The sequence below is a fragment of the Sardina pilchardus genome, chromosome 1 (assembly GCF_963854185.1).
Source record: "Sardina pilchardus chromosome 1, fSarPil1.1, whole genome shotgun sequence".
NCBI lineage: Eukaryota > Metazoa > Chordata > Actinopteri > Clupeiformes > Clupeidae > Sardina > Sardina pilchardus.
This window is the reverse complement of record NC_084994.1, coordinates 3,680,168-3,824,346: the sequence shown is the minus strand read 5'-3', so window position 1 is coordinate 3,824,346 and position 144,179 is coordinate 3,680,168. Positions and strand designations below refer to the sequence as shown.

Genomic DNA, 144,179 nt, shown 5'->3' with positions numbered 1-144,179 from the left:
ACATTTGTTCTCTGCCAACAAAAGTTGGAAAAATGCATGCTTGGTGCTTAAACACAGGCTATGGGAGGTACTTGGTACAAGATGTACAATTTCCAAAGTAGCTCCCATGGCACACGCACACACCAACACACAGACGCACACGCACGCACGCACGCACGCACACACCAACACACACACAGGCCAAGATTTTGTTTTACTTTTATTTATTTTATCTTGCATGGCCTGCAGAAGTTTCTCTTCTGTGTTTGTTCTACAACAAAGTATTGGCCGAAATCTACAGGATTGCGCATTTGCACATTTGTTCTCTAACAAAAGTTGGGAAAATGCATGCTTGGTGCTTAAACTGTTATGAAACATGAAAAAAAGTTGATCTCTTCTGGGTTTGTCCCATAATAAAGTTTAGGCTACTTTGCAAATAAATGGTTGTTGTGTCTTTATTGAACAATCCATATTGAGTATGAACTTGAGCTATGCTGTCTGATTACATAATGCTCCATATACCTACACATTTGCTCAATGACCAGGATATTAATCAATATTTTTAATTTGTTGGGATACACAGCCTGGGAATAGTGAAAGACATTTGACTGTAGTCAGCCTATGGACTACTTCATCGGAGAGGGTGCTGCAGGGATGGAGGATCAATGGGGAGGGGGGAATGATGTGTTAGGTTTGTGTATTTTTGAGCTAAATCCTTGTAAATGCAAAGCAATATTATGTGACTGTAATGCTTTGCCAGCTGATCTGTGACTCACAAAGGAGTGAAGGGAAAACACTACTGCAGCATTTTTGTGTCCAAAATATTGTATTGTACAGTAGGCCTATCCTACAATCCACTGTCTTGTACAGAAACACCACACAGGCTGAGAGAAGGGCTCTACAACATGTTATAAAGTCTGCAGAGAGGATCATAAGAACAGAACTTCCCTCTATGGAAAACATGTATGCACAACGCTGCCAGAAGAGAGCAGAGAGAATCAAAGACTCCTTTCACCCAGCTCACTCTCTGTTCAGACACAAACACTGCACATACAACTTGTGACAAACCTGTAAACATGTGGAATATGGGAAAAGTGCAATACTACAAAGGGGAATAAGGGCAATATGCAATATCTTCTACTGTACTGTATATGGGACTACATGCAAGGCTAACAAGGGGAAAATGTGCAATACTTTGTCAGTGTAATGTGGAGATTATGTGCAATACTAGGGACAATGTGCAATATCTTGTGCAATACTATTAATGGGACAATGTGCAATATGAATCAGGTGCAATACTATTAGTGGGACAACTGTGCAGCAACAATATGACTGAGTAATATTCTAACAGTGGAATGTGGGGATCATGTGCAATATCAATATTATTATGGGAAAATGTTTATATCGTGTGCAATATGGAAATCCGGTGCAATATCAATGGGACAACTGTGCAATATATCTAAACTGCAATATGAGAAGTATGCACTTGTATCCACATGGGACAGGGTGCAATATCTTGGATGTGTGACACTTGCGTATTCAGTAGCATGGTGCTTATGCAGCGGTAACTTTATGAATATCGTTTTTTTCGTATCCAAATAATTGCATTAACTGTAGGCGTTGATGTGCAGTAATTCTGTATTATATTATAGGAAATACTGTCGTGATACTGCAGTACAATACATTTTTTTCGTAACGGATAATCTATTTAACAAGTAGGCCTACAATGCACTGCACAACCATTTTCAACTTCTTCTGCTGGATTGCGTTTAAACTTTACTAAGTTTGGTTCAATGCTAATGGAAAGCGGGCTGTGCCCTTACTTTGACATACATGTTAGACCGGATGTTAATAGTTCCTTGAAGAAGGAGAAGAAGAAAAGGGGGGTGTTTCCGACTTAGACAGAAACGCCTATTTATGATTCCGCAGACCGACGATATTCTATTTTGCGGTCGTTTGGTATGGAAAGCCAAAGCTGCCAGAAAACGGGGATATTTCCCCACGTTAGCTCAAGTATATCCGTGAAATACGCCCGAATTCTCAGTCTTTACGCCGCTTTTATCGCCGCTCTAAGAGGCACCGCCGTTAAAAGCGCCGTAATGCGCCGAAAATGCGCCGTTTTTAACGCCGTAGTGATGTTCTAAAGACCCGCGCGTATTTTACGCGCGTCGTGCGCATCATAAACACCGCGCGTAAAATACGGGCGATTTTAATTATGATAATGATATCCATCCTTCTTTTCTGGCAGCCAATGATTTTGAAGTGTTTGCGCCCAATGGCTGATCAAGACAGGTAGACCAAAACAGTTCAGTACAGATCACCAATGTGGCAAAGATGGCTCTAATTTAACTGCATTTGGCTGATATTTTAGGGGGAGAGAGGACAAGCACCCAGAAATGAACCTCATTGTTATTTTGAATCCCTATTTCATGCTTCGTTCATCTAAATACTTGGATTTTTTTTTTTTTTTTTTTTACGTTTTTAATTTCCCTTACGGTCTTATAACAGTTGGTCTCTTTTGTACCTGTGGATCAGATAGTGTAGTGGTTAGAGATCACGCCTAGTATACAGTGTTGCCTTTTGTGAAATGCAGGTTCGAATCCAGCGAAAGTTAACGACTTTTCTTCTCTTTCCCACATCCACCACGTTGCTACGTTGGTGTGCATTTGTTTGGATAGAAAGCAACTGACTTTGTCTTAACAAACAGAAGTTCGGTTTAGCTATTCATGGCGGAAGTCCTTTTGAACAAGGCATCAATAAAGTAGGCTATAGCCTATTCTATTATTTTCTATTCACACACGCACGCTGGCGAATTCGAACATTCTGAAACGCGCACATACGATGAAACATTGCACATTCTTCCACGAGTTAACAGCCAGCCTACAGCCTAGTAGGCCTATGCAGGGGACAGATAGATGGGGTGGGGGTGGGGAGGCAGTTAATTGTCCTCAATGATGCCTCGGTGATGTCTGTAGCCTAGCCCTATCTACCGCTCTGGCCTAGCCTAGACGAGTGTATGGGGGAGGGGGGATGATCGGTTTCAAATAGGCTGCAATGGATAGTGTTATGTATAGACCCCGAAGCCATTTGCTTTGAGAACGGCTGGCTGATGAAGTTGTTGGCTGGCTAGCTGGCTCAGCCAAAACCTTAATGCAGCTGCCACAGTTTTCATGACACACAATGTTATTGTATTGTTTTGGACAACGTTCTGCACGTCTCACTTCAATGTAGACTGCATGCGTTCATTGCGTTGTGAACAGCGCAGCAATCTCTGGAAAGGAAACGGTGGAAGTCGCAGCAGTAGCCTAATAGCCTATCACCTGTAAATCCATCTGTTCCAGAATATTTGGTTCATATCATCAATCTTTGGTTTTGGTGTTTGTGCAACCGGGCCCTGACGATTTAACAAAAGTCTGAGTAGCCCTACGTAGGAATTAGGAAAGTATGTACTGTAAGGTGAGATCAAAATCAGGCTACGTTGTTTGCTTCTTTCCCCCATGTCATTTTGTCGTCAACTCACTGTTAGTCCTGTGTATCGTAGCAACGAGCACAATACTAATGTGGTGTGTCCAGTGGGAAAATCTCATGCAGGCCTAGTTTCTAAGCCATCGTTTATTTTTTCGCGTGTCACTATGATATAATTATTTTTAGATGCAAAAAGTCTAACTGGCTTAGTCAAAGTTTGTCAGATGGCGGCTCAGAAAATGATTGGCTGGCGAAAATATTTTTCGTTAATGGTAGGCCTAAACAGTATTGTGATTCATCCGTTTATTTCAGATAGGTTGTTATTAAAAACTATTAACAAAAAATAATTGTTCATCGACGTTGAAAAACGGTCAGTAAATTCAATCGATATAAGATTCTGTATTTCGCTCCTGCCAAGATGTGAACCTGGGTCTCCACCGTCGCAGACAGGGGTGTTAACGTTGCGCCACTTGACATTGTACGTAAACTATGTTAGGATAGGTGTTTGACTTGACGTAACTCAGTCAGTCCAGCAAATATGTAAGAAAATGCTTATACATTAGTCTGAGCTTTAAAAGATAGCCTACAAATAGAAGATAAGATATACAACTATGAATGTACGTAGGCATACGCGCCCTACATACATAAATAGGCTACGACGAAATTATTTTTTACACATGTAGGCCTGTCGCAACGTTTTCAAAACAAACTCGCATTTTACCACTGTAAATCGCCTCCATAGACTATGCCATGTAAATGAAAAATAGTTATTAAAATAAAGCACATATATAATACATATTGCACATAAACGATATGTTTTATGGTAAAATATTATTCTCATGCCCGACTGACAGGAAATCCTTGCGACATCTGCTGTGAGAAAAGAGAATAGCAGCCTGGACAAGCATGGCCGAACGCGAGACAACATAGTTTTGTAATCACTGCGGTCAAATGACCGCAGCCCGGCAGTTCTAGGTATATCTAGGTCAAACCTACACGGCGCTTCTAGTAATACGCGTCAGCGGTCAAATGACCGGCGCTTGGCGCTTCTAGTGTTAAGAGTTGTTCTGTTTGCTTGGGACCAGCTTGTGAAACAGTATGATATGTGAGAAAAGATCATGGCATGCATAAAAAGTTTAGCTGCCTCTGTTGTTAAATATGGCCTTATGTGTCTAAAGTTAGCCAGATTATATCTGATGGTATTAGCCACCTTTTTGATATGCTTTTTAAAAGTTAAATTAGAATCTAAAATAATGCCAAGGTATTTAAAATCAGTCACAACCATGAGCTTTTCTCCTTCAATATAAACATCAGCCTGTGGTGCACTTGAGGATTTCTTGGAAAAGAACATCACATTAAAATGAATTTTTACAAAGTACAAAAAACATAATCTTTTTTTTATTTTATTTTGGTTTTTGAAATGGATATAGAGAAACAGATTTGTTTGGGTTTTAAATGGGGAAAAACAAATGAACAAATGATAAGCTTACGAATAAATAGTGTAAGAGTCCAAAATATGTAGATGTCGTGTTTAAAGTGCATAAGAAAGGAAGCAAGCAAGGTAGGTAAACACAAACACACACACACACACACACACACACACACACGGATGCATGCATACCTGTGTACACACATAACACAAACACACAGATGTACATATTCCATTATAAGTGTTATTTTGTGAAGGTTGATAAAGAAATGAGGGTGATCAGATCTAACCCTTCTAATACTCACCAGCTAGTTGCCCCCAGGATCCTGTTCACAGAGAGAGAGAGAGAGATTAAATATTCCTGGATCTGACTCAAGGAAGCAGACACACATTTATCAAACAAACTGAATAATGAGAAGCATCTCATCTCATTAATATTCCTGGATCTGACTCGGGGAAGCAGACACATATTTATCTCATGCACACTTGCACACGCACGCACACACACACACACACACACACACACACACACACACAGTGTTGGGAGTAACGAGTTACAAAAGTAATGTAATTACTGTAATGTATTGCTTTTTGCTGTAACGCAGTAATGTAAGGCATTCCAAAATCGAAATGGGTAATATTTTACTCGTTACAAAGGTCAGTAACGCAAGTTACATTGCAATTAAGTGGTGTTTTGATTTTATACAATCGCCACGCGAGATCAGTAGAGGAGAAACAATCCGCGCAAGTAAATGCCTAGAACATTTTTTTCTTACTTGTAAAAGATGGCTCAAGCTGAAGCAGGCTCGACGTCGGCTATGACATGTTCAAGATGGACATACTTTCATTACTTTCAGTTTGTTAGAGACAAAGATATGAGGATGGGACATACTAATTGCACTTTATGTGCGAAACCAAAAGATCTACCGCAATAGCACAAGTAATTTCACGAAACGTTTAGAGCACAGGTGTCAAACTCAAGGCCCGCGGGCCAGATGCGGCCCGCCACATCATTCCATATGGCCCGCGAGAGCTTTAAGGGTCTGATACAGTATGTGGCCCGCGAGAGCTTAAAAGGTCCGATACAGTTTTTGCGTATAGGCAATACACTGCAATACAATGCACGCATGTGAGACTGACAGGGAGGCAACATCAACCACCTTCCTCTATGATCAGTGCAACTGGCTACATCAGATGTGATAGCAACGTGTACGTGTGAAAACAAAATAGACCAGTATTCTAAACTATTTTAGCGAACGGAGCGCCTAAATTACGCGCTCGGTTTAGCCTGCCTGTGAATTGTTTGAAGTGCGTGTGCTTCTTTGAGAGGGGAATCGATGTAAGTTGTAAACTACGTGATAAGTTTACGTCTACGTTTAAAAGGCATGTATAATTGTGTGTAGTCCTATTATCCAAAAAATCCAGCTCCAAATCCTTGCTAATCGAGCAAGTGATTGTTTGGCCAAAAGCGAAAATAAGCCTATTCTGACCGAGAAGAGGTGCATTCATATCAGGCAAGCAGAGGTATGCTAGAAGTTTGTAGTAATCGCCCTGTTGCTTTGCATTTTTATTTCAGTTTAAAACGAACAACATAGAATCCACACAGCACCTTTCAACTTTAAAACTTCAAAGAAAAAGTCCACCGGGACCGTTCGCTTCTACTGTATGTGTATGGAACGGTGTAGGCTAGTGACGCATTTCATATGGATGCACTTTTTGACATAACAGTTAGCCTACTCGTTTGCATCACTTGCTAGATGTAAAACTGCATTTCGTTACTGGTATTTCACTCGTGCAATGACAGTAAAGTTGAATATACTCGAATCTAAAAACTCAGAAATATGAAAAAAAAAGAATCCATGGCATGATCTCTTCCTGACTGACCAGTGACCCTCATTGAAAAGTCAAACTGTATGGAACTGACAGTGGTGTTTTGTTTTTACAAAACATAACAATAATAAAAAAGAACATGTCATGCTGATACCTTTTGCTCTTCTCGATTTTAGAAGTTTTACCGATGCTAAAGATTTTGTGGCTGGTGCTACAAATCTTAGAAGTTACATCTGGCCCTTTGAGGGCAACCATTGGGCTGATGTGGCCCTCGGTGAAAATGAGTTTGACACCCCTGGTTTAGAGCGATACCAGGCTATTTACGTGAGTAAAAAGAAAGCAAACTGAGGACGAGAGGAGACTATACAAAGCAGCTAAATTATCCCGTTCCGCAATGCCACTTGAACCTCAAGAAGTAAGGAGACTTGTGGAAGAGTAGCCTATGGTTGAAGATATGCATCCGCTGTCAGCAGTGGAGTCTCCAGCTTTTAGCAAGACCCCCATCCAGACTAGCAATGACAAGGTAAGTGGGCACTGAAGGCTAGGTCCAAAGTTACCGTATCTCTAGTGCAATTTATCAGACTTTAACCCTTTGTCGGTTTCAAAAAATTCAAGCATAATAAGCTACATAAAAAAAAGAATGCTAATAATAATAATATATATATATATATATTCAAGTTTATATGAAAGTAACTCAAAAGTAATGCAGTAGTAGTGTAATGCTTTACAATTCAGAGACAGTAATATTGTAGTGTAACACATTACGTTGAAATTACAGTAACAAGTACAGTGGGTACGGGTTGAGAATGCACCTTCTCCCGCGGGACTCCCGAAGAGATCTCGCAGCCCGTCAAGCCGATTTTTTTCGAGGCTAAGGCAATGTACCCAAACAACCACCAGGTGGCAGAAAGTTTCATCCCGCATTTCAAAATGATGAAGACCGCATATCCGTCAATAGTCGACTCCTTAATCTCATTTAATTATTACAATGAAGGTGATGACTGGCGAAATTATTCAAACGACGTTTCAATGAACCATTGTTGAAATGAATGAAAATGGTTATAGAAAATCGCCTACAGCCTAACGCCGACACAGCTGATTCTTTGATTGATTCTAAGCTGTTTTGATGTAGGGGATGGGTAGCCTAAACTGGCGCGCTACAAACATGTTACCAATCAAATGTAATATTAGTAGGACTAGCCTACTTAGACACTTTAGTCATAGGCAACGTTGCCATGTTAATTTGGGCTAGAAGTGCTTGCTTGTGGTGGCGCTCCTGTCCGCTGCTTCTCCCGAATTGTGTGGCAAATTTGTCAGCAATCAGCTTAAATGTCAAATCATATTTATTTCTCTTTGTCGCCATGGTATTGGGGGAAACGCGGAGAAACGAGACGGTCAGTCCTCGTATTTTTTCTTCGCGTTTCGTTATAAGAAATATATAGGTAATAGTTAGTCTTCTTCCGTATTGAACAGATAGGCTACGGGACGCTCTTTGTTCCGTATTTTAAGGAACTACTCAATGCACACACTACAATGAAAAACACACAAAGAAATCGCTAAACATATAGCCTACAACCAAATGACACTTTAATGCAGCGTTTCTCAAACTATGGGCCGCGAAACGTGGAGACTGCTGCTGGTCCGCGAGACATGGAGTGAAATTAGGTCCGGTGATCTGGGGCCGGTTTCCCGAAGCCTTCTTAACGCTACGTAGTTCGTAACCTCTATCTTAAGCTCTACCTTAAGTACCTCACGCATTTCCCGAAACCTTCTTTCCTACGAATGTCTTTCGCACGTCGTTCGTTGGTAAGAGTGGTCTGGAGCACTCTCAGATCTCTCTTAGCTGCACCTTAGCAATGTTTCGACTCGCGACGCTAGTCGCCGCCACTGTACCCTACAACAATTTCCGTTACGCATGCAACTCATATGATACAAAATCACTATTTTGGTTCGCCAATGATTTTATGTAAGTATGCTAAATTAGAAAATAGTTTCTGGAAATGTTTTCATACAAATATGAAACGTGCACACATTTGAAAATAGTTAAAAGCGCTTTATTCTTTGCTTCCCCCCACCATCCTACAATGTTTAGGCCTAATGTGCGGGCTTGCTGTCATGTTTAATGTTAACCAAAGGCACACAATACTGAATGAGGATGTTGGTCAATCAGCTGTGATTAAAAAAAAAGTCTACATAGCCTATTTCAACTAGAAAAGCACAAACCTCCCCCAAGCAAACACGCCTCCTGCATCCAGACGGTGATACGAATCACTCACAAAATTAAATAGTTTCTTCCTTGGGTCATTTCAGATCTTCCCTGGAAATTTAATCGAAATCCATCTTTAACTTTTAGAGTTAGCCTATCTTGCAAACAAACGGACAAACAAACAAACAAACAAACTAGAAAAACACTCAGAGAGCGCAGACCTCTGCTTAACATGAAGCGTTCAAATCTTTTTATCCATGCGGGAAACAAACTAACACACCAACAAACAAACCCAGATGAAAACATAACCTACTTGGCGGACGTAGATCATTTAATTTCTAGACTACTTTTTTATCATTGTGTGCTAATAAGTTCATGCACGTTGAAGTTGCGTGAATGTTGTGGGGGCGATAGGCGTGAAATAAAAAATAGATTTCTGAGCAATCGATGTCACCTAATTCAGCACCTTCATGGTGGACAGTGCCTTATACGTCGGACGTAAGGACCTTTTCGTAAGAAGACTCCTAAGTGATAGTTCGGGAACCACGACTAGAAAGGTAAACAACTTTGGTAAGTTATACCTTTGGAGTCTTCGTAGCTCGCTAAGAGTGAACGTTATCGGGAAACCGGCCCCTGATAATTTGCTGCGCAATTGACCAAGCAACCGCGGACCGACAGAAAAAGAAAGCAAACGTTGCTGCTATCGGGAGGAAATGCTTGCTAATTTTATGTGTTTAAACATAGAGCCATACAATTAGGTGTGTCTGTTATTATGATAATTTTCGAGCATAACTGCTTGTCCATAGCTCAGTGACAGGTGTTAATAGCCTTGCCATAAGCACTGCTGTGGAATGCAGGTGCTTCTTTTATTATGCGGTTAGAGCATAAGCGCTTACTCATATAGACCAGGGGTCTTCAACCTTTTTCAGCCCAAGGACCCCTTGGCTGTGAGAGAGACTGAGCACGGACCCCCACACCTGGCACACCTCAAATCATGCCTATCATTTGAACCGTCAGTCATTAGTGCCTACATGCATGCACGTACGCGCACGCACACACACGAACGCACACATTCTAAACATAAGTTATTATTAACAGGGGGGTAACTGCTTTATACAACTCGTTTCTGATAATTCTTTACATAGTGTTGCATAAACTCGCCCTATAATAGAACTAGATGTACCGCAAAGCGATACACAATATGACCGCCGCTCAGTCCTGCACATTCTCTCCGCAAATATCAATCACGCTTGTGTTTCCATCGCCTACTCCATCCCTACTGCAACTTTTATGTATGTAAATGAGTGTGTGCATGTGTGCGCTTGCTTTTGTGTATGAGTGCTTCTCTGTCTAGTGTGAGTGTGTGTCTGCTTGTGTGTGTGTTTAATGTGTCTCTGAGTATATGTTCACTGTGTTCTCTGCCGTCACTGTCACTCCAATATCAGATAACACACACACACACACACTCACATGCGCGCGTGTGCACACACACACACACACACACACACACACACACAAACACACATACACAGGCACACACTCACACACACACACTCGCACACACACACACACACACACACACACACACACACACACACACATACACACACACACACAAACACACACACACAGGCACACCCAGAGAGAGAGAGAGAGAAAGAGAGAACACACACAGAATACACACAGATAACACAGACACAGAGAGAGAGAGAGAGAGAGAGAAAGAAAGAGAACACACACAGAACATGCACATACACACATATACACACATGCAAACACACAGATGGGCACACAGAAACGCACCCACACACTATAGTACATCACACACACACTCACTTCTCAGCTCCGGTGGTCTCACAAAATGTACTCAAAGATGTGTGTGTGCATATGTGTGTGTGTGTGTGTGTAGGTGTGTGTGTGTGTGTGTGTAAGGGTGTATGTGTGCATGCGTGTGGGCGTGTTTGTGCATGTGTTTGTATAATGTTTTATGTACATGTGTGTATGTAGTGGTGCGTGTGTGTGTAGGTATGTGTGTGTGTGTGTGTGTATTTATGTGTGTGTGTGTGTGTGTGTGTGTGTGTGTGTGTGTGTGTGTGTTCCTGCATGTTTGTTGCACCCAGAGCAACCATTCTCTTTTAAAACATATTTGGAAACTAGTTGATTGAAGGTTTCTAATGGTGTCACTTATATGTTTCTAGGACAAAAACTAGCAGAGATTGAGATGTTTGGAACAGTTTTTGAAATCCCCAGGGGGGGATTTAGACTCCAGATAATACCACCATCTACTGGCCGATGGGTATACAGTCCTGAATGTACACATAAATCCATTTATTTTATAGCCCCCCATGGATGAAATTCCACAAAACTTGGCTTACTCCCAGAGGGTGTCAGGTTAATCATACACATGAAATTTGGTGCAGTTCATAACATTTCATCTGAAGATATGGGCAATTAAAGCAATATTACATTGCATTTTCAATTTTTACGATGGGGGGGCAAATCACAAATGACTGGTTATAAGCTAAGTTGATGCAAGCTCTAGAGAACAACATACCATAAACATTTTGTCATCCTCGGTGCCACGGTTCAGGTAGTTATGTAGGAAAAACTGTCATTTTTGGGCTTCGGGCGGGGGCAGCGCGGGGGTGGAGTGACCCCCGGGGACGAAACGAAAATTTTCCATAGAACTCTACTGGGGCTACATGCCCACCAAGTTTCATGCGCTCCGGTGTTACGGTGTCCCGGGAATCGTTGACGAAAAATGACGGGAAAAAAGAATTAAAAAAAAAAAAAAAAAAAAAAAAACTTTGACAACAACTATATGACCGCTTCGCTAGCTACGCTAGCGGCGGTCATAATGAATGTCACAAGGGTCAACTAAGGTGGATATGTAAGGGATAATCAACGACGCACCGTGCGTTTCTAGGAAGGTCATAGGAAATAATGCACGTTTTAAGTGTTAATAAGGTCCCGACGCCGCAGGCATTATTGCAGTGCATTATTATGACCGCCGCTAGCGTTGCGGGAAAGAAAGGAGCATTCTCAACCCGTACCATCTGTAATACATAATTATGACCGCCGCTAGCATAGCTAGCGAAGCGGTCATATAGTTGTTGTCAAAGTTTTTTTTTTTTTTTTTTTTTTTTTTTTTCTTTTTTCCCGTCATTTTTCGTCAACGATTCCCGGGACACCGTAACACCGGAGCGCATGAAACTTGGTGGGCATGTAGCCCCAGTAGAGTTCTATGGAAAATTTTCGTTTCGTCCCCGGGGGTCACTCCACCCTCGCGCTGCCCCCGCCCGAAGCCCAAAAATGACAGTTTTTCCTACATAACTACCTGAACCGTGGCACCGAGGATGACAAAATGTTTATGGTATGTTGTTCTCTAGAGCTTGCATCAACTTAGCTTATAACCAGTCATTTGTGATTTGCCCCCCCATCGTAAAAATTGAAAATGCAATGTAATATTGCTTTAATTGCCCCTATCTTCAGATGAGATGTTATGAACTGCACCAAATTTCTTGTGTATGATTAACCTGACACCCTCTGGGAGTATGCCAAGTTTTGTGGAATTTCATCCATGGGGGGCTATAAAATAAATGGATTTATGTGTACATTCAGGACTGTATACCCATCGGCCAGTAGATGGTGGTATTATCTGGAGTCTAAATCCCCCCCTGGGGATTTCAAAAACTGTTCCAAACATCTCAATCTCTGCTAGTTTTTGTCCTAGAAACATATAAGTGACACCATTAATCAACTAGTTTCCAAATACGTTTTAAAAGAGAATGGTTGCTCTGGGTGCAACAAACATGCAGGAACACACACACGCATACCTACACACACACGCACCACTACATACACACATGTACATAAAACATTATACAAACACATGCACAAACACGCCCACATGCATGCACACATACACCCTTACACACACACACACACACACACACCTACACACACACACACACACACACATCTTTGAGTACATTTTGTGAGACCACCGGAGCTGAGAAGTGAGTGTGTGTGTGTGATGTAGCCTGTGTGTGTGGGTGCGTTTCTGTGTGCCCATCTGTGTGTTTGCATGTGTGTATATGTGTGTATGTGCATGTTCTGTGTGTGTTCTCTTTCTTTCTCTCTCTCTCTCTCTCTCTCTCTCTGTGTCTGTGTTATCTGTGTGTATTCTGTGTGTGTTCTCTCTTTCTCTCTCTCTCTCTCTGGGTGTGCCTGTGTGTATGTGTTTGTGTGTGTGTGTGTGTGTGTGTGTGTGTGTGTGTGTGTGCGCGAGTGTGTGTTTGTGTGCGTGTGTGAGTGTGTGCCTGTGTATGTGTGTTTGTGTGTGTGTGTGTGTGCACACACGCGCATGTGAGTGTGTGTGTGTGTGTGTGTGTGTGTGTGTGTTATCTGATATTGGAGTGACAGTGACGGCAGAGAACACAGTGAACATATACTCAGACACATTAAGCACACACACAAGCAGACACACACTCACACTAGACAGAGAAGCACTCATACACAAAAGCAAGCGCACACATGCACACACTCATTTACATACATAAAAGTTGCAGTAGGGATGGAGTAGGCGATGGAAACACATGCGTGATTGATATTTGCGGAGAGAATGTGCAGGACTGAGCGGCGGTCATATTGTGTATCGCTTTGCGGTACATCTAGTTTATTACGTTTTTGGAGTAACTTGCCCAACACTGCACACACACACACACACACACACACAGACAGACAGACAGACAGACAGACAGACAGACAGACAGACAGACAGACAGACAGACAGACAGACAGACAGACAGACAGACAGACAGACAGACAGACAGACACACACACACACACACACACACACACACACACACTTAATGGTTGAATAATGAGAAACATCTCATCATTAATCCTGGATTTGACTCAAGGAAGCAGACACAAACATGCTTATTTCTTGTGAATGGTTGAATGGTACTGACTCACCAAAATTAGTGAGTCTCACACAAAGATTAACAGGGACTAATGAGGACAACATACAATACAACACAATACAACATACAACAGGGACAAACAGCACTGGGAACACATACAATCGACCCTCCTAACAGAGTGGTCTGACCTTCCTACTGTAAGTAAAGGTTTGGGGACCACGGTTAGAGACTCAAATGTAGCATGTATTCATTTCCACACACACACACACACACACACACACACTCACAACACACACACACACACTCACAACACACACACACACACACACACACACAACACACACAACACACACAAACACACACACACACACACACTCACAACACACACACACACACACACACACACACAACACACACACACACACACACACACATACACACAACACACACACACACACACACACAGACACACACACACAGTGGGGAACTCACCCTTTAGCAGGACACAGACCATCGTACCAACCCACAGCCAGCCACTGAAGACCATGATCCAGCCTCTACTTGTGACCACTTACAGTTCCTACTGTCTGTGTTAGGGTTCTGTCTGTGTTAAGGTTATGCTCAGCCGCTCAGCTCTAACCAGTTCTGCCCTGAGGTTCTCTCTGTGCTTCACACGGTTCCTTCCCTGTTCTGTGGCGTTCTCTCCGTCTTATATATGGTTCTACAGCTGCTACATTTCAAGTCCACATCTTGCACCTCCTTCATTCACCTGTGACGTGTTGAATGTGTATGTGGGTGTGTGTGTGTGTGTGTATACAAACACCACACTGTACAAATGGACTGGTGTAGTGATGAAAACACCAACAATATCACTTTCTGTCTTTCTGTTTAAAGACTATTTCTAGTATTTTGATATTTTATATTTTATATTTTGTATTTGCCTTTTGATAATTCATTTATGTCCATCCCTTTGTATATGTATGTGTGTGCATGCTTGTGTGATAGGACATATGGTTGTTTGTCAGTGACTGCGTATGTTTGCCATTTGTGTGTGTGTGTGTGGGGGGGGGGGGTGTGGGTGTCTTGGAATGCATTTGTCGCTGCCTTTAATGTGTGATGATGTTCATATGATAACAATGACATCTGCATAAACACACACACACACACAAACACACACAGACAAACTCATTAGTCTAGCATCTTATTACTGGTGCCAGTAAGGAGGAGAATGAATCCTTTGATGTGGTAAGGTTCCACAAGACATGGAATTCCCGGAATGTCAAGGAGTTTTTTGTAAGTCTATTCGAGATATGGAAAGTGAAAGAGATCATATATGGGGCAATTCCATGGAAGATCAGAGCATTTTGATGTAGTTGTTTAAAGGTAACTTTATGTCAATGTTAAAGGGAACTTGGCAGCTATTTCAACATAATAAACCCATTTAGAAATCATGTGAATGATTAAATGATTTGTTCCTGTGAAAGTTGTGACTTTCCCAGCTCTTCCCCAGGCCGAAAACCAGCCTGGCAACATTGGGACTTAGCATTACCTGTAAGAGAAGCGAGGAACAGGAAACTCATTTTAAATCGTGTTTCTGATCTTGTAACATCCACATTGTTTTGCTGAACTTGTGCTACTTTTCAGCCTCGCTAACTTGTAAACAAAACCATATGCTTTATTGTTACTTTTTTCACAGCAAATAAGAAAAAGCATGCACACCTTCTCCAGCAGAGGGGGAATATAGTTAATCCTACCAAGGGGGGCTTTAAAGCAGACTGATCTGACCCTCCTAAAGAGCAGAGTGATATGACCTTCCTAAAGAGCAGAGTGATATGACCTTCCTAAAGAACAGAGTGGTATGACCTTCCTAAAAAACAGAGTGGTATGACCTTCCTAAAGAATAGAGTGATATGACCTTCCTAAAGAACAGAGTGGTATGACCTTCCTAAAGAATAGAGTGATATGACCTTCCTAAAGAACAGAGTGGTATGACCTTCCTAAAGAATAGAGTGATATGACCTTCCTAAAGAACAGAGTGGTATGACCTTCCTAACGAATAGAGTGATATGACCTTCCTAAAGAGATGGACAGAGTGGTATGACCTTCCTAAAGAGATGGACAGAGTGGTATGAACCTTCCTAAAGAACAGAGTGATATGACCTTCCCAAAGAACATAGTTATATGACCTTCCTAAAGAACAGAGTGATCTGACCTTCTGACCTTCCTAAAAAGAACAGAGTGATATGACCTTCCTAAAAAGAACAGAGTGATATGACCTTCCAAAAGAACTGAGTGATATGACCTTCATAAAGAACAGAGTGATATGACCTTCCTAAAGGGAAGAACAGAGTGATATGACCTTCCTAAAGAGATGAACAGAGTGATATGACCTTCCTAAAGGGAAGAACAGAGTGATATTCTATCAAGTAAAGCTCTGCTGCCTGACACAAGCTTTACCTATGTGAGTGAAGCATGGCACACAACATCTTGGCTAGACCATATTGTGACCACAACTGATGCTCATGCTTCTTTGGTGAATGTGGAGATATGCTATGAACCTCTGATCACATACCTATTGCTGCACTGTTAAACGTTGAGAATGTTCCCCTGCTGTCCAGAAATAATAATGCTGCTTCTTCAAGTAAACTAGATTGGTCAAAACTGAGCAGTGATGATATTGCTGGTTACTCCCTGCGAACAGACAGTCTTTTAAATAATATTGCACTGCCTCAAGAGGCTCTTTTGTGCTCTGATATGAACTGCAAGGACACACAACATGCTGATAATCTCTGTGCCATGTATGATGATATTGTGAAATGTCTCAATGCTTCTAGTGAACCTGTGTGTAAAAGTAAAAGTAAATCTAAATGTAAGATACCCAACATCAGACCTGGGTGGAATGAGTTTGTGGCTGAGCAGCACGCTGAGGCAAGAGAGGCCTTCAGACTCTGGTCTGAGGCTGGTAGGCCTAGACATGGGGTTTTGCTAGATTTGAAAAAACATACAAATGCTAAATTTAAATATGCACTACATTTTATTCAAATAAATTAAAACAGAATGAGAGCAGACTCGCTTGCCAGAAAACTACAGAACAACAACGCTAATGACTTTTGGAAGGAGGTTAGAGTAATGAATAACAACACCCTTACCCCTACCATCAGACATTGAAGGTATAAGTAGCCCAGAAAAAATAGCTGAGCTCTGGCGTGAGCACTACCATAACCTCTTTAATTGTGTTAAAAGTAACCCAGTTACAATCAATGCTGAACATAATGTCCCAGCAGACATGACAGTTAGGGCAGTAGATATTCTTGATGCCATTAGCATGTTGGATAACAACAAAGCCTGTGGCATGGACTGCATTACTGCAGAGCATCTAAAAAATGCAAGCCATAGGCTCTGTCCTTTACTTTCCATGTGTTTTAATGGCTGCTTGGTTCATGGTGTCCTGCCTAATACCATTATGTCGGTATTGCTAGTGCCTGTGCTTAAAGACAAGGCTGGTAAGCTTAACAGTGTTGACAATTATCAACCTATTGCATTAGCCAGTATCTTGTCTAAAGTACTGGAGAGAATACTTTTAATGAAACTAGAAATGTGTATTCTCACTAATGACAACCAGTTTGGGTTTAAAAGAAAGCATGGAACTGACATGTGTATATGCTCTTAAAGAGGTTGTATCCAGATACATTAGCCTGAACTCATCTGTATTTCTATGTTTTATTGATGCGTCAAAAGCATTTGATAGAATTAATCATGAAAAATAGTTTGTAAAACTGCTGGAAAGAGGTGCTCCCAATTTCTTAGTGAGAATATTAGTATTTTGGTATGCTCATCAGACATTCCAGGTTAAATGGGACAATGTTGTATCTGCTCCATTCTGTGTCAGTAACGGAGTGCGGCAAGGAGGAATCTTGTCACCTATTTTATTTAATGTTTACATGGACGACTTATCAAACCAGTTAAACAGACTTAATACAGGCTGTCTTGTGGGTAACATTATTGTTAATCATCTGATGTATGCTGATGACCTGGTCTTGCTCTGTCCATATAGTGCTGGGCTGCAGCAGATGCTAAAGGTGTGCTCCCAGTATGGTCTTGATCATGACATCAAGTATAATGCTAAGAAAAGCCATATAATGATAGTCAGAAGTGCTGAAGACAGGAAATCAACTTTCCCGACCTTTCACTTGTCAGACAGCCCTCTTGTTGTGTGCGAGGAGGTCAAATACCTAGGTCATGTCATATCTGATGACTGGGCAGACGACAAAGACCTCTACAGGCAGCGCTGTAAAATCTATTCTCAGGCTAACATGCTTATAAGGACGTTCTCTAGATGTGCTCTGACTCTGTGAAGTGCTCCCTATTCAGAACCCACATAACACCATTATATACTGCTCAATTGTGGTGTAGCTATAAGAAAACAAGTATGCAGAGGCTTAAGGTAGCATACAATGATGCAATGAGGTTGCTACTCTGTGTTCCTAGGTGGCATAGTGCCAGCCAATTATTTGTGTCCACCAGAGTGCCTACCTGTGAGGCACTCTTAAGGCAGTTGCTGTTTGGCTTTATGTGCCGCCTGGACAAGTCAGAGAACCAAGTTATAGAAGCCTTAGTCAACCCTCTGAAAAGCTGCTATAGATTCACTTCTAGGCTAAGAAGGCATTGGTGCAATTGTTTGTATGTCCTATAGGATAATATGTGATTTCTTATGCATTTTGTATCCCCTTTTATACTATTTATTATGTATGTGTACTGTGATATGGACCTGTGTCTGCAATAAAGCTTTATATATATGACCTCCCTATTGAACAGAGTGACATGACCTTCCTAAAGAGATGACCAGAGTGATCTCTGTAACATAGTGAACATAAACTGGTTGGGTCACAGCTTAAACTAGAAATGCAATTCCAGTGCATGCAAATGCAAAAAAAATTAGATATGGCTACTAAGGTGTAGCTAGGGTAAACATGGTGGTTGCATAGTTTAAAGAGAGTTGATAGTGTTAAGGTAGACATTTTAAAGCTTAAAGGGATAATCCGGAGTGAAATGCACTTTAGATCAATTTTTCGGACTATTGGGAGTACATACGTTGAGTTGACACCAAAATCATGTCATTCGGATGTATTTTGAGAATGTTCGAGTTCACCGTTTTTAGCCAAAACTCGTTAGCCTGGAAGTGACCGGGGCAAGTCCTTTCGCCGCTACAAAACGCTATTTTTATACCTCTTCTACTGTTCCAACCAACACTACACTTACGTGGTAGTGAGTAGAGGGTCCCTAAAGCCAAACCGAAGTATCCCCACGTCTTTATGTGGTCGGATAGAGAGTCCAGAATGAATTTAATCGAGTCCGTACCTTTCCGGAAATGTTATTAAAATGTTGTTAACGCGTTGCTAGCTGCACCAGTGACATTATTGTACAGTGGGATAAACTTGAGATCCCCACAAGTGCCTGTACAGTGGGGTAAACTTGAGATCCCCACAGGTGCCTGTACAGTGGGGTAAACTTGAGATCCCCACAGGTGCCTGTACAGTGGGGTAAACTTGAGATCCAGGTGCCTGTACAGTGGGATAAACTTGAGATCCCCACAGGTGCCTGTACAGTGGGGTACACTTGAGATCCCCACAGGTGCCTGTACAGTGGGGTAAACTTGAGATCCCCACAGGTGCCTGTACAGTGGGGTAAACTTGAGGTCCCCACAGGTGCCTGTACAGTGGGGTAAACTCGAGATCCCCACAGGTGCCTTGCTGATGATGACAGAAAAAATGAATAGATAGCACTGCGGCATTATGAAGTGCCTTTGCAATGGAGAGTCTCATTAACTATGTATTTCTGCCAGCAAGGGGCAAATCGGAATACCCAGCTGACATGTTGATGTCATCTCATCTGCATTGTCCATATTTTCATTTTCAATGGGTGTAGGAGCCACGATTATGTTTATTATTATAATACATTTTGATTATTATTGGATATTAGTAAGTAATATAATTTCATGGTTTATATTTGGGTTAATTAGGGCCCGAGCACCGAGGTGCGGCCACTGAAAGTGGCTGCACCGTAGGTGCAAGGCCCTATTGTTTTTGCTCAGATTATTATTATTATTATTATACTTCTATTCCTCTTACTCTTAACTTTTTCGCCCTTTTTCACCAACTTGACATGCACTAAAACTCTTGTAATTTGGCATGTAGATGTGGAATTGTTAACTGTACTTAGAGACAAAGGTTTGGCCTAGGGTGTGGCTCAGGGACTGTATAGCGCCACCTAGCGCGCCGTCTACTGTGGTTGACGCATACATTCACGGAAATGAACCAAATTTGGTGGACATGTGTGTTGTATTATTCTGAACAAGTTTTACATTTAAACTATATAGTGAATATTAAAAGAATTTGAATTATGTGAGATTTTCTGATTTTTGCACATCATGTATTTTGAAATACTTCTCCTAGACGGTTTATCGAAACTATGTCATTTCAGCAGTAAAATGATCTTGAGGGGTTGCCCAAGAGAAATTGCGACCAGATTTTTGAATTTCAAAAGTATATTGAAATGGCGAAGGTTTGAATCCAGGCGTCTTGTAAAAGAAACAGGAAGTTGGCGTTATAGGCAGAAAACAGTGACTAATTTGGATCAAATTAAGTGGAGTATTAGTTAGTGTGTTTGTAGTCACAGTCATATACAAGTTTTGATGTGGCATTAATTCTGTCACTCAATAGTGTATTAATGATCGTGGTTGACACATAGTTTTACCTAAAATATTATGAAGTGAGTTTACAAATATTAATACTCATATGAACCTATGCTGAAATTTTGGCGTTAGCCACATTAACAGAAAGTGAGTTATTCAGGTTTTCATATGACTATGGTCTCTCCTATCCGCTCCTTTCTGCCCGCGCGTGTTACACACAGAACTACTGTCTTAGCCCCATGACCCCCCTCTCTCCCAGCTGGATGTCTCTCTAACCTCCCCCGCTTGCTACACAGAGACTCAGACACAGACACAGACACACACACACACACACACACACACACACACACACACACACACACACACACACAGAGTCAAGAATGACAGTGTGATGCAAAGTAAAAGGTAAAGAAAAGATCATGTGTATGAAGATTTTACTCAGGTTAAGTCATTTTTGTGATTGAATTGGGGAGTGACTAAGTCAGACCCAAGTTCTAATCCTCGTAAAAATGCTTGGTTGGAATGGCATGTAATAACCAGAATACAGTAAAGTCATGTATTTTGAAACACTTAGACGGTTTATCGAATCAAACCAAGGGTTTATCGAATCATATCATATCAGCAGTAAAATGATCTTGAGGGGTTGCCCAAGAGAAATTGTGAAGTATATTGAAATGGTGAATGTTTGAATTGGGGTGTCTTTTAAGACACAAAAAGGCCGCAAGGGGCATTGATGGGCCCAAGCACCTGCGGTCCGTGACCCAAATGGGACTCCTGGTCACTCAATCACTCACTCACACACACACACACTCTCACTCACACACACACACTCTCCTCACTCACTCACTCACACACACACACACACAAACACACACACACACACACACACACACACACACACACACACACACACACACACACAACCTCTCACTGCTCTCCCAGCACCGCTGGTCAGTGTGTGATTCACCTCACTGTGTGTTCACTGTGTGCTGTGTGTGTTCACTAATTCGGTTAAATTGGGTTACATGCAGAGAAATTAATTTCTCTCACGGGATCAAAAAAGTGTATATTCTATTGATCCATTTGTCTCTACCCCCTCTCTCTCTCTCTCTCTCTCTCTCTCTCTCTCTCTCAGCTGCATTGTTCCCCCTCCCCCGTTCTTTCCACACAGACACACACACACACACACACACACACACACATATACACACACACTCTCTCTCCCTTCCTTGATCCACATGAAAATGAATGGCCAGATTTGCCATGAGTCGGTCAAGAATGACAGTGTGATGTAAAGTAAAAGGTAAAGAAAAAGTCATGTGTATGATGATTTTATTCAGGTTAAGTCATTTTTAGTGATTGAATTGGGGACTGACTAAGCCAGACCCAAGTTCTTATCCTCACAAAAATGCTTGGTTGGAATAGCATGTAATAACCAGAATACAGAAAAGTCAAACAATCATGACTTAGTTATGTTTTGTTTACATCAAGACACACACACACATTAAATACAGCAACAGGTTTTATGAATTCAATGATCTGAAGCAAAGATATTGATGTAAGCCTTACAGATGCATGATTTACAGTACACCAATCAACACACTGGTTATCTGGTGTTAGTGCTACCACTAGTCAGAGACAGAGCTCTGGCTTAGAGTGTGGCTTAGGGACTCTAGAGCCCACCTAGCGCATTGTCTGTTGTGGTTGACACATACATTCACGAAAATGAACCAAATTTGGTGGGCATGTGTGTTATTGCTTTAGCTATTCAGAGACAGCGATCTGGCCAAGGGTGTCTTAGGGACTGTATAACGCCACCTAGCGCATTGTCTGTTGTGTTTGACACACTTTCACGAAAATGAACCAAATTTGGTGGGCTTGTGCGTAATTGCTATCGATAGTCAGAGATAGAGCTCTGGCCTGGGGTGTGGCTTAGGGACTCTATAGCGCCACCTAGCGTGTTGTCTGTTGTGGTTGACACATACATTCAGGAAAAGTGACCAAATTTGATGGGCATGTGTGTTGCTCATGCACATGCCCACCAACACGCACATGTTGCTTTGTTAGATTCCGAAATGTCACATGTCTCCGCACCGCAGGTGCTCGGGCCCGCCATCGCCGCTTGCGGCTATATTTGGGTTTTGTATTTCGTTACTTTTGTGGTTTATTTTCATGACACGGTAATTGGGGGCGGTGACATCTAATTAGTTTATCAACAGGTGCACGGGAGGAAGTAGCTAGACACAGTGAGAGGGTGAGCTACTGGGAGGCCGTATTTTTGTTGACCGCTTATCGCTTATCGTTTATCGCTGTTACCACTGTTTTTTGCTGTTTACCTTGGACTATCTTTTTCAATAAACCGGTCAAACGTCTTGGATCTCAGCGGATATTTTTTGTGCAAGCGCGTCAGACAATCAGCTACATCCCATACCTTAGCCTGTCAGCGACTGCTTGGGCCTAGTCGCTACAATGGGCACTTTAAGTCAGGGCATTTGGCAGCACAATAATAACACGTTTGTAATTATTAGTATATAGGCCCAATATACAGTATATATTATTACCTATAGGCCCAAGTTTCATTTGCCATTTCAGTTGGCTTGCCTGAAGCTATTTGGATAATTAACACATGGGCTTTGAAAAACACAAAAGAACTATCGTTTAACTATTGCTAAACCCTGTCCATCCAACACAGATTGGCCAATAACAGCCCCATGCAGACATCTTCAGCCTTTGCATTGACCTCATTCACGCAATGGCCATGTGTAAGCCAAAAGGAGGCTATGGGTACACACCTCATTTAATTTGGAGGACTGAGGTACAGGGTCTCTCACAGGTTATGCGATATGTCATAATTGGGCTCCTTAATCATATACCATGGGCTATGTTGTTATTCTGATATCTTAATTGGGCTCTAGAAATCAAGATCCATGTATAAGATTTCTCCTTTCAGCCTGTCACTCAGCTGTCACACGTCTACACTGACATCTCGAACTTGTCCCTGCCCTGGTGCACAGTGGCTTTGTGTTTCAGAAAAACAACAATCATACCAGTGCCCAAGAAAAGTCGTGTTTCTTGCCCTTGGTCTCCATGGAGATGAAGTGCAGTGGTTGGACTGTGTGTGTGAGTGTGTGTGTGTGTGTGTGTGTGTGTGTGTGTGTGGTTTCATGAGGCTAAGCTACAGTACGTTTTGGTTTCCTGGCAGATGCTTTTGCATGGAGTCATGCCCAACGAAAACAATATAAACACAAAACACAAACAAAGATGAACAAATGCTCCCTGAAAATCACAAAACGATCATAAAAGTTCGAAACCTATAATCATGTCACCCACAAACAATGTGTGTGTGTGTGTGTGTGTGTGTGTGTGTGTGTGTGTGTGTGTGTGTGTGTGTGTGTGTGTGTGCATGTGTGTGTTGATATGTGTGCTTATGTGTGTGTCAAGCATGATTCATTGATAGTTGTATGTCTGTACAGAGAGTCTAATGAGAGTCTGGTGTTGTGAGTGCCATCTGGTGTTAGCATGTTAACAGGCATATTGGATGCTGATAATAGTACTAGCGCCATCTAGTGGTTAACTAGAGTAAAATACATACAAACTACAATGTCTACTTACACACTTACAATTAACTGAAACTCAACACAGATTTTGGCATCATCTAGTGGTAGAATTCTAAGATGCAATCTTACGTGAAGCTATGTGACTGGCAGTGCAGTTCTGGTTGTAGTTGGCTGCTAAGAAGGCGTTTCACTCAATCCTGCGCGTGTGTGTGTGTGTGTGTGTGTGTGTGTGTGTGTGTGTGTGTGTGTGTGTGTGTGTGTGTGTGTGTGTGTGTGTGTGTGTGTGTGTTTGTGTGTGTGTGTGTGTGTGTGTGTGTTTGTGTGACCATCAGGGCTTTTACCAGTTCTTTAAGGCAAGTATCACATCTTAACAATGACTTCATGCAGTTATTTTGGGCAGCTTTTTTGGAAAATTCCTTCAATCATTCTGTTTAAAGCAATGTGGATGGTTACTTTTCTCATTACAAACTAACCCTCATATGGAGGATTATTTGAGTGGCTTGAGTGCTCTTTTGCACTGCAACACTGACAGCTATTAGGTGCTCCCCACTGCCAACAGGCAAATTGAATAAGGGCACAAAGTATAATGGATGCTAAGAACAAACTTGCTAAAGGCTTCAGGATCTTGTGCTAGGCCTCTGCATGCTCTAATGAGTCTGTTAGAGCAGGGGTCTCTAACACAGAATGCCTATGACGTAGTCTGGCTATCACCATAATAAGCTTGATCATTTAAGATGATGACTGTATTTTCCATTGCACAAGAGGCATGATCAAGGGCACAGTTCAAATGACTCTGTACGCTTGGACAGTCCTTCAATCAGACCAACAATCTGGGTGCGCCTGGTGGATACTCGTACACACACACACACACACACACACACACACACACACACACACACACACACACACATACACTCACACAAAGACACTCACATACACACACAGTAGACAGGTAGGCATACGCACGTACACACACACCTGCACGCACACATGCACAAACTTACGCACACACACACACACACACACACACACACACACACATACACACACACACACACACACACACACACACACACACACACACACACACACACACGTACAGTATGCCCCCCCCCCCCACACACACACACACACCACACACACACTCCGTTCACACATACACAGGTATCTTGAAAAACAGAGACTTTTCCCTTTGTTTGTGCCTTTGGTTTACACACAAACAGCGATTTCGCCTCTGAATATGATTCTTTCTAAAAACTCCGGCATAAGTGGAGATTTAGGAAAACTCTCGTATTGCATATGAATGTAAATTGAGAAAAAAAACCTTTCAGCCAACATCACAGTATGTGGCAATAGCCTACTTGCATCTGCGCAAAAATGCGACCAATGTTTACATTTTCATTTGGCTATGGTGATCATGTATGCATTCAGAGTAGCAGTCGCAAAATATTTGTGCTTACTTTCTGTTTTTACATTTGCAAATACAGTTAAAATGAGAAATGAGAAGGAAGTGATTCATTGATGTTGTGGCTATTTTCAGAATTCTGATTGGCTAACGTGGGCTCGAGCTTCTTACTACAACCTACAGGTTTGGCATGCTCTTGACGGCATATAGATGTTAGTTTCAACGAAAACTTTTCTGAAAACTGACAAGAGCGCACAATGCTATTTTTGAAAACGGAGGGAAGGAAATATTATTTTATCAAAATATCTGTGTATGTTTGAATGTAGCTTCACAAGTGAACAAAAGGAGCATATACAAAACATTTTTCATCATGCAGAGTATACTGTAGGCAAAATAAGTAGCCACACAAACTGCAACTAGCCTACAACTGGTGTCCAGGCTTTCAAATGCGGATTTCTAATGTGTGGTAAAACATACTGTACGTTTATTACCCAGGATATATTACCCAGCTAAATCTAGCTTCTGTAATCTTTCAACCAAGGTTAGGAGTCATGTTGAATAGGGATGTGCCATACGGACACTCGCATATCACAGAATAGAAGTCACTTCACTACATTGAGCTATCAATCTTGCAGTCGCAATAAACAATGAATCCTAGACATTTTCCTGTTCCTAAATTCTATTTATGTAGGCTAATGTAGGCTATCTGTGAATGTACATGTAGCCTGCATAATGCAAAGAAATAGACTATGGTGCATTTCCATACTCACATGGATTCACACGCATTTCCATACTCAAAACATTGCAAGACGCTTACAATATAATTGCATAATTATATTGTAATTATAAACAACAACATGTATAATTATGAAGTAATATATATTTAGAATGATTCATGTTACAGGGGATCATATACATTCACTGAAGTGCAAATATTTTCAACCTACCCCGAAAATGTACATAACAGACTGGAAAGAATATAGCGAACATTAGTTCCTAAATCTGTAGGGTAGGGTCTCGTGTTTAGAATGGTAACAATGTATAGCAAGTGGAATCACACATTCCTCTGTTACACTTTGACAGCTTCCAAATGGTTTCGGTTTCGTTTTTTGTTTTCGCTCGTTTTATGCTTGCATTTTCTCTGCAGAGCTTCCCAGACAGCTTTAGCGTGTATATTTATACATGTACAGGTTATATTTAAATATATAAATTGCAAGCGTGGTTCTTCGTCTCAGATTTCCAGATGTAAACAAGGAGCGATCGTCTCCTGCAGAAAGTTGCATAGGGTCTCTTTAAAGGTTGAATGACGGATGTCTTCCTTACCCCTAGCACCTGAGCGGAAAAACCACGCATGCAAAACCCGGCGGTGGCACTGACAAACAGAAAGTCTCCTGCCTCAGGATCATGCTCATGAAAAGGCATACTGATCGATTGTTGTAAAATATACACGCTAAGCTGTAGGGGAAGCGTGAAATGAGCAAAAATGAAAAGCGAAAGTGAAACCGGCGATAAAATCACCAAACCTGCATAATTTCTCTTTAACTTTAGTACAGATTTATAAAGATTCATACACAAAATCTTGTCATGAATAAGATCAAGTAATATTACTTTCAGCAAGTCTACATCAAACATTAACATTTTGTGCGGGCAGACAGGTCATTTTTGACCAGCTGCGGTTGTGGTTTTCGTCTGTCGCCATTTGGTGATTCCCTCTAATGCATGACCGCTGTAATCTATCTGACATTCACATTCAGTGTTGTTAAGTCTTTCCTTTGGTTTGATTGATTGAGTTTGATTTGAATAATATATTCCACCCTCCCTAGCCTACAGCTGTTCCACAGGTGTGCCCTTCCTTCTTCCTCATGCCTCATAAAGCTGTCATGAGCACAGATATCACAATGAGAATGCCATAGCATGCCTTTCACATCAAAAGACGTAGAGTCCCTATTGTGTCGCCCTGCCAGTTCTTGCAAAAATAATGCTCTTTTGAGATTGTTTTTGCCTGTTTTTAATCCTTCACCTCCACAACAAAAGCATTTGCATTGTATACAGAGGAAATTAGTCAGGAGAATGTTGTTATTTACAATATCAAGGTAACATTATACTTAATAAAACCTACATTTTGATTTTGGGTACTTCAAGTAGCCCTCATTTCTGAAAATGTTGGAGATCTAGGACAGGCTTGCTGACATGACAGTGTTCCCAGTGCAGCACTGGTAGCATACCACCACGTATCCATGTGGTCCAATATCTGCTCATTATCTGCGCAGTAGGCCCAGTTTTTCATTAGGGCCCGAGCACCGAGGTGCGGCCGCTGTAGCAGCGGCTGCACCGTAGGTGCAAGGCCCTATTGTTTTTGCTCAGATTATTAGGGCCCGAGCACCGAGGTGCGGCCGCTGAAGCAGCGGCTGCACCGTAGGTGCAAGGCCCTATTGCTTCTGCTCAGATTATTAGGGCCCGAGCACCGAGGTGCGGCCACTGAAAGTGGCTGCACCGTAGGTGCAAGGCCCTATTGTTTTTGCTCAGATTATTATTATTATTATTATTATTATTATTCTTTCATCGTCTTACCCTGTGCGCCCTTTTTTCACCAACTTAGCATGCTCCAAAACTCTTGTATTTTGGCAGCTACATGTGGAGTTTATGTGGCTACTCAGTGACAGAGCTCTGGCCTAGGGTGTGGCTCAGGGACTCTATAGCGCCACCTATCGCGCTGTCTGCTGTGGTTGACACATGCATTCACGAAAATGGCCCAGATTTGGTGGGCATGTGTGTTCTATTAATCTGAACAACTCTTACATTTACACTCTATAGTAAATATTAGAAGAATTTGAGTTATGATTATGATTATGATTTTTGCACATCATGTATTTTGAAACACTTCTCCTAGACAGTTTATCGAAATCATGTCATTTCAGCAGTAAAATGATCTTGAGGGGTTGCCCAAGAGAAATTGCGAACAGATTTTTGAATTTCAAAAGTATATTGAAATGGCGAAGGTTTGAATTATGGCGACTTATTACGAAACAGGAAGTTGGTGTAATAAGCAGAAAAAAGGTTATAAATTGGATGTAATTTGGCAGCTACATGTGGAATTGCTTTTGCTAGTCAGGGACAGAGCTCTGGCCTAAGGTGTGGCTTCGGGACTCTACAGCGCCACCTAGTAGCATGTTATCCGTTGTGGTTGACACAAACATTCACGAAAATGAACCAAATTTGTTGGGCTTGTGTGTTATTGCTATGGCTTGTCAGAGGCAGAGCTTTGGCCTAGGGTGTGGCGTAGGGACTCTATAGCGCCACCTAGCACATTGTCTGTTGTGGTTGACACATACATTCACGAAAAATGAACCAAATTTGGTGGGCTTGTGTGTTATTGCTATCGCAAGTCAGAGACAGAGCTCTGGCCTAGGTTGTGGCTTAGGGACTCTATAGCGCCACCTAGTGTGTTACCTGTTGTGGTTGACATATACATTCACGAAAATGAATCAGATTTGGTGAGCTTGTGTGTAATTACTGCCACATGTCAGAAACAGAGCTCTAACCTAGGGTGTGGCTTAGGGACTCTATAGTGCCACCTAGCGCATTATCTGTTGTGGTTGATACATTCACGAAAATGAACCCGATTGGTGGGCATGTGTGTTATTGCTACTGCTAGTCAGGCATAGAGCTCTGGCCTAGGGTGTGGCTTAGGGACTCTATAGCACCACCTAGCACATTGTCTATTATGGTTGACACATTCACGAAAATTAATCACATTTGGTGGGCATGTGTGTTATTGTTACAGCTAGTCAGGGATAGAGCTCTGGCCTAGGGTGTGGCTTAGGGACTGTATAGCGCCACCTAGTGCATTGTCTGTTGTGGTTGACACAAACATTCACAAAAATGAACCAAATTTGGTGGGCTTGTGCGTTATTGCTATCGATAGTCAGAGATAGAGCTCTGGCCTAGGGTGTGGCTTAGGGACTCTATAGCGCCACCTAGCGTGTTGTCTGTTGTGGTTGACACATACATTCAAGAAAATTGACCAAATTTGGTGGGCATGTGTGTTGCTCATGCACATGCCCACCAATACGCACAAGTTGCTTTGTTAGATTCCGAAATGTCACAGGTCTCCGCACCGCAGGTGCTCGGGCCCGCCATCGCCGCTTGCGGCTATATTTATTATTATTATCGTGGAATTTTCTTACGTCCATGTTTCGCCTTTTTTCACCAACTTGGCATGCTCTAAAACTCATGGAATTTGGCAGATATATGTGGAATTGGTAACGCTACTCAAAGACAGAGCTCTGGCCACGGGTGTGGCTCAGGGACTCTATAGCGCCACCTAGCGCGCCTTCTATTGTGGTTGACACATACATTCACGGAAATGAACCAAATTTGGTGGACATGTGTGTTGTATGAATCTGAACAAGTTTTACATTTAAACTATATAGTGAATCTTAGAAGAATTTGAGTTATGATTATGATTATGATTTTTGCACATCACGTATTTTGAAACACTTCTCCTAGACGGTTTATCGAAATCATGTCATATAAGCACTAAAATGATCTTGAGGGGTTGCCCGAGAGGAATTGCGAACAGATTTTTGAATTTCAAAAGTATATTGAAATGGCGAAGGTTTGAATTATGGCGTTTAATTAAGAAACAGGAAGTTGGTGTTATAGGCAGAAAAAAGGTTATGAATTGGATGTAATTTGGCAGCTACATGTGGAATTGCCTCTGCTAGTCAGAGACAGAGCTCTGGCCTAAGGTTTGGGACTCTATAGCGCCACCTAGCAGCACGTTATCTGATGTGGTTGACACAAACATTCACGAAAATGAACCAAATTTGGTGGACTTGTGTGTTATTGCTATGGCTAGTCAGAGACAGAGCTTTGGCATAGGGCGTGGCGTAAGGACTCTATAGCGCCACCTAGCAGCACGTTATCTGTTGTGGTTGACACAAACATTCACGAAAATGAACCAAATTTGGTGGGCTTGTGTGTTATTGCTATGGCTAGTCAGAGGCAGAGCTTTGGCATAGGGTGTGGCGTAGGGACTCTACAGCGCCACCTAGTGCGTTGTCTGTTGTGGTTGACTTATACATTATTGAAAATTAACCAAATTTTGGTGGGCTTATTGCTACCGCTAGTCAGGGAAAGAGCTCTAGCCTCGGGTGTGGCTTAGGGACTCTATAGCGCCACCTAGCACATTGTCTGTTGTGGTTGACACATACATTCATGAAAATGGACCAAATTTGGTGGGCTTCTGTGTTATCGCTACCGCAAGTCAGAGACAGAGCTCTGGCCTAGGGTGTGCCTTAGGGACTCTGTAGCGCCACCCAGGGCATTTTCTGTTGTGCTTGACACACACATTAATGAAAATGAACCAAATTTGGTGGCTTGTGTGTTATTGTTATCGCTAGTCTGAGACAGAGCTTAGGGACTCTAAAGCGCCACATAGCGCATTGGCTGTTGTTGTTGACATAGACATTCACAAAATTGAACCAAATTTGGTGGGCTTGTGTGTTATTGCTGCCGCTAGTCAGAGACCGAGCTCTGGCCTAGGGTGTGGCTTAGGGACTTTATGGCCCCATATAGCGTGTTGTCTGTTGTGGCTCACACATACTTTCACAAAAATTAACCTAATTTGGTGGGCATGTGTCTTATTGCTACCGCTAGTCAGGGACAGAGCTCTGGCCTAGGGTGTGGCTAAGTTAGATTCCGGAATGTCACGGGTCCGGACCGCAGGTGCGAGGGCCCGCATCGCCGCTTGCGGCTATATTTAGGGCCCGAGCACCGAGGTGCGGCCGCTGTAGCAGCGGCTGCACCGTAGGTGCAAGGCCCTATTGTTTTTGCTCAGATTATTCTTATTATTCTTATTATTCTCTTTTCCTCTTAGCCCGTGCGGCCCTTTTTCACCAACTTGGCATGCTCCAAAACTCTTGTAATTTGGCAGCTACATGTGAAATTACAGTCGCTACTCAGAGACAGAGCTCTGGCCTAGGGTGTGGCTCAGGGACTCTATAGCGCCACCTACCGAGCTGTCTGTTGTGGTTGACACATACATGCACGAAAATAAACCAAATTTGGTGGGCATGTGTGTTTTATTAATCTAAACAACTTTTACATTTACACTCTATAGTAAATATTAGAAGAATTTGAGTTATGATTATCATTATGAATTTTGCACATCATGTATTTTGAAACACTTCTCCTAGACAATTTATCGAAATCATGTCATATAAGCACTAAAATGATCTTGAGGGGTTGCCCGAGAGGAATTGCGAACAGATTTTTGAATTTTTGAAGTATATTGAAATGGCGAAGGTTTGAATTATGGCGTTTTATTAAGAAACAGGAAGTTGGTGTTATAGGCAGAAAAAAGGTTATGAATTGGATGTAATTTGGCAGCTACATGTGGAATTGCTTCTGCTAGTCAGAGACAGGGCTCTGGCCTAAGGTGTGGCTTTGGGACTCTATAGCGCCACCTAGCAGCACGTTATCTGTTGTGGTTGACACAAACATTCACGAAAATGAACCAAATTTGGTGGACTTGTGTGTTATTGCTGTGGCTAGTCAGAGACAGAGCTTTGGCCTAGGGTGTGGCATAGGGACTCTATAGCGCCACCTAGCAGCACGTAATCTGTTGTGGTTGACACAAACATTCACGAAAATGAACCAAATTTGGTGGGCATGTGTGTTATTGCTATTGCTAGTCAGAGACAGAGCTCTAGCCAAGGGTGTGGCTTAGGGAATCTATAGCGCCACCTAGCAGCACGTTATCTGTTGTGGTTGACACAAACATTCACGAAAATGAACCAAATTTGGTGGGCTTGTGTGTTATTGCTATTGCTAGTCAGAGACAGAGCTCTAGCCAAGGGTGTGGCTTAGGGACTCTATAGCGCCACCTAGTAGCACGTTATCTGTTGTGGTTGACACAAACATTCACGAAAATGAAACAAATTTGGTGGACTTATGTGTTATTGCTATCGCTAGTCAGAGACAGAGCTTTGGCCTAGGGTGTGGCTTAGGGACTTTATAGCGCCACCTAGTGCATTGTCTGTTGTGGTTGAAACATACATTCACAAAAATGAACCAAATTTGGTGGGCACATGTGTTATTGCCATCGCTATTCAGATACAGAGCTCTGGCTGAGGGTGTTGCTTAGGGACTCTATAGCGCCACCTAGCATGTTAGCCGTTTTGGGTTGACATTTACATTCACAAAAAATTCACAAGCTTGTGTGTTATTACTGCCGCTAGTGAAAAACAGCTCTGGCCTAGGGTGTGGCTTAGGGACTCTATAGCGCCACCTAGCGCGTTGTCTGTTGTGGTTGACACATACATTCAAGAAAATTGACCAAATTTGGTGGCCATGTGTGTTGCTCATGCACATGCCCACCAACACGCCTCATGTTGCTTTGTTAGATTCCGAAATGTCACAGGTCTCCGCACCGCAGGTGCTCGGGCCCGCCATCGCCGCTTGCGGCTATATTTCTTATTATTATTCTCTTTTCCTCTTAGCCCGTGCGGCCCTTTTTCACCAACTTGGCATGCTCCAAAACTCTTGTAATTTGGCAGCTACATGTGAAATTACAGTCGCTACTCAGAGACAGAGCTCTGGCCTAGGGTGTGGCTCAGGGACTCTATAGCGCCACCTACCGAGCTGTCTGTTGTGGTTGACACATACATGCACGAAAATAAACCAAATTTGGTGGGCATGTGTGTTTTATTAATCTAAACAACTTTTACATTTACACTCTATAGTAAATATTAGAAGAATTTGAGTTATGATTATCATTATGAATTTTGCACATCATGTATTTTGAAACACTTCTCCTAGACGGTTTATCGAAATCATGTCATATAAGCACTAAAATGATCTTGAGGGGTTGCCCGAGAGGAATTGCGAACAGATTTTTGAATTTCAAAAGTATATTGAAATGGCGAAGGTTTGAATCTAGGTGTCTTATAAAAGAAACAAAAAGTTGGTGTTATAGGCAGAAAACAGTGACTAATTTGGATGAAATTTGATGGAGTATTAGTTAGTGTGTTTGTAGTGACAGTCATATACAAAGTTTTGAATTTGGTGTTGTTTGTGATTTTTAAAAGCGCATTAATGATTGTGGTGGATACAGTTTTAGCTAAAATATTTTGAAGCGAGTTGATGAATGATTATAATCATATCAAGCTATGCTGCAATTTTGATTTTAACCATGTTAACAGAAAGTGAGTTATTTTTAATTTCATATTTGCCCAATCACACAGCCCCTCCTCTCTGTCCTTCTCTGCCTCTCTCTCTGTTGCAACTAACAGACACACGCACGCACTCTGTCACCCCCCTTCTCGGGTCCTCCCTAACTAACACACACACATTGACACACGCGCGGCTTTCTAGAGACACAGAGACAGAGACAGACACACACACACACACACACACACACACACACACACACACACACACACACACACACACACACACACACACACACACACACACACACACACACACACACACACACACACACACACACACACACACACACACACACACACACACACACACACACACACACACACACACACACACACCATTGGGCAACCGTGGCCTACTGGTTAGGGCTTGGGGCTTGTAGCTGGAGGATTGCCGGTTCGATCCCTGACCAGTCCACAGCTGAAGTGCCCTTGAGCAAGGCACCTAACCCCTGACTGCTCCCTGAGCGCCGCTGGTTGGGCAGGCAGCTCACTGCTCTGAGTATAGTATATTAAAAAGTATACAAAAGTATATTGAAATGGCGAAGGTTTGAATCTAGGTGTCTTGTAAAAGAAACAGAAAGTTGGTGCTATAGGTAGAAAACAGTGACTAATTTGGATGAAATTTGATGCAGTATTAGTTAGTGTGTTTGTAGTGACAGTCATATGCAAAGTTTTGAATTTGGTGTTGTTTGTGTTTTTTAAAAGTGCATTAATAATTGTGGTGGACACAGTTTTAGCTAAAATATTTTGAAGCGAGTTGACGAATAATTATAATCATATCAACCTATGCTGCAATTTTGACATTTTGACTTTAGCCATGTTCACAGTAAGTGAGTATTAAGGTTTATTTGTGTTTGCATGTGTCTTATACTCCATCCATTTAGCTGAGCAGGAGTAGGTGCTCTCTCTCTCAGCTGCATGTCTCTCTCGTCCCCTGCTAATTCTCTACACAGACTCACAGACACTCTCTCACCCCTCCCCCGTCATTCTCTCTCTCTCTCACGCACGCACGCGCACACACACACACACACACACACACACACACACACACACACACACACACACACACACACACACACACACACACACACACACACACACACACACACACACACACACACACACACACACACACACACACACACACACACACACACACACACACACACACACACACACACACACACACACACACACACCCCCTCCCTCCCTCCCTCCTTCCCTCTGGGCAGCCGTGGCCTACTGGTTAGGGCTTGGGGCTTGTAACTGGAAGGTTGCCGGTTCAATCCCCAACCAGTTCACCACTAAAGTGCCCTTGAGCAAGGCACCTAACCCCTCCCTGCTCCCCCACCACCGCTGGTTGGGCAGGCAGCTCACTGCTCTGGGTCAGTGTGTGATTCACCTCACTGTGTGTTCACTGTGTGCTGTGTGTGTTCACTAATTTGGTTAAATTGGGTTACATGCAGAGAAATAAATTTCCCTCACGGGATCAAAAAAGTGTATATTCTATTCTATTGATCCATTTGTCTCTACCCCCTCTGTCTGTGTCTGTCTAGCGTTATTGCTATCGATAGTCAGAGATAGAGCTCTGGCCTAGGGTGTGGCTTAGGGACTCTATAGCGCTACCTAGCATATTGTCTGTTGTGGCTGACACATATATTCAGGAAAATTGACCAAATTTGGTGGGCATGTGTGTTGCTCATGCACATGCCCACCAACACTCACATGTTGCTTTGTTAGATTCCGAAATGTCACAGGTCTCCGCACCGCAGGTGCTCGGGCCCGCCATCGCCGCTTGCGGCTATATTTAGGGCCCGAGCACCGAGGTGCGGCCACTGAAAGTGGCTGCACCGTAGGTGCAAGGCCCTATTGTTTTTAGGGCCCGAGCACCGAGGTGCGGCCACTGAAAGTGGCTGCACCGTAGGTGCAAGGCCCTATTGTTTTTGCTCAGATTATTATTATTATTATTATTAGGGCCCGAGCACCGAGGTGCGGCCACTGAAAGTGGCTGCACCGTAGGTGCAAGGCCCTATTGTTTTTGCTCAGATTATTATAGTTTTTTCCGTCTTACCTGTTTTTTTTTTTACACCAACTTTACACCAACTAAAACTCTTGTAATTTGGCAGCCATTTGTAGAATTGCAATCGAAACTCAGAGACAGAGCTTTGGCCTAGGGTGTGGCTCAGGGACTCTATAGCGCCACCTAGCGCGCTGTCTGTTGTGGTTGACACATACATTCACGGAAATGAACCAAATTTGGTGGACATGTGTGTTGTATGAATCTGAACAAGTTTTACATTTAAACTACATAGTGCATCTTAGAAGAATTTGAGTTATGATTATGATTATGATTTTTGCACATCATGTATTTTGAAACACTTCTCCTAGACGGTTTATCGAAATCACGTCATATAAGCACTAAAATGATCTTGAGGGGTTGCCCGAGAGGAATTGCGACCAGATTTTTGAATTTTTGAAGTATATTGAAATGGCGAAGGTTTGAATTATGGCGTTTTATTAAGAAACAGGAAGTTGGTGTTATAGGCAGAAAAAAGGTTATGAAATGGATGTAATTTGGCAGCTACATGTGGAATTGCTTCTGCTAGTCAGAGACAGAGCTCTGGCCTAGGGTGTGGCTTTGGGACTCTATAGCGCCACCTAGCAGCACGTTATCTGTTGTGGTTGACACAAACATTCACGAAAATGAACCAAATTTGGTGGACTTGTGTGTTATTGCTACCGGTAGTCAAAGACAGAGCTTTGGCCTAGGGTGTGGCTTAGGGACTCTATGGCGCCACCTAGCGCATTGTCTGTTGTGGTTGACACGTACATTCACGAAAATTAACCAAATTTGATGGGCTTGTGTGTTATTCCTATTGCTAGTCAGAGACAGAGCTCTGGCCTAGGGTGTGGCTTAGGAACTCTATAGCGCCACCTAGAGCGTTGTTTGTTGTGGTTGACACAAACATTCACAAAAATGAACCAAATTTGGTGGGCTTGTGTGTTATTGCTGCCGCTAGTCAAAGACAGAGCTCTGGCCTCGGGTGTGGCTTAGGGACTCTATAGCGCCACCTAGCGCATTGTCTGTTGTGGTTGACACGTACATTCATGAAAATGAACAAAATTTGGTGGGCATGTATTTTGCTATAGCTATTCAGAGACAGAGCTCTGGCCGCGGGTGTGGCTTAGGCACTCTATAGCGCCACCTATCGCATTGTCTGTTGTGATTGATACATCCACGAAAATTAAAAACATTTGGTGGGCATGTGTGTTATTGCTATCGGTAGTCAAAGACAGAGCTTTGGCCTAAGGTGTGGCTTAGGGACTCTATGGCGCCACCTAGCGCATTGTCTGTTGTGGTTGACACGTACATTCACGAAAATTAACCAAATTTGATGGGCTTGTGTGTTATTGCTATGGCTAGTCAGAGACAGAGCTTTGGCCTAAGGTGTGGCTTCGGGACTCTATAGCGCCACCTATCGCATTGTCTGTTGTGGTTGATACATCCACGAAAATTAAAAACATTTGGTGGGCATGTGTGTTATTGCTATCGGTAGTCAAAGACAGAGCTTTGGCCTAAGGTGTGGCTTAGGGACTCTATGGCGCCACCTAGCGCATTGTCTGTTGTGGTTGACACGTACATTCACGAAAATTAACCAAATTTGATGGGCTTGTGTGTTATTGCTATGGCTAGTCAGAAACAGAGCTCTGGACTAGGGTGTGGCTTAGGGACTCTATAGCGCCACCTATCGCATTGTCTGTTGTGGTTGATACATCCACGAAAATTAAAAACATTTGGTGGGCATGTGTGTTATTGCTATCGGTAGTCAAAGACAGAGCTTTGGCCTAAGGTGTGGCTTAGGGACTCTATGCCGCCACCTAGCGCATTGTCTGTTGTGGTTGACACGTACATTCACGAAAATTAACCAAATTTGATGGGCTTGTGTGTTATTGCTATGGCTAGTCAGAGACAGAGCTTTGGCCTAAGGTGTGGCTTCGGGACTCTATAGCGCCACCTAGCAGCACGTTATCTGTTGTGGTTGACACAAACATTCACGAAAATGAACCAAATTTGGTGGACTTGTGTGTTATTGCTATGGCTAGTCAGAGACAGAGCTTTCGCCTAGGGTGTGACGTAGGGACTCTATAGCGCCACCTAGTGCGTGGTCTGTTGTGGTTGACACATACATTCACGAATATGAACCAAATTTGGTGGACTTGTGTGTTATTGCCATCGCTATTCAGAGACAGAGCTCTGGCTGAGGGTGTGGCTTAGGGACTCTATAGCGCCACCTAGCACATTGTCTGTTGTGGTTGACACATACATTGATGAAAATGAACCAAATTTGGTGGGCTTCTGTGTTATTGCTATCGCTAGTCAAAGACAGAGCTCTGGTCTAGGGTGTAGCTTAGGGATTCTATAGCGCCACCTAGTGCATAGTTTGTTGAGGTTGACACATACATTCACAAAAATGAACCAAATTTGGTGGGCTTGTGCGTCATTGCTATCGTTAGTCAGAGACAGAGCTCTGGCATAGGGTGCGGCTTAGGGACTCTATAGCGCCACATAGCGTGTTGTCTATTGTGATTGAAACATATATTCACAAAAAAAAACCAAATGTAGTGGGCATGTGTGTTGCTCATGCACATGGCCACCAACCCACACATGTTGCTTTGTTATATTCCGAAATGTCACACGTCCGCACCGCAGGTGCTCGGGCCCGCCATCGCCGCTTGCGGCTATATTTATTATTAGGGCCCGAGCACCGAGGTGCGGCCACTGAAAGTGGCTGCACCGTAGGTGCAAGGCCCTATTGTTTTTGCTCAGATTATTATTAGGGCCCGAGCACCGAGGTGCGGCCACTGAAGTGGCTGCACCGTAGGTGCAAGGCCCTATTGTTTTTGCTCAGATTATTCTTATTATTCTCTTTTCCTCTTATCCCGTGCGGCCGTTTCACCAACTTGGCATGCTCCAAAACTCTTGTAATTTGGCAGGCATATGTAGAATTGCATTTCATGCTCAGAGACAGAGCCCTGGCCTAGGGTGTGGCTCAGGGGGTCTATAGCGCCACCTACCGCGCTGTCTGTTGTGGTTGACACGTGCATGCACGAAAATGAACCAAATTTGGTATGCAGATGTGTTGTATGCATCTGAACAACTTTTACATTTACACTACATATTGAATCTTAAACAAATTTGAGTTATGATTATGATTATGATTTTTGCACATCATGTATTTTGAAACACTTCTCCTAGACGGTTTATCGAAATCATGTGATATGAGCAGTAAAAGGATCTTTAGGGGTTGCCCGAGAGGAATTGCGAACAGATTTTTTAATTTTCCAAGCATATCGAAATGGCGAAGGTTTGAATTATGGCGACTTATTAAAGAAACAGGAAGTTGGTGTTATAGGCAAAAAAAAGGTTATAAATAGGATGTAATTTGCCAGCTACATGTGGAATTGCTTCTGCTAGTTAGGGACAGAGCTCTGGCCTAAGGTGTGGCTTCGGGACTCTATAGCGCCACCTAGTAGCACATTTTGTGTTGTGGTTGACACATACATTCAAGAAAATGAACCAAATTTGGTGGACATATGTGTTATTGCTATCGCTAGTCAGAGACAGAGCTTTGGCCTAGGGTGTGGCTTAGGGACTCTATAGCGCCACCTAGTGCGTTGTCTGTTGTGGTTAAAACATACATTCACGAAAATGAACCAAATTTGGTGGGCAGATGTGTTATTGCCATCGCTATTCAGAGACAGAGCTCTGGCTGAGAGTGTGGCTTAAGGACTCTATAGCGCCACCTAGTGTGTTACCTGTTTTGGGTTGACATTTACATTCACGAAAATCAATCAAATTTGGTGGGCTTGTGTGTTATTGCTATTGCTAGTCAGAGACAGAGCTCTGGCCTAGGGTGTGGCTTAGGGACTCTATAGCCCCACCTAGCAGATTGTGTGTTGTGGTTGACACGTACATTCACGAAAATGAACCAAATTTGGTGGTTTTCTGTGTTATTGCTGCCGCTACTGAAAGATAGAGCTCTGGCCTAGGGTGTGGTTTAAGGACTCTATAGCGCCACCTAGCGTGTTGTCTGTTGTAGTTGACACATATATTTATGAAAATTAACCACATTTGGTGGGCATGTGTGTTATTGCTATTGCTAGTCAGGGACAGAGCTCTGGCCTAGGGTGTGGCTTAGGGGCCCTATAGCGCCACCTAGCGCATTGTGTATTGTGGTTGACTCATATATTCACGAAAATGAACCAAATTCAGTGGGCTTGTGTGTTATTGCTACCACTAGTCAGAGACAGAGCTATGGCCTAGAGTGTGGCTTAGGGACTCTAGCGCCACCTAGTGCATTGTCTGTTGTGGTTGACACATACATTCACCAAAATTAACCACATTTGGTGGGCATGTGTGTTATTGCTTTTTGTTATTCAAGGACAGAGCTCTGGCCTCGGGTGTGGTTTAGGGACTCCATAGCGCCACCTAGCGCATTGTCTGTTGTGGTTGACACATACATTCACGAAAATTAACCTAATTTGGTGGGCATGTGTGTTATTGCTATAGTTATTCAAGGACAGAGCTTTGGCCACGGGTGTGGCTTAGGGACTCCATAGCGCCACCTAGTGCATTGTCTGTTGTGGTTGACACATACATTCACCAAAATGAACCAAATTTGGTGGGCATGTGTGTTATTGCTATAGTTATTCAAGGACAGAGCTCTGGCCACGGGTGTGGCTTAGGGACTCTATAGCGCCACCTAGCGTGTTGTCTGTTGTGGTTGACACATACATTCAAGAAAATTGACCAAATTTGATGGGCATGTGTGTTGCTCATGCACATGCCCACCAACACGCACATGTTGCTTTGTTAGATTCCGAAATGTCACAGGTCTCTGCACCGCAGGTGCTCGGGCCCGCCATCGCCGCTTGCGGCTATATTTAGGGCCCGAGCACCGAGGTGCGGCCACTGAAAGTGGCTGCACCGTAGGTGCAAGGCCCTATTGTTTTTGCTCAGATTATTATTATTATTATTATTATTATTCTTTCATCGTCTTACCCTGTGCGCCCTTTTTTCACCAACTTAGCATGCTCCAAAACTCTTGTATTTTGGCAGCTACATGTGGAGTTAATGTGGCTACTCAGTGACAGAGCTCTGGCCTAGGGTGTGGCTCAGGGACTCTATAGCGCCACCTATCGCGCTGTCTGCTGTGGTTGACACATGCATTCACGAAAATGGCCCAGATTTGGTGGGCATGTGTGTTCTATTAATCTGAACAACTTTTACATTTACACTCTATAGTAAATATTAGAAGAATTTGAGTTATGATTATGATTATGATTTTTGCACATCATGTATTTTGAAACACTTCTCCTAGACAGTTTATCGAAATCATGTCATTTCAGTAGTAAAATGATCTTGAGGGGTTGCCCAAGAGAAAGTGCGAACAGATTTTTGAATTTCAAAAGTATATTGAAATGGCGAAGGTTTGAATTATGGCGACTTATTACGAAACAGGAAGTTGGTGCAATAAGCAGAAAAAAGGTTATAAATTGGATGTAATTTGGCAGCTACATGTGGAATTGCTTTTGCTAGTCAGGGACAGAGCTCTGGCCTAAGGTGTGGCTTCGGGACTCTACAGCGCCACCTAGTAGCACGTTATCCGTTGTGGTTGACACAAACATTCACGAAAATGAACCAAATTTGTTGGGCTTGTTTGTTATTGCTATGGCTTGTCAGAGGCAGAGCTTTGGCCTAGGGTGTGGCGTAGGGACTCTATAGCGCCACCTAGCACATTGTCTGTTGTGGTTGACACATACATTCACGAAAAATGAACCAAATTTGGTGGGCTTGTGTGTTATTGCTATCGCAAGTCAGAGACAGAGCTCTGGCCTAGGGTGTGGCTTAGGGACTCTATAGCGCCACTTAGTGTGTTACCTGTTGTGGTTGACATGTACATTCACGAAAATGAATCAAATTTGGTGAGCTTGTGTGTAATTACTGCCGCAAGTCAGAAACAGAGCTCTGACCTAAGGTGTGGCTTAGGGACTCTATAGCACCACCTAGCGCATTATCTGTTGTGGTTGATACATTCACGAAAATGAACCCGATTGGTGGGCATGTGTGTTATTGTTACAGCTAGTCAGGGATAGAGTTCTGGCCTAGGGTGTGGCTTAGGGACTGTATAGCGCCACCTAGTGCATTGTCTGTTGTGGTTGACACACACATTCACAAAAATGAACCAAATTTGGTGGGCTTGTGCGTTATTGCTATCGATAGTCAGAGATAGAGCTCTGGCCTAGGGTGTGGCTTAGGGACTCTATAGCGCCACCTAGCGTGTTGTCTGTTGTGGTTGACACATACATTCAAGAAAATTGACCAAATTTGGTGGGCATGTGTGTTGCTCATGCACATGCCCACCAACACGCACAAGTTGCTTTGTTAGATTCCGAAATATCACAGGTCTCCGCACCGCAGGTGCTCGGGCCCGCCATCGCCGCTTGCGGCTATATTTATTATTATTATACTTCTATTCCTCTTACCCTTAACTTTTTTGCCCTTTTTCACTAACTTGGCATGCTCTAAAACTCTTGAAATTTGGCAGCTAGCTGTAGAATTGATGCCTCTACTGAGAGACAGACCTCTGGCCTAGGGTGTGGCTCAGGGACTCTATAGCGCCACCTAGCGCGCTGTCTGTTGTTGTTGACACATACATTCACGGAATTGAACCAAATTTGGTGGACATGTGTGTTGTATGAATCTGAACAAGTTTTACATTTAAACTATATAGTAAATATTAAAAGAATTTGAATTATATGAGATTTTCTGATTTTTGCACATCATGCATTTTGAAATACTTCTCCTAGACGGATTATCGAAATTATGTCATTTCATCAGTAAAATGATCTTGAGGGGTTGCCCAAGAGAAATTGCGACCAGAATTTTGAATTTCAAAAGTATATCGAAATGGCGAAGGTTTGAACCTAGGTGTCTTATAAAAGGAACAAAAAGTTGGTGTTATAGGCAGAAAACAGTGACTAATTTGGATGAAATTTAATGGAGTATTAGTTAGTGTGTTTGTAGTGACAGTCATATACAAGTTTTGATGTTGTTCAATGTGGTGTTGATTGTGTCACTCAATAGCACATTAATGATCGTAGTTGACACATAGTTTCACCTAAAATATTTTGAAGCAAGTATACGAATAGTCATATTCATATCAACCTATGCTGTAATTTTGACTTTAACCATGTTGACAGAAAGTGAGTTATTTGTTTATCTCAAATTTGCCCATGGTGGGCTTTTTGCTATCGCCCCCCTCTCTGCCCTTCTTTGTCTGTCTCTCAGCTGGAGGTCTCTCTCCTTCCCCTCTCTCCTGCAGCTCACACACGCACGCACTCTCTTATTAGCACATACACATTGACACACGCGCGGCTACACACACACACACACACACACACACACACACACACACACACACACACACACACACACACACACACACACACACACACACACACACACACCCACCCACACACACACACACACACACACACACACACACACACACACACACACACACACACACACACACACACACACACACACCCACCCACCCTCCCTCCCTCCCTCCCTCCCTCCCTCCCTCCCTCCCTCCCTCTGGGCAGCTGTGGCCTACTGGTTAGGGCTTGGGGCTTGTAACTGGAGGGTTGCCTGTTCAATCCCCGACCAGTTCACCACTAAGGTGCCCTTGGGGAAGGCACCTAACCCCTCACTGCTCCCCCAGCACCGCTGGTTGGGCAGGCAGCTCACTGCTCTGGGTCAGTGTGTGATTCACCTCACTGTGTGTTCGCTGTGTGCTGTGTATGTTCACTAATTTGGTTAAATTGGGTTACATGCAGAGAAATGAATTTCCCTCACGGGATCAAAAAAGTATATATTCTATTCTATTGATCCATTTGTCTCCACCCCATCTGTCTGTGGGTCTCTCTCTCTCTCTCTCTCTCTCACAGCTGCATTGCTTCCCCTCCCCCGTTCTTTCCACACAGACAGACAGACAGACAGACAGACAGACAGACAGACAGACAGACAGACAGACACACACACACACACACACACACACACACACACACACACACACACACACACACACACACACACACACACACACACACACACACACACACACACACACACACACACACACACACACACACACACACACACACACACACACACACACACACACACACACACACACACACACACACACTCCCTCCTTCCCTCTGGGCAACCGTGGCCTACTGGTTAGGGGTTGGGGCTTGTAGCTGGAGGATTGCCGGTTCGATCCCTGACCAGTCCACAGCTGAAGTGCCCTTGAGCAAGGCACCTAACCCCTGACTGCTCCCTGAGTGCCGCTGGTTGGGCAGGCAGCTCACTGCTCTTATATAGTATATTAAATAAAAGTATACAAAAGTATATTGAAATGGCGAAGGTTTGAATCTAGGTGTCTTGTAAAAGAAACAAAAAGTTGGTGTTATAGGTAGAAAACAGTGACTAATTTGGATGAAATTTGATGGAGTATTAGTTAGTGTGTTTGTAGTGACAGTCATATGCAAAGTTTTGAATTTGGTGTTGTTTGTGTTTTTTGAAAGTGCATTAATGATTGTGGTGGACACAGCTTTATCTAAAATATTTTGAAGCGAGTTGACGAATAATTATAATCATATCAACCTATGCTGCAATTTTGAAATTTTGACTTTAGCCATGTTCACAGTAAGTGAGTATTTAGGTTTATTTGTGTTTGCATGTGTCATATACTCCATCCATTTAGCTGAGCAGGAGTAGGTGCTCTCTCTCTCAGCTGCATGTCTCTCTCGTCCCCTGCTAATTCTCTACACAGACTCACAGACACTCTCTCACCCCTCCCCCGTCATTCTCTCTCTCTTTCACGCACGCACGCGCGCGCGCACACAGACACACACAAACGCGCACACAAACGCGCACACACACACACACACACACACACACACACACACACACACACACACACACACACACACACACACACACACACACACACACACACACACTCCCTCCCTCCCTCCCTCTTTCCTCCCTCCCTCCTTCCCTCTGGGCAGCCGTGGCCTACTGGTTAGGGCTTGGGGCTTGTAACTGGAAGGTTGCCGGTTCAATCGCCAACCAGTCCACCACTAAAGTGCCCTTGAGCAAGGCACCTAACCCCTCACTGCTCCCCCAGCACCGCTGGTTGGGCAGGCAGCTCACTGCTCTGGGTCAGTGTGTGATTCACCTCACTGTGTGTTCACTGTGTGCTGTGTGTGTTCACTAATTTGGTTAAATTGGGTTACATGCAGAGAAATAAATTTCCCTCACGGGATCAAAAAAGTGTATATTCTATTCTATTGATCCATTTGTCTCTACCCCCTCTGTCTGTGTCTGTCTAGCGTTATTGCTATCGATAGTCAGAGATAGAGCTCTGGTCTAGGGTGTGGCTTAGGGACTCTATAGCGCTACCTAGCATATTGTCTGTTGTGGCTGACACATACATTCAGGAAAATTGACCAAATTTGGTGGGCATGTGTGTTGCTCATGCACATGCCCACCAACACGCACATGTTGCTTTGTTAGATTTCAAAATCTCACAGGTCTCCGCACCGCTGGTGCTCGGGCCCGCCATCGCCGCTTGCGGCTATATTTATTATTATACTTCTATTCCTCTTACTCTTAACTTTTTCGCCCTTTTTCACCAACTTGACATGCACTAAAACTCTTGTAATTTGGCATCTAGATGTGGAATTGTTAACTGTACTTAGAGACAAAGGTTTGGCCTAGGGTGTGGCTCAGGGACTGTATAGCGCCACCTAGCGCGCCGTCTACTGTGGTTGACGCATACATTCACGGAAATGAACCAAATTTGGTGGACATGTGTGTTGTATTATTCTGAACAAGTTTTACATTTAAACTATATAGTGAATCTTAGAAGAATTTGAATTATGTGAGATTGTCTGATTTTTGCACATCATGTATTTTGAAATACTTCTCCTAGACGGTTTATCGAAATTATGTCATTTAAGCACTAAAATGATCTTGAGGGGTTGCCTGAGAGGAATTGCGACCAGATTTTTGAATTTCAAAAGTATATTGAAATGGCGAAGGTTTGAATCTAGGTGTCTTATAAAAGAAACAAAAAGTTGGTGTTATAGGCAGAAAACAGTGACTAATTTGGATGAAATTTGATGGAGTATTAGTTAGTGTGTTTGTAGTGACAGTCATATACAAAGTTTTGAATTTGGTGTTGTTTGTGTTTTTTAAAAGCACATTAATGATTGTGGTGGATACAGTTTTAGCTAAAATATTTTGAAGCGAGTTGATGAATAATTATAATCATGTCAACCTATGCTGCAATTTTGATTTCAACCATGTTAACAGAAAGTGAGATATTTAGGTTTATTAGGTTTTTATAGGTCTCTGTTCCTAGCCGCGCATGGTCTTGCTCCCTCACTGTGGCTCACCCACTCTAGTCTGTTTCCCTCCCCCCACAGTTCTTCCCACCCCTCCCCTCTCTCCCAGCTGGATGTCTCTCTAACCTCCCCCGCTTTCCACACAGAGACTCAGACACAGACACAGACACAGACACACAGACACACACACACAGAGACACACACACACAAACACACACACACACACACACAGAGACACACACACACAGAGACACACACACACACAGACACACACACACACACACACACACACAAAGGTTTGAACCTAGGTGTCTTATAAAAGGAACAATAAGTTGGTGTTATAGGCAGAAAGCAGTGACTAATTTGGATGAAATTTAATGGAGTAGGCTATTAGATAGTGTGGTTGTAGTGACAGTCACATTCAAGTTTTGATGTTGTTTGGTGTGGTTGTGATTTTGTCACTTATAATAGCATATTAATGATTGTGGTTGACACATAGGCTAGTTTTACCTAAAGTATTATGAGATGAGTTTACAAATACTAATAGTCATATTAACCTATGCTGCAATTTTGACTTTAAACACATTAACAGAAAGTGAGTTATTTAGGGTTATTTGTTTGATGCCCTAGGGAATGAAACTCAATTGTCTGTAAAAGTCTCTCACTCATTTGACATTCTGTGGTCGAGAGCACTGTCCCGCCCACTACACCATGTGATTTGTTAGTCAGTGCAGATCCAGGCGACCCCATAGAAGTCTCAGTCAATGTAGCTCTATACTGAGTGTTTTCGTGGATTTATATCGTGGAAACAGTGCAATCATTTTGACTTTTTGTCTACGGAGTTATTCTTGAAAGTAAGGTAACAGTTTTGTTGAAACGCAACTTTGCAAGCTATTTGATGCGGTTCAATAAGTTGGCTAAAGCGCTCGTTTCCTCCATCTAGCTAACTCCAAGTGATGCATGTTAGTGATATGGTGTTTACTAGCTAGTTTATCTCAGCTTACAAATAGAGCCTTGATATCCTAGGTGACAGCCTAACTAGGCCTACTGAAACATAATCCAAACTTTTGACAGTTGTAAAATGTAACGTGAAGTTCAAATGTGTCGGAGTAGCCTGCCGTTTGGGAGCTAACGTTATAGCAAGGCAGGTTTTTGTCACGTTCGGTAATTAACAAGTCCCAGTGCGATAACGAACGTCAAATAGCCTACTGTAGTTGGTCTTGTTTGAAAAGGTCTAGCTGAAAACACAACAGGCACCTAGGGCCAGCCGTAGTAAATTCGACCTGGTTTTAAATCTTGGCCTAAGCTAGCTAGCTAAGCTAGCTCGCTAAGCTAGCTCGCTAACTCCAATTGATGCACGTTAGCGATATGGTGTTTACTAGTTTATTTTAGCTTACAAATAGAGCATTGATAGCCTAGGTGTCAGTTTAACTCCTGAAACATAATCCAAACTTTTGACAGATGTAAAACGTAATGAGAAGTTCAAATGTGTCACATTTTGGGAGTAGCCTACCGTTTGTGAGTGGAAGCTAGCTAATGCCTTTATTAGTGGAGGACGTAAGTTTGAAACCACAACGAACTTACTCTGCCTAACTGAAGGAGGACGTTTCTCTATGGACATCTAGAAAGCAGGGGAGAAGATGACAGAACTAGAACTGGCCGTCTGCTTAGCTTTCAATCAAGGTAAGAACATTTCCCTGCAGTGCAAGGCAGGTTAATGTTATTCAGTTGTGGTGATTAATTGCCTTTAAATTGAGTGAACCATCTATCTATTCAAAATAATCTAAACGTTTCCCCTATCTGGAAATACGTTAGTTTGGTGCCACCGATTCATATGAGCAGTCGTGCAATGTGTGTGTGATCCAAGTGAAACCATACGAGGCTAGAAACAACCATATTTTTCAAACGATTGATTCCTGCAATTATACATGCAAACAGCATAGGCAGACTGCCTAATCCTAGTTTTTGAAACGATTGAAGATGGTATGAACATAGTTTATCCCTTTGCATGCGTTTGCAAACATGCTCTGGGTAGACTTCAAAACGTTTTTTTAATTATTTGATCTGCCATCACTAAGCCTAGTTTAATTAGGCTATAGGCCTATGCATTAATAACCTTGCCTATGATGGACTGAGAAATTTGCTGTCGACGTTAGGCATGAAACGGTAGGCTCAAATTATTTATTTAAAAGACGTAATTTATGAAGTTGTTGTTGGCTTTGCCACGCGTTCGCATCCAGTTTGACGTGTCCGGATTTTCCGATAATGACAGCAATCTCGTGATGGCAATATTGACTTTTAATTTCTGCGCGTGTAAACTAGTCTAGGCTACAGTGCCTGAAGTTAGCTGTGACAGACTAGCCTACTGGTTTTCATAGTTTTAGCCACAAAGCCTGTCTACCCTAGGTCAACTGAATTGTTTAGTTATCACCTTGTCATTTCGTTTTTCCAGCCTTATCTCCGTGCGCCCCATGTCATTCAAGACGTCATTCAAAACATATTTCGGGATAGCCATCTCACTATGAGAAAACGTATGACGACAGTGCTAAGAGATTAACACATTGGCATGCTTGGTAAACTTGTCTTGCACATAATATTGAGCTGATTTTTTTGGTGAAAATGGCCTGTAGCATTGTGATGATAGATGAAAAAAGTCGCCTATTTAAAGGCACAGTTTGAATTTTAATCCTAGCTCTCCATTTAGTGTGTGCACTTGAACAAATGATGTAGCTTATAACAGTAGGGCCAGACATTTGTTTTTAGGAGGAAAGGTGATGGACATGTTACTTTGGAAGGAGAGGGAGTGGTGCAATTTGATTTTCTTTGGAACTTAAATATCATCAAGCAACCTCTTCAAACAGCATCAATATATCAACAGGCCTATTCACTATTATATTGTACAGGACTAGAGCTAGAGGACTAAGGGGGTAGGCTATATGTTATCAAGTAGGTCTATATTAAAACATGTAGTCAACATTATAACTTTATGTTGGTTTAAGTGAAAACAAAGCATGTCATGAACTAGGAAAATCCATGGTTCTACATCATTGTTGGCAAAATGATCATGATAGCTGCCCTACATATTTCAGCCATATCTGGTTTAGTCTTGAGTAGGCCTAGGCTACTTTGCTATAAATTAGTCGTAGACTTATTACGATATAGTCTATGTATATCTATTAGGGCCGGGACTTTAGCGCGTTAATTACGATTAATTAATTACACAAACATTAATGCGTTAAAAAAATTGACGCATTTTAATCGTATGCCTATTTATTTTTGCACCGCGGAACGTTTCTCACTGGATGAGTTTCAGACGGACCGATTATACTGGAGCACCAAGTAACGCGCATGAGTTCGGTTCAGACAAAACAAACCACAGTGGCACAGTGAACATGAACAAAGAAGCTGATGTGACCGCGTTGGTTGGCCCCGTGGATGGGAAATGTTACAAAAAACGAACGGATGGAAGCGTAGAGCATGGTTGTGTGCAACCTATGCAACAAGGACGTATCACCGCAGGTATCACCTCAGTGCAAAACATAAAGCAGCTAGCTGCTAGCGTGGACAAAGTATTGTGATAGGCCTACTCCAGACACTTGAGGGAAACCTCTGAGCTTTATTTATTAAACAAATAGCAACCGAGTTGCTGTTATAGCCACAACTCACGCTTATAACAGTAATCCACCGCACCTAATTCCATGTCCAACTTTCATAGACCTAAAAGAAACTTCACACTCAGAACCGCATACAAGCACACACGCACACACGTAAACTCCGCCCCCCAGTTCCCCTTAAAGGGACACAACAATTTCATGAACTCAACTCAAGGTAACAGGTGACACAATTAACAGGATATTACAGTATTATAGTTTACAGAAGGTCTACCTATCTATAGGCTACATGAATTTCTGAAAATGTACTATTTCTAAATATGGTATTGCTACACTTTATGGCAAAAATTGCACTGGTCTGTTGGACTTATTAATAAACAATATTTTTGTTGCTTAAGCTTAGGCCTATGTATTCAGTCATTATCCAATAGTAGGCTATACTAAAAATCCATGTGAAAAAAAAATACTTCTCACTGTTCTCAGGTCATATATTTATATACAATTAAAATGCGATTAATTTCGATTAATTAATTACAAAGCCTCTAATTAATTAGATTAATTTTTTTAATCGAGTCCCAGCCCTAATATCTATATATATCGATGGCTGAGAACCACAGGGGCGTAAGTGACATTTCACCAACTTTACAATAGAGCCAAAACAAATCTAACTGCTTATGTTCACAGTTAAAGACCTTTGGTTTTTGTTTTTGTCAATCATTTAATATTTATAAATATTTTACTTCTATAATTGTGTCAGCTAAAAAGAGCTCATCAAGAGCTTTCAGGTGATATATATAACTCAATTTTGACCAAAATGTCACTTACGCAACTGCCCCTTTGGTTCTCAGCCCTCGATATATGTTATAATGTTTATAGGTATCACAGTTTATAAACAGTTCTCATAAAAGTCATCTGATGTTATCATTTAAAGGGTCATTTTTGAAAACTTTCTCCTGAGGGTGCTGGGTATATTTTCCTCTTTTTTGTCCTTTGCCAATCACACCCCTGAAATATGGTGTGAATCAATCTCATCGAGTGCTGTCAGTAAGAAAAAGAACAAGGAAACTTGATATGACAGAGCAGCAAACACTCATTTTCTATGCCCCATTCAGTTAACCTAATGATAGTTGCTGGTTCAGTATTCGGCTAAGGTTGTATCAAATTTCCTGGTTCTTTATCCTACAGTGACCTCAAACAACAGGGCTTTGAATTTGTTCACACACAATTTCAATACTGGAAAACTGGTCTTGAAAGTCCTTAAAAAGTGCTTGAATTTGGCCATGACAATGGTGTACAAAACCTGTGCATGTAAATTTAACGGTCTATCATAGCAATAACAGCAACATTTTCTTTTATTTGGACTTCAAAAATACTTTTTATGAGGAACATTTAAAACCATTGAACTAATAAAGTAAATTAAGTGAGAGGAAGTGTGCAGACCTTTTACTCTTTTTTTGAACATTTAAAACCCTACAATTTATCTAAGTGGCAGAAGGCGTACTTTAGAAATTTCACAGACAAAATTGTTTTTGCTACCCCTAGTCAGAGACAGAGCTCTGGTCTAGGGTGTGGCTTAGGGACTCTATAGTGCCACCTAGCAGATTGTGTTGTGGTTGACGTGTACATTCACGAAAATGAAGCAAATTTGGTGGTTTTACGTGTTATTGGTGTCGCTACTGAAAGATAGAGCTCTGGCCTAGGGTGTGGCTTAAGGACTAAGCGCCACCTAGTTTGTTGTCTGTTGTGGTTGACGTGTACATTCATGAAAATGAACCAAATTTATTGGACTTCTTTCGTATTGCTATCGCTAGTCAGAAAAGGAGCTCAGGCCTAGGGTGTGGCTTAGGGACTCTATAGCGCCACCTAGCGTGTTGTCTGTTGTGGTTGACACATATATTCACGAAAATTAGTCACATTTGGTGGGCATGTGTGTTATTGCTACAGCTAGTCAGGGACAGAGCTCTGGCCAAGGGTTTGGCATAGGGACTCTATAGTGCCACCTAGCACGTTGTCTTTTATGGTTGACACATACATTGACACAATTAGGTAGGCTTGTGTGTTATTGCTACTGCTAGTCAGGGACAGAGCTCTGGCCTAGGGTGTCGCTTAGGTACTCTATAGTGCCACCTAGCATGTTGTCTTTTGTTGTTGACACATATATTCACAAAAATGAACCAAATTTAGTGGGCATGTATGTTGCTCATGCACAGGCACACCAACCCACACATGTTGCTTTGTTAGATTCCGAAATGTCACTGGTCTCCGCACCGCAGGTGCTCGGGCCCGCCATCGCCGCTTGCGGCTATATTTAGGGACCGAGCACCGAGGTGCGGCCACTGAAAGTGGCTGCACCGTAGGTGCAAGGCCCTATTGTTTCTGCTCAGATTATTAGGGACCGAGCACCGAGGTGCGGCCACTGAAAGTGGCTGCACCGTAGGTGCAAGGCCCTATTGTTTCTGCTCAGATTATTATTATTATTCTTTTTCCGTCTTACCTGTTTTTTTTTTTTCACCAACTTGGCATGCTCTAAAACTCTTGTAATTTGGCAGCCATTTGTAGAATTGCAATCGAAACTCAGAGACAGAGCTTTGGCCTAGGGCGTGGCTCAGGGACTCTATAGCGCCACCTATCACGCTGTCTGTTGTGGTTGACACATGCATTCCCGAAAATGGCCCAGATTTGGTGGGCATGTGTGTTGTATTAATCTAAACAATTTTTACATTTACACTCTATAGCAAATATTCGAAGAATTTGAGTTATGGTTATGATTATGAATTTTGCACATCATGTATTTTGAAACACTTCTCCTAGACGGTTTATCGAAATCATGTCATATAAGCACTAAAATGATCTTGAGGGGTTGCCCGAGAGGAATTGCGACCAGATTTTTGAATTTCAAAAGTATATCGAAATGGCGAAGGTTTGAATTATGGTGTTTTATTGAGAAACAGGAAGTTGGTGTTATAGGCAGAAAAAAGATTATGAATTGGATGTAATTTGGCAGCTACATGTGGAATTGCTTCAGCTAGTCAGAGACAGAGCTCTGGCCTAAGGTGTGGCTTTGGGACTCTATAGCGCCACCTAGCAGCACATTATATTTTGTGGTTGAGACGTACATTCACCAAAATGAACCAAATTTGGTGGACTTGTGTGTTATTGCTATGGCTAGTCAGAGACAGAGCTTTGGCCTAGGGTGTGGCTTAGGGACTCTATAGCGCCACCTAGCAGCACGTTATCTGTTGTGGTTGACACAAACATTCACGAAAATGAACCAAATTTGGTGGGCATGTGTGTTATTGCTATTGCTAGTCAGAGACAGAGCTCTAGCCAAGGGTGTGGCTTAGGGACTCTATAGCGCCACCTAGCAGCACGTTATCTGTTGTGGTTGACACAAACATTCACGAAAATGAACCAAATTTGGTGGGCATGTGTGTTATTGCTTCTGCTAGTCAGAGACAGAGCTCTGGCCTAGGGTGTGGCTTAGGGACTCTATAGCGCCACCTAGCAGCACGTTATCTGTTGTGGTTGACACAAACATTCACGAAAATGAACCAAATTTGGTGGGCATGTGTGTTATTGGTATTGCTAGTCAGAGACAGAGCTCTAGCCAAGGGTGTGGCTTAGGGACTCTATAGCGCCACCTAGCAACCCATTATCTGTTGTGGTTGACACAAACATTCCCGAAAATGAACCAAATTTGGTGGACTTGTGTGTTATTGCTATGGCTAGTCAGAGACAGAGCTTTGGCCTAGGGTGTGGCATAGGGACTCTATAGCGCCACCTAGTGCGTTGTCTGTTGTGGTTGACACATACATTCACGAAAATGAACCAAATTTGGTGGACTTGTGTGTTATTGCTATCGGTAGTCAGGGACAGAGCTTTGGCCTAGGGTGTGGCTTAAGGACTCTATAGCGCCACCTAGCGCATTGTCTGTTGTGGTTGACACAAACATTCACGAAAATTAACCAAATTTGGTGGGCTCGTGTGTTATTGTTTTTGCTAGTCAGAGACAGAGCTCTGGCCTCGGGTGTGGCTTAGGGACTCTATAGCGCCACCTAGCACATTGCCTGTTGTGGTTGACACGTACATTCACGAAAATTAACCAAATTTGATGGGCTTGTGTGTTATTCCTATTGCTAGTCAGAGACAGAGCTCTGGCCAAAGGTCTGACTTAGGGACTCTATAGCGCCACCTAGAGCATTGTTTGTTGTGGTTGACACAAACATTCACAAAAATGAACCACATTTGATGGGCTTGAGTGTTATTGCTGCCGCTAGATAAAGACAGAGCTCTGGCCTCGGGTGTGGCTTAGGGACTCCATAGCGCCACCTAGCGCATTGTCTGTTGTAGTTGACACGTACATTCACGAAAATGAACCAAATTTGGTGGGCACATGTTTTGCTATAGCTATTCAGAGACAGAGCTCTGGCCGAGGGTGTGGCTTAGGGACTCTATAACGCCACCTAGTGTGTTGCCTGTTGTGGTTGACATATACATTCACGAAAATGAATCAAATTTGGTGACTTTGTGTGTTATTACTGCCGCAAGTCAGAAACAGAGCTCTGGCCGAGGGTGTGGCTTAGGGACTCTATAACGCCACCTAGCACATTGCCTGTTGTGGTTGACACGTACATTCACGAAAATTAACCAAATTTGATGGGCTTGTGTGTTATTCCTATTGCTAGTCAGAGACAGAGCTCTGGCCAAAGGTCTGACTTAGGGACTCTATAGCGCCACCTAGAGCATTGTTTGTTGTGGTTGACACAAACATTCACAAAAATGAACCACATTTGATGGGCTTGAGTGTTATTGCTGCCGCTAGATAAAGACAGAGCTCTGGCCTCGGGTGTGGCTTAGGGACTCCATAGCGCCACCTAGCGCATTGTCTGTTGTAGTTGACACGTACATTCACGAAAATGAACCAAATTTGGTGGGCACATGTTTTGCTATAGCTATTCAGAGACAGAGCTCTGGCCGAGGGTGTGGCTTAGGGACTCTATAACGCCACCTAGTGTGTTGCCTGTTGTGGTTGACATATACATTCACGAAAATGAATCAAATTTGGTGACTTTGTGTGTTATTACTGCCGCAAGTCAGAAACAGAGCTCTGGCCTAGGGTGTGGCTTAGGGACCCTATAGTGCCACCTAGAGCATTGTCTGTTGTGGTTGATACATTCACGAAAATGAACCACATTTGGTGGGCATGTGTGCTATTGCTACTGCTTGTCAGGGATAGAGCTCTGGTCTAGGGTGAGGCTTAGGGACTCTATAGCGCCACCTAGCACATTGTCTATTATTGTTGACACATACACAACAATTAGGTACGCTTGTGTTATTGCTGCCACTAGTCAGAGACAGAGCTCTGGCCTTGGGTGTGGCTTTGGGACTCTATAGCGCCACCTAGCTTGTTTTCTGTTGTGATTGACACATACATTGATGAAAATTTACCAAATTTGGTGGGCATGTGTGTTGCTCATGCACATGCCCATCAACAAGTACGTGTTGCTTTGTTAGATTCCGCAAATGTCACGGGTCCGCACCGCAGGTGCTCGGGCCCGCCATCGCCGCTTGCGGCTATATTTATTATTATTCTTTTTCCGTCTTACCTGTTTTTTTTTTTTCACCAACTTGGCATGCTCTAAAACTCTTGTAATTTGGCAGCCATTTGTAGAATTGCAATCGAAACTCAGAGACAGAGCTTTGGCCTAGGGCGTGGCTCAGGGACTCTATAGCGCCACCTATCACGCTGTCTGTTGTGGTTGACACATGCATTCCCGAAAATGGCCCAGATTTGGTGGGCATGTGTGTTGTATTAATCTAAACAATTTTTACATTTACACTCTATAGCAAATATTCGAAGAATTTGAGTTATGGTTATGATTATGAATTTTGCACATCATGTATTTTGAAACACTTCTCCTAGACGGTTTATCGAAATCATGTCATATAAGCACTAAAATGATCTTGAGGGGTTGCCCGAGAGGAATTGCGACCAGATTTTTGAATTTCAAAAGTATATCGAAATGGCGAAGGTTTGAATTATGGTGTTTTATTGAGAAACAGGAAGTTGGTGTTATAGGCAGAAAAAAGATTATGAATTGGATGTAATTTGGCAGCTACATGTGGAATTGCTTCAGCTAGTCAGAGACAGAGCTCTGGCCTAAGGTGTGGCTTTGGGACTCTATAGCGCCACCTAGCAGCACATTATATTTTGTGGTTGAGACGTACATTCACCAAAATGAACCAAATTTGGTGGACTTGTGTGTTATTGCTATGGCTAGTCAGAGACAGAGCTTTGGCCTAGGGTGTGGCTTAGGGACTCTATAGCGCCACCTAGCAGCACGTTATCTGTTGTGGTTGACACAAACATTCACGAAAATGAACCAAATTTGGTGGGCATGTGTGTTATTGCTATTGCTAGTCAGAGACAGAGCTCTAGCCAAGGGTGTGGCTTAGGGACTCTATAGCGCCACCTAGCAGCACGTTATCTGTTGTGGTTGACACAAACATTCACGAAAATGAACCAAATTTGGTGGGCATGTGTGTTATTGCTTCTGCTAGTCAGAGACAGAGCTCTGGCCTAGGGTGTGGCTTAGGGACTCTATAGCGCCACCTAGCAGCACGTTATCTGTTGTGGTTGACACAAACATTCACGAAAATGAACCAAATTTGGTGGGCATGTGTGTTATTGGTATTGCTAGTCAGAGACAGAGCTCTAGCCAAGGGTGTGGCTTAGGGACTCTATAGCGCCACCTAGCAACCCATTATCTGTTGTGGTTGACACAAACATTCCCGAAAATGAACCAAATTTGGTGGACTTGTGTGTTATTGCTATGGCTAGTCAGAGACAGAGCTTTGGCCTAGGGTGTGGCATAGGGACTCTATAGCGCCACCTAGTGCGTTGTCTGTTGTGGTTGACACATACATTCACAAAAATGAACCAAATTTGGTGGACTTGTGTGTTATTGCTATCGGTAGTCAGGGACAGAGCTTTGGCCTAGGGTGTGGCTTAAGGACTCTATAGCGCCACCTAGCGCATTGTCTGTTGTGGTTGACACAAACATTCACGAAAATTAACCAAATTTGGTGGGCTCGTGTGTTATTGTTTTTGCTAGTCAGAGACAGAGCTCTGGCCTCGGGTGTGGCTTAGGGACTCTATAGCGCCACCTAGCACATTGCCTGTTGTGGTTGACACGTACATTCACGAAAATTAACCAAATTTGATGGGCTTGTGTGTTATTCCTATTGCTAGTCAGAGACAGAGCTCTGGCCAAAGGTCTGACTTAGGGACTCTATAGCGCCACCTAGAGCATTGTTTGTTGTGGTTGACACAAACATTCACAAAAATGAACCACATTTGATGGGCTTGAGTGTTATTGCTGCCGCTAGATAAAGACAGAGCTCTGGCCTCGGGTGTGGCTTAGGGACTCCATAGCGCCACCTAGCGCATTGTCTGTTGTAGTTGACACGTACATTCACGAAAATGAACCAAATTTGGTGGGCACATGTTTTGCTATAGCTATTCAGAGACAGAGCTCTGGCCGAGGGTGTGGCTTAGGGACTCTATAACGCCACCTAGTGTGTTGCCTGTTGTGGTTGACATATACATTCACGAAAATGAATCAAATTTGGTGACTTTGTGTGTTATTACTGCCGCAAGTCAGAAACAGAGCTCTGGCCGAGGGTGTGGCTTAGGGACTCTATAACGCCACCTAGCACATTGCCTGTTGTGGTTGACACGTACATTCACGAAAATTAACCAAATTTGATGGGCTTGTGTGTTATTCCTATTGCTAGTCAGAGACAGAGCTCTGGCCAAAGGTCTGACTTAGGGACTCTATAGCGCCACCTAGAGCATTGTTTGTTGTGGTTGACACAAACATTCACAAAAATGAACCACATTTGATGGGCTTGAGTGTTATTGCTGCCGCTAGATAAAGACAGAGCTCTGGCCTCGGGTGTGGCTTAGGGACTCCATAGCGCCACCTAGCGCATTGTCTGTTGTAGTTGACACGTACATTCACGAAAATGAACCAAATTTGGTGGGCACATGTTTTGCTATAGCTATTCAGAGACAGAGCTCTGGCCGAGGGTGTGGCTTAGGGACTCTATAACGCCACCTAGTGTGTTGCCTGTTGTGGTTGACATATACATTCACGAAAATGAATCAAATTTGGTGACTTTGTGTGTTATTACTGCCGCAAGTCAGAAACAGAGCTCTGGCCTAGGGTGTGGCTTAGGGACCCTATAGTGCCACCTAGAGCATTGTCTGTTGTGGTTGATACATTCACGAAAATGAACCACATTTGGTGGGCATGTGTGCTATTGCTACTGCTTGTCAGGGATAGAGCTCTGGTCTAGGGTGAGGCTTAGGGACTCTATAGCGCCACCTAGCACATTGTCTATTATTGTTGACACATACACAACAATTAGGTACGCTTGTGTTATTGCTGCCACTAGTCAGAGACAGAGCTCTGGCCTTGGGTGTGGCTTTGGGACTCTATAGCGCCACCTAGCTTGTTTTCTGTTGTGATTGACACATACATTGATGAAAATTTACCAAATTTGGTGGGCATGTGTGTTGCTCATGCACATGCCCATCAACAAGTACGTGTTGCTTTGTTAGATTCCGCAAATGTCACGGGTCCGCACCGCAGGTGCTCGGGCCCGCCATCGCCGCTTGCGGCTATATTTAGGGCCCGAGCACCGAGGTGCGGCCACTGAAAGTGGCTGCACCGTAGGTGCAAGGCCCTATTGTTTTTGCTCAGATTATTATTATTATTATTATTATACTTCTATTCCTCTTACTCTTAACTTTTTTGCCCTTTTTCACCAACTTGACATGCACTAAAACTCTTGTAATTTGGCATCTAGATGTGGAATTGTTAACTGTACTCAGAGACAAAGGTTTGGCCTAGGGTGTGGCTCAGGGACTGTATAGCGCCACCTAGCGCGCCGTCTACTGTGGTTGACGCATACATTCACGGAAATGAACCAAATTTGGTGGACATGTGTGTTGTATTATTCTGAACAAGTTTTACATTTAAACTATATAGTGAATCTTAGAATAATTTGAATTATGTGAGATTGTCTGATTTTTGCACATCATGTATTTTGAAATACTTCTCCTAGACAGTTTATCGAAATTATGTCATTTAAGCACTAAAATGATCTTGAGGGGTTGCCTGAGAGGAATTGCGACCAGATTTTTGAATTTCAAAAGTATATTGAAATGGCGAAGGTTTGAATCTAGGTGTCTTATAAAAGAAACAAAAAGTTGGTGTTATAGGCAGAAAACAGTGACTAATTTGGATGAAATTTGATGGAGTATTAGTTAGTGTGTTTGTAGTGACAGTCATATACAAAGTTTTGAATTTGGTGTTGTTTGTGTTTTTTAAAAGCACATTAATGATTGTGGTGGACACAGTTCTAGCTAAAATATTTTGAAGCGAGTTGATGAATAATTATAATCATATCAACCTATGCTGCAATTTTGATTTCAACCATGTTAACAGAAAGTGAGATATTTAGGTTTATTAGGTTTTTATAGGTCTCTGTTCCTAGCCGCGCATGGTCTTGCTCCCTCACTGTGGCTCACCCACTCTCCCCCCACAGTTCTTCCCACCCCTCCCCTCTCTCCCAGCTGGATGTCTCTCTAACCTCCCCCGCTTTCCACATAGAGACTCAGACACAGACAGACACACACACACACACAGACACACACACACACACACACACACACACACAGGTTTGAACCTAGGTGTCTTATAAAAGGAACAATAAGTTGGTGTTATAGGCAGAAAGCAGTGACTAATTTGGATGAAATTGAATGGAGTATTAGATAGTGTGGTTGTAGTGACAGTCACATTCAAGTTTTGATGTTGTTTGGTGTGGTTGTGATTTTGTCACTTATAATAGCATATTAATGATTGACACATAGTTTTACCTAAAGTATTATGAGATGAGTTTACAAATACTAATAGTCATATTAACCTATGCTTTAATTTTGACTTTAAACACATTAACAGAAAGTGAGTTATTTAGGGTTATTTGTTTGATGCCCTAGGGAATGAAACTCAATTGTCTGTAAAAGTCTCTCACTCATTTGACATTCTGTGGTCGAGAGCACTGTCCCGCCCACTACATCATGTGATTTGTTAGTCAGTGCAGATCCAGGCGACCCCGACTCATAGCATAGCTCTACACTGAGTGTTTTCGTGGATTTATATTGTGGAAACAGTGCAATCATTTTGACTTTTTGTCTACGGAGTTATTCTTGAAAGTAAGGTAACAGTTTTGTTGAAACGCAACTTTGCAAGCTATTTGATGCGGTTCAATAAGTTGGCTAAAGCGCTCGTTTCCTCCATCTAGCTAACCCCAAGTGATGGACGTTAGTGATATGGTGTTTACTAGCTAGTTTATCTTAGCTTACAAATAGAGCCTTGATAGCCTAGGTGACAGCCTAACTAGGCCTACCGAAACACAATCCAAACTTTTGACAGTTGTAAAATGTAACGTGAAGTTCAAATGTGTCACTGTCACTGTTTGGGAGTAGCCTGCCTTTTGGGAGCTAACGTTATAGCAAGGCAGGTTTTTGTCACGTTCGGTAATTAACAAGTCCCAGTGCGATAACGAACGTCAACTAGAAATGCAATTCCAAGGAATTACCAGTGCATGAAAATGCAAAAAAAGATAGATAATGTAGATATGGTTACTAAGGTGTAGCTAGGGTAAACATGGTGGTTGCGTAGTTTACAGAGAGTTGATAGTGTGCAGGTAGACAGTTTAAAGCTGAAACATTCCAGTTCTAACTTAACTAATGATTTCTATTCATGTTAAAATGTTGATTAGCTAACTTAGCTAATGATTTCTAGCAGTTGTGCTAAAAATGCTAATTATGCTAGCAATGCTAACTTTACTAACAATGCTAACCAGGTTGATTAGCTAACTTAACCGATGATTTCTAGCAGTAATGCTAAAAATGCTAACTATGCTAACAATGCTAGATTTGCTAACTATGCTAACCAGGTTGATTAGCTAACTTAGTTGATGATTTTTTGCAGTTATACTAAAAATACTAACAATGCTAACCATGCTAACTAGATAACTTGCTAGTGAGGACTTTAATGTTGAAACATTTGTTGCTAGGGTATCCATGGTGGGCACTATCAGGAAACAAGAAGTTACTGCAGTATAAACGTGTTGGTTGCTATGGAAACGGTCATAAACGCTTAATTTTAATGGTTGCTATGTTGGTTGCTAGGTACATGGAGGTTTCATGTAGTTGACTGGAGGCATAGTTGATGATAACTGACAGTTGGAATGGTTGAACAGTTAAATACTTGAGTAGTTTCAATGGTTAAATGATTTAATAGTGTATTATTGCAGTGAGGACTTTTATTTTGAAACAGTTGTGGACAGAGGAAACAGTTAACAGGATATGTAGTCTTCAGAGAGATTGTATGCTTAAAGCCAGAGAAACTGACAGTTGATACAGGTGTAATCAATTTAACTGGCTAGTCTTAAGAGAGCCAGAGTGTATCCTTAAAGCCTGATACAGAGTAAATAATTTAAAAGTTGAATGTAGATAGTCTAATTAATGTTGATAGACAGAGAGTTTAATGGATGTTGATAGACAGTTTAATGGGTGGATGAGTGAATGGTCTGAAGAAGATGAATGGATAGAAAGTTGGATGGAATGTGCCTTATATTCTTGTAGAATGGAGAGACACAGCTCTCTACTGAGAGTAGTGGATACAGATACAGGTGTAATCAATTTAACTGGCTAGTCTTAAGAGAGCCAGAGTGTAGAGATGCCTGAGACAGAGTAGATTGTTTAAAAGTTGAATGTAGACCGTCTAATTGATGTTGATAGGCAGATTGTTTAGAATGGGTGGATGAGTGAATGGTTTGAAGAAGATGTTGGATGGAATTAGGAAGACTTATGTTGATACAGTTGATACAGGGAACAGAAAATGTAGTCTCAAGAGCCTGAGAGAGAGAGAGAGAGAGCTGCTGCACCTGGACTGGCCACCTGGCGTAACATTCTAATTGCTGCCTTGATGTCATAATGAGCAATGTTAAGTCTATGGGGAAATTTTTAATAGTTTTTAATTTATAGTTTAAAAAGTATAAAAGTTACAAAGTTGAAAAATACATTGCACAGGTCTCCTTAGTAAGACCTACGTAGCAAAGTTTGAATCAAGTTTCTACGTTAAACGGTTCAAGCTGAATTGCGAGCGTTAGAAGAAGTTGGAATAATAAGAAACCTAGGAAGAACAATATAGTGCATTTTCATGCACTATAAATAGCCTAGCTGCTACTGTAGTTGGTCTTGTTTGAAAAGGTCTAGCGGAAAACACAACAGGCACCTAGGGCCAGCCGTAGTAAATTCGACCTGGTTTTAAATCTTGGCCTAAGCTAGCTAGCTAGCTAGCTAACTCCAAGTGATGCACGTTAGCGATATGGTGCTTACTAGTTTATTTTAGCTTACAAATAGAGCATTGATAGCCTAGGTGTCAGTTTAACTCCTGAAACATAATCCAAACTTTTGACAGTTGTAAAACGTAACGAGAAGTTCAAATGTGTCACATTTTGGGAGTAGCCTACCGTTTGTGAGTGGAAGCTAGCTAATGCTAGCTATTAGTGGAGGACGTAAGTTTGAAACCACAACGAACTTACTCTGCCTAACTGAAGGAGGATGTTTCTCCATGGACATCTAGAAAGCAGGAGAGAAGATGACAGAACTAGAACTGGCCGTCTGCTTCACTGGTTAGCTTTCAATCAAGGTAAGAACATTTCCCTCCAGTGCAAGGCAGGTTAATGTTAATCAGTTGTGGTGATTAATTGCCTTTAAATGGAGTGAACCATCTATCTATTCAAAATAATCTAAACGTTTCCACTGTCTGGAAATACGTTAGTTTGGTGCCACCGATTCATATGAGCAGTCGTGCAATGTGTGTGTGATCCAAGTGAAACCATACGAGGCTAGAAACAACGATATTTTTCAAACGATTGATTCCTGCAACTATACATTGAAACAGCATAGGCAGACTGCCTAATCCTAGTTTTTGAAACGATTGAAGATGGTATGAACATAGTTTATCCCTTTGCATGCGTTTGCAAACATACTCTGGGTAGACTTCAAAACGTTTTTTTATTATTTGATCTGCCATCACTAAGCCTAGTTTAATTAGGCTATAGGCCCATGCATTAATAACCTTGCCTATGATGGGCTGAGAAATCTGCTGTCGACGTTAGGCATGAAACGGTAGGCTCAAATTATTTATTTAAAAGACGTAATTTATGAAGTTGTTGTTGGCTTTGCCACGCGTTCGCATCCAGTTTGACGTGTCCGGATTTTCCGATAATGACAGCAATCTCGTGATGGCAATATTGACTTTTAATTTCTGCGCGTGTAAACTAGTCTAGGCTACAGTGCCTGAAGTTAGCTGTGACAGACTAGCCTACTGGTTTTCATAGTTTTAGCCACAAAGCCTGTCTACCCTAGGCAGACCCGGCTCCAGGGGGGGGGGCAAAAGGGGGCGGTGCACCCTCAAACAAAAATGGTGCCCCCTCAGTTTTACTTGGCCTAATCCTAACTGTAGCCTTTTACGATTGAGAGTGCCCCCCTGAAAATCTCAAATGCCCCCTTTATCACTGCTCTCTGCAGCCGTGTCTGACCCTAGGTCAACTAAATTGTTTAGTTATCTATCACCTTGTCATGTCGCGTTTTTCCAGCCTTATCTCCGTGCGCCCCATGTCATTCAAAACGTCATTCAAAACATATTTCGGGATAGCCATCTCACTATGAGAACGTATGACGACAGTGCTAAGAGATTAACACATTGGCATGCTTGGTAAACTTGTCTTGCACATAATATTGAGCTGATTTTTTTAGTGAAAATGGCCTGTAGCATTGTGCTGATAGATGAAAAAAGTCGCCTATTTAAAGGCACAGTTTGAATTTTAATCCTAGCTCTCCATTTAGTGTGTACACTTGAACAAGTGATGTAGCTTATAACAGTAGGACCAGACATCTGTTTTTAAGAGGAAAGGTGTAGGACATGTTACTTTGGAAGGAGAGGGAGTGGTGCAATTTGATTTTCTTTGGAACTTAAATATCATCAAGCAACCTCTTCAAACAGCATCAATATATCAATAAGCCTATTCACTATTATATTATATTGTACAGGACTAGAGCTAGAGGACTAAGGGGGCAGGCTATATGTTATCAAGTAGGCCTATATTAAAACATGTAGTCAACATTATAACTTTATGTTGGTTTAAGTGAAAACAAAGCATGTCATGAACTAGGAAAATCCATGGTACTACATCATTGTTGGCAAAATGATCATGATAGCCTACATATTTCATCCATATCTGGTTTAGTCTTGAGCAGGCCTAGGCTACTTTGCTATAAATTAGTCGTAGACTTATTACAATATAGTCTATGTATATCTATATATATATCGAGGGCTGAGAACCACAGGGGCGTAAGTGACATTTCACCAACTTTACAAGAGAGCCAAAACAAATCTAACTGCTTATGTTCACAGTTAAAGACCTTTGGTTTTTGGTTTTGTCAATCATTTTATATTTATAAATATTTTACTTCTATAATTGTGTCAGCTAAAAAGAGCTCAAGAGCTTTCAGGTGATATATATAACTCAATTTTGACCAAAATGTCACTTACGCAACTGCCCCTTTGGTTCTCAGCCCTCGATATATGTTATAATGTTTATATGTATCACAGTTTATCAACAGTTCTCATAAAAGTCATCTGATGTTATCATTTAAGGGGTCATTTTTGAAAACTTTCTCCTGAGGGTGCTGGGTATATTTTCCTCTTTTTTGTCCTTTGCCAATCACACCCCTGAAATATGGTGTGAATCAATCCATGCTGTTCAACATCATCGAGTGCTGTCAGTAAGAAAAAGAACAAGGAAACTTGATATGACAGAGCAGCAAACACTCATTTTCTATGCCCCATTCAGTTAACCTAATGATAGTTGCTGGTTCAGTATTCGGCTAAGGTTGTATCAAATTTCCTGGTTCTTTATCCTACAGTGACCTCAAACAACAGGGCTTTGAATTTGTTCACTCACAATTTCAATACTGGAAAACTGGTCTTGAAAGTCCTTAAAAAGTGCTTGAATTTGGCCATGATAATGGTGTACAAACCCTGTGCATGTAAATTTAACGGTCTATCGTAGCAATAACAGCAACATTTTCTTTTATTTGGACTTCGGATAGACTTTTTATGAGGAACATTTAAAACCCTTGAACTAATAAAGTAAATTAAGTGAGAGGAAGTGTGCGGACCTTTTACTCTTTTTTTGAACATTTAAAACCCTACAACTTATCTTCGTGGCAGAAGGCGTACTTTAGAAATTTCACAGACAAAATTGTTTTTGCTACCCCTAGTCAGAGACAGAGCTCTGGTCTAGGGTGTGGCTTAGGGACTCTATAGTGCGTGCCACCTAGCAGATTGTGTTGTGGTGACGTGTACATTCACGAAAATGAAGCAAATTTGGTGGTTTTGTGTGTTGTTGCTGCCGCTACTGAAAGATAGAGCTCTGACACATACATTGACACAATTAGGTAGGCTTGTGTGTTATTGCTATCGATATAGCGCTACCTAGCATATTGTCTGTTGTGGCTGACACATATATTCAGGAAAATTGACCAAATTTGGTGGGCATGTGTGTTGCTCATGCACATGCCCACCAACACGCACATGTTGCTTTGTTAGATTCCGAAATGTCACAGGTCTCCGCACCGCAGGTGCTCGGGCCCGCCATTGCCGCTTGCGGCTATATTTAGGGCCCGAGCACCGAGGTGCGGCCACTGAAAGTGGCTGCACCGTAGGTGCAAGGCCCTATTGTTTTTGCTCAGATTATTATTAGGGCCCGAGCACCGAGGTGCGGCCGCTGTAGCAGCGGCTGCACCGTAGGTGCAAGGCCCTATTGTTTTTGCTCAGATTATTCTTATTATTAGGGCCCGAGCACCGAGGTGCGGCCACTGAAAGTGGCTGCACCGTAGGTGCAAGGCCCTATTGTTTTTGCTCAGATTATTATTATTATTATTATTATTATTCTCTCTTCCTCTTAGCCCGTTTGGCCGTTTCACCAACTGGGCATGCTCCAAAACTCTTGTAAATTGGCAGGCATATGTAGAATTGCATTTGATACTCAGAGACAGAGCCCTGGCCTTGGGCGTGGCTCAGGGGGTCTATAGCGCCACCTACCGCGCTGTCTGTTGTGTTTGACACACACATGCACGAAAATGAACCAAATTTGGTGGGCATGTGTGTTGTATTAATCCGAACAATTTTTACATTGAAACTATATAGTAAATATTAAAAGAATTTGAATTATGTGAGATTTTCTGATTTTTGCACATCATGTATTTTGAAACACTTCTCCTAGACGGTTTGTCGAAATCATGTCATTTTAGCAGTAAAATGATCTTGAGGGGTTGCCCAAGAGAAATTGCGAACAGATTTTTGAATTTCAAAAGTATATCGAAATGGCGAAGGTTTGAACCTAGGTGTCTTATAAAAGGAACAAAAAGTTGGTGTTATAGGCAGAAAACAGTGACTAATTTGGATGAAATTTGATGGAGTATTAGTTAGTGTGTTTGTAGTGACAGTCATATACAAAGTTTTGAATTTGGTGTTGTTTGTGATTTTTAAAAGCGCATTAATGATTGTGGTGGACACAGTTTTAGCTAAAATATTTTGAAGCGAGTTGATGAATAATGATAATCATATCAACCTATGCTGCAATTTCGACGTAAACCACATTAACAGAAAGTGAGTTATTTAGGTTTTCATATGACTATGGTCTCTCCTATCCGCTCCTTGCTGCCCGCGCGTGTTACACACAGAACTACCTAGCCGCTCCCTCACTGTGGCTCACCCACTCTCCCCCTCCTTGTTTCTTTCCTTCCCCCCACAGTTATTCACACTTTCCCCTCTCTCCCAGCTGGATGTCTCTCTCTCCTCCCCCGCTCTCCACACAGAGACACAGACACAGACACAGACACACACACACACACACACACACACACACACACACACAGAGTCAAGAATGACAGTGTGATGCAAAGTAAAAGGTAAAAAAAAGATCATGTGTATAAAGATTTTATTCAGGTTAAGTCATTTTTGTGATTGAATTGGGGACTGACTGAGTAAGACCCAAGTTCTAATCCTCATAAAAATTTGTCTTTGCCTTGTGTGTTGCCACCTCTAGTCTGAGACAGAGCCCTGGCCTAGCGTGTGGCTTAGGGACTCCTGGTCACTCACTCACTCACTCACTCACTCACTCACTCACTCACTCACACTCACACACACACACACACACAATATTATTATTCTCTCTTCGTCTTAGCCCGTTTGGCCGTTTCACCGACTTGGCATGCTCCAAAACTCTTGTAATTTGGCAGGCATATGTAGAATTGCATTTGATACTGAGAGACAGAGCCCTGGCCTAGGGTGTGGCTCAGGGGGTCTATAGCACCACCTATCGCGCTGTCTGTTGTGGTTGACATGTGCATGCATGAAAATGAACCAAATTTGGTAGGCAGATGTGTTGTATAAATCTAAACAACTTTTACATTTACACTACATAGTGAATCTTAAACAAATTTGAGTTATGATTATGATTATGATTTTTGCACATCATGTATTTTGAAACACTTATCCTAGACGGTTTATCGAAATCATGTCATATGAGCAGTAAAAGGATCTTGAGGGTTTGCCCGAGAGGAATTGCGAACAGATTTTTGAATTTTCGAAGCATATCGAAAAGGCGAAGGTTTGAATTATGGCGTCTTATTACGAAACAGGAAGTTGGTGTTATAAGCAGAAAATAGGTTATAAATTGGATGTAATTTGGCAGCTACATGTGGAATTGCTTCTGCTAGTCAGGGACAGAGCTCTGGCCTAAGGTGTGGCTTCGGGACTCTATAGCGCCACCTAGTAGCACGTTATCTGTTGTGGTTGACACAAACATTCACGAAAATGAACCAAATTTGGTGGATTTATGTGTTTTTGCTATCGCTAGTCAGAGACAGAGCTCTGGCCTAAGGTGTGGCTTCGGGACTCTATAGCGCCACCTAGTAGCACGTTATCTGTTGTGGTTGACACAAACATTCACGAAAATGAACCAAATTTGGTGGATTTATGTGTTTTTGCTATCGCTAGTCAGAGACAGAGCTCTGGCCTAAGGTGTGGCTTAGGGACTCTATAGCGCCACCTAGTAGCACGTTATCTGTTGTGGTTGACACAAACATTCACGAAAATGAACCAAATTTGGTGGACTTATGTGTTATTGCTATCGCTAGTCAGAGACAGAGCTCTGGCCTAGGGTGTGGCTTAGGGACTCTATAGCGCCACCTAGTAGTACGTTATCTGTTGTGGTTGACACAAACATTCATGAAAATGAACCAAATTTGGTGGACTTATGTGTTATTGCTATCGCTAGTCAGAGACAGAGCTTTGGCCTAGGGTGTGGCTTAGGGACTCTATAGCGCCACCTAGTGCGTTGTCTGTTGTGGTTGAAACATACATTCACGAAAATGAACCAAATTTGGTGGACACATGTGTTATTGCGATCGCTATTGAGGGTGTGGCTTAGGGACTCTATAGCGCCACCTAGCGTGTTAGCCGTTTTGGGTTGACATTTACATTCACAAAAATGAATCAAATTTCATGAGCTTGTGTGTTATTACTGCCGCTAGTGAAAAACAGCTCTGGCCTAGGGTGTGGCTTAGGGACTCTATAGCGCCACCTAGCGCGTTGTCTGTTGTGGTTGACACATACATTCAAGAAAATTGACCAAATTTGGTGGCCATGTGTGTTGCTCATGCACATGCCCACCAACACGCCTCATGTTGCTTTGTTAGATTCCGAAATGTCACAGGTCTCCGCACCGCAGGTGCTCGGGCCCGCCATCGCCGCTTGCGGCTATATTTCTTATTATTCTCTTTTCCTCTTAGCCCGTGCGGCCCTTTTTCACCAACTTGGCATGCTCCAAAACTCTTGTAATTTGGCAGCTACATGTGAAATTACAGTCGCTACTCAGAGACAGAGCTCTGGCCTAGGGTGTGGCTCAGGGACTCTATAGCGCCACCTACCGAGCTGTCTGTTGTGGTTGACACATACATGCACGAAAATAAACCAAATTTGGTGGGCATGTGTGTTTTATTAATCTAAACAACTTTTACATTTACACTCTATAGTAAATATTAGAAGAATTTGAGTTATGATTATCATTATGAATTTTGCACATCATGTATTTTGAAACACTTCTCCTAGACAATTTATCGAAATCATGTCATATAAGCACTAAAATGATCTTGAGGGGTTGCCCGAGAGGAATTGCGAACAGATTTTTGAATTTTTGAAGTATATTGAAATGGCGAAGGTTTGAATTATGGCGTTTTATTAAGAAACAGGAAGTTGGTGTTATAGGCAGAAAAAAGGTTATGAATTGGATGTAATTTGGCAGCTACATGTGGAATTGCTTCTGCTAGTCAGAGACAGGGCTCTGGCCTAAGGTGTGGCTTTGGGACTCTATAGCGCCACCTAGCAGCACGTTATCTGTTGTGGTTGACACAAACATTCACGAAAATGAACCAAATTTGGTGGACTTGTGTGTTATTGCTGTGGCTAGTCAGAGACAGAGCTTTGGCCTAGGGTGTGGCATAGGGACTCTATAGCGCCACCTAGCAGCACGTAATCTGTTGTGGTTGACACAAACATTCACGAAAATGAACCAAATTTGGTGGGCATGTGTGTTATTGCTATTGCTAGTCAGAGACAGAGCTCTAGCCAAGGGTGTGGCTTAGGGAATCTATAGCGCCACCTAGCAGCACGTTATCTGTTGTGGTTGACACAAACATTCACGAAAATGAACCAAATTTGGTGGGCTTGTGTGTTATTGCTATTGCTAGTCAGAGACAGAGCTCTAGCCAAGGGTGTGGCTTAGGGACTCTATAGCGCCACCTAGTAGCACGTTATCTGTTGTGGTTGACACAAACATTCACGAAAATGAAACAAATTTGGTGGACTTATGTGTTATTGCTATCGCTAGTCAGAGACAGAGCTTTGGCCTAGGGTGTGGCTTAGGGACTTTATAGCGCCACCTAGTGCATTGTCTGTTGTGGTTGAAACATACATTCACAAAAATGAACCAAATTTGGTGGGCACATGTGTTATTGCCATCGCTATTCAGATACAGAGCTCTGGCTGAGGGTGTTGCTTAGGGACTCTATAGCGCCACCTAGCATGTTAGCCGTTTTGGGTTGACATTTACATTCACAAAAAATTCACAAGCTTGTGTGTTATTACTGCCGCTAGTGAAAAACAGCTCTGGCCTAGGGTGTGGCTTAGGGACTCTATAGCGCCACCTAGCGCGTTGTCTGTTGTGGTTGACACATACATTCAAGAAAATTGACCAAATTTGGTGGCCATGTGTGTTGCTCATGCACATGCCCACCAACACGCCTCATGTTGCTTTGTTAGATTCCGAAATGTCACAGGTCTCCGCACCGCAGGTGCTCGGGCCCGCCATCGCCGCTTGCGGCTATATTTATTATTATTATTAGGGCCCGAGCACCGAGGTGCGGCCACTGAAAGTGGCTGCACCGTAGGTGCAAGGCCCTATTGTTTTTGCTCAGATTATTATTATTATTATTATTATTATTCTCTCTTCCTCTTAGCCCGTTTGGCCGTTTCACCAACTTGCCATGCTCCAAAACTCTTGTAAATTGGCAGGCATATGTAGAACTGCATTTGATACTCAGAGACAGAGCCCTGGCCTAGGGCGTGGCTCAGGGGGTCTATAGCGCCACCTACCGCGCTGTCTTTTGTGGTTGACACGTGCATGCACGAAAATGAACCAAATTTGGTAGGCAGATGTGTTGTATAAATCTGAACAACTTTTACGTTTACACTACATAGTGAATCTTAAACAAATTTGAGTTATGATTATGATTATGATTTTTGCACATCATGTATTTTGAAACACTTCTCCTAGACGGTTTATCGAAATCATGTCATATGAGCAGTAAAAGGATCTTGAGGGGTTGCCCTAGAGGAATTGCGAACAGATTTTTGAATTTTCAAAGCATATCGAAATGGCGAAGGTTTGAATTATGGCGTCTTATTACGAAACAGGAAGTTGGTGTTATAAGCAGAAAAAAGGTTATAAATTGGATGTAATTTGGCAGCTACATGTGGAATTGATTCTGCTAGTCAGGGACAGAGCTCTGGCCTAAGGTGTGGCTTAGGGACTCTATAGCGCCACCTAGTGCGTTGTCTGTTGTGGTTGAAACATACATTCACGAAAATGGACCAAATTTGGTGGGCACATGTGTTATTGCCATCGCTATTCAGAGACAGAGCTCTGGCTGAGGGTGTGGCTTAGGGACTCCTTAGCGCCACCTAGCGTGTTACCCGTTTTGGGTTGACATTTACATTCACAAAAATGAATCAAATTTCATGAGCTTGTGTGTTATTACTGCCGCTAGTGAAGACCAGCTCTGGCCTAGGGTGTTGGTTAGGGACTCTATAGCGCCACCTAGCGCGTTGTCTGTTGTGGTTGACACATACATTCAGAAAAATTTACCAAATTTGGTGGCCATGTGTGTTGCTCATGCACATGCCCATCAACACGCCTCATGTTGCCTTGTTTGATTCCGAAATGTCACAGGTCTCCGCACCGCAGGTGCTCGGGCCCGCCATCGCCGCTTGCGGCTATATTTAGGGCCCGAGCACCGAGGTGCGGCCACTGAAAGTGGCTGCACCGTAGGTGCAAGGCCCTATTGTTTTTGCTCAGATTATTATTATTATTATTATTATTATAGTATTTTCCTCTTACCGGACATGTTTTGCCCTTTTTCACCAACTTGGCATGCTCTAAAACTCTTGAAATTTGGCAGCTACCTGTGGAATTGATGCTTCTACTCAAAGACAGAGCTCTGGCCACGGGTGTGGCTCAGGGACTCTATAGCGCCACCTAGCGCGGTTTCTGTTGTGTTTGACACATACATGCACGAAAATGGACCAAATTTGGTGGGCATATGTATTGTATTCATCTGAACAACTTTTACATTGACACTACACAGTGAATCTTACAAGAATTTGAGTTATGATTATGATTATGATTTTTGCACATCACGTATTTTGAAACACTTCTCCTAGGCGGTTTATCGAAATCATGTCATATCAGCACTAAAATGATCTTGAGGGGTTGCCCGAGAGGAATTGCGACCAGATTTTTGAATTTCAAAAGTATATCGAAATGGCGAAGGTTTGAATTATGGCGTTTTATTAAGAAACAGGAAGTTGGTGTTATAGGCAGAAAAAAGGTTATGAATTGGATGTAATTTGGCAGCTACATGTGGAATTGCTTCTGCTAGTCAGAGACAGAGCTCTGGCCTAAGGTGTGGCTTTGGGACTCTATAACGCCACCTAGCAGTACGTTATCTGTTGTGGTTGACACAAACATTCACGAAAATGAACCAAATTTGGTGGACTTTTGTGTTATTGCTATGGATAGTCAGAGACAGAGCTTTGGCATAGGGTGTGGCGTAGGGACTCTATAGCGCCACCTAGTGCGTTGTCTGTTGTGGTTGACACAAACATTCACAAAAATTAACCAAATTTGGTGGGCTTGTGTGTTATTGCTATCGGTAGTCAGAGACAGAGCTCTGGCCTAGAGTGTGGCTTAGGGACTCTAGAGCGCCACCTAATGCATTGTCTCTTGTGGTTGACACGTACATTCACCAAAATGAACCAAATTTGGTGGGCATGTGTGTTATTGCTAAAGTTATTCAGAGACAGAGCTCTGGCCTCGGGTGTTGCTTAGGGACTCTAAAGTGCCACCTAGTGCATTGTCTGTTGTGGTTGACACACACATTCACGAAAATGAACCAAATTTGGTGGGCTTGTGCGTTTTTGCTATCGATAGTCAGAGACAGAGCTCTGGCCTAGGGTGTGGCTTAGAGACTCTATAGCGCCACCTAGCACATTGTCTATTATTGTTGACACATACATTCACGACAATTAGGTACACTTGTGTGTTATTGCTGCCACTAGTCATAGACAGAGCTCTGGCCTTGGGTGTGGCTTTGGGACTCTATAGCGCCACCAAGCTTGCTGTTGTGGTTGACACATACATTGACGAAAATTAACCAAATTTGGTGGGCATGTGTGTTGCTCATGCACACGCCCACCAACAAGTACGTGTTGCTTTGTTAGATTCCGCAAATGTCACGGGTCCGCACCGCAGGTGCTCGGGCCCGCCATCGCCGCTTGCGGCTATATTTATTATTATTATTATACTTCTATTCCTCTTACTCTTAACTTTTTCGCCCTTTTTCACCAACTTGACATGCACTAAAACTCTTGTAATTTGGCATGTAGATGTGGAATTGTTAACTGTACTTAGAGACAAAGGTTTGGCCTAGGGTGTGGCTCAGGGACTGTATAGCGCCACCTAGCGCGCCGTCTACTGTGGTTGACGCATACATTCACGGAAATGAACCAAATTTGGTGGACATGTGTGTTGTATTATTCTGAACAAGTTTTACATTTAAACTATATAGTGAATATTAAAAGAATTTGAATTATGTGAGATTTTCTGATTTTTGCACATCATGTATTATGAAATACTTCTCCTAGACGGTTTATCGAAACTATGTCATTTCAGCAGTAAAATGATCTTGAGGGGTTGCCCAAGAGAAATTGCGACCAGATTTTTGAATTTCAAAAGTATATTGAAATGGCGAAGGTTTGAATCCAGGCGTCTTGTAAAAGAAACAGGAAGTTGGCATTATAGGCAGAAAACAGTGACTAATTTGGATCAAATTAAGTGGAGTATTAGTTAGTGTGTTTGTAGTCACAGTCATATACAAGTTTTGATGTGGCATTAATTCTGTCACTCAATAGTGTATTAATGATCGTGGTTGACACATAGTTTTACCTAAAATATTATGAAGTGAGTTTACAAATATTAATACTCATATGAACCTATGCTGAAATTTTGGCGTCAGCCACATTAACAGAAAGTGAGTTATTCAGGTTTTCATATGACTATGGTCTCTCCTATCCGCTCCTTTCTGCCCGCGCGTGTTACACACAGAACTACTGTCTTAGCCCCATGACCCCCCTCTCTCCCAGCTGGATGTCTCTCTAACCTCCCCCGCTTGCTACACAGAGACTCAGACACAGACACAGACACACACACACACACACACACACACACACACACACAGAGTCAAGAATGACAGTGTGATGCAAAGTAAAAGGTAAAGAAAAGATCATGTGTATGAAGATTTTACTCAGGTTAAGTCATTTTTGTGATTGAATTGGGGAGTGACTAAGTCAGACCCAAGTTCTAATCCTCGTAAAAATGCTTGGTTGGAATGGCATGTAATAACCAGAATACAGTAAAGTCATGTATTTTGAAACACTTAGACGGTTTATCGAATCAAACCAAGGGTTTATCGAATCATATCATATCAGCAGTAAAATGATCTTGAGGGGTTGCCCAAGAGAAATTGTGAAGTATATTGAAATGGTGAATGTTTGAATTGGGGTGTCTTTTAAGACACAAAAAGGCCGCAAGGGGCATTGATGGGCCCAAGCACCTGCGGTCCGTGACCCAAATGGGACTCCTGGTCACTCAATCACTCACTCACACACACACACACTCTCACTCACACACACACACTCTCCTCACTCACTCACTCACACACACACACACACAAACACACACACACACACACACACACACACACACACACACACACACACACACACAACCTCTCACTGCTCTCCCAGCACCGCTGGTCAGTGTGTGATTCACCTCACTGTGTGTTCACTGTGTGCTGTGTGTGTTCACTAATTCGGTTAAATTGGGTTACATGCAGAGAAATTAATTTCTCTCACGGGATCAAAAAAGTGTATATTCTATTGATCCATTTGTCTCTACCCCCTCTGTCTCTCTCTCTCTCTCTCTCTCTCTCTCTCTCTCTCTCTCTCTCTCTCTCTCTCTCTCTCTCAGCTGCATTGTTCCCCCTCCCCCGTTCTTTCCACACAGACACACACACACACACACACACACACACACACATAAGTCCCTTTCCCACATAACTTCTAGAAGTTACCCGGACATATTTACCCGGTAGAGGCACGACACGGACGTTTCCCACATGAGCTTTATGTCCGAGTGAGATACGGGTAATTGTGTTCACACTAGACCCGAGTAGGAGCCGCGAGGGGTGGGGCAATGTCAGCACTTGCAGGGGGAGGGAGATGACGCTAAATAAATGCGTTGTTGTGCTTGTGATGCGACCTTACATCAGATCCAAAACATCATGAAACAACAGAAGTAGTTAGCTCGCTAGTCAGCGGGAGCTAGCATAGAGGAAAAAATAGCTAACGCCAGGACCACAGTATAAACAAAGCTCTACTTCAACCCTCTCTGGTATAAACATCCAACACAACAAATTAATAGAAAATAATGACACACCTGGAAATATAAACAGCACACAGAGGTCTGAGGCTCCTTCCCAACTCTTACAAAAAGCAACAATGCTAATTAACAGCGACGTTAACTATTAGCTGTTAATTGCTAACCACTGTAATAAACAGCTAGTTGCAAGCTAATCGACAACACTTCAAGCTATTCACGTTTGCAAGGATAATCCTGCCTGTCCCGCAACAAACACAACAACGTGATTGCAGTTTAAATTTTTATTGTACGTAGAATTCTACACACCAAAATGTCACTGTTTTCTGTAGTCTACTCCGGTGTTCTCGTCTGTGTTCATACTCGTAGGGCAATGTTTATTGTTACCATGGCAATTTGTACTTTCTGCCTCGCTCTGCAAGCTGCAAGCAAGCAGGCTGCAAGGGCGCATTTCTATACGTCATCGGTACGCCCCCCATCTTTACCCAGAACTGTGCCGGCTGCGTTCCCACCTAAGCGCACCCGGGTAACATCTAGAAGTAGTACTAGGGGGCTAGTAGGGTGAGTTCCGGGTAAGAAAATACCGGAGTTTTGCGTTCCCACATACAGCCACCCGTTTGATATCCGTTTGACATCCGGATGTCTCGCTCATGTGGGAAAGGGACTATATACACACACACTCTCTCTCCCTTCCTTGATCCACATGAAAATGAATGGCCAGATTTGCCATGAGTCGGTCAAGAATGACAGTGTGATGTAAAGTAAAAGGTAAAGAAAAAGTCATGTGTATGATGATTTTATTCAGGTTAAGTCATTTTTAGTGATTGAATTGGGGACTGACTAAGCCAGACCCAAGTTCTTATCCTCACAAAAATGCTTGGTTGGAATAGCATGTAATAACCAGAATACAGAAAAGTCAAACAATCATGACTTAGTTATGTTTTGTTTACATCAAGACACACACACACAAATAAATACAGCAACAGGTTTTATAAATTCAATGATCTGAAGCAAAGATATTGATGTAAGCCTTACAGATGCATGATTTACAGTACACCAATCAACACACTGGTTATCTGGTGTTAGTGCTACCACTAGTCAGAGACAGAGCTCTGGCTTAGAGTGTGGCTTAGGGACTCTAGAGCCCACCTAGCGCATTGTCTGTTGTGGTTGACACATACATTCACGAAAATGAACCAAATTTGGTGGGCATGTGTGTTATTGCTATAGCTATTCAGAGACAGCGATCTGGCCAAGGGTGTCTTAGGGACTGTATAACGCCACCTAGCGCATTGTCTGTTGTGTTTGACACACATTCACGAAAATGAACCAAATTTGGTGGGCTTGTGCGTAATTGCTATCGATAGTCAGAGATAGAGCTCTGGCCTGGGGTGTGGCTTAGGGACTCTATAGCGCCACCTAGCGTGTTGTCTGTTGTGGTTGACACATACATTCAGGAAAATTGACCAAATTTGATGGGCATGTGTGTTGCTCATGCACATGCCCACCAACACGCACATGTTGCTTTGTTAGATTCCGAAATGTCACATGTCTCCGCACCGCAGGTGCTCGGGCCCGCCATCGCCGCTTGCGGCTATATTTCTTATTATTCTCTCTTCGTCTTAGCCTGTGCGGCCCTTTTTCACCAACTTGGCATGCTCCAAAACTCTTGTAATTTGGTAGCTACATGTGGAATTACCGTCGCTACTCAGAGACAGAGCTCTGGCCACGGGTGTGGCTCAGGGACTCTATAGCGCCACCTAGAGCGATTTCTGTTGTGTTTGACACAAACATGCACGAAAATGAACCAAATTTGGTGGGCACGTGTGTTGTATTAATCCGAACAACTTTTACATTGAAACTATATAGTAAATATTAAAAGAATTTGAATTATGTGAGATTTTCTGATTTTTGCACATCATGTATTTTGAAACACTTCTCCTAGACGGTTTGTCGAAATCATGTCATTTTAGCAGTAAAATGATCTTGAGGGGTTGCCCAAGAGAAATTGCGAACAGATTTTTGAATTTCAAAAGTATATCGAAATGGCGAAGGTTTGAACCTAGGTGTCTTATAAAAGGAACAAAAAGTTGGTGTTATAGGCAGAAAACAGTGACTAATTTGGATGAAATTTAATAGAGTATTAGTTAGTGTGTTTGTAGTGACAGTCATATACAAAGTTTTGAATTTGGTGTTGTTTGTGTTTTTTAAAAGCGCATTAATGATTGTGGTGGACACAGTTTTAGCTAAAATATTTTGAAGCGAGTTGATGAATAATAATAATCATATTAACCTATGCTGCAATTTTGACTTTAAGCACATTAACAGAAAGTGAGTTATTTAGGTTTTCATATGAGGATGGCTCTGTGTTACTATCTTTCCTCATCCGCGCCTTCATGTTGGTCCTGTTACACACACAGAACCACATGTAACCGCACACACATTACACACGCGCAAGCTTTCCAGAGAGTTACGCACACACACGGCCTCCCCCTTGACCCCTATGCCTCCCTCCCTCTCTCTCTTTCTATCTTAGCCCCATGCCCCCCCCCCCCCCCCCCATTTGCATAACGACCCCCCACACACTCTCTCACCCATCCCCCATGCCTCTCTGGTGGTGGTAAGAAGGCCAACAGATGATAACCCAACTTGAGGATGAGAGAAGGCACCACAATCCTGCAACTTATTTGCCATGTGTGTGTGTGACAACACCTTGGTTAATAGATCTTAAACTTTCCTTAATATTAGACAATGATTAAAGAAGGCTTAAGAACGCTCTGTCGGGTTGTCTGTTGTGGTTGACACATACATTCACAAAAATGAACCAAATTTGGTGGGCTTGTGTGTTATTGCTATCTCTAGTCAGAGACAGAGCTCTGGCCTAGGGTGTGGCTAAGGGACTCTATAGCGCCACCTAGTGCATTGCCTGTTGTGGTTGACACATACATTCACGAAAATTAACCAGATTTGATGGGCTTGTGTGTTATCCCTATTGCTAGTCAGAGACAAACTCTGGCCAAAGGTGTGGCTTAGGGACTCTATAGCGCCACCTAGAGCATTGTTTGTTGTGGTTGACACAAACATTCACAAAAATGAACCAAATTTGGTGGGCTTGTGTGTTATTGCTGCCGCTAGATAAAAACAGAGCTCTGGCCTCGGGTGTGGCTTAGGGACTCTATAGCGCCACCTAGCACATTGCCTGTTGTGGTTGACACGTACATTCACGAAAATTAACCAAATTTGATGGGCTTGTGTGTTATTCCTATTGCTAGTCAGAGACAGAGCTCTGGCCAAAGGTCTGACTTAGGGACTCTATAGCGCCACCTACAGCATTGTTTGTTGTGGTTGACACAAACATTCACAAAAATGAACCACATTTGGTGGGCTTGAGTGTTATTGCTGCCGCTAGATAAAGACAGAGCTCTGGCCTCGGGTGTGGCTTAGGGACTCCATAGCGCCACCTAGCGCATTGTCTGTTGTGGTTGACACGTACATTCACGAAAATTAATCAAATGTGGTGGGCTTGTGTGTTATTGCTAACGCTAGTCAAAGACAGAGCTCTGACCTAGGGTGTGGCTTAGAGACTCTATAGCGCCACCTAGCCCACGGTCTGTTGTGGTTGACACGTACATTCACCAAAATGAACCAAATTTCGTGGGCATGTGTGTTATTGCTATAGTTATTCAGAGACAGAGCTCTGGCCTCGGGTGTGGTTTAGGGACTCCATAGCGCCACCTAGCGCATTGTCTGTTGTGGTTGACACATACATTCATGAAAATGAACCAAATTTGGTGGGCTTGTGCGTTATTGCTATCGATAGTCAGAGATAGAGCTCTGCCCTAGGGTGTGGCTTAGGGACTCTATAGCGCCACCTAGCGCATTGTCTGTGTACGTTCACCCAAATTAACCAAATTTGGTGGGCATGTGTGTTATTGCTATAGTTATTCAGAGACAGAGCTCTGGCCTCGGGTGTGGCTTAGGGACTCTATAGCGCCACCTAGTGCATTGTCTGTTGTGGTTGACACATACATTCACAAAAATGAACCAAATTTGGTTGGCATGTGTTATTGCTATAGCTATTCAGAGACAGCACTCTGGCCAAGGGTGTCTTCGGGACTGTATAACACCACCTAGCGCATTGTCTGTTGTGGTTGACACACACATTCACGAAAATGAACCAAATTTGGTGGGCTTGTGCGTTATTGCTATCGATAGTCAGAGATAGAGCTCTGGCCTAGGGTGTGGCTTAGGAACTCTATAGCGCCACCTAGCGTGTTGTCTTTTGTGGTTGACACATACATTCAGGGAAATTGACCAAATTTGGTGGGCATGTGTGTTGCTCATGCACATGCCCACCAACACGCACATGTTGCTTTGTTAGATTCCGAAATGTCACATGTCTCCGCACCGCAGGTGCTTGGGCCCGCCATCGCCGCTTGCGGCTATATTTAGGGCCCGAGCACCGAGGTGCGGCCACTGAAAGTGGCTGCACCGTAGGTGCAAGGCCCTATTGTTTTCGCTCAGATTATTATTAGGGCCCGAGCACCGAGGTGCGGCCGCTGTAGCAGCGGCTGCACCGTAGGTGCAAGGCCCTATTGTTTCTGCTCAGATTATTAGGGCCCGAGCACCGAGGTGCGGCCACTGAAAGTGGCTGCACCGTAGGTGCAAGGCCCTATTGTTTCTGCTCAGATTATTATTATTATTCTTTTTCCGTCTTACCTGTTTTTTTTTTTTCACCAACTTGGCATGCTCTAAAACTCTTGTAATTTGGCAGCCATTTGTAGAATTGCAATCGAAACTCAGAGACAGAGCTTTGGCCTAGGGCGTGGCTCAGGGACTCTATAGCGCCACCTATCACGCTGTCTGTTGTGGTTGACACATGCATTCACGAAAATGGCCCAGATTTGGTGGGCATGTGTGTTGTATTAATCTAAACATTTTTTACATTTACACTCTATAGCAAATATTCGAAGAATTTGAGTTATGGTTATGATTATGAATTTTGCACATCATGTATTTTGAAACACTTCTCCTAGACGGTTTATCGAAATCATGTCATATAAGCACTAAAATGATCTTGAGGGGTTGCCTGAGAGGAATTGCGACCAGATTGTTGAATTTCAAAAGTATATCGAAATGGCGAAGGTTTGAATTATGGTGTTTTATTGAGAAACAGGAAGTTGGTGTTATAGGCAGAAAAAAGATTATGAATTGGATGTAATTTGGCAGCTACATGTGGAATTGCTTCAGCTAGTCAGAGACAGAGCTCTGGCCTAAGGTGTGGCTTTGGGACTCTATAGCGCCACCTAGCAGCACATTATATTTTGTGGTTGACACGTACATTCACCAAAATGAACCAAATTTGGTGGATTTGTGTGTTATTGCTATGGCTAGTCAGAGACAGAGCTTTGGCAGAGGGTGTGGCGTAGGGACTCTATAGCGCCACCTAGTGCGTTGTCTGTTGTGGTTGACACAAACATTCACCAAAATTAACCAAATTTGGTGGGCTTGTGTGTTATTGCTATCGGTAGTCAGAGACAGAGCTCTGGCCTAGAGTGTGGCTTAGGGACTCTAGAGCGCCACCTAATGCATTGTCTGTTGTGGTTGACACGTACATTCACCAAAATGAACCAAATTTTATGGGCATGTGTGTTATTGCTATAGTTATTCAGAGACAGAGCTCTGGCCTCGGGTGTGGCTTAGGGACTCTATAGCGCCACCTAGCGCATTGTCTGTGTACGTTCACCCAAATTAACCAAATTTGGTGGGCATGTGTGTTATTGCTATAGTTATTCAGAGACAGAGCTCTGGCCTCGGGTGTGGCTTAGGGACTCTATAGCGCCACCTAGTGCATTGTCTGTTGTGGTTGACACATACATTCACAAAAATGAACCAAATTTGGTTGGCATGTGTTATTGCTATAGCTATTCAGAGACAGCACTCTGGCCAAGGGTGTCTTCGGGACTGTATAACACCACCTAGCGCATTGTCTGTTGTGGTTGACACACACATTCACGAAAATGAACCAAATTTGGTGGGCTTGTGCGTTATTGCTATCGATAGTCAGAGACAGAGCTCTGGCCTAGGGTGTGGCTTAGAAACTCTATAGCGCCACCTAGCGTGTTGTCTTTTGTGGTTGACAAATACATTCAGGAAAATTGACCAAATTTGGTGGGCATGTGTGTTGCTCATGCACATGCCCACCAACACGCACATGTTGCTTTGTTAGATTCCGAAATGTCACATGTCTCCGCACCGCAGGTGCTCGGGCCCGCCATCGCCGCTTGCGGCTATATTTATTATTCTTTTTCCGTCTTACCTGTTTTTTTTTTTTCACCAACTTGGCATGCTCTAAAACTCTTGTAATTTGGCAACCATTTGTAGAATTGCAATCGAAACTCAGAGACAGAGCTTTGGCCTAGGGTGTGGCTCAGGGACTCTATAGCGCCACCTAGCGCGGTTTCTGTTGTGTTTGACACATACATGCACGAAAATGAACCAAATTTGGTGGGCATATGTGTTGTACTAATCTGAACAACTTTTACATTTAAATGATATAGTAAATCTTAGAGGAATTTGAGTTATGATTATGATTATGATTTTTGCACATCACGTATTTTGAAACACTTCTCCTAGACGGTTTATCGAAATCATGTCCTTTCAGCAGTAAAATGATCTTGAGGGGTTGCCCGAGAGGAATTGCGACCAGATTTTTTAATTTCAAAAGTATATTGAAATGGCGAAGGTTTGAATCTAGGTGTCTTATAAAAGAAACAAAAAGTTGGTGTTATAGGCAGAAAACAGTGACTAATTTGGATGAAATTTGATGGAGTATTAGTTAGTGTGTTTGTAGTGACAGTCATATACAAAGTTTTGAATTTGGTGTTGTTTGTGATTTTTAAAAGCGCATTAATGATTGTGGTGGATACAGTTTTAGCTAAAATATTTTGAAGCAAGTTGATGAATGATTATAATCATATCAAGCTATGCTGCAATTTTGATTTTAACCATGTTAACAGAAAGTGAGTTATTTTTAATTTCATATTTGCCCAATCACACAGCCCCTCCTCTCTGTCCTTCTCTGCCTCTCTCTCTGTTGCAACTAACAGACACACGCACGCACTCTGTCACCCCCCTTCTCGGGTCCTCCCTAACTAACACACACACATTGACACACGCGCGGCTTTCTAGAGACACACACACACACAGACACACACACACACACACACACACACACACACACACACAGACACACACACACACACACACACACACACACACACACACACACACACACACACACACACACACACACACACACACACACACACACACACACACACACACACACCCTTTGGGAAACCGTGGCCTACTGGTTAGGGCTTGGGGCTTGTAGCTGGAGGATTGCCGGTTCGATCCCTGACCAGTCCACAGCTGAAGTGCCCTTGAGCAAGGCACCTAACCCCTGACTGCTCCCTGAGCGCCGCTGGTTGGGCAGGCAGCTCACTGCTCTGAGTATAGTATATTAAAAAGTATACAAAAGTATATTGAAATGGCGAAGGTTTGAATCTAGGTGTCTTGTAAAAGAAACAGAAAGTTGGTGTTATAGGTTGAAAACAGTGACTAATTTGGATGAAATTTGATGGAGTATTAGTTAGTGTGTTTGTAGTGACAGTCATATGCAAAGTTTTGAATTTGGTGTTGTTTGTGTTTTTTAAAAGTGCATTAATGATTGTGGTGGACACAGTTTTAGCTAAAATATTTTGAAGCGAGTTGACGAATAATTATAATCATATCAACCTATGCTGCAATTTTGAAATTTTGACTTTAGCCATGTTCACAGTAAGTGAGTATTTAGGTTTATTTGTGTTTGCATATGTCTTATACTCCATCCATTTAGCTGAGCAGGAGTAGGTGCTCTCTCTCAGCTGCATGTCTCTCTCGTCCCCTGCTACTTCTCTACACAGACTCACAGACACTCTCTCACCCCTCCCCCGTCATTCTCTCTCTCTCTCACGCACGCACGCGCGCGCGCACACACACACACACACACACACACACACACACACACACACACACACACACACACACACAGACACTCCCTCTTTCCTCCCTCCCTCCTTCCCTCTGGGCAGCCGTGGCCTACTGGTTAGGGCTTGGGGCTTGTAACTGGAAGGTTGCCGGTTCAATCCCCAACCAGTCCACCACTAAAGTGCCCTTGAGCAAGGCACCTAACCCCTCACTGCTCCCCCAGCACCGCTGGTTGGGCAGGCAGCTCACTGCTCTGGGTCAGTGTGTGATTCACCTCACTGTGTGTTCACTGTATGCTGTGTGTGTTCACTAATTTGGTTAAATTGGGTTACATGCAGAGAAATAAATTTCCCTCACGGGATCAAAAAAGTGTATATTCTATTCTATTGATCCATTTGTCTCTACCCCCTCTGTCTGTGTCTGTCTAGTGTTACTGCTATCGATAGTCAGAGATAGAGCTCTGGCCTAGGGTGTGGCTTAGGGACTCTATAGCGCTACCTAGCATATTGTCTGTTGTGGCTGACACATGCATTCAGGAAAATTGACCAAATTTGGTGGGCATGTGTGTTGCTCATGCACATGCCCACCAACACGCACATGTTGCTTTGTTAGATTCCAAAATCTCACAGGTCTCCGCACCGCTGGTGCTCGGGCCCGCCATCGCCGCTTGCGGCTATATTTTACAATGAATTTGTACAATTTGTACAGTTGACAGTAAACACATTTAAAAAAAAAAAAAAAATACAAATGTGTTGGTTGGGGATAGCCATTCATTATGAGCCTGTCACGGAATGAGCTGAAGGCTATAGATCACATGATGACCTCTGAGGAGACATCAGGACCATGACACTATTTCACCAGCAGGGGAGCACTTGTCATGTCCCAGAACTTCAAATAGTCTGTCCGTTCACAACAACAACAACAAATCAGTTCTGAGGCTTTTGATATGAGGCTTTTAAGAGGGGAAAAAACACTAATGGGACAAAACTGGCATATTCACATCTTACCTATAATTACTAACAAATAGCAGATGCATGCTAGACTGTTTTTTTTTTGGTAGGGACTCAATGCCTATGCTGTATAGCTATGCTAGGTGAACGATTTGCCTATTACAAGTTTGTTTACCATCAAATAGTCTCAGTAAAGGAATCTTCAAAGTAAATTATTCCATACATGTTTCCAGATATGAAGACTTTGGGATGTATTTTGTATGACTAATGTTTTGATGTGAAAGGCGTGCTATGGCGTTCTCATTGTGTGAGAATGCAGAGATGACATCTGTGCTCGTGACAGCTTTATGAGGCATGAGGAAGAAGGAAGGGCACCTGTGGAACAGCTGTAGGCTAGGGAGGGTGGAATATATTATAAAACATACAATTGAGAAGTTGAGAAGAACAAAAGTTATCAGCATGACATGTTATTTTTGTTGTTGTGTTGTGTAGGACTACACACAAGTAGGCCTACACATGCTTTTAAATCACATACAGTAGACTATAAACTACCAAGTTGAAATCAAAGTAGCTACATTGATTCCCCTTTCACAGAAGTTTAGCCTACAGACGCAAGCGAGGCTACACCGAGCATGCATGTAACTTGCACTCCGCAACATGCATAAATAGTTTAGAATACTAAAAAAAATGTTTAGCATGCAGTGTTATCACATCTGATGTAGCCAGTTGTTCTGATCACAGTGGAGGTATTGCATTGTATTGCCATATGCTAAACTATATCAGACCTCATAAAACGACGTGGTGAGCCCTTAGAGGGAATTCCATTTGTATAATGTCACAGCCAAATGCTTAAATGTCAAATGAGACATCACGTATGTTGCAAACAATGCTCCATTTATTGACAACTGGCCTAACAGCATACTTTAGAGGTGGAAACATAATGCTGGTGTGACTGAAAGTGACGATAGCCTATGATAGTGCAAATATGTAGGGTTTTTCCACTCCTGCCTCATTCTTCCTTATCAGGTGTCAACAGTTTGTTGTCCTCTTACCAGCATTACACAATGCATTTTCCAGACATCTCTGAGACCAGCTAGAGCAGTTTCATTCATGCAAAGGCAATCCTTTAAATGGCCCTAATTGCCAAGAATCTTATGATTGGTTTTAATTATTAATTGAAATAAACTGCATGGAGTCAAATCATGTTGTGTCATAGGCCTTACCTTGTTTTAATTTACTTTTCGTTGTGCTCAAATGTTTATTGAGTTTCATAAATAGGGCAGGGGGTGGCAAGATGGAACAAGACATGAAAGTATACATATGATCATGTAAAAGAGTGGAAACTCTTTACAGAAAAAGGGAAAAAAGGGGCACACAACAGCAACATATATACAGTATTACACCACAAAGCAACTCATTGAACAAGGGGTATGAGATCATTGATCCTGCATATTTAATTGACTTTTGTTTAACACAACTAAATTAAGTTTTGTGCATAAATCTTGCCGGCAACAACAAACAAATGCCCTGTCTAAGAATCTTGGCTCTGTATCCAAGTTCTTTCGAAAAGCAATTTATCTGTCAGTCAGAAATCTAAAAAAAGTCAGTCACCAATAATTAAAGACTCTATGACTGCTCCAACTGGTCTCAGCGATGTCGGGAAATGCATTGTGCAATGCTGGTGACAACAGACATGCTGATAGCATTAGTAAAGTGATCAGTAATTGTGTGTGAAATTGAACCTAAATGATGAGAGAGAGAGGGAGAGAGAGAGATAGAGAGAGAGAGAGAGAGAGAGAGAGAGAGAGAGAGAGAGAGAGTGTGTTTTTTCCAAATCCAGATGACTTCAACTTTTATCAACACATTATCTGTAGTTATTTTATTTAAATATTTTCCTCAAAGCATGCACAGACTTTTGCGCCACCTTAGGGATGAGAAGCATCTCATCTGTATTGTGTGTGTGTTTCAGTGTCGTGTCAGAACATAGTCACTCAATAGCTCAGTAATGAAGAACTTCCAAGATGAAAGAATACTGAAGATTGTGTAGCTTTATTGCACCCCAGCCATCATTCACAAAGCCTGCTGCTCAGGCCATTCTGTGCCTTTGTTCTGTGCCTTATATACCTTGTAAACATGATATAACCTGTTTTTGTTAACCCAGAATGACAGGTTTACACTCTAACCAGAGGCGCCTGTGTGTCTCCTTTCACTTGGCACTGAGCCTTATTTGTATTCTGGCTATTTACAGCCTGCTGTTTCCCTGGGTCAGCTTTACAGTGCTTAGTTCAGACTTGCAGTGTATGTACATCTTGCTCCTCTAGGAAAGATACCACATCAGGATTTGTAACTAAACCTGATGTATTTGTGTGCACCATTGTGTTAGTGAATGGATTGAATCTCCAAACGTACATGAACAGCTATCAATCTTACGTACTGAAATCAATGATGTGAACTGGAGACAAAGAACATGGAGCAAGCCTACATGTACCCCAAAACATACAGTAACAGATCTGTTCCCGGGGGATTGGTGAACTCTGGAGTTCTTTTGATGTCTGGTTAAAATATAAACAGTAACGTCATTCAGAAAAGTTCATGGTACCTTTAAGTCTATCCACAAAACCAGTCATTCCTGTTACTAGTTTTTCCTCCTACGCACACTGTAGCTCCTCTCGCCTCAAGAGGCAAGGATGCCTCCTATACACAGGCATTGGCTGGGGGAGGAGGGAGGGGTGTTGAGGGCTTTGTTTGGTGCAGAGCTAATGAAAATACGTATAAAGTACATCTTGGTGTGAACTGTGACGTTGAGCACCCTGGAGTCAACCTCTTTGAGTAGGTGTGGTGTTCCCTTGATCTTCAGGTGTTAGTTGTCTTCACACAGACAACTTGATATTCTCGGTAAGTACAACTTCCTTGACAATAAGTTCAATCACATTCAGTTCAATCAAGTAAACATTGTAAGTGTCTTTCAAGATTCAAGATCCAAAGATTCAAAAATCTTTATTGTTCAACATGTTGCTTTTCTAACATATTGCATGTTGGACTTGTTTCTTTGATTGAAAGCAATGTCCTGATTATATGTGTGTGATGTTTCTGTAAGACGTATGTTTTGTGTGATTATTGCCTTGGGTATGAAGGATTTTGTGTCTAGCAACTTTTTGGCCTGAGGCTTCTGCCTGGTGGTAGTGTTAATAATGTTAATAATAATATAATGTCCTGTCTGACATCAAATCCTTTGAGCTTCCTGAAGAAACAAAAGCATCACATGTAATGCATTTGTTTTATGAAACAGATCAGAAATCAGGTGTGCACTCAAAGGACACTTCATACTCAAAATGTATCATGGCATATGCAACTTTCAATAGACTTGGTGCAATAAAACTTCGTTGTGTACACTCGGCATCAGTCTGTGCAGACACTAATTACATTAACAATAGTGACAGGTTCAAAAACACCTGGAATCAAACAAGCGCACAGAGAGCCTTTCATGCAAGTAGCCTATTGATATGAATTAATGTTTAAGTTAAATGATTATAGCCTATGTTAGGCCTGTGGCTCTTAGGGGAATATTGAAGGAGTGAAGAGTGGATTTGGGGTTTCAGGCACCCAGCTCCCATGGTAACATACTGTAGTTCCTTAGTTCTAAGTTTTACTTATGTTTAACTTCCATGGCAACATAGTTCCTTAAGTAGGGTTCAGACCAAAGATTTGCGACGTGACAAGCCGCAACATTCTAAAACCTTGCAACTGTGACTAAATATGTTGAATGCTTTGCGACAGCTTGCAACTATGTGCAACATTTAATTCATACCACTGCAACTCCATGTCATCGCATCAGGAACCTTTGGTGTGAATTGGGCCTTAGTCTTAATTGTGTTGACTTCCAATGAGCTCCCATGGCAACATACAGTTTCTTAAGTTTAATTACAAAGAGGTCTTCTTGAACCACAGAGCCATTGTGTTGATATACAGGATGTTAATTTGTCTAGATGGCCACTAAGGCCATGTTGTCAGCATATTTAAAACGTTTTAGTCCATTGCTTTTCTAGGTGGTCTCATTGGTGTAGACAGAAAGAAGAATGGGTGACAAGACACAACCCTGCGGGACCCTAGTATTTAAAATAGTGTTGGTAGGGAAGTTGCACATTCCTTCAATATCTGTCCCTTCAGCTCGTCTGGTTCAGGACCTTTCGTAGAATGGGAATGCGTAAAGATAGAGACAATCCTCTTCTCCTCTACACAGATAGATTCAGAGGGATAGCTGTATGTGATCAGTGCTGTTAAATCTAGCATAGAAGGTGTTCAGTTCTTCAGCAAAGATGACAGGATCTAGGCATTGTTGCTTGGCAGTATTCCAAGTTATGTCCATGATGGTATTCAGACTCTTCCAGGCATAACCCGAGATGCCGATGTGACACACGTGTGATTTATCAGCCAAATTACCAGCTCTGCTATGCGGTGTGTGTGTGTGTGTGTGTGTGTGTGTGTGTGTGTGTGTGTATGCATGAATATGTGTGTGTGTGTGTGTGTGTGTGTGTGTGTGTACGACCTCAGGACCGGCATAAATCAGTGTGGAAACCGGCCTAACCCGAGACGTGTGATTTATCAGCCAAATTACCAGCGCTGCTATGCGCTGTGTGTGTGCGTGTGTGTGCGTGTGTGTGTGTGTGCCTCAGTAACCCCTAGAGCAGAGACAGGCTTAAAGGGATGTTCCGCCATTTTTGGAAATACGCTCATTTTCCACCTCCCCTCGAGCAAAACAATCGATATTTACCTTGCTCCCGTTCATCCAGCCATTCTGGGAGTCTGGCGATACAACTTTAGCTTCAGCCTAGCATAGATCATTGAAACGGATTAGACCATTAGCTTCTCGCCTGCTAGCTTCATGTTTAAAAGTGACTAAGATTTCTGGTAATTTTCCCATTTAAAACGTGTCTCCTCTCAAGTTAGAAAGTGCAATAAGACCAACTGAAAATGAAACCTGGCGTTTTTCTAGGCTGATTTGACATGGAACTACACTCTCATCTGGCGTAATAATCAAGGCATCTTGCAAACGTACCATAGGCGCAGTGATATCGTACGCAGCATCCGAAAATAGTCCCCATAGACAACAAGCAGTAGTAGTGCCAGTAGTTTGTAAGTTACATGCAAGGGAGGTGGAAAATTAGCGTATTTCCAAAAATGGCGGAATATCCCTATGCTGAGCAACACTACATATTACTCTTTGAAACAGTGGCATAAACCCGTAACAAGGTTGTAGCAGCACAGCTGTTACATGTACACTGAAGACAATGACCCCTTGACTGGAGGTAAGAATGGTTTGTAGATGAAATCTTTCATGACCAGATTTACCCCATCCAGCAGGTCTCAGGTCAGCCCTTTGCCTCTGATGAAAAATGTAGGCAAATTGGCAAAGTTTTGTAAAAGCACTCAGTATTACAATGTAACAACTATATGTAGGTACCCACAAATACATAATGCAAGTACAATGATAGTACCTGATAGTACATTTTGTTACACAGGTTGTACCACTGTACCTAATTAGGTATGTACACTGTAACAGCAACACCCTAAACTAAAGTGTTACCGCAATTTTACTTACAGATACATTAATTTTATTATTAGATAATTGCATTTGCACTAGTGCATTACCCGTTCAAACATGCTAACCTGCTGCCCTTTAAAAAATAGAATGATAGGGAAAAACATAATTCCAGCTATAAGCATTCTATTATTTGTTTCATCAGGTCCTTTTCCACAGGTGCACCCTGATGATGAATGCAGACTGCATGGTGCTTGATTAATACACCTGTGGAAAGGGACCTGATGAAACTCATGAATACTGTCAGGAATGCTCAGAGTGGCACCAGTTGCCAGTTATTAGCCATGTTAGGCTACTGTAAAACATAATTTTGAATTTAAGACTTGATAAGTCTATCGACAAACATGACTTCGATCCCCGCCCCCGACATGGTGGCACTAGTGCCCCCACATGTGAGACATTCAATCACTCATTCTTCAATTTTGTTGTTGTAGGATCTGTGCTACAGTGTAAGTCATCCTCAAGAACACCTGCCCAACAGCATGAGCTCATACAGGTAATATAATTGTAGCAGTATGCCAACAACTACTTGTACAGGCCATGGTTCATTCCCAAGTTGACTATTGTAGTACAGTATTGTCTGGCCCACCTGTATGTGTTGTGAGACCTTCACCAATGACTCAGATGATTATTTGATATGTGAGACATTCAACCACTCATTCTTCAATTTTGTTGTTGTAGTATCTTTGATGTGCGTGATCGTCAGGACCACCTGCCCAACAGCAAGAGCTCACACAGGTAATATAATTATGCCTTCATTACCTTACCTCATGCAGTATATGCCAACCAATGCCGGACTGGGATGACGGCGCTGTTTTAGCAATTAGTTAGGCTACTGTTACTGAATAACTCTAACGTCCATTCCTGCATTACTCACAGTAGTTCTAATATGTTGACCTATAGTTTCCATAGCAGAATGCTGTGATCGCTTATTTAAAAATTTCTAAAACTGATAGTTCCGGTCCTAGATTATGATTGGCTGAATCGCGTTCGATGCAGGTGTAAAACCCAACACAAAAATACACCTTGACCGCATTTCATTCTGTTATTGCGCAGACACAACTTACACAAAGATAGAGTAGCTGCGTCTCGATGTTGCATGGCAACCATTCAGATAGAGGAAATATATGTCTTGGGGGAACATTTTTTATCTATGATATTGTTATATTTTTCGTTGATGTCCCTTTGTTTCATGAAATCTTGCTGAGTAGACGTAGTTTTAGAAAAGCAATAAGCCACTCGAGTCCATCCACTTGTGAGTCTTGCCTAACAACGCCCCTTAGCTGTTCTAAAATCAGTGCAAACAACGGCCTTTCGGGGCTTATTGCTTAAATAGATCAGCCTAGAAACATTATTTAATTGTAGAGATGTGTGCAGGGTAGAGGATTTCTACTGTGACGTTGCCACTTGTTTTTTTTTTTTCTCAAACGCCAGAACCCCTCCACTGACCCAATACCCCTACAGGAAGTCTGCTCTAAAGCCGACTCTGCAGGCAACCTACAACCACCATGATCGGTAAGACATGTGCATTCCCTGCAGACAGTAAACTACAGTACCCTCCAGAATTATTGGCACCCTTGGTAAAAGTTGACTAAAAATAGGTCTAAAAAATAATCTTTAGGTGATTTATTGTACTCCCACAATGAAAACAATGAGGAAAAATACACCCTGCAAGGGAAGCAAATTTATTCTGAGAAAAAGGAAAATCTCATAAAGAAATAAATGTTTTTAATAAAAACACGTCACTCACAATTATTGACACCCCTACTTGTAATACCCTCTTAAACCTCCCTTTGTCAATAAAACAGCATGTAATATTCTTCTCTGACCCCATAAAGATTGAGAATACAAAGTAAGGGATTTAAGACCATTCATCTTTACAAAACCTCCCCAGATCGTCCAGATTGCTAGGTCCACACTTGTGCATTATTCTCGTTGACTCATCCCACTGTTTTTCTATGGAGTTTAGATCAGGGGACTGCTATGGCAATGTCTGAAGCTTGATTTTGTGTTCAGTAAACCACATTTGTTTTGATCTGTGCATTTGTTTTGGTTCATTGACCTGATGAATGATCCAATCATGACCAACTTTTAGGGCCTTGGCAGAGATTGTTTGATTTCCTTCGAAAATGTTCAGGTTTTTCTTGGTGTTCATGATGCCATGCACCTTAGTTAGGTTCCCAAGGCCTTTGGGAATTAAAACAGCCCCACAATAGCACAGCCCCTCCACCATAATTCTGATTAGGCATGGGGTTCTTTTTAGTATAGTCGTTCTTCTATGTACGCCAAAGACACCTTAAGTGTTTTTAGCAAAAGAGCATCATTTTATTTTCATCTGACAATTAGACCACACTCCCAGACATGTCATGGTACCATTCAGTAACTCCTGCCATTTACATTGTTCATTAAATGACTCTACTGGCTTTAACCTGACATGCTGTCTAAATAATCTATTAGCAGTGAGGTCACTTTTGAAGATTTTTTGGGGGGACTTGGTGACCCCAAGATGATAGCTTTGTCTGTAACTCTCAACAGTGGTTCTTATGGATTTTTTTGCCTATCATACCATCCTCCATACTGTGCGTGGGAGCAAAATAGCCATGGGTCTTTGTCCAAGCATGTTTGCCACATTTCCAGATGATTAGAACCTTTTAGTCATCATTTTAACTGGAAATATAGCCATTTTCAACAAAATACCTAGTTTCCATAGACATTCTCTTACTTACAAATGTCAACACAATTTCTTTTTATTTCAATTTAGTGTATTCTCTTGTCTCTCCAATGTTAAAAAATGACTAGAGGATTTAGCCACTGAGTGACTTCATTTTCCTACCATAGTGAAAAAGAACGTCATGAACTACTTCTGAAAGTTCACAGACACTCTGATTTACTTTAAAACGTTGCATTTACATAGGAAAATGCTCCTATTAAATGTTGTACATAATATGTTTCAGGGGTGCCAATAATTGTGAGCAAGCTGTTTTTGTTAAAAATATTTATTTCTTTATGAGATTTTCCTTTTTCTCAGAATAAATTTGCTTGCCTTGCAGGGTATATTTTTCCTCATTGTTTACATTGTGGGAGTACAATAAATCACCTAAAGATTATTTTTTATACCTATTTTTAGTCAACTTTTACCAAGAGTGCCAATAATTCTGGAGGGTACTGTATGTGCCATGAGTTGCCCAGTGTTCTGTGTTTCTCTGATAGTTTTAGATCTTTTAAGATGGGTCTCAAGACTTGTTCAGTTTACACTTAAATAATTAATTATTTTTTATGGTTTGTGTATGGTATTTGGCTGTTATTCTGGCTGTCAAGATAGATAGATAGATAGATAGATAGATACTTCATTGATCCCCCAAGGGGAAATTCAAATACATAATTGTAACGCAGTTTGGGCAAGCAGGGCTTGTGTTTTGTTTAATTCAGCTAGCTGACGTGAACATTGGCTACCTGAATATGGTTATCACTTCACTACTTGACACTACCCTAAATGGAGACATACAGTATTTCACATTATTACTGTTACATTTTTGTTGGACGTGACGTGAGCAGGTTACTTGTTTCAGCCACACCCTATTCACCTCAAGAATAGACAAGACCTCAAGGACCAGCATGAAATATCCTATATCACCATTCTATTACCCCTTTCAAGAAAACATGTTCAACTCTTCTACTGGTTATTCATAATTGGCACCACCTCAAAGACATGCATCCATGTCCCATTGTATACATGACATGTACATTAAAACAATTCATAGGATAAAACACAGGGCAAATTCAAATGTCAGCTGTTGTGTAAGCTGCACAATGTGTTAAATTATGCCATGTTGATTAAATATAAGTTAAGAGAATTTATGATTTGCCCCCTTATGACATCTGACGACCAATACCAATACTCTTGTCTGTTCCATTGACAGTTCCGAGGAGATCAGGCGTGACTTTCTCGCTCTTGAAGCAGAAAAAGGTAATAATAATAATAATAATAATAATAATATTAAGCTGTATTTCTATAGCACCTTTCATACACAGAATGCAGTTATTTGGATCACACACCACAGACCTCTCTCTCTGGCTTACTCACTGCGAGGCCCAGGCTATCGGTCGCAACATGGGGGCACTGACTGTGTCACAGCGCTACCTTTGGCTCTCTCTTTCTCAGATGCGAGGAGATGCACCACCCACAGGGGACCTTCAGCAAAGCAGTGAACCTCATGACAGCAAAATTTGAAGCGGATAAAAAAAAATCAGAGAAGCACTTACAAGGCTAGATCCTGGGGGTAGCTGTGGCTTACTGGTTAGGACTTCGAGCTTGTAACCGGAGGGTTGCCAGTTCGATCCCCAACCAGTCCAGGTCTGAAGTGCCCTTGAGCAAGGCACCTAACACCACATCTCACTGCTCTCCGAGTGCCTCTGTTGAGCAGACAGCTCACTGCTCCGGGTTAGTGTGTACATGCAGAAATTAAAATTTCCCTCACAATAATGGACACATCTTCCGACCTTCTCAAGCACCACCACCTCAACATCAAGCAACTCTGAGCAGACGGGACAACCGCCAAGCCCTGCAATCTAGCTCAAATGAGAGAGCGCCGCAGCCCTAGGAGGGCAAAGAGGAGGGGGATGTGGGATGATTGTAATCCTCTCCCACTAAAAATGCCTGTTCTCCCCCAGTACATGGCCAGAGAAAGGTACACTAAAGCACATTATGTTTGCCATTCTTATGCCCTGCTTGCTGCACAGTCACATAGACATGTATTCCCCCACTCCTCTCTCAAGAATAATGCAGCTTGCTCCCAGAAAAAAAACTCCCTCGCTTGCCATGGCTCACATGAGCACCATGTTGAGTACGGACATTTTTGTTCCCCCTCATGTGGCAATAAAGGGAGTGAACTCGCAACACACCTTCCCCTCTCTGCCTGCACACAAAGCATGGCACGCATGTGCAGTGAGTCCCTGGGTACTGAGGACTGTAACCAAAGGCTACGTCCTTCAGTTGGCACGCCCACCTCCACGTTTCACAGGAATAGTGGGGTCAGTCGTGCGGGAGAGCCAGGCACATGTTCTGCAGGAAGAGATAGAGACTCTCCTGCAAAACGGAGCTATTCAGTCAATGCCACCAAATTAAATGGCTCTGGGGTTTTACAGATGCTATTTTCTTGTGCCAAAGAAGGACAGAGGCTGGCGTCCCATTCTCGACCTCAGTGTGTTAAGCTGGGCATATACTGTGCGATTTTTGGCCCATATTTTTGGCCCATAGTCATGCGACTATTTTGGGGATCGGGCCGAATTTTGGCTCTGTCGTGCGTCTCGCATCATGTAGTATACGTGGGGTAACGAGAAGCGATTACCACCTCACGACCACCCTGACCACCTCCCGATCGATCGATCGGGAGAACATCAAACCTGTTTGAAATCCTAGTCGCCCCGCATGAGTCTATCGCACTGTTGAAGCACTGTTACGAGACGATTTACCTCTACCTGTCACACTACACATGCGCGAACACAGATACAGACAACAAAACAAACGGTGTTGCCATTGTCTGCTTATTTTAAGTGACTTGGGCTTGATTTTGTGTGAAGTTGCTTCACGCAGCACCTACACGTAGGCTAGCCTACACAGAGGGCATTTTGAACCTCTATGCAGCTGCGTCGACTCTACACAGGCTAACTGTAGGCTCCTATGACCACCCCAGAAATGTAACAGGGGTTCGGGGAGGGGATGCACTTTTTGGGGTTGTGTCTTTATTATGGCTTATTTTCAGAGACCTGCTGCTTATTTCTCCTCACGTGACCTGGCAACACTGAAAGCAAATAGACAACACAGAGCCGCATGGCAGCACAGCTGATAAAGTTCCAGATAAAAAAGTCCGACGAGTTGGATATGGACGTACAGTGTGAGCAGTCAAATTGCATCCGACTATCGGATCATGTAGTGTGAGAACAGGAATCGTGAGCTGCCCCTGCAAATTCACTCGCACAGTGTGAGCAGCAGCTGAATACCGCGATTGAAAAAATCGCACAGTGTATGCCCAGCTTTAAACAGATACTTGAGGAAATGCAAATTTCGAATGCTAACTCCTCACCAGTTGGTCAGGTGCATTCGTCCAAATGATTGGTTTATAATCCTGGATCTGAAGCATATTTTCACATTTTCTTACACTTCAGACACAGGAAATTTCTACGCTTTGCCTTTCAAGGTCAGGCTTATGAGTTTAAAGTCCTAGCATTTGGACTTGCCCTCCGTTCATTTTCACGAAATGTGTGGAGGATGCAATTGCACCCATACGCCACTAGGGGGTATGAATTTACACTTTTCTAGACGATTGGATTCTATGTGGGCAGTCAATGGAGGATACCTCTCTTCATGCAACAATGATGTTGTCTCATCTAGAGAGGTTGGGTTTCCTGGTAAATCAAACAAAGAGTGTGTTAACACCAGCTCAGACTGCTTCCTTCCTGGGAATGGAATTGAATTTAGGGATATGCTCGTCGGCCTGGTGACGGAACAAAAAATGAATGTAAAAAGGTGTGTCAAAATATTCCTTTTCCAGGTGGCATGCCACTTGCTTTCATGGACAGAGACAATGCATGCCAATGTGGGCGCAGATCTGCTGTCACGGACACTGGCAATGGACTGGCTTCTAAATCCTCAGGTAGAGTACCCCCTGTGGTTCTCGCTCGACACCCATGGCCGAGGGCACGCTTGCTTGCTTTCCCTCCTATAGCTCTCCTCCCTCACACTCTGGCCAGAGAGAGGGAGGAGCACAGGTCTCTTATTCTGGTTGCCCCGATATGGCCCAACCAGCCCTGGTTTACAGATTTGTGCAGTCTGTCAGTGGAGACTCTGTGGGAGCTCGTCGGGATCTGCTAACGCAGGCGCGTGGCCTGGTGTGGCACCCCCAGCTGGCACTGTGGAAGTTGGCAGCCTGGCGGCTAAAAGGGTGAGTGCTTCCGGACCTTATAATAAATACAGTCCTTTTTACTACACACCCTCCCAAACAGTGAGGTTTGCAGTGGCAGGTTTATCTGATGCTGTGGTGGAAACCATCCAAAGCGCCAGGGACCTGTCTATACGCTCCTTGTACACATTGGCACGTTTTTGCGAGGGGAAGGCTGTCTTCACTATTAAGGTATACTTGGCAGCCATATCTGTGTGTCACTTTGGCATCGGTGGTGCAAGCCCAGGCTCACATCCGCTGGATTCTTGGTTTATGCCAGGAGTGAGACGTCTCAGGGTTTCCCACCCCGCTCTATTTCCGGCCTGGGACCTGTTAGTGGTGTTGCTTGCATTGCCAGAGCCTCTACACTACAGGCCATGGACATTAAGATGCTCTCGCTTAAGACTGCCTTGCTGTTGGCATTGACATCTGCAAAGCGGGTGGGCGAGATACACAAGAGCCTTGATATGGAGCCGCCGGCACACTCGACACGGGGTGTGTCCTCGTCGTGGGCTCTTCACAGAGGCCGTCTGTTAGTGAGTGGAGTTCCGTCCATACTTTTGTACGGTTCTACATGCTGGATGTGTCAGAGCCTTTGGTTTCACAGGCAGTTTTGGGAGCTAGTGCCGCTGATGCCTAAGCTCTGATGTTGCATAAGCACCTTTATGTGTGTCACATGTGGCCATGCCCATATCCATATGATATGCCCATATACATAGTAAATGATATGCCCATATAGTAAATGATATGCCCATATTAGTAAATGATATGCCCATATACATATAATATACAGGAGATTCTCTTGGTTGTTTCCTTGATGGCACGGGTGGTCAGGGGTCTGTTATGTCATTGGTACAGTGTTACAGTATGAGGACATATTGACTGAGTTCCTGCAACAGGGAACATCTCGATTACAAAGGTAACACCGGTTCCCTGAGTAGGGACCAGACCTATTACTACGTAAGCACAGTGTCTCTGCTGAGGTGCTCAGCAGTGAAAGAGGAAGATGGATGCGCATCAGTGGGATTTACAGCCTCGCCTTAGGGGCGGCTCTGTGTGTGCTGACGACCAATCATTTGCCGTGATCGTGGTTCAGCTTTGCACACGCAATTGGCGTTGTAGAGGGGGTGGGGATGGGCAGTGATGAACACTGTTAATGTAATGAAGTGACAGCTTAGTAAATTCTGTGCAATATAGCACAGCACAGCGCTCGCATTCTGCGCATACAAAAACACAGTATTAGGGCTGTCTTATTAGTGTTGTCTGTCACTGTGATTGATATTTCTTGTTATTGATTTATTTTCATACCTTCTGCATATCTAATTTTCTTTCCAATTTAGGTATTCTGTAGAGACTAAGAAATTACTTAATGTAGGATGATATGAATGTTCAATTTCTCAAAGGTAGGTTTACTGCACAATGAGACAATTGAACTGAGTTTTAAGCATTCTGTTACATGATCTGATCTTCTGATTTGAATAGGTTTTCATGTGTACCTTAAAGGCATTAAGGAATGCATTCAGCGATATCGCCACCATATAATAACCCTGAAGTATGAATGGAAGATCGGAGACTTTGAAGACACCATCTTCAAAGATGACAAAACTCATTTGGAGAACTGGCAAGAACAGTACCTTCCTGACCACATGAGAATGCAGGTGTTAGGAACCATCAGAGACAACAGCTGCACACCAGGGTGCCCTGAAATAGTCCTTTTGCTGTGTGAAGACAGGAAGATCTTCGCCTATCGTGAACTGGAGATGCACTTCTTGGCAAATAACTTAGAGGAGCTGTTTGGGGAAGGAATTTGTTTCCCTGGAAAGAAAATATTTCATCATGACCAATGTTTTGAGGACCTGGTAAATAGCAAAATAATTCATTATTCACCAATCCCACTCTCACTCATTTCATATTGTTTCATTATTTCATGTTACATGAATATATACTAAACACTATATAGAATTCAGAAGAAGCTGTGAATGAGTTATTGCACTACTGTACACACACTAAAGCACACGAAAGCACACACAGATAAGATGACTAACTATTTCAAGCAATACCATTTGTAGAGAGATGCATTCCCATTCTATGTTTTACATCACTACTTAGTTCTAAATTCACCACGCGCTTCAAGTGTGAACTGTTTTCTTTTTCTAAACGAACCGTGAAAACAAGATACATGTCAGCAGGTTCATCCCGGTCATATGCGGCAAAATAGACAAAAAATGTGTGTGCTTGCTGTGACAGCTTCCTTGCTGTGACATCCGCTTTCGTATGGCCGTCTTAAACACCCCCTGTCAATGATGCATCATGGGTTCACTTAAAGTGTAACTGCACCCTAAAATATGTTTTTTGAGCTGTTAATTGATTGAAATTACTCATAAGTGGTGACCTACACTATTACCAGGGTTAATATTGACAAAAATCGTGTTTCCCGAGAAAAGTAATATTTCGTATGATTTTGTATTTCAGAATGTCCTGCCCATTTTGAAAGCCTTTTTCAGAAATATGAAGTGGGTGGAGTTATGGGGTGAAGTGACACTTTAAATAGTGTGAACGTGGGACGTTCACCTGTAAGCACTTTGCAGTGTAATTGGCGTGTTCATCAAAGAAAGTATTTATCATTAACCTACAATACAGTACCAGTCCTAGTATCACATTTCTACTAATCTCTACTGTAAATGGCAAATATCTGATAACAAGACTGGAATGGTTCTAATACAGTACAGCATGACTGGATGAAATATGTAGAAGTCAATATGCAATGTCAATCAAAGATTAATTGCTTCAGAAAAACTGAGTTATGACAGTTTCACTGACATGGTGTTCACATGTTGAATATTTGATTCTCTGATCACTGATCATCACCACATTTCTGTCTGTTTGGGTAGACAGAGGACGATTTGGAAAAGGCAAGGAGATCTGATGAGATGGTGAAATTGAAGGAGGAACTGAAGACAGCGGGACAGCCAGTGATTGCTGCGTTGAAGGCCTCCATAGCTGCCTTCCAAAGCCGATCCAAAGTAAGCATCACTATTGTTTTGAGGCACATAATTACTGCTGTCAAGTTTTGTGCATCTGATCTTTGATCTGATCTGTATTTTTTATTTTTTTTTATCACGCTGCAAGTAGTAGTAGTGGTCACCTTTTGCAATGGAAGTAAAAGCAGAACTTTGATCCGCTGTGTTCTAAAGAATGTTTGATTCTAGTTCTTGTTCTCAGTAAAAGGCACAATAAAAAAGTAACAAATAAACTTACAGTAATGAGACATATTTTTTTTGTTTTGGCAAGCAGCCAAAACAAAAAAGTTATTTTTTTTGTTTTGGCAAGCAGCCATATAATAAGCAGGATAAGGAATGCTAGTGATTATTGGGAAAACAAATCCTTTCAGGGCAAAGCAAAACCAGGTTCGCTTTGTTTATTTTCCCAATAATGACCCACATTACATATCCCTTACTTATTGTAGAATAGTTCTTCTTTCAAATCATCTAAAATCATTAAATGTGATTAGGTTGCAGAAAGACAAAGACAGAGAAAGAAGACTACAGAAAAGAACCCTGAGTATGCTGAACCCTGGGTATGCTGACACTCAGCTGTTTAAAAACAACACTCAGTGATGGACTAATTCATATTATGCTCTAGCACTCAGTGATGCACCAATTCATATTGTACTCTAGCAATCACTGATACATATTATTACAGTGCATGAAAATGCACTGTACTGTTCTTCCTTGGTCTTCTTCTTCTTCTTCTTCTTCTTCTTCTTCTTCTTCTAACGCACGCCGCTTAACGTAGAAACTCCATTCAAATTTTGTCGCGTAGGTCTTACTTACGCGATGTGGGTTTTGTATTTTTCAACTTTGTAACTTTTATACTTTTTAAACTATTAGCCGGCCACCTGGGGCACCAACTGTCAGTTTCTCTGGCTTTAACCCTATAGTGCCGTGCGTATCAGATTTGATACATGCATTTCTGAGACCCATTGCATCACCATGAGATATAAACTTTGCATAAAACCCAGTTGTATACAATATGTTACTTGTCTTTTGCCCCCTGTTGGATACCTTTTGCATTATAACAATTCTGACAAGTGGTTTGTTACAATTCAAAATGGTGGAATCTCATTAGCACCCTGATGGTTATGCAAAGGTCAAGGATATTGGTAATTTGATGATTTTATGGTGAGATTTACCTTTACATATGTATCAATATTTTAAAATGAAATATTGCTTTGTTCAAAAAACATTTAAAAAAAAAAAAAATCAAATGTAGTTTGGTGTAAAATCGAGCAGAAAATGTTAGTATCAAATTTGATAAAGCAGGTAATTCTCTCAGTGGTCATGGGGGCTTTTTTTTTTTTTTTGGGATATTATATGAGTATTATGTCTTCCATACAGTGTTTAATGAATCAATTACACAATTTACATATTAAAATGTGATATTTACAACAAATAAGTTGTCTTTGCTGTCTTTGCTGTCTCCTTGTGTTCTGTCTAACTGTATGTTGCTTTTCCTGTTGCTGTGTCTTGCTTTATGTTATTGTGTGTCATGTTGTGCTTTGCTTATGTTGTTGTCTGTATGGTGGCACTGAGTTTCCCCTTTAGGGGATTATTAAAGTTATCCTTATCCTTATCCTTATCCTTATCCTTATCCTTAAATAATTCATAATCCGTATTCAAAATTCCTAAAAATCCATGCTATGGCTAATTTACAGAGGTATAAAAGAAAGTTCTCTACTGAAAATGTTCTGAAATTCCTTGATGGCAATTGGAGTGACATACAGGGCCATGTAGAGACAGATGATGAAGTGTAAAATAGAAATAGGACTCCAAATACAGAGCATGACGAGAAAAGTTCTACTAAAAGTAACGCTTCTGCCTGGTTATCTCATTGCAAAATGAAAGAAATGGATGTAAAAAGGCAGCTGTTTGAAGAAAGAAAGATTTGGATGTTATGGATGACCAAAAATCTTACATATGTCCAAGGTCTTGATTTTGACCAACGTGTGTGTAATGCCCAATGTATCAAATATGATACAAACAGAAAAACGTATTTGCAAATCTTTTTTTACATTTTTTTTTTTACATTTTGGTTTAGGGCCTAATAAAGACTCCAGATTCTAAAAAATAGAATTTTCTGACCATTATTTATTGGGTCATACAGTCTCTCAGAAGACTACATATCCTGTTAACTGTTTCCTCTGTTCACAACTGTTTCAAAATAAAAGTCCTCACTGCAATAATACACTATTAAATCATTTAACCATTGAAACTACTCAACTATTGAACTGTTCAACCATTCCAACTGTCAGTTATCATCCACTATGCCTCCAGTCAACTACATGAAACCTCCATGTACCTAGCAACCAACATAGCAACCATTAAAATTAAGTGTTTATGACCGTTTCCATAGCAACCAACATGATTATACTGCAGTAACTTCTTGTTTCTTGATAGTGGCCATCATGGATACCCTAGCAACAAATGTTTCAAAATAAAAGTCCTCACTAGCAAGTTAGCTAGTTAGCATGGTTAGCATTATTAGCAAATTTAGCATTGTTAGCATAGTTAGCATTTTTAGCATTACTGCTAGAAATCATCGGTTAAGTTAGCTAATCAACCTGGTTAGCATTGTTAGTAAAGTTATCATTGCTAGCATAATTAGCATTTTTAGCTTAACTGCTAGAAATCATTACCTAAGTTAGCTAATCAACATTTTAACATGAATAGAAATCATTAGTTAAGTTAGAGCTGGAATGTTTCATCTTTAAACTGTCTACCTTCACACTATCAACTCTCTGTAAACTATGCAACCACCATGTTTACCCTAGCTACACCTTAGCAACCATATCTACATTATCTATCTATTTTTGCATTTTCATGCACTGGTAATTGCCCGAAAATTGTTGAGAGGGCTGCTTTAAAAGCTTACACTATTTACCATGTTGTTAGTTGCTTTGGTTAAACATGTGTCAGCCAAATGTAGTGTAATGTAACGTAAAACAAATAAAAAGTGTGCTAATGTGCTTGCTTAAATTTCTGTGTTATTATGACCACCAGGCAGTGAAGCAGCAGTCATATAGGTTTGGTCAGTGTTTTTTTTTTCAGTCAAGGATTCCCCGGACACCGAAACACTGTGGTGCACGAAACTTGGTGGACATATAGCCCCACATGGAAATAGTTTGTTTGGTTGTTGTTGTTGTTGTTGTTGTTGTTTTCGGTGAATATCTTGAGAACCGTGGGGCCTAGGAGGACCACCTTTTTCCGTATGTTGGTCTTAAGGGGCCATGTAATCGCATTAACCACTCATTTAATGTATAGCGCCACCTAGTTAAATATGAAAAAGCAAAAATGAATTGTAATCGCAGGTATTGCTGACCTGACATGGTCAAAACTGCACGAAATTGACAGTGTAGAATCATTATGACACCCTATGTCACATGTCAAGTTTCGAGGAAATCCGTTCATGGGGAGCCATGCAATAAATTAATTAATGCTACTATACCTCAACTGCCTTGTAGATGGCCAGACAGAGTTCTCTGTGAATATCTCGAAAACCACAGGGCCTAGGGACCATGTCAACCCATCCCATAGCCAATAATTGAATTTATACCACTGCTTGGTCAAATTTCCTATTGTGATGCGCTATTTGGAACGTGCATTATTTTTCTATATACCGCACGGCTATGAAGTAGTTCCTTTTTTTGGGCTTATTACACTTGAATATCAATTCGCCAATGTGAAAGTAACGGTAAAAACAGCAACGTTGTATCTAAGACAGCGGCAATATAAACGAAAATGATAGTAGCAGTGGTATAAGCGGGATAATCAACTCCGCGCCCTGTGCGTTTATAGGAAAATAATGCACTTATCGAAGTGTAAAGTCCCCTCCGCCTGCGGCGTCGGGTCCTTATTACCACTTCGAACGTGCATTATTTTCCTATAAACGCACGGCGCGTCGTTGATTATCCCTTACGTAAGTGCCACCTAGTCAAAAATGAAAAAGCAAAAAGGAGGCATTGTAATCGCAGGTATCTTTAGTTGAAAGGTTAAGAACTGCACGAAATTTGAAGTGTAGGATCATTATGACACCATCTGAATGTATGCCAAACTTTGTGTAATTTGATTCATGGGGGACCATTCAATAAATTAATGTATGTGTACATTTAGTGACTGTAAACTATGCACACGCATGCACAAACACATTTAAAGATACATGCAGACACATGCATACTCAAGCACACACACACACTCACACACACACACATACACACACACACAGGTACACACAAACACACACACACACAGGTACGCACATTCATGCACGTATGCACACACACAGATAAACACACACTCACAAAGACACACACATGCACACACAGTAGACAGGCATAAGCACGCGCACCTGCACACACACACACATTAACAAGCTCACACACGCATGCATGCACACACACACACACACACAAAAACAAGCGCACACACATAAACACACACACACACACACACACACACACACACCATTACCTACCCCCCCCCCCCCACACACACACTCACACACTCGCATTCACAAGTGAACATACACACACACACATAGACACATAAAACACGCACAAAGGCAGGCAAGCTGCACACACACACACAAACACACATCCCTTTACCCCCACCACACAAGCGAAAACTCACAAACAGAGAAGCACACATACAACAAAAGCAAGCGCACACATGCACACACTCATTTAAGTTGCAGCAGGGGATGGAGTAAGAGATGAAAACAAATTGACAAGTGTGATTCATTCACATCTAGTTATATTATTATTATTATTATTATTATAATTTATATGGAAATATTAAAATACTTTTAAAAGTCTTCTCTTGTTGTATGTGTCTGAATTGCTGAAATAAACCACTCTAATTGTAGATTGTACACTGTAGATATACTGTACTATAATTCAATCCAATGTGAAGGTTGAAAGACTGGATGAACATCGTATTATGTGCTGCAGCTATTGTGATTAGTTTTATCTCAGTAGACCTTTGTCAGAATGGTGAAGCGCGAGCATAAGAGGTGCCCTGTGCTATTGTGATTGCAATTCTTGGTGGCCTATTACTATTGTACTGTGAAAGGTTGGGGGTGGGGAGATTTCAGCAGCAGTATAAAGAAACGTTTTAGGGTGGAAAACACACAGCAGCCATAGCCATTTTAAGGCGACAACAGGGATAAGGGTCTCCTATTTTTTAAATAATTTGCTACTGTATGCCTGGAACGCCTGGTAGGCTTTTGTAGTGTATGCAACTTTGGTGTACAGGTACAGAATGTTACACTTCCCATTACAGTTTTTGCCTATTGCTTACACACGTTTTGCAGCATTTGGCTCATTATGTCAAAACTCTACACACAGCTATATAAGACATAGCACTTGGGGATAAACAACTCACATCTATGCCAAAATGAAACACTGCAATCAAAACATAACACTCCTTTCTAAAAACTAAATTCTTGCAACAAAACTAAACACACAAGCACCATTTGAATTATCCTACATATCACCAGTAACACACTGATGTGCTTTACATGAAACACTGCCGTCTTTGTATTTTTTTTTGTAGCTTTTTTGGTCATTTTCTCAGACCTCGTCTTCTGTAAAACTCAAAAGTTGTAATCAATCAAGAGTTTTTACAAAAAACAAACATTCTTACAGAAATAAAGAGAAATAGAAACATCAAATATAGCAACAAAACAAAAGGAAAAAAAACAATTACTGGATCATTTGCGATTGAAAAAATATATATACATATTTGTTTTGTGTGTGTGTGTGTGTGTGTGTGTGCGCGTCTGTGAGTGTGTGCATGTGAGTGTGTATACAGTATGTGCAAGTTACTGTAGTGTGTATGTGGTGGGGGCTGGGGGGGGGGGGGTGGATCCCCAGTGTCTTCACATGAACTTTTCACCGCCATGCAGAAAATACTGTAATTCCTCAATTGCATTTACAGTAGAAATGGGCTGTAAGGGGGAAGGTATACAACTTTTGATATATGAAATTGATATGGTTGTTGAACCAATCTCAGACCAGAGCAGCCCTGATGTCATCTGAGACACATCTCTGCACTGGTCCTTGTCTTTGTCCTTGTCCTCTTCCACGTCCGACAGCTCTCTCTCCTTGTCCTCCTATACTTCTTACTCTCATTGGGTGCCTCTCATTTGGTCTTTTATACACCCTCCTTTCCTTCCTCGATCCTCGTCCTCACTGATCTAGATAAAGAATGATGGGGTGACAACAATGGGATAGTCTATCCAGTGCTAGTTATAGATCAATGGGAACGCCCCTCGAGGATCAAGCATCGAGGATCGAGGAGAGATGTTGAGAGGCACCCATAGTTCTCAAAATGGCTTACCTGAGGCCTATTTGTAGTGCTAAGGTTCAGACCGATTGGTGTTATGTTTTCTGTGCACGTGTTTTCGGGTGTATAAGTAAGTGCTTGCAATTGCCAGATGAGTTTAGCATTTTGAACAAAGTGTTTTCCCAATGATACCAGGGGAGTTTGTTTTTGCACAAAGTGTTTAATGTAAGAAAAAGTGTGTAGTGTTTTGCAAAAAGGGTTTTGCAGAAAGAAAATGTGTGTAGTGTTACGCAAAAAGTGTTTTGCAGAATTGCAAACAATGTGCAAAGCAGAGAATGTGTTTAAGCTATGGTTACACTGTGTGTAAAGTATAATACAAGAACTTTAGGTATTGAGGCTTTGGTGTAAGCATTTGATTTAGTGTGTAAGCAATAGGCAAAAACTGTATTTTTTGATACACTGGATACACCAGCATCCTTTTTTAAGGTCGGGCAGCCTGACAAACTTTAATGGAACCTTGCACATTAAAAGAAAAAAAAAGTATAATAAAGGGGTACACATAATTGTGTAAACTTGAGCAACCTGATATATCATACCTGATGTATATCATGTGTGTTTGCAGAGTTCACACTCTCCTGTCTCTCAGAGAAAAAAACAACACCACAATAGGACCGCCGCACATTCACTCGACAAAAATAAATTATGCATCAACTTTCCTGTATCTCCTATTTGTGCAATTTATATGCATATACTGTATCTCCTACTCTTGCAGCTCATGTGTATATGAGTGTGTGCATGTGTGAGTTTGCCTTTGTGCATAAGAGTGTGTCTGTATGTGAGTGTGAGTGTGAGTGTGAGTGTGTGTGAGTGTGTGTGTGTGTGTGTGTGTGTGTGTGTGTGTCTGTGGGCGGAGTTCCCCCCGGGGACCAAACAAAATATTTCCGTAAAAGTCTACTGTGCCCCATAAAGTTTCATGTGCCCCGGTGAATCGTTGACCAAAAATTCAGGAAGTAGATGACGGGAGAGAAAGAAAAAAGAAAAACTTTGACAATCAGGATTGATTGTTTTTGATAGATTTCATCAGCTTCAGCTACATTTCAACACACATGCTCACAAAGGTGGATCACGTCACTATGTCACTCATGGAGAGGAGTGGCGTTAAAAGGCGTGTCAGGACTTCCCGAGATCAAGAGATGACTTACAGCAGCAGATCTGTCACTTCACAGCTCACTCATCTCTGCTCCGAAATACTCTGTAGAAACAAAGTACAGGTAAGCTTGATCTTTTATTCATAGGCTGATGTACAGTGGTGTTTTCTTTATGCCAAGGGAAACCAGGCTTCCCCTATCTCGTCGGACAATCAAACAAGTGTAAATAAAACATTTAATTTAATCATGTTACAGATTTGTTCATTCCTGATGCATTTTTCTGTCCCGTTTTCATTTAGTATTCTATTATTTCTATAGTGAGTGAAACACTAGTTTTCACTGTGTTATGCTACAGTATGTGTGGAGTTAAAGGGATAGTTCGGGTTTTAAGACACTAAGTTATATGGGTTCCCTGTCAGCAACGTTGTGCATCAGCACTGACTTACCCCCCGACAGCGTCCTGTGAGCCGAGATCCAGACGGTTTTTGATCGTTTTTGATGCTGAAGAAAGTAGTCCGGCAAGTTTCTGGGGTCACGAAAGTAAAGTGTTTTTCTTCTCAAAACCATATGCGTTGAAAAGAGTGATATATTTGCACCACAAAAACGTTGTCCAGCTGTCAGTAGCGCGCAGTGATAGGAATCGAGAAAAATAGTGCCAAGATAATGAGGTTTGAATTTTTCCTGGACAACGTTTTTGTGGTGCAAATATATCACTCTTTTGAACGCATATGGTTTTGAGAAGAAAAACACTTTACTTTCGTGACCCCAGAAACTTGCCGGACTACTTTCTTCAGCATCAAAAACCGGCTGGATCTCGGCTCACAGGACGCTGTCGGGGGGTAAGTCATTGCTGATGCACAACATTGCTGACAGAGAACCCATATAACTTTGTGTCTTAAAACCCGAACTATCCCTTTAAGTTTCGATTCCACTTTAAATTATCTATCGCTAGAGGGCAGTGTTTACTGCATTACCGAGATGACACAGGCATTTGCCAGCCAAGCAGTAGCAGGCACTATTCTCATATAATACTTACTTACTCTAGATGCATTTTTTCCTGGTGATTCCACTGTCCAATCATTTGATGAATGATATCTTTTATTATCAGTAGATATTGCACTTATTGGGAGGGGGCAGCTTATCTGGAAAACACACAGCAGCCGTATGATTCCAAACTGAAAAAAATCGCTCATAATTCATTTGCCATGGGAAATTTCACCACTAGTCTACCTTTAAGAGCAACCACGCTGGTTCTATGTGTTCTGATTGGATGATAATAACAATTTGCCAACAGATTTAGCTCATTCTTATGTATCTATTTTTAATAAAGGCCTGTGGAAACATTAACATCTTCATATATGGAAATACCAGGAGGTGAGGGGAATCATTTATACTTTAAATAAGGCAGCTCAATGAATGCATAATTTGGTGCATATACTGTTGTACTGGAATGTACAGTGAGATAAACTGTTGATTTGGCCAAAATGTTTAATGCTTTGCTATCTGATGGTTATTTACAATCTAACATTTTCCATATCCTATATATGTAGATTACAGCTTCAGGCGCTTGTCTGCAGGGGCCAGGAGAGTAAAGCAGGAACTACAATTCAAGGCTAATGCCGAGAAACTTATTGCAACGACATTAAGACTACATATTGATAAAGAAAATGACAAGACACTTCTTCCATTCATAGATGAGGTAGGCTACTACGTAAAATGGAACAAGAGTTCAATAATTTTCCCACATTCACATTCATCATTAAAAGTTGTTTTAATTTCAGTCCTTGCTGAAAACCTGGCTCAGCCATGAAAGGTATTGTAAGTGATTCTGGGCGATTTCTAACCCATAGCATTTTTGTCATATGATTATCTCTTCATGATCTGGAAGGGTGAGCTACATCTCTGATGGATTGTTTAAATAATGTATTTTTTAAAAATATTTTTGGACAGAAGCATCCGCTGAGACAAAACAAGCAAATGCAAGGTCATCCAGCATCACTTACAGCCCCTAATTACTGTTATCCTATTTCTTATTCCTCTTATTATTATTCCGCTGATCGATTTTTCCGTACGCAATTTCTCTTCAACCGTTTAACTTAGAAACTTCATTCAAACTTTGTAACGTAGGTCTTCTAATGGACCAAGTTGCTATGACTTTTCCACTTTGTAACTTTTATACTTGTTGAACTATTAAATAAAAACTATTAAAATTTCCCCATAGACTTAACATTGCGATCATGACATCATAGAATCTTTATGCAAATGTGAACCACTCAGAGCAAAAGCCTGCGTTGTACACAGAGGCGGGAGTAACAAAAAAAATCAGAAAACAATGGCGGCGGCCCTGGGGATCGTAACTGGAAATATTAAATGTGAACTAGAATTGTAATTCCAAGGAATTACCAGTGCATGAAAATGCAAAAATGAAATGTCTCTAAGCTAAAAAGTGAACTTAACGGTAAAAATGTGCGCACGCAAGCTCTGACCCATGCGTACGCACAAAAAAAGGGAAGAGCAGAAAGTGCGACCTCAGGAGGAAACAGGTGCAATGACCCGAAATTGGTTCAATAATCGAAGTTTAACACAAACATACTGTAACATGGCTTTCATGCATGTTGTGTTGTTTGTCAATACAATCCCTCTTACTGTATAGCCTACCATTTGCAAGCTAACAAGCAACGTGTTTGAGCCTTGATGTATTATTGACAAACAACACAACATGCATGAAAGCCATAAGTGGATAATTAACAAAACATACAATGTGTATAGCCTATCAACATGTCTTTCTTGCCTCAAATAAGATGGAATTTTTGACGGGCACACGAAACAACAATCAACCATGTTTTAGATTTTAAACAGGATTAGGTTAAGTCAGTTACTGTATGTCTTTGATGCGTGTCATTGCACAATGTTATGTTTGTGTTAACCCTCTATACCCCGGTAGAATTCTACAACAATGCTCCAGATTCCTGGGAATTCCGAAACAAAAAGGCAATTTGGGAAACATTTCAAATAAGCAAGAATAACTAAAAAGCTAATGAAAAGTGTCCATTGTAAGTTTCTTTCAGTTTAAAGATTAGAAATAGCTCTTTCAAATGATATGTGATCCATTAAGAATTATATATTTATATTTTCCGAAGACGGGCACTGAACTTTATCAAAAGGATGATTTGTGACCAAACGGGTATTCAGTCCTCTTGTTAACTTGGATAAAATACTTTGGTAGTAAGGTATAATACAAACATGTACTGTAGGTACATTTTAGTATTGTTGTGCATAACATATCAACATATCAGTTGATTGAGGGGTTCAGTTGTTCTGTTAGCAAAGCACAGAAATGCGGTTCAGAGATTTAACATTTTCATTTGTGCCGTGAATCAGTGTGAATGTTCACATATCATCAATACAACACTATGATAGGAAGACAATGGTAATACAATGTATTGTTAGCTACTAGTGGTTGTAGAATAAGATTAGGATAATAAATATAGATCTTTTTACATGTAATATCAAAGTCATTAAAATCATATTGAAACACTGACAAATGTGACATGTGACACAAATGTAAAAGTTACACTGTGCATAGTAATAATAATCATAATTATTTACAAATCAATAGTTTATATTTTATATTCGTGTAATATAATGTTACAGGGTTAGAGATATGGATTCAAACCGGTTGTGGGGCATTCTGTCTGCAACGTACTATACTCGGCTATCAGTGGCCCAGTGGTCCGCAAGACATGACAAACGGTGGATGACCATCAATATATTAAAACCGATAAAGGCCCTCATCTCCTCCTCTGTCATATTATACCATGTAGCAGAAGGATTACATGATGCATACATGTTTACCCAACAAGATTGGTCAGAAAAAAATACTCCAACAAGCTGCCACAAATGTCCAGGACATTGGTGACTACATTTTGGGCCTGCTTGGACATCACACAGCTCAATGGTAGGAGAGACGAGTTTCAGACCAAAGTTCCTCTTCATTCAATTAATTGTCTCTCATCTGCACTACTCTTGGTCCTCCTCTTCTTGCTCCTGCTCACCCCCCTGCCCCTCCACCTCCTCTCCGCTGTTGACATCTCCCTCTCCCTCCTCTCTGTCGACCTCTCCATCTCCTCACTCTCACTGTCATCTCCCCAGTTTCCTATTCAACTGCCTCCTCCAGCTCTTCTCTCACTACCATCATCTCAAACTCTTCTTCCACCCCATTCATGTCCAACAAAAATAATTTCATTACCTATAAATCATTTTATGAGTAGCCTACATGACTATAAACTACTTGAACTTGAAACACCTAGGCCTACAACACTAACTACGTGTGGCGCTGAACATTATGTAAAATAGTCTATGCAATTTTTTCAGTAAAAATCACATTATGGCCTAGGCCTACTATAACAGACAACGTTACAGTTTCTCTCTGTCGCTTTGGTACATTTCTCGAATCATCCTTTATTGTGTACGGATAAGACAGTCAAATGGCTTAGTCCTGTTGTCAGTATAGCAGTGTACTCTTGAGGGATGTTCTGATGTAAAATAAGGCTAAAGTTTTGATGATAATTTTTGTAAATTGTAGGTTACACCTTAGTGTATGTGGGAGTTTGATCTGGGAGACTGGACAAGATTCACTAACAAGATTAATTTACTGTTTTGTTTTACTGTAATTTGTTGACAGACCATGTCATTGCGATACAGAAAGGAAAAGACAGCACTGCATAGGCCTAATACAAAGGAAACCAATGTGACCATAGGACAAACTCTTTGGTGTGAAATGTGAAATGTGACCATAGGACAAACTCTTTAGGGAAAATTGTACATGCAGTGCTGTAGGAACTACAATGCAGTCTTCCTACTCCTCCTGATGTTCCTGTCTTTTAGGCCACAAATTCTCAAATGACAACATGTTCAACCATTTTGCATGTAAAGACTTAGACTTCTGCTATGAACTGATGCCTAAATGTTGTGTGGGGTGAGACTATTCAGCAGATAATTTTTCATAATAATTGGCATGGATGTACCAAAACATTTGCAACTTGCTCAAATAAATGAGAAACTGCTTTGATGTGCACAAGTGACACAATGATGTGAAGATTGAACAGGTAGTTTTGAGAATTTCAACTCTGATCTAAGAAATGTAAGCGACTGAGAAAAACTGAGTTGTTGTTTTCGTAGCCATCTATCCATCCATCTATCCATATCTAGTCCATATCATTTGCCTGTGAGATCTAGTGACGTTACATGATGACAGATCCCCTGCTTCATTCACTGACAGTGAGTGATGCACGTAACAGGCAGCTTTAGTCAGCCAATATGACTACAATGTTTTTGACTGAAAAATATCACTTTTATCTGGGTACCCACCCGTTGTTCCAATAAAATCGCAGTTATCTCCAGACCGTCACTTGGAGAAGTGAACTGTTTTTGTGCTGTATACTAGGCTGCAGCTCCAACTGGATTAGCCTACCTAAAGTTACAATTGACGTCGTATAAACTTGGACAAATGGATGTAAACTCATTTCAAAATCGTTTATGCATACTAGAAGATATGATATAGTATAAAGAAATAACAAGTCATTTGAGTCATCAACTACGACCTGGATGACAGCAAGCTATCGTAGCCTACTGCCCGAAACTTAGGCTTCGTTCTGCAGTTAGCACAAATTAGCTATTGACTATCCTCGATGACAGACGGACATTTAAGTTTGAGTATTTATTGAAAACGATAAATGTAACACTTACATCAGTGGCATTACCATCCAACATAGGAAGTTCATCTCCCAGCACCTGAGCCATCGGTGCAGATCAGTAGGCTACGTTACAGTTTCTTCAAGGCTGAATACTCGTTTCGGTGCAGGCAGGGCAGACATATCAATAAAGTCTCTGAGGTAGGCTAATGATTTCAGTGGCTGGCTACTACCACGTTATAGCCTAGGCTATTAATTGCGGCGGGAAGCAGAGTAAAATGTAACAAATGATACTGCTGTTGTTTCAAAGAGTTATTGCTGTGACAAATGACTTTTACTAGGTAGATAGCCTACGCTAGCCAGTGACTTCAGGCGAACCCCTGTTCCCTCCGTGGCAGACACTGACACAACTCATGAGAAAACGAAATGATCTCAAAATAGCTCAATACAAACTAGAGATGCACCGATCGACCGGCCGCCGATTGGAATCGGCCGATTTTCACGTGATCGGCCACGACCGGCGACCGGCCGGTCAGTCTGAGACATGCCGATTTTATGCCGGTCAAATGCACTCGCACGTACTTGTAACAACATCACACTCACACAGCTGAGTTTGCAAAGTTTGATGAAGCTAGGCCAACAGTCAGGAATGGATAAAGCGCTAATACTGAGTTTTTCTATGCAGCGAACGCTGTGCTTTGCCATATTGCGTGGAATTTACTATACTAAGCTGTCACTTCAGGTTACAGCGCTCATCAAAGCCCGTCCTTGCCGCTAATTGCGTGCCCACAGCTGAACCACAAGCGCTATCAATAAGCAGCGACATAGCACGGCAGGAATAAACATAGTTTTGCTTCGGTTTGCCAACTTATCATGTATTCTTGCACTCGCACGTACTTGTAACAACATCACACTCACACAGCTGAGTTTGCAAAGTTTGATGAAGCTAGGCCAACAGTCAGGGCTGGATAAAGCGCTAATACTGAGTTTTTCTATGCAGCGAACGCTGTGCTTTGCCATATTGCGTGGAATTTACTATACTAAGCTGTCACTTCAGGTTACAGCGCTCATCAAAGCCCGTCCTTGCCGCTAATTGCGTGCCCACAGCTGAACCACAAGCGCTATCAATAAGCAGCGACATAGCACGGCAGGAATAAACATAGTTTTGCTTCGGTTTGCCAACTTATCATGTATTCTTTCACACTACTACAACAACTAAGTCCGATTTACACATTTAGAGGTTTATTTCATTACCTTTTGTCTGATCACGCCTGTATATTTCTTCTAAATTCGCCAAAAGTTAGCATTCTAACGTGTCATAAACTACCGCGACCGTGATACAAAACATATCATGCGTGGTGTCGTTGGAAAGCTCCTGCATGACGTTATGCCATCCAAATATGGACACTTCCTTAGTATCCGCAAGCAATCGCGAAAGTTCAAAGAAGAGTGTGGACTGAGAAAGTCATTTGCTGTGTTTCAAGGCTTCTCAAATGTATTTATTTTTGTTGTCATTTTCCAACATCTCAGCCTATGTAGCACTAACTTCAGTTATCATTATTCTGACGATATTTACAGTTGGATATTGCATATGGATGTGAGAAGAAAAGAAATAGTGTTCCTAGTGCATTTCTACATGTGTGAAATGAATGTCCCACACTGGGATTACTGCAGCTGAAGAAGACTTGAAGAAGAATCTGTCTATTCACATTTTTCTACCAGCCATTGATAAGTTGATTACATTTCTAACATGTTGTATTAAAAAAAATATAGGCTAGAAAATAACTCTTTGTTTGTGCTGTAAAGTGGTTAGAAGAAATTAAATCGGAATCGGCTAAAATCGGTATCGGCCGGTCAAACTCGATGAAAAATCGGAAATCGGAATCGGCCAAAAACTTGCAATCGGTGCATCTCTAATACAAACATATAGTTATAATTATTAAAATATGTAGACAAGGGTTCAAAGTATTATTTAGGCATGTAAATTTATTTCAGAAACAACGAGATATCGTGTTTACAGTGATTATAACACTGCGGCGGCCGCGGCCGTTACAGTAGAATTCTAACAGGCCGTCGGCAGCCGCTATGGGGTAAAGAGGGTTAAACTTCGATTATTGAACCAATTCCGGGTCGTTGTACCTGTTTCCTCCTGAGGTCGCATTTTCTGCTTTTCCCTTTTTTGAGCGTACGCATGGGTCAGAGCTTGCGTGCACACATTTTACCGTTAAGTTCACTTTTTATAAATACCAAAGCTTGCGTAGAATGAGGCGTACGCATCGTTCATGAATGAGGCCCCTGGTGCCAGGACTCACTTGTGTTTCTAAAGTGACCAAGTGACTACAGTTCTAATATGTGATCAGTTTAGAGATGCTTGTTGTCTGGCAGAAAAAAAACAATATTCTAGCCTCTAACACTGTGCCAAATCACACAATTATTCTGATTATTTCCTAAGAAACATGGTGTCAGCTTCCCAAAGAGATCAAGCATTTGATGGTAAGCCAAACTGGATGGTACCAGTTGCCTCTGAACAGTGTGATTTTGCTTAGAGACATTTCATTTTTGCATTTTCATGCACTGGTAATTCCTTGGAATAGCAATTCTAGTTTAGATGTTCAGATGTTAAAATGATTGAATTGTCAGAAATCTTAAAACAAACATTTCTCTGTGTCCTAAGATGGTGCACAGTATCTTGTTTATAGGGTACGTCAATAAATTCATGACAAACCCTAGAGAGCTACATGAAGAGCTGTATGTGATTTTGAGAAAAATTGGTATGCATGGACCGCTGAGAGAGTATTGCAAGAAGTTACCTACCAGGACACCCTCCTCGTGTCTGCTTGATATGGTCAGTGTGCTAATCTTATTATTATTATTATTATGATGTGTGGGGGTCCAGGAATAACTCATATTTCTGTTATTGTTTTTCATCATAGGTGGTAGAAAGTCAGGAACAACCAAACAGTGAGAAGATTAGAGAAGAACTGGAGAAAGTCATCAGAAGCATGAATCTCAAAGGATATGAGAAGCTTATCGGCTCAACAATATGTATAATTTCTGATCAGAAAACCAAGAAGGTTTTGAGTTATGGAGCTTCTCTTTCTAGGACTTTTCACAACGATAAAGACATAATTCTGCTTCTGTCTTGTGTACACACATGGCATGATCAAGTGTCATATGCGATTATGTGCAAAAGGAATGGCCAGCTTATTGAAAGGGAATATAGAATTGAACTCCCCAGATCAGCATGCTGCACTGCATACGATGTAATGAGCGGTAACATAAAACAGCCGTGTGAACATTGCAAATATATGTTCTCACTTCAAGGAGAAGATCAGGGTCAACCAAACCATCCACCAGGCAACTGTGCTGAGGCAGAGGCCATTAGCAAACTGCTAGATAGAAACATTCGTTGCGAGAGATTCAACCTTCTGAAAAACCAAGCAGAAGATGAACTGAGAGCAATGCTAAGGAAAGTGAACTGGCCTGATCTAGATTTGTCAGTATACGAAGGGTAAAGATGCTTCTTTTAAATTAGCATTTTGCATCAGACTCCTATAGGGTTTCGCCTACAAATCAATATTTCAGACCAGGAAGAGAATGATATTTAGTGAGTTTTGAAGCTAAATTATTGAATTAATTTACACTATATGTGAAGAACATTCACTCACCATCATTATCTCATTTTTGACAAAAGTGGATTTAGAGGCTTTTACATCTGAACTCTCACTATAGGGAGGGAAAGTAATCTCATCGCCATCTGGTGGTTGCGTTCCTAGAGGCTAGCGGGAGGGGATGGGATTTTCTTTTAGAAAAAATATATCTCGGCCCACGATGGGAAGTTAGTTAAATGCCTTCAATATGCTATGCATGTAGGTCAGCTCTATTGCTTCGAGTGGTCATACTTTATTTTTTAGGATCAGTTTAATTGTTTTGAGTTTGTTTGTAACATGGTGATAACGAACTACAGTAGCTAGCTACAGTAGCATTTGACGTCACCAGTTTGGGTGCTTCATCTCCAACTGATCAAAACGGCAATTTGCTTAACTGGGTTATCATATTTTTGTAATAACAGAGAGCGATGTAAACCGCGTGGTAATTACCTTTATGTTGGGATAACTTGTGTTGTGCTCCTACTCACACAAGAGCTGGCAGTAAGTGTGATTGTCTACTGACTAACCAACTAGCTAACAGGCTAATAAACAAACCATGCTAGGCGAGTAACGTCGTGGAAGGGTGTCACGTCACTTGAAGTTGTAGTCCATTTATGAAATGAAACGAGCAATTACGTTTTTTTAAAATAAGGCGAAATAGGGTCTGATATTTTCACAGTTAGTAGATCATTATAGTATGAAGACTGAAAAATATTTTTGGTGGATAAGATCGCTGGTATAGCTGCGTAGTATTTTTTTGAAAAGTCGGTCTATGGGACTTAACATTGGAGCTGCTCTTCGATAGGAACGCAACCACGTGGGGCGCTGGTTTTCACTTTCCCTCCCTATAGTGAACTAACTGAACTAGAATGGCGTGACACCTTGCCTTAGTATAGGGAAATGATTGCAATAATTCCTCACAGATTTCATACTGAGATAAAGGACAGTAGGAATTGACAGACTCAACTGAGTTTGAGTTACCAGTGACCTGTTACCCGTGGGGTTTCCTGGGAAATGCAGAATTGTTTTTAAACAACTGACCTTTTTTATTAGAAGAATTAAATTAATTGATTATGTCATAATCTGCCTATTATGCCTTTTCTTTCCCTTACGCTTTCATTTCAAGCTAAGATTTAGACCCAGAGCAGTGAGCTGCTTGCTCAACAGCAGCGCTCTGGGAGCAGTGAGGGTTTAGGTGCCTTGCTCAAGGGCACTCCAGCAGCTCACCCACACACATACCCATACCTGCTGGAGTGCCCTTGAGCAAGGCACCTAAATCCTTACTGCTCCCACAGCGCTGCTGTTGAGCAAGCAGCTCACTGCTCTGGGTTAGTGTGTAAGGCCAGCGTTTTAAATTTGTTTGAAGCAGATAAGGCCGAATGCCTTTTGTTGTTAATTTACATCTGTGTGAGCTTATGATAGCTCACTATTGTTTTAGCTGGCTGTGGTCGGCACCCCATCAAGCAACCGTCGCAGCCTCATGTCCTTCAACCATACAGTGAAAGCCAAATTGACAACTTCTAAAGTATCTGTAAAATGTATGTTGTGACTGTAATACACTCATATTTGGTCTTGAATTAATACTTTTAATGTGGGTAACAGCCTGATCATGGTTTCATTGCAAACTAATGTATTTGTACATAGTTGTAGACTAAGAACTACACTATTGAGTTCTAGACACCACACCCACTCTCAGGTAAACAGAAGTCCTGCTGAGTCGGGGGTGACCTGGATGAATGAATGGATGAAGAGGAGCTGTTTCTCACTTCGGTCTCTCTTCTATTCATTCTTCTGTGTCTTAGCAAGAGGTCACGCAGGCCTCTCTGCCCCTCTCCCTTTCTCTCTCTCTATCTCGTTCTGTCTTTATGATTTGTTATTTTCTTTATTTGATACATTGTTTTATCTGGTGTATTTGACATTGTAACTTGGTAACTTGTTAAAGTTTAAGTTCAAGCTTCTTGTTTGTTTGGTTAAGTTTACTTTCTCCTTTGTTCTTTTGTTGAAGGATAATTACTGATATTACTTTACACTTACATTCAAAGGTTCAATAAATGGTTAATTTATCCAGAACAGTTGAACAGCTTTGACTGTGAATCCTAATGACACACAAGGCACCTTTCTGAGGAGTATTGATGGGCAACATTCCTGAGTATTGTTGTTCTGCCACATTCCCTTTTAGCTCTTTTCGACTGGCAAACTAGTCCGACTCTACTCGGTACGGTACAGCGCGGCTCTACATGGCACGGCACGGTACCAGTACTATTTGCCTTTCCACCTAAACCGTGACCTGGAAGTGGGTGGAGTCGGCGGGGTTCCCACTGACGTGACGTCGGTTTCAGGCCACTAGAAGTTGTCACACCGCAGTCAGTAAAAAGTGAACACAACTGTGGAAACTTTCTATTTTAATAAGCAGTAACAGCATACAAACACAATTGTGATTACAATGTTACTGTCTAAAATCATCCATGATACCAATGAATCATTAAATAGGACACGGAATGAATAATTTAATTAGTCTGTGAACCGAGCTGGCTAGAACTAGCTCGCGAACGCTAGCTTAAAAAGCTGGCATACTATGGCAATACAGCAATGTACGTGCTACCAGGTCACTAACAGTTGAGGGACTTCGCTTAAACTGAATATACTGTTGCAAGTTGAGTATAAACTACCCACTTTAACTAACGTCACTATAATGTTATTCAGGTAATTGTCACTTCAGAGACATTTCACTTCTCCGTTTAAAATGTTAGCTAGGAGGCTAGCTAGCTCGCTAGTAACCAGACAGTAACTGGCAGCAGCATTGTCTGATATTAAGTTATTTTCTTAACAAATCCATGCACTGACAATTACACTAGGCGACCATGTTAGGACACCGCACACCGTCGTTAAAACGATCGACCATCTGTGCAACAAACTGCGTCCAGCTAGGTCTCGTTATAACTGCAGTTCAAATGGCATGCTAATCGCGATTAGCATTGCGCTAGTTGGTTTTAACTTTGCAGAGCTGTTTTAATACTGATTGCAAAGCAGTGAAAGGTAGGCTAAATAAATGCATGGTCCTAGCGGAACGAGTGGAGAGTGTCCTGTGTTACTATTATCGTTTATCGCTACTCATTGAGCTAGCAAGTCAAGCAGTGCATAGATAAAACTGGTGGCTCATAGACAGTCAAGATCCCCGAGCTTCCTTATCTGACCAATCAGTGGACAGCACTGTTCACGTGACATTTGTGACCCTGTAAAGCGGAACCAGTCGTTTCGGTAAAATGTATTAAATTAAGTTATTGTGCTCACATGAACGGCCATAAACTAAGCTTTCCAACCATATGTATATCGAGGGTATTACACAAACTATTGCTAAGATAACCGCATCCAAAGTTGACATGGTTCTCCAGTCACGATATGCCAGAAGAGGAGAACCTTTTTAAGCGGCGCGTGCACAATGGGAATGACAGCAAATGTGTTGAATCTTCGCCGGGTTTAACAGTCAAAACGTATGTTTTTCCGTGAAATGCTGTAGACTGTATACAGTCGAATTATGCGAAAACGAGAAATTCAAAATTTTAACCCGGAAGTTTGCTATTGTTGATTTTCTCAAAATAACGTTGTGCGCAAAACGACTGATTTCGCTTTGAATGGTCACATTTTAGGATCGACTAGTCCCGAGTAGACCCACCTCTGAAACAGCTACGAGTAGGTACTAAAACCAGTAACTGCTCCACCCGCTAATCCGCAGTCGAAATGCTCCCAAACAGGGTAGAGTCGCACCGAGCCGTACCCTACCGTTACAAAAATGCCCAGTGGAAAGACGCTATTTGATATTGGGCCAATCCAGTAGTCAAATTATTACATGATCATCCAGTTGGCACACATGGAACTGGTTGCCAAGCATCATTGCTCCATAAGTTTGCCCATGTAGTATTCTGATACCAGCAATATCAAGCATTCTGGGCAAGCACTAACATGTCATTGAGAGTGTCATGAGTTTAAAATAGTTTATTTTGAACTGCATTCTGTGGCTTTTAAGGGGTTTAGTTGTGATACCGTATTTAGGCTGAGAACAGGCAGGTTGATCTGTTGAATGTTTGACGATTTATGGCAAGTTCAGGTGGTTGTTTGTCACTGACTGGGTATGTTTAGTGTGTGTGTGTGTGCGCGCGCGTGTGCATGCGTGTGTGAGGGTGTGTGTGTGTATGTGGGTGTATGGGTGTCTTGGAATGCATCTGTCGCTGTCTTTAATGTGATGATGTTCATATAATGACAATGTGAGATCTGCATAAACACACACACACACACACACACACACACACACACACATTCGTGTATCTATCTGTGTGTTGCCGTAGGGCTCCACCGAGGTTAAGATTGAATTATATGTTTAACTAGTTTGATATTTAATTGGTATAAGTGCCACTCCTTCATCACTGAAATGCCACAGCCCCAACGCTCTCAAAATACATATACACACATCCATACACACACACACACACACACACACACACACACACACACTTTCACATGCACATACATACCTAGACACACACACCGACCCTACGGTTGAAAAAAAAAAAGTTGAAGTTCTTCAGAAGTGTCTATTGGCTGGTCTTTACATGAGAGGAATGAGTTAATGCCAAATGTCAAATGATACATTCAAAGAGCAACACAGTGTCAAATCTTAAAATTATGCCGTTCCCTATATGTGCATACAGAATGCAGTGGAATGCAGCCCTATAAACTGTATTATATGTGAAAGAAATGCACGTACAGTAGGTGCTCATCTAGTGAATAAAATGCACTGCAGTATTATGAAGAGTATTTGCAATGGAGAGTCTCATTGACTACTGTATGTATTCATGCCAGCAAGGGGCAAATCAGAAGGCTAATACCCAGCTGACATGTTGATGTCATCTCATCTGTTTCACAGTCACAACCAAAAAGAAAGTGAGAATTAAATCCCATCCCATCTGGATCCTGATCTGTCTAAATAATCATGTAGGAGGACTGAGGATCTCTCACAGGGGTTGTGGGATATGTAAAAACATTGCTTCCTAATAAACAATGACTTGTCTATCGACTGTTTTTGTTCCAGTGTGCCCACACCCTACACACTCACTACTTGAACATGTGCTACATAATTCCCAAATCTCTTGAGACCAGTTGGAGCAGTTTCATTTCTCAGAGATTTTGAGTTTCAGGCAATTACAACAATCTTGTTCGGGCTGTTTGTAATTATTGGGCCAGGCTTGAGTTTCATTTGTCATTTCAGTTGGACTGCCTGAGGCTATTTGCATAATTAATTTGGCATCTTTTTTTACAGCAAGATGACTTAAATATGTTGATTATGTCATATTTGTAAATCTCAATCTGTCCATTACTTTCCACAACACCTGCCAGAAGTCATCATTTAAGGAGCTGCTTCAGTGCTGCCATTAATGACTAATCTTTCAACATAGTGCAACATCTAGCGGTCAAAATCCATGTTTTTTTTTTTTTGTTTTTTTTTGGGCTTTTTATGCCTTTAATTGGACAGGACAGTAGAGAGAATGACAGGAAGTGAGTGGGAGAGAGAGTCGGGGTGGGATCCGGAAAGGACCACGGGGCGGGAATCGAACCCGGGTCGCCGGCGTACGGTGCAGGTGCCCCAGCCAGTTGCGCCACTGCTGGGGCAAAATCCATGTTTCTATCGTCTGGATTTCTCCTCTAAGACGTGTGCCACTCAGCTGTCACAAGTCTATACTGACATCTTGAACTTGTCCCTGTCCTGGTGCACAGTGCCTTTGTGTTTCAGAAAAACAACAATCTTACCAGTGCCCAAGAGTAAAAAGTACACTGTAAAAAGTTTATTGTAAAATTTACAGTAACTGGCTGGCAGCAATTAGCTAGTAATTTGCTGTGATTCACTTTACAGTAAAGTTACTGTGAAATAGATCACAGCACTAATGCAGATGCTGTAATTACTAACAGCAGTAGTGATATTGATGCTGTAATTAATACAGTATTTTTATGTATACTGTAAAACAAATCACAGTACCCACAGGGATTGCTGTAACATCTAACTACAGTAATAACATAAACTACTGCAATTTATACAGTAATATTGACTACTGTATTTTCATTTACAGCAATTATTCATTACTCTTAAATATCTAAAAAGGATATATTGACTGTATTTTCATTTACAGCAATTATTCTTAAATAATTATATCTTAAATATTACTCTTAAATATCTAATACGACATTTAAAATACAGAGAGAAAGAGATTAAAGGTTTAAAAGGTCCTTTATTTAAACTTTGCTCCCACTCACTGAAAACAAACACATCTTTGATTACAATTACACGTTGTAATGATTGCAGTTTTTAAACTGCCGTTTCCCTTTTTCAAAAAGGTCCACTCAAACACAAACACAGACTCTCTCTCTCTCTCTCACACACACACACACACACACACACACACAGCTTATGAACAGTTACAACTGGGAATGTATTTTCCACAAAACTAGAGAACGTCCTGATCACAACAGATAGCTGGAGAAATGGAGTATAGAGTTGTAGACTGAAGTCTTCTTCACTGTAGTGAAAACAGAAGGAAACATGAGTAAGATGCTACAGAAGGAGGAAAAAATACACTAGCATCACATGATTAGACTATGGGTGAAGTCATGCAGACTTCACCCATAGTCCCATGCACCCATACATGCATGCAGACAATATGTATGTTCTAACATGTTCGGGGGTGCCTTGACAGACAAAAACAATTGAAAACACTAGTCTAAGATATCATAGGAAGCAACAATCCATTGCAATGAATGCAAGCGGCAATCCATTGGAAAAGAACCTCTGCGCAACATCTACTGACTAATGACATCTTATTAAAAAACAAAGGGTTCACTAGAGTACAAACCATTCATAAGCCCTATAAATGGAGAGCCAAATTTGATTTTTGCCAAATTCTCTCTATTTGCTCTTGTCTTCTATTCATGGTAAACTTGATTAATGCTTAGCTTACTTCCTAGAGTGTTAAAGCAACATAAAGCACTTTTCCCGTGTCGCACGCATGCTATTTGTTTATTCAGCACTGGATTTGCAAATAACTATGTCCACAGACAGGGTAGAGTATGTTGCATGGTTTCGTGAAAGTATGATGTACATGTATTGCGACATCGAAGCAAGTCACATTGGTAGTTTCTTACATCTCACTGCATCAAACTACAGATCCGCTACCCGATCTGGTAAACGTACATAGTGCGGTTATAGCTGATAGAGGGCCGCCAAGTGAATGTGGAAGTGACAATCACCCTTTTATGAGTTGATGCACGACTAAAATTATTCTGGAAACATTTTTTTAAGGTACCCAACTCGTAAGTGTTACTTTAATAGATGTCATTGTTCTTCTCTGATGGATTGTCGCTTATATTGTGAGTTCCTTTGACTACATGTAGTAACAAGGGTAATGACAAACGAACAACGCCATACTAAGTCAATGGGGCAGCTTTTCAGAATGAGAAGACTGTATAGAAATGTATGCACCTCCTGGCCATTTAGTTTATATGTCTTATGTTGGAATCTTACCAAGCATGATCAGCCTGGGAGTGCTTGGCAGTGAGAGGTGGGTTTCCACGTCTGCCTGAGTGGAGGTTTCCTACAACAGGAGATAGGCAGAGAAATGCACACAAAACCTTAGATATATCACCAACACAAATGACAGCAAAACATAAATGGGGAAAATAACAATACTACATCTGTCAGGAGGAAAATGGCCTCTTCCTGAGAGAAAAAGCAAAGGTGATGGTCTGCACACTGTAATGGCTCCCAAACAATTATTTATTAGTTAAAAGGCAACGTTTCGATCAACAGATCTCCATCAGGCAAAGTAGGAACTGGCATAGAAGGCCTATACATGACCAATAGGCCTAGTAATCAAGCATCTGCCTTAAACAGGCGGGGTGTACCCATGGGTGGCAATCAGCACAGACTAGCCCAAAATCTCATTGCATAACAACATTGAGCAAAATGCATGTGCTGGCAAAACATCAGTGCAGAAATATTATGCAAAAATGCATGAAATAGCAATACATAGAATCACAATACATATAAAAAAAATTAAGTGTATAGGAATTTATAATGAGCTGTCATACGGAAGACTATGGTGGAAATATCACAAGAAGGGTTTAAGATCAAAATACATGTTTAGACCCTTTGGAGAGATGGTGTATAATGTGTATATATGTAAAGCTTCTATTTTGAGGAGATTATCTATATCTCTTACTGAGAGAGCCATTAGCCCGTATTGTTGCACATCCACATACCTGCTTTTGCGATGTTCCAGTAGTGCTCCTCCTTCTTGCTAATGTAGCTTAGCTACCTGGCAAGGGAAAATTATGACAATTACCATACTACACAATCATTCACAATTTTGGCTAATCATTCCTATGTATATGACAAATTATTTTAACCAAACACCGATCTTCGGGCAACTTCTACATTTGGAGACTGAAATGTGCAATGTAGGTTAGGGTAGCTACATCCAAATAAACAACTTGCTAACTAGCAAGTGGCTAGCGAGACGTATTCAAAGATTAGGCTACGTAGCAGCTAGCTAGCTGACGTTACAAAATACATTGCGGTAGAGTACTTCCTAATCGAACGATTCAAAACCAAGAAATAGGTACCTACATGATCCAGCCAAATTAACAAACTGCAGTACTGTCTCTATTCAAGACAGTGAACTGAACTTACCTACAGCAGGAACGCCTCTCCAAGCACAGCATACTGGAGCAGCGGGCTGAAGGAAAGCGTCCGACGACCGTTAGTAAATACCGATGTGATCCTCCGACTCCCGCTCGAACTTGCTGTAGACTGATTCACAGCATGAACGAAATTACTGTAGAGGGAATCCCACTTGTCCAAGAGAATGATCCATGGCGAGTGGAAATGACCAAATCTGGCTCCACACACACCGAAGTCCAGTAATTACAAGTGTGCTAATTCTGAATTCCAACCAGGGTGACCCAAAACGAGGTGAGCGATATTCGCCAGCTGCAGCCAGTTACTGTAGCTACTACTACAGCAACTTACATTAAACAGCGTTTGAACGTACTGGAAACTACAGACCTTTTTTTGATCCAATAACCTGCCGATTCGATTGATCAATGCTTAGTCCTCGCATAAAGTATAAAGATATAATAATAATATAGCCTAACTTTTAATTTATGTGCAGAAAACCTAGAAAACCCCAAACGATTGTCAGCCATGTTGGATTTTTTCTCAAAGTTGATAAGAGGGAGGAGTCAGATTGATATTTACTGTATTTTGATTCACAGCAAACCTTTATTACTGTAGTTTGGCAAATTTTGACCATAATCCATAGCGAAACTACAGTAACATACTCTATTCACAATCACAGTACATATTCCTTTCTTATACAGTAGTGATGCTGTGAAAACTACAGAATCTTGTTACAGTGTACTGTTTATTGGCTAAATGACTACCGGCCCTTCGCTCTTACCTCCATGGAGATGAAGTACCTGGAGAGACTGGTTGCAGTGGTTGGACTGAGCAGTCCCATATGCGGCTGGGTGTTGGACGTCCTGACCAACAGGCCCCAGTTATTTAACACTGGCAACAGGAAATCACCCGCTCCGGTGTCCCACAAGGCTGTTGCCTCAGTCCTGTGCTACACAGTTAGGGGGGGTTAAAGCGTTATTTTCTTGCTTTTCAATCGCAGTGCAAAACAATCCATACCGGTGTGTGTGTGTGGATCTGGACTTGCATGAGTGACTTTGTACCACCCTGGTGGTAGCGGGTAAAAGTTAGCAGCGGGTTTGATATTCGCTGGATATTTGTTTTTGAAAGACATTTTCTCATTCTGATTGCAGACATTTTATCATTCGGATTGCTGTAGTAGTTGCCAATGGTAGTCTGCTACTTACTACAGGTGAGGTTTTGCTGATATCTGACATTATGGTGACACAATACGCATTTAAATGTTTAAAATATGCACCAAAAATCAAGAAATATAAAAAATGCACCAAAAATCAATGAATATACATTTTCTCATTCTTATTGCTGTAGTAGTTGCCAATGGTAGTCTGCTACTTACTACAGGTAACATTTAGCTGATATCAGCAATCAGAATGAGAAAATAGCTTTTTGTTGATTTATGGTGAATATTTTAAACATTTAAATGCATACTGTGTCACCACAATGGCAGGTATCAGCAAAACCTCACCTGTAGTAAGTAGCAGACTACCAATGGCAACTACTACAGCAATCAGAATGAGAAAATATATATTTATTGATTTTTGGTGCATATTTGAAACATTTAAATGCGTACTGTGTCACCACAATGGCAGGTATCAGCAAAACCTCACCTCTAGTAAGTAGCAGACTACCAATGGCAACTACTACAGCAATTAGAATGAGAAAATATATTTTTATTGATTTTTGGTGCATATTTGAAACATTTAAATGCGTACCGTGTCACCACAATGGCAGGTATCAGCAAAACCTCACCTGTAGTAAGTAGCAGACTACCAATGGCAACTACTACAGCAATCAGAATGAGAAAATATCAGCAATCAGAATGAGAACGTGTCCTTCAAAAACGAATATCCAGCGAATATCAAACCTGCTGCTAACTTTTACCTGCTCCTGGAGCGGAAGCCATTTTATATTTTGTCCTCTGTGTTTTTGCTTTTGATCGGTCATGTGCTCTGTGTTTACTTGTCGGTCTTGTGTCCCCACCCATTACCTTATATGGCCTGCACTTCCTGTCTTGTTAGCTTCCCTCCATTCTGTTCACACCTGTTCTCAGGTAATGCCTTGTTAGTCTGATACAGTCCTGTCGTTCTGTTTGTAGCGCCCCCTAGCGTGTCTAGCTACTGTATAGTGTGGAGTGCGCTCCCCGAATTCTTATACTGGCGAGAGATCTCTCTCTCTAGGGTTAACTAATGCTGTAATTGTTTTTAACTAAATGTACTCAAATCTCTTAAATTAAATTAAATTAAGCTTTTACACTTGCATCACTATTTTAACCTTTTTAAATAGCTATCCACATTACCAGTGTAAATAAACAACCAATGAAATATAATGTAAATCAGTATCACTGTAAATAAATTGATATGATGTGTTTAAACTAGATGTACCGCAAAGCGATACACAATATGACCGCCGCTCAGTCCTGCACATTCTCTCCGCAAATATCAATCACGCTTTTGTTTCCATCGCCTACTCCATCCCTACTGCAACTTTTATGTACAGTGCCTATAGAAAGTCATCATACCCTTTTGAAATAGTTACTTTTTTTGTCTTACAGCCTGAAATCAAAACCCATTTTAAAAAAAAATATTTTCCAGTTTTATTAACAAATTTAGCTGTACAACATCAAAATAATGAAAAAAAGTAAACAGTTCTGAAAATTAATAAAAAATGAAAAACTAGAATAACAGGGTTGGAAAAGTCATCATACCCCTGACTTAATACTTTGTAAAGCTTCCTTTTGCTTTCATTACAGCCATCAATCTGTTTGGATATGTCTCTATTATAGCTTTGCACACCTAGATAGGGGAATATTTGCCCAATTTTCCGTACAGAAATGTTAAAATTTAGTCAAATTCTGTAGGGAATGGCGATGGACTGCTCTCTTCAAGTCAATCCACATATTTTCTATAGTATTTAAGTCAGGGCTCTGACTTTGCCACTCAAGGATATTCACCATCCTATCCTTAAGCCACTGCTTTGTTCTTTTGGCAGTATGTTTAGGATTATTGTCGTGTTGGAAGGCGAATGACCTCCCCATCCTCAGCTGTCTAGGAAAGGGACGCAGGTTTTCCTTAAGAATGTGGGTGTACTTGGCAGCATCCATTTTCCCTTCTATCCTGACCAATTGCCCAGTTCCCGCTGAAAAGAAACATCCCCACAACATAATGTTGCCCCCACCATGCTTCACACTAGGTATGGTGTGTTTTGGGTGGTGTACTGTGTTGGTTTTCGCCAAACATTGCGCTTGGAGTTCAGTGCAAAAACACATCTGGAATATTCTGCTACCATGTGGAAAAAGCTTATATGGTCAGATGAGACTAAGATCGAACTTTTTGGAAACTAAGATTGAAGTTTTTGGACTGAGCTCCAGGCGCTAACCAAACACAGTATACACACCCAAACACACCCAAAACACACCATACCTACTTTGAAGCATGGTGGGGGCAACATTATGTTTTGGGGATGTTTCTCTTCAGCGGGGACTGGGCAATTGGTCAGGATAGAAGGGAAAATGGATGCTGCCAAGTACACCAAAATTCTTGAGGAAAACCTGCGTCCCTCTCCTAAACAGCTGAGGATGGGGAGGTCATTCGCCTTCCAACACGACAAAAATCCTAAACATACTGCCAAAAGAACAAAGCAGTGGCTTAAGGATAGGATGGTGAATATCCTTGAGTGGCAAAGTCAGAGCCCTGACTTAAATCCTATAGAAAATATGTGGATTGACTTGAAGAGAGCAGTCCATCGCCATTCCCTACAGAATTTGACTAAATTTTAACATTTCTGCACGGAAAATTGGGCAAAAAATCCCCTATATAGGTGTGCAAAGCTATAATAGAGACATATCCAAACAGATTGGCTGTAATGAAAGCAAAAGGAAGCTTTACAAAGTATTAAGTCAGGGGTATGATGACTTTTCCAACCCTGTTATTCTAGTTTTTCATTTTTTATTAATTTTCAGAACTGTTTACTTTTTTTCCATTATTTTGATGTTGTACAGCTACATTTGTAAATAAAACTGGAAAAGATTTTTTTTTAAATGTTTTTTGATTTCAGGCTGTAAGACAAAAAAAGTAACTATTTCGAAAGGGTATGATAACTTTCTATAGGCACTGTATGTAGATGAGTGTGTGCATGTGTTCGCTTGCTTTTGTGTATGAGTGCACACACACACGCAGGCACACACTCACACACACACACACACGCGCGCGCGCGTGCACACACACACACACACACATACTGTACACAGGCACACACTCACACACACACACACACACACACAGGCACACACACAGATACACCCACAGAGAGAGAGAAAAGAGAACACACACAGAATACACACAGATAACACAGAACACACACAGACACAGAGAGAGAGAGAGAGAAAGAAAGAGAACACACGCAGAATACACACAGAACATGCACATTCACACATATACACACATGCAACCCCCCCCCCCCCCACACACACACACACACACACTTGCACACACGCACCCCCCCCCCCCACACACACACACACACACACTCACTTCTCAGTGTGTGTGTGCACTGTGCATCTCTCTGTGTGTGTGAGAGAGTTGTGTGTGTGTGCACTGTGCATCTCTGTGTGTGTGTGTGAGAGAGGTGTGTGTGTGTGTGTGTGTGTGTGTGTGCACGATGCATCTGTGTGTGTGTGAGGTGTGTGTAGGTGTGTGTGTGTGTGTACTGTGCATCTGTGTGTGTGTGTGCGTGTGTGTGTGTGTGTGTGTGTGTGTGTGTAAGGGTGTTTGTGCATGTGTTTGTGTAAATTTATGTACATGTGTGTATGTGCTGTTGCGTGTGTGTGTAGGTATGTGTGTGTATTTATGTGTTTGTGTGTGTGTGTGTGTGTGTGTTCAGGCATGTTTGTATGTTTGTTGCACCCAGGGAACCATTCTCTTTTAAAACATATATATTTGGAAGCTAGTTGATTAAAGGTTTCTAATGGTGTCACTTATATGTTTCTAGGACAAAAACTAGCAGAGATTGAGATGTGTGTTTGGAACAGCTTTTCAAATCCCCAGGGGGGGATTTAGACTCTTTAGAGGGTTAATACCACCATCTACAGGCCAATGGGTATACAGTCCTGAATGTACACATAAATCCATTTGTTTTATAGCCCCCCATGGATGAAATTCCACAAAACTTGGCATACTCCCAGAGGGTGTCAGGTTGATCATACACATGACATTTGGTGCAGTTCATAACATCTCATCTGAAGATAGGGGCAATTAAAGCAATATTACATTGCATTTTCAATTTTTACCGTGGGGGTGCAAATCACAAATGACTGGTTATAAGCTAAGTTGATGCGAGCTCTTGAGACCAACATACCATAAACATTTTGTCATCCTCGGTGCCACGGTTCAGGTAGTTATGTAGGAAAAACTGCAATTTTTGGGCTTCGGGCGGGGGCAGCGCGGGGGGGGAATGACCCCCGGGGACGAAACGAAAATTTTCCATAGAAGTCTACTGGGGCTACATGCCCACCAAGTTTCATGTGCCCCGGTGTTACGGTGTCCCGGGAATCGTTGACGGAAAATTCAGGATCGATGACGGGAAAAAAGAATTAAAAAAAAAAAAAAAAAAAAAAAAAACTTTGACAACAACTATATGACCGCTTTGCTAGCTATGCTAGCGGCGGTCATAATAAACCACTGTTGTCATACAGTTAACAGGCCTGCATTGCAGCACATTAATTAAATATCAAGTGTTGTCCGTGTGTATTAACCAACAGCATAAAATAGCAGAGCAAATATCCTCACGTTTTCAGTAGGCTAGCCTACCGTTGTTCCAGAAATCACAAATAAGAAGGTATCCGTTCGACGAGACCGTTTGCATTGACGGACACTTTAGACAGTGTTGATAGTTTTTAGGGTGTAACATGAAGACAGATCACATTAACTATCCTAAATCATACATTTTTGGAATGCTTGTGATGAGTATTTGCCATTTAAGGTATAAAAAGCCATATTCCACCCTTCTGCGTGCTTGATAACACCATCTGCCAGGAGGATGCCACCGTTTGCATTGACGGACACTTTGGACAGTGTTGGTAGTTTTTAGGGTAGCAGGTGTTGGGGCGTTTCAGTCCTAATTTGTAACGACCCGGTGACGTAGTGTTGGACTAGAAGTGCAGGACAACGTCAGCATTCCAATAGTATTTTGGACCAACATGCCATGGCATGTTTTCAAACTGTAGTATGCGCGGAGAGCAATATCTCCAATACAAAATCAGACGAAATGTTACTTTTGTCGAGAAACACGATTTTTGTCAATATTAACCCTGGTAATAGTGCTGTTCACCACTTATGATTATTTTCAATCAATCAACAGCTCAAAAAACCTATTTTAGGGTGCAGTGACTCAGTATTAGTTTGAGTATTTGAACCCCCCTGTTCCTCTGTCCTTAGTAGTAATGGGTGAAGGATGCCTTGTGAAGCTTCTGAAGCTTCTTCCTACTTGTATCGCAAAATGATCTAGAGCATCGAAGACAACTCAGTGACATCTGGTGGTCAGCAGAAATGACAGCGGCTATGAACTCGACACAGCCGAACGAGGCACAGCATGAGCACAAAAGAGACAGAATGAATACATGCATGGTGTGTGATGACTGGAAATTACATACATTTCCAACGATAACAATATATCCACAAAACACAAACAGATGAGTTTTTAAGTGCTCCCCGAAAATCCCAAAACTTTCATAATGATCGAAAGCTAGGTTAATCATTTCACCCACAAACAATAACATAACAACAAATATACAGTCTAACCAAAATGTATTCTAATTAGGTAAGGGATAATGGCCGACAAGGTGACCTGTTTGATGGAAACATTATTTCCATCAAACAGGTCGATCTCGAAGGCTGTTATCTCCCGTTTAGAGTAGAATATACTTTAATGTCTCCATGGGGAAATTTGTCTTGGACTCATCAAAGCAACCCAGTACAGTACATATGACATGGACATGACAGACAACACATTACATAACATTACATAATTAATAGAAACACTGAAACATTGACACACACACAAGTTTGTATTCATCACCTGTATATTTGCAATGTAGTTTTATTCCACCGTTGCCACTTGTGTAGTGTTAATTTCCTATTAGAATGTACACGTTTACATTGCTAAAACTGTCTTGATTGTAGAACTAATTTCCACAAATAAACTTTCTACTTGCAGGACAAATTGCCATTACTAGTTCTAAATGGATGGTTGCAATGGCCAAAGGTCAGTCGTTACTTCTAAATGGATGGTTGCTACGGCCAAAAGCCAGTTGTTAGTTCTATCGCTTTCGTTGTCAAGCGGGCATATCCCAGGATTCTGATGAACGAGATCGCTATTTTTATGGCCTACATGCCATCCAACTAGCTACAATCCACCTCCGTCATATGCTACAATGTGCTACAATGTTACTGAACGTCTGTATTTCAGCTTAAATGCAACGTGACAGTTCATTTAAACTTCGCAACGAGTTTGGCGAAATACTATTCAAGCGTGATACGGGAAACACATTGGAACTACTTCAAAGGTAGCCTGTTATACGAAGTTAATGGCCACCCCATCAGCCAATCAGAGAAGAGAATCCCATTGTTAAGGGAAATAATAAAATGTAATCAACAGTTAAACAACCAGGCTGTGGTTGTGGCGGTATTGAATGATGCAATGGACTTATCTTGTGATTTGTATTTGTGTTTAATAGTTTACATTAAGAAGAAATTAAATGAGAAATTAATGAAATAAGGATATAAGTAAACAGATGAACGTCATGTTAATTATTGGTCATAAAGATCAGTGCTACATTCACACCATACCTGACTAAGATCAGTGTTCAACAGGGCTCTTTTGTTTGGAGTTTCTATGGAAACCAGCTTCCATATAGGGCCTTGATTGGTTGTGTTTAGCTAGTTGGATGGCATGTAGGCTATAAAAATAGCGATCTCTAAGAGAAGAGAGAGAGATAACAAAAGAGAGAGATACTGTAGATATACTGTATAAGAGAAGTATGTGTGCAAGAGACACTCTAAATTGGTGCCTGCATGAAAGAGGAGAAGTGCCTTATGGGAAAGAGAGGACAGACCAATTTTATTTAACCAGCTTCCATGTGGGCCCTTGTTTGGAGTTTCTATGGTAACCAGCTTCCATATGGGCCCTTGTTTGGAGTTTCTATGGTAACCAGCTTCCAAATGGGGCCTTGTTTGGCGGTTCTGAGGGGAAGTCTATTTGAAGCTAAGTTCTGATCGGGTCCGCCATGAGTTATTTCACACGTGTCATTGGGCACTTCGATGATTGACAGGTCATTGAGCCAACCACTGCAGTGGCACCAATAGAGAGATGACCACCAGACTCGAGGAGCTGAAGCAACTGCCCACACTGCTGACCACACCTGGGGACACAGTTAACGATGCAGAAGATAAGAGAGTTAATTGTGTGTGTGTGTGTGTGTGTGTGTGTGTGTGTGTGTGTGTGTGTGTGTGTGTGTGTGTGTGTGTGTGTGTGTGTGTGTGTGTGTGTGTGGCATGTGTGTGTGTGTGTGTGTGTGTGTGTGTGTGCGTGTGTGCGTGTTGGTGTGTGCGTATGTGAGTGTTAACCTGTGCCATTGAGTTTAATAGATTGATTAGATATTGTTTATAGATGATGATGATGATTAGGACAAAATAAGGGCCAGATTTAAAAAAAAATAAATATACTGTAGGAATCTTACAGTATTTTGGGACATACTAAAGAAGGACACATAGACTGCATTATAGGACCACTATAGAGAGCAAGGATATTACAGATCATATATATACCGCTGCTCTAGAAATGTATAGCTCTCTTACACATAGGAGGCACAGCCCAGAACAGACTGCTAGTTAACGAATTAAATATAAATAGACGGCCCCGGCCATGGCGCGACTGGCTTGAGCACCTGCACCGCACAACGGCAACCCAGGTTCGATTCCCGCCCTGTGGTCCTTTCCAGATCCCACCCCTGCACTTTCTCCCCTACTCACTTCCTGTGTATCTCTACTGTCCTGTCAAGATTAAAGGCACAAAAGGCCAAAAAAATATACTTAAAAAAAAAAAGCTGATTTCTCTTCTGGCATATTGTGATGGGAGAACCATGTCAACTTTGGATGCGGTTTTCTTAGCGATAGTTTCAGTAATAACTTCGATATACATACCGTTGGAAAGCTTAGTTTATGGTTGTTCATGTGAGCACATTAACTTAATTTTGTAGATTTTACCAAAGCGACTGGTTTTGCTTTGCAGGGTCACATATATATAAACAAATAAATGGACAAATGAATGAATGAATGAATGAATGAATGAATAGAAGTGTCACCTGGTGTGGCAGGGGCTGTGGTTGTGGCGCCATCTGCTGGAGCAGGAGCTGGTGTGGCAGTGGCTGTGCTTGAGGAGGTGGCTGTGACAGTTATTAGAATACAGAACATACATTACTTATTAGAATACATACATATATTAGTTACAGGGGCTGTGCTTGAGGAGGTGGCTGTGACTGTTATTAGAATACAGAACATACATTACTTATTAGAATACATACATATATTAGTTACAGGGGCTGTGCTTGAGGAGGTGGCTGTGACAGTTATTAGAATACAGAACATACATTACTTATTAGAATACATACCAGTGTTGTGCATGAACGAGTTCAAAAGAACGTGTTCATTGAACACGTTCATTTTTCTGTGAACGCTGAACTGAACGCAACACATTTGTAAATAATGAATTTGAACGTGAATTCGCTCAGATTATGGGAAATGAACGACGAACGTCACTGTTGATGTCCAATTAAACGTTATGGAATTTATTTTGTCCTGAGAAGTCGAGTGACACTATCTGCTGGCAATTTAGAAACAGGCTGTCGTTGTCACACTCACTGCCCACGGGCGCCACTCCTAAACTACAGCTTTGCACTACCTTACATTACCCATGATCACGTTACGCATGATGCATTGTAGGCTACACAGATGCAATCGCGGAAAGATTCTGCACTCGTCATGAGTGATAGAGGGATGCATAACGTGTTCAAAGAGCCCTACAGTATGTCACTGAACAGTTCGCTGCAGGTAATGCAGCAAGGCAGCCTCCTCCATACTCCCGGTGTAAAAACTACACTCTTCTGCTGTCAGGCATGCACGTACAGCTGACGCATTTATTATTAATTAGTAAATGCGCTGCCGCATTTATTAGGCGTCGGTATCTGCCATAGATCTAAAAGAAATGTATCTGCCCAGCGAAATAAAGCCCAATTTACGGACATTTTCAATTAGATGAGAACAACAGGTGGCTGTAGCCTACAGTATATCCGTCAGAAACAGATTTTCATTCAAATGAACTGAATTTGAACTAGTTCAAAATTAAAAATGGTGAACTATGAACGTGAACAGTTCACTTTGCACGTGTGTGAACTGAACTTTGAACTAGTTACTGAAGAGTGTGAATGTGCACAACACTGATACATATATATTAGTTACAGGGGCTGTGCTTGTAGAGGTGACTGTGACAGTTATTAGAATACAGAACATACATTACTTATTAGAATACATACATATATTAGTTACAGGGGCTGTGCTTGTAGAGGTGGCTGTGACAGTTATTAGAATACATAACATACATATATTAGTTACAGGGGCTGTGCTTGAAGAGGTGGCTGTAACAGTTATTATAAGACAAAACATGTCAGTTACTGAAAACAATACCAACTAGATTGATACAGAATAAGGTTAATAACACTTGATTAGATTTTATTAAATAAGCAGTTGTGTCCTTCTGCTTGCAGAGTTTGCTGGTATTAGGCTAGCTCAAGTCAATGGTATCTGCTAGCCTGCCAATAAAACAGAGTTTGCTGGTGTTAGGCTAGCTCAAGTCAATGGTATCTGCTAGCCTGCCACTAAAACAGAGTTTGCTGATGTTAGGCTAGCTCAAGTCAATGGTATCTGCTAGCCTAGCCTGTCTTACCCATTGCACAATACCCTCCAGGCAAATACATTTAGAACATCATATTATCGATGTAGATGTCTGTGTTGATAGAATAATTTTAGAAATAAAACTAGCCTTGCATGCATAGCAATAACCTATACTTTGTTCCCTGTAGTTGGTAGTAGGCATAGGCCAAGACTGATATTGTGTGGTGTGTTGGTGTGTGTGTGCGTGTGTGTGTGCGTGTGTGGTGCATGTGTGAGTGTGAGTGTGAGTGTGTGTGTGTGTGCGTGTGTGGTGCGTGTGTGATTGTGAGTGTGAGTGTGAGTGTGAGTGTGAGTGTGTGTGTGTGTGTGTGTGTGACTGTGTGTGTGTGCTAACCTGTGCCGTTGAGTGAGGTGATGGTGAAAGTGAGGTTTGTATAGACGTGTGTGTGTGTGTGTGTGTGTGTGTGTGTGTGTGTGTGTGTGTGTGTGTGTGTGCTAACCTGTGCCGTTGAGTGTGGTGATGGTGAAAGTGAGGTTTCCACTCTGGGCTGCACGGAGCATAGTGTTGTAGATGGCCGTACTGTTGGGAAGAGTCCCGTCGGCTGTGTGTGTGTGTTTGTGTGTGTGTGTGTGTGTGTGTGTGTGTGTGTGTGTGAGTGTGTGTGTGTGTGTGTGTGTGTGCGCTAACCTGTGCCGTTGACTGTGGTGATGGTGAAAGTGAGGTTTCCACTCTGGGCTGCACGGAGCATAGTGTTGTAGATGGCCGTACTGTTGGGAAGAGTCCCGTCGGCTGTGAAGGTCAAATCCGTCTCGTGGATGATGGAGCCATTGCTGACCAAACAAAACAGCACATACAGGACAGTAAGGCGGGGATCACATTAGCCAGCAGCAAGCGTAACGCAACGCTCAGACCATAATAATACATCCAAAACATTCTATCTCGTTGCTAAGTTCAATCTTTGCTGCTACATTGTTAGACGAATCTGATTGGTCAAAATACCTAAACATTCTAAAACTGAATGTGATGTGCCGAGCATTGCGCTTCAAAGTTTAACCAAGTTCAACTCCCAGTTTGCTCAACGCTGGCGTTCCACTGCCGAACCATAGAGAACAATAGGAAACCTGCCGCTTGCCGCTGCCTAGTGTGATTCCCACCTGAAGTCACAGATAATATCAGTTTACAGTTTACACTAGGGGGCGCTAATGTCATAGACTCCACACATTATCAGCAAAAGGGATGGCATATCTGTCCAATTGAAAATACAGGAATAATAACTGTCAGTTTAATACAGGGATAACATATCCATGTGTTAACACTGCGGGAAATAACCTTATACGAGGATAATACACAGTTGTGGTGCATGCTAAAGTTGACTAAAAAGAGGCATTACAAACTATCTTTTGGGAATTGATCTTAATGATTCAAATTTAAAAAGTGAAGAAAATGCCCTTCTTTGGGAATGAATAATGTATCGTAAATAAATAAATAAATTATTCCTTAATATACAGGGGGCATACAGTAAGTGTACACACCCTTATGATAAATTCCCATAGAGGCAGGCAGATTTTTATTTTCATTTTTTCATGGATACAGGATACTTTTTTTTTCAGTTAGCCTTTTAGCCTGATTGATGCTCAATGAGCCAAATGCAAATCACACCAGCTCGTTGGCTAACTGAAAAAAAAAAAACACACACCTACTAGATTATTGTACAGGGCAACACACACACACACACACACACACACACACACACACTAGAGGATAGCAACTGCCACATAACACAACTGCCATATACTGTAACACATCTGCTAGATTGTTGTACAGGACAACATACACACCCTCGAGGATATAAACTGCTAGATTGTTGTACAAGGCACAGTGTACACTACAGGACAGTCATGATTGAGATTATAATAACCATGTTAGACTAACAGGATCTGTTTATGGTTGTAGTTAATATACAAATTCACTCATTTCATTGTTGACATTTGTATACTATATTTATAATTGATCATTTTGGTCTTAATGTTGTAAAACAACAAAAAAAAAATTAAGTATATTTTTTGGGTCTTATTGCCTTTATTAGTATAGGACAGTGAGGAGCAAAAAAAATGCATTTCATTGCAACCTGAATGATCTGGCAGCTGTGTGAAGTCTTATAATAGTCTCATAAATGTGATAATAACAATGAAATGATTTTGATGAGTTTGTCACCTGAAGGATTTGGCATTGAGGCTGATGAAGAGAGGGCTGAAGTCTTCAATGAAGAAGGGCTCCAGCTGAAAAGGAGAAGCACACACATTAATATATTTATATTTAATTTATTTAATATTTGGTCATTTAATATTCGGTATTTAGTGATAAGTTATCAAATCAAATTATCGTGTTATTTGTCACATGTGCGTGCGTGTGTGTGTGTGTGTGTGTGTGTATGCGTGTGTGTATGGAGTGTTGCTGACCTGTCCTTTGATGAGTGTAGCTCGGTCCCTAAACGCTGTGGAGCTGGAGTTGGACAAGGCCGTGTTGAATGTGTCACTGGTAGCAAACTGGACATTGGATGCGGTCCTTGGAGCACCTGCAGGTACAGGGACAGCCATTAGTGAAGTCTCTACTCTGTGTGTGTGTGTGTGTGTGTGTGTGTGTGTGTGTGTGTGTGTGTGTAGCTGCAGGTACAGGGACAGCCATTAGTGAAGTCTCCACAGGCAAGTCACCACTTGGCAGCCATCTTAGCAACAACTTCAGGCAGCTATTTTGGGCAACTAATTCAGAAGATGGCAGATATCTTGGCAACAACTTCAGGCAGTTATTTTGGGCAGCTAATTCAGAAAATGGCAGCCATTTTAGCAACAACTTCAGGCAGTTATTTTGGGCAGCTAATTCAGAAGATTATGTCAATCATGTCGTTTCCAATTATGCAGTCTGTCCGAAAGCGGCTGTGTCTCTCTGTGTGTGTGTGTGTGTGTGTGTGTGTGTGTGAGTACTCACTGGTGACCTTGATGGAGTCCACATTGACGGGCAGTGTGTAATTGGAGGCGGGGTCACTCACAGCCTCCTTCAGGGTGTTCACGATGTCCGCACTCTCCGGCAGCGACTCAGTAGAATTCTCATTGAAGACCAGCTCAACGTCTGTCTCCACATCATCCACACGGTTACGAGAACTCTGCCTGCGACACACACACACACACACACACACACACACAATGCACTTAATTGTGTTCCGTAAATGTACACAATCCAGGAAAGCCAGATCATACCACCAACATATACAGTATCTCACCAGACACACACACACACACACAAATATATACACACACATATGCACACACACACACACCTAAACCAGAGTGCATACCTGAAGGCTACCACAATGGTCCTCACAAAGAGGGTTCCATACTGTGTCCGGTAGATGGCGTCACACTAAAAAGAGTCATAGGAAAATTGTTCAGTTCTATAAGCAGCAACTTGTACCAGCCTTTGACAGTCACATTTTCACCAGTCTTATGCATTCTGTGAAATTTCTTGTCAGGATCTTAACCAATTCATCTGAAAAAAAAAGCTTGTTTCAATTGAATGTCATTCCACACTTTGCTACCGACTCACCAAAGCAGCCTGCTGTTGGAATTCTACTCCGGATGAACATACTTCTGCTCAATTTCTTTTCCCTACAGTACTCAATCATTTACTCCAGCAACAGCACCTCTGACCAACCAGTGAACAGAGGGCGTTCCTGAGAGTGATTACATTAAGTTGCAAACCTATCGTTATCGTTGTGTCCCCTGTGGTTAACAGACGTCATTACCAAAGCCCAATAATTTCGCTTTAGACAAGTGTCCACCAACCAGGAAATACAGTCCCCTCCAAAAGTATTGGAACACATGCTAAAGTTGACTATACAAAATCATCTCTTGGAAATTGATCTTAATGCCTTAAATAAAAAAAAATAAAAAATGAGGACATATCCAACCTTTAAGGACACCTACTGTATATTCTTTGTGAATGAATAATGTATCGTAAATAAATAAATGTTTCCTTAAGATACCAATCAGGATCAATCAGCTTCCGACTCACCACAGCAACGACCTGAGCAGCCTGCTGTTGGAATTCTTGGCTCTGTGGGTTGCTTAGCGCCTCGGTGTAAACGATGGTGAGGACAACCTGCAGCACTACAGTCGGGGCAGGACGAGCGGGCTGGGTTGTAGTGGTTGTCGTGGTAGTTGTTGTTGCGGTAGTTGTTGTCGTGGTGGTGGTAGCAGTTGTTGTAGTGGTTGTCGTGGGAAAACAAGAGAAGCTGTTGTCAGCATCTACCCCACTGGAGGTGAATTGGACGAAGCCTGGTTGGTCAGTGCTGATGTGGGAGTTGATCCAGCTCTCATAACGGGACACCCTGGTGAAGACTGCAGGCTCATCACATAATTGCCTTCCAAAGCTAACAACACCGGACTGGACCCACACAGAGTCCTGTTGGTGCACCATCGGTCCTCCAGAGTCTCCCTAGAAATTATTAATTGCTGGTGTCACATAACTAGGAATATTATATTTAATTTATACATAGAGAACCTCCTAAATCCTCCATACTGTCACTGTAATGGCTAAATTATTACAGACATAGAGATGCTTGTAAACTTGCTCTTACATTACAGGGGCCCTTCCTTCGTAGACCAGCACAGATCATGTTATCTGTGATGATTTCATATAAACTGGCACACTGTCTGTTCCCCAGCACAGGAACTTCCACTTCCTGTAGAGTCCCAGGGGATGGAAGGGATACTAGGACAAAACACAGACAATGACGATAAAGAGAGGGCAGGGTTATGCAAAATTTAGCATTGAATTCAGAATGACTGACTGAATGAATGAATGGAATTTGAATTGAGGTCAAAAACAGCTTTCTTGGCCCCAGCTGTGGCGCAACTGGCTGGGGCACCTGCACAGCCCACTGGCGGCCCGGGTTCGATGCCCGCCCCGTGGTCCTTTCTGGATCACACCCAACTCTTGCTCACTCACTTCCTGTCTCTCTCTATACTCTCCTATCTGATTAAAGGCATAAAAGCCCCAAAAAATATACTTAAAAAAAACAGCTTTCTTTTACATTTTATGATGCCAATCACACATTGTTGTATATCTCTCCGAAATTTAAAAGCTTCAAATAAAGGCGTAAAATGCTTTAGATGTAACGTTATTTCATCTCAACAGTGGTCTACTCCGAGCCTCAGAGCCACCCATAGTGACCAAAATCTGTAGGAAGAAAATGGTGTGCCTGCTTGTCTGCATGTGTGTGTGTGTGGCCTAGAACTCTAGAAAAAACCCTAGCCTCAGCAAATGTAATTCGTCTAGCAACTCTCCATTGGCTTGCGAGCTGGAAAATAAAACCTCTATCGGGCCAATCACATCGTGTAGAGTCGGTGGGTGGGCTTAAAGGTAGGGTATGGAATGAGCTTTTTTGGCCATTTTTGCAAAATCACTTGAAATCCTATTCCTAACCCACTTATAGCCACTAAGTTGGAAGCACTGAAATGGAAATTAAACACGTCAATCATCTGCGGAACGGGCAGGGCTCGAAAAACTCCAGCCAATAGAATTCCTCACCCCATACCATCATTTCACAGCTCGATCGTCAATCTAACGTCTTACTCCTCTTCCTACTCCCCCTCCCCACCGCGCGCGACCCTTTCGAAAGCTGGTGACCGCGAGTCAGTGCTGAAACGAAACCAACTGCCTGCTGCTGCACGTCCATGTTCCCCTCTTGTTGTGTCACTTCATTTCTATACAAACTAACTAAGGCAGCGGATACCTACGGAAACTCAATCACCCACGCAATAAATAAGCTATGTAGCAAAAATTACATTTTACCATGACACGAAGAGTGCTGTAAACATGAAATCGAAACTTAACAGCTTGGAGCTACGGTGGAATAGGCGAACCAACGGGGCAGCACTAAACTCGGATATTTCAGGAGATAATCGCCCTGGTAAGAACAAACCAGATTCTGTTCAAATATACACACCTATGGCTACTGAACCATATGTACTACAACCCTTTGGAGGTGAATAGCCTAAAGAATGTAATTGGGGAAGTTGATGTGAGTGATTGTATGGAGACTAGAGCTCATAGTGCTGTAGACGCCAGGATGGCATTTCATTTAGCCTGGCTCGCTCTCGCACTGCGCATTTGAATTGTCGCTCGTGCATGGAGGGCGGGACTTGAGGTTGTATATGTTCAAACTCTGCCGTCCGTTTTGCTAATTCCGTACCCAACCTTTAACCATGGAGGTATTATAAGAACTGGAGAAAGTGAACAAGTCCCGCCCCCATTCATTTCAATGGGAATGCTAGGCTAGTGAAAAGTGCCAAAATTGAACGATTTTTTCAGGCTTCAACATGGCGTTTCAAGGGACTTGTTTCCGGTGCCGTTTTACTTAGCCAATTAAGTGCCAGGTTACCGATTGACGTAAGGTACAGAAGGAGAGCTCGTGCCCACACTAAGCTCGTGCATGAGCTGAGAGTGGAACAGCCACCAATCAGCATGAGCAAAACGCAGGGAAAACGGCACCGGACATGATGTATTTCTGGAAAATGGCGACGAGGAAGTGCTTTGCTAATCGGCGAAGCTAACCAGTCAAATCCTGACCCCCTGGGCTTAACATAATGACGACTGACCTGTGGCTAGAAGTTGGGACTGTTAATTGTGAGTTCCTGCTACTTGAATACAAGAAGATGGTAGGTTGTATCCTAGTGGGGTGGGAATTTGTCCCACCCCTCCGATTGAGCCCTGCTATGCCGAACAAAAAAAATGACGGTCCAATTATGAATTGAAAATGTAAGCGATTACTTAAGTAATTCAATATTCCAGAATGATAATAACAACAACATATTGATTATGGTGTAATGTTTGATGCATGTCCTAACCAATGTTATAACACGCTTTACAATCTTTTAACAATCTTTCCCCAGTCAGTGCGTGAGCTTAAGCTTAATAAATGTTTATGTCCTGTTCAAAGTATTAACGTATGGCTCTGCCAATGCCATTATGGCTTATAGTTTACCTTCAAAACGTATGCGCCCCCAGCCAGTGAGCCAGCTGTTGGTGCAATTTTTGAATTCACTCCCACTAGCAGCCAGACACACAGGACTGATGTAGTCGGTGAAGGTGACTGGGGCACTGAGTTGAAGCAGAGCGATGTCGTTGTTATAGGTGTCGCTGTTATAATCAGGATGTCTGACGATCCGGCTCACACTGCGGCTTACGCTGTTGGTGTTGCTGCCTTCCAGATCCTCGAGACCCAGGACAACCGTCAAGCCAGTGACAGAGCTGAAACCATGACAACCAGAAGATTGTTGCGGTCAGAGTTGAGATTATGGCAACCGAACAATTGCTGCAGTCAGAGCTGCAACCAAGGCAACTTAACGACTGCTGTTAGACCTGACACCTTGCCAATTGAGGTTCTTACCTGTCAAAGCAATGAGCTGCCGTTAAGACCCACTCATTGTTGATGAGAGAACCTCCACAGAAGTGTCTGCCTAATGACTGAAGACTGGCCTGCCAGGGCCAATTACCAGCAGGAGCATCCTGACCTCCAACAATCCTGGTGTTGAGTGGAGGTCTACCACACACTGGGAAAAAAGAGGTTACAGATTTTCATGAAAGTTACTAAATCCCTTAAGTCTGCATTTGCACAAAACAATCAGGACACAGTGCTCTTTGCTCTTATCACGGAGCCTTTCATCTCTCCTAGTGCTCAGATGACTTGGCCAAGCTCTTCACTACAGATAATGTATGTTAGCCTTATTGATAGCACTTAGTTAATTCGGTGTCTTTGCT

General features: G+C 41.9%; 3 protein-coding genes and 2 long non-coding RNA genes across 7 annotated transcripts in view; 2 read left to right on the top strand and 3 right to left on the bottom strand.

The window, feature by feature from the left end:
• LOC134081142 (uncharacterized) overlaps nt 1–420 on the top strand; it is a 2,000-nt gene extending 1,580 nt beyond the window's left edge. The window contains exon 3 of the long non-coding RNA XR_009939457.1: nt 1–420. This exon is cut by the window's left edge and continues 109 nt beyond it. This is a non-coding gene — a long non-coding RNA (uncharacterized LOC134081142).
• The window catches only part of LOC134076815 (uncharacterized), a 30,278-nt gene extending 15,763 nt beyond the window's left edge, over nt 1–14,515 (bottom strand). The window contains exons 1-2 of the mRNA XM_062532101.1: nt 14,330–14,515; nt 5,179–5,199 (exon numbers count right to left, since the gene is read on the bottom strand). Coding sequence (XP_062388085.1) covers nt 5,179–5,199; nt 14,330–14,384 — 76 coding nt within the window. The 5' untranslated portion in view covers nt 14,385–14,515. The remainder of the gene's footprint in view (nt 1–5,178; nt 5,200–14,329) is intronic.
• Nucleotides 14,516–87,005: 72,490 nt separating this feature from the next.
• LOC134080900 (uncharacterized) lies at nt 87,006–102,132 on the top strand. Of its 2 annotated transcripts, XR_009939251.1 has the most exons (9): nt 87,006–87,185; nt 90,324–90,385; nt 90,571–90,627; nt 91,324–91,404; nt 93,810–93,856; nt 98,310–98,686; nt 99,300–99,400; nt 99,719–99,850; nt 100,339–102,132. XR_009939251.1 is itself a non-coding variant. In XM_062537517.1 (8 exons), exons 2-8 carry the CDS (start codon nt 90,372–90,374, stop codon nt 100,411–100,413), a joined length of 783 nt encoding a protein of 260 aa, XP_062393501.1. In that variant the 5' UTR covers nt 87,006–87,185; nt 90,324–90,371; the 3' UTR covers nt 100,414–102,128. The 2 variants fall into 2 exon arrangements, 1 of the variants encoding a protein (XP_062393501.1); XM_062537517.1 differs by lacking the exon at nt 99,300–99,400 and having other exon boundaries at nt 100,339–102,128.
• Nucleotides 102,133–122,941: 20,809 nt separating this feature from the next.
• LOC134081229 (uncharacterized) lies at nt 122,942–125,071 on the bottom strand. Its single transcript, XR_009939521.1, has 3 exons — nt 124,964–125,071; nt 124,227–124,296; nt 122,942–123,225 (listed from the first exon to the last, which is right to left on the bottom strand). It is a non-coding gene; the product is annotated as an uncharacterized LOC134081229 (long non-coding RNA).
• An 8,023-nt stretch (nt 125,072–133,094) lies between these two features.
• On the bottom strand, nt 133,095–140,845 carry LOC134080795 (uncharacterized). 2 transcript variants are annotated; one of them, XM_062537409.1, is made up of 8 exons: nt 140,430–140,845; nt 139,714–139,778; nt 139,347–139,525; nt 138,821–138,936; nt 138,576–138,640; nt 137,049–137,191; nt 134,776–134,856; nt 133,095–133,833 (listed from the first exon to the last, which is right to left on the bottom strand). In XM_062537409.1, the coding sequence occupies exons 1-8, from the start codon at nt 140,832–140,834 to the stop codon at nt 133,745–133,747; spliced, it is 1,143 nt and encodes a 380-aa protein (XP_062393393.1). In that variant the 5' UTR covers nt 140,835–140,845; the 3' UTR covers nt 133,095–133,744. The 2 variants fall into 2 exon arrangements, with proteins under 2 accessions (XP_062393393.1, XP_062393400.1); XM_062537416.1 differs by lacking the exons at nt 133,095–133,833; nt 134,776–134,856 and adding an exon at nt 134,868–135,030.
• Between the last annotated feature and the right edge of the window lie 3,334 nt (nt 140,846–144,179).

Coding starts and splice junctions, on each gene's coding strand:
- LOC134080795 (XM_062537409.1), bottom strand. CDS start 140,834: ATGGTGCACCAACAGGACTCTGTGTGGGTCCAGTCCGGTGTTGTTAGC. Junction 139,779..140,429: donor CTGCTCAGGTCGTTGCTGTG/GTGAGTCGGAAG, acceptor GACTCTTTTTAG/TGTGACGCCATCTACCGGAC. Junction 138,937..139,346: donor GGACTCCATCAAGGTCACCA/GTGAGTACTCAC, acceptor CTGTACCTGCAG/GTGCTCCAAGGACCGCATCC.
- LOC134080900 (XM_062537517.1), top strand. Junction 91,405..93,809: donor ACCTACAACCACCATGATCG/GTAAGACATGTG, acceptor TTCCATTGACAG/TTCCGAGGAGATCAGGCGTG. Junction 99,851..100,338: donor CCTTCCAAAGCCGATCCAAA/GTAAGCATCACT, acceptor AAATGTGATTAG/GTTGCAGAAAGACAAAGACA.